Raw genomic sequence first — 144,179 nt, 5'->3', positions numbered from 1 at the left:
ACTCGGAGAAGTATCCAAGTTAGAAATATCCTGTACAAAAATATCATAGCAAAATAATAAATTCAAAATAACTTTTAAATCAAACCGACTTACCTTTTTAGGTAAATTTTTTTTACGCAATGCTAAAATATTGCCTTTATTCTTTTTTTTTTTACTTAAATATGGTCTGTACTTTTTACCAAAATAATTCTTTCTATTCATTTTTTATATTTAAATAGGTAATGTATTACACTATTGCAATATAAATTACAAGGCAAGTCACAAAAATAATTGAAAATTATAAGTACGACTATTACTTAGGAACGATTATCGTATAATAAAACAAATATTGTTCATTGATAATATCCATAAACTCTAAAGAGTAAACCGGTACACAGTGGACTAGAATTCAATTCTAAGCGGCCAAAAATAGAAGTTCTAAATATCCAAGATAAGAGATAAAACATTAAATAACATTTATTATTAGTTGTGGATAAGGATTATTTATGGTTATTAGCATTTAAAATGGTTTTTGTACCTTAACAATCATATAAACGATAAGATAGTGTTTCATTTTCCATCATTTAGCTGTACATTGTGGTATTATACAGTGCATAGGTAGTCAGTTGTATTTTATGAACATTAAGCCTATATATTTTAGTTTAATTTCATTTACATATACGAAGACTTATATCAGGTATGTTTTAAAATTAGTTTCAGAAATATTAAGTCGTTAATATAATTTTTTTTTTGTTTTAATAATAATATTTGCTTTTTCTTAACTATAAAATGGGTTGATTATAATTTCAAAATACTCTTAATAATTTATAGGGATTTATAGATGTTTGATAAATATTTTATTTTATTATTTAACTTCTATTATATGAAATACTAGTGGTTTTATCCGCCCTTAAGTGCCCCTAACTGAGTTATGCAATTTTGTTTGTAGGAAAATGAATACTGAAAATACAATAAAAAATATTGAATTATTTGAATTTTTAAAATCAAACGATTTAACCGGTAAAATATGTTCAACTGATACAATCAACATTCTTTGTTCATACATACGTAATAAGATTGGAGGTCAATCGGGAATCGTAGAAGTTGAAAATATATTGAAAAGCAAAATTACGGGTTATTGTACAACCACAAATAAAAAATGGCGGGATTCAAGACGAGATTTGTCCAAATTTTAAAAAAATAATAATAACTGGCTGCAATTAGAATTTAACGTTCCTCGTATGACCCACAATGATGAATTATCAATAGACCAACCATCAACAAGCCGAGGTAGGCCTAAAAAATTATTTTCTGAAAAAAGTGATCGTTCTAAGAGAAGAGATATAAAAGAATTAAGAGATTCACACTCTTCTCAAGAGTTAATTTATGCCACAAAGTCTGTCTTGTATAGAGATGGAAAACATGCTGCTGCAAATTCGCTCACGCAAATGACACAGTATTCTCCAAATCGTCCAATAAAAATAAGAAAACTTTATAATAAATCATTTGAGAAAAATAAAATTACTCCATACTCAGAAGACGAAGTGCTCGCGTTTTTAATAAATACCTACTTGAATGACTAAAGATTCATATAATATCGCGTTTGGGAGCGAAACAAAGGGGAGCTAATATTTACCCATCATACGATAAAGTTCGTTCGAATAAGTTAAGATGTTATCCTGATGGAATTAAAGTAAGTGAAGTCGATGCATCTATACCACTTCAACATCTTTTAAACCATACAATTAATAGATTATTACAAACTTTGGACTACAATTTCATTAATCATTATGATGAAATTGATAAACAGATTAACTTCATATGTAAGTGGGGCTGTGATGGAAGCTCAGGCTATAACGAATACCATCAATGTTTTTCTAATGATAATCAGGGGCGGACTGGCCAGGGCGGAAAGGCGGAGAAGTCCACCTGGGCCGGTCAATTTAAGAGCCCTAAATTTAAACAATACATTTTTGATATTATGGTAAATTGGCCGTCTGTCGACTGTCATGCAGTCTATAATTTTAGTTTCGTATCTGCTATAATCATAACGGAATTAAACGGATATGGTCGATAAGACGATAATCGATGTGGATCTTAATATGAATATAATACTATTAATAATTTATATTTTCTATAGTGTCATATAATTCAGTAATCAGTTATCAACTTAGCGCATTGACAATGGGTATATTTTTCTATAATTAGCTCTTGATATTATGTACTTATTGTTATTGTACCGGCCGCCACCAAACAGCCCATACACACACACAAATGCGCGTGCATGTACTATTATAGTATCGTCTACATAATATTATGATTTTTGTTTATACGCTAATAAAGTAATAACCTATAAACTGTTTAACATTTAATACGTACTGTTACTTAATACGTACTCGGACGTTTTTTTTTTTTTTTTTTTTTGCATAATATATTAGCTATATTAGCAATATACCTATTGAATTTTAACGTTGCAAATGGATATAACCAAAAATGTAAAGAAACGGTTAGGAGGGGCTATTAAATGAAGCTGCAAAAACTTGCCACAACATAACATTGTTTCTCAAAAATCAAACACACAATGCTTTCGATAATAATATTCTTACTTCTTTTACTGTAAGTTTGTATTTTTTTCAATTACATTTGGAATTATTTATTATAATTTATTTACATTTTCATAACATTTAATTTATATTCATTATTATGTATTGATAATTAATAATAGGAACATGAACATGAAAAAATTATTGATGTAGCTAATGAAGATCCTAATCAAGTAAGCTTACTAATGAAAAATTTATATTAGTAAGTTAAGGTAATAGGTACTAATTAGAGTATTAGAATTAATACAGTTGTAATAAAGAAGAATCATTTATTTATTAATATATAGTACATACCTACTATCGTTGATCATAATTAAACTGACATAATATTAGTACCTATTTATAATAAATTATTTTACCTAACACATACAAAATCTTTTTAAAAAATAATATAAATTATACACTACATGTGCCTAATACACAATAATAAATTGAATTTGAAAATTGTATTCATTTTAGGAATTTAGTATCTCTACTATCCCTGAACATGAGACGAATAAGGATGGAGTTGTAGATAATGAAGAACCTTATTACCAAGTAAGTGTATATTTATTATACTATAGTATGTACTACATAAGTGTTGAATTATAATCTAAAGATTAGAAATGTTATGATTAAATCTTTTTAATAAGAGAGAAGAGACAAGATCTTTGAAGAAGATGAACATACTAATAATTTTAAACTACCTAAAAACTCTGATATCAAGCAAAAACTACAGTTTATTGAAGACCGTACCATTCAACCTACCATACATACATTTTCTAATTTAAATTTGGACCTACAAAAATTATTCAAAAGAATTATGCCTAATGGAAGAGAAGTCTCTAGAAATTGGTTGTCACTCCACGTTCAAAATAAAAAATTATTGGCCATCTACTGTCCCATTTGTATAGTATTTTCCGTATCACAATCGCCTTTTACTTCAGGATACACAAAATTTACTCATATTCACATTGCTATAAAAAAACATGAATCTAGTGTAGCTCATAACAATGCTGTTCAGAACTACATACGTGCTTCTACAGAAAATTCAATAGAATTTTGTATAAATAGGGATTTAATGCAATTAAAAAAAACTCAAACTGAAGAAAATATTCATGTTATAACACAAATATTTGAAATTAACAAATTTCTTGGGAAACAAAGTTTACCATTTAGAGGATCTGGAAATTCTGAAAGCCTTTATCATTTAGGAAGAACTAGTGACATTAATACAAATAGAGGAAATTTTCTCGAACTAGTGAAGTTTACTGCAAAAAGAGATCCTATTTTACAGAAGCATCTAAGTTCATCTATAAAAAATAGTGAACGTAGGAAATATAAGCAGGAAAATAATTCAAAGTACTCAAAAGGTCGAGGTTCACTTGTAACATTTTTATCAAAAACCACAATCAACAAAATAATTGATTCAATCCTAAATTCTATTAGAGATAAAATAAAACAAGAACTAAGAGGTCAAAAGTTTAGTATTCAAGTTGATAGCACACAGGATGTTGGTGTTTTTGATCAAGCGGCTATCTGTATTCAATACATATTTAATGGAAATGTTACTGAACGGCTATTTGCATTAGTAAAAGTAACAGATTCTTCGGGTGAAGGGTATTATAATATGTTGAAAAGTCTTTTCCTGAAACATAATATGAATTTTACCAATGTGATCGGAGAATCGTTCGATGGTGCATCGAATATGAGAGGCGAATTTTCAGGTTTACAGTCTAGAATAAAAGAGCAAAATCCAAAACATTGGGTAACTCACATGGTTTTTGGTGGGGGTGGGGGGTGTGAAGTGTGACAGCATCGCCATATTTATGCCTATGAGTTATGACAATAAAGATATTATTATACTTATGGGCCGGTATACTTCATCTCCACCTGGGCTGATATACTCCCAGTCCGCCCCTGATTATAATGAAGCCGAACACAACAGAAAATCATATGCAAGTGTTTTTTTATTTTCTTTAGTTCCTTTACGATTAACTGCAAATAACAAGAAAAATAATAAACAAATAATTTTGTAGGAAAATCCAAAACCATCGTCCACTCGCTACTGTAGACCAATAAAATTCATATATACAAAAGAGACACCAGAAACAACTAGAACAGAAGTACAAAAAGTCGAACAAGATATTGAGAACTTGCAAACCACAGAAATAGTACTTGATTATGAAAAGTCACTCACCATTAATTACACACTTATTATGACTATGATTGATGGAAAAGTTATTAATGTTTTAACGGACACATCGAGTCAAAAATGTTTTATTTGTCAATGTAATCCTAAAGCAATGAACGACCTTGAAAACTTGTGCAAATTTTATATAAATATGGAAAACATAAAATACGGTTTATCTAAATTAGATGCGTGGATTAAGTTTCTAGAATGCATTTTACATATAGCATACAAGTTATCAACTCCAACTACAAGTAGACTAACGCAAAATCAAAAATTATTAGTTGCTGAGAGAAAAAAAGAAATTCAAAATCGACTATGGAATGAAATGGGATTGAAAGTCGATAGAGTTGTTCCGGGCATGGGAACATCAAATACCGGAAATATTGCCCGTAGATTTTTTAAAGACCCTGAAATGGTATCGGAAATAACTGGAGTAAACGTTAATTTAATTAAGAGATTTTCGACAATACTAACGGTGATTTCCAGTGGTCTTGACATTAATTTTGAAAAATTTGATAATTACGCCAAAGAAACAGCAGAACTTTATGTGCATTTATATAACTGGTATCGAATGCCCTCTAGTGTGCACAAAGTATTAATACATGGTTCTATTGTTATAAAATACGCGTTTCTCCCAATTGGGCAACTATCAGAAGAAGCTCAAAAATCGCGAAATAAAGATTATTTAAGGTATCGAAAATATCATTCAAGAAAATCCTCTCGTATTAATACTAATTCAGACTTAATACACTTTCTCCTTATATCTTCGGATCCACTAATATCATCGCTAAGCCCACCAAAAAAACATTTAAAAGAAAAATTGTCTCCGGACGCATTGTATTTATTGAACTTGGAAAATCAAGAAACACAGTCATCAGAAAATGATACAACTTCGAATTCTGATTCAAATTAACACTTATTATCTATATTAAATAAAATAAAAATGTATACCTATGTTAAAATTTATGAGAACAAGAATTGTTTTAATAATGAAATAATATAAACGAAAATATAATATATCATTAAAATTAAAATGTTATTTTATAAGTTATAATATAGTGAGAAAAATAAAATTTCAATGAATAAAATGTGAAAACCAATTAAAAAAAAAAAAAACTTCATTCCGTATTGATAGGGACTATTTTTAATCATTTTGAAAAAATTTGATTTTTGGCCGCTTAGAATTGAATTCTAGCCCACTGTGCGGTACTATTTTTGTCAATAAAACTATTTTTATAATCATTCGTGAAATTAATATCGATAACGAAAACAATAAATTGTCGAGATTGTCGGCGACGCGCGACGGCGCGACGGGTTGGCTAAACGCACGCGCATGCACTAGTCAATAAATTCATTTGATCAAAATGTTCAAAACCATTTTATGAATAAGAAAGACCTTTGCATCGGTTGGAGCACTTTTTCAATTTTAGCGAATTCTTAACCAGAATAAATATTTTACATTTTATAAATTTTTCAATTTTTATATTGAATATATAACAAAAAAATCTAAAATATAAAAAATATGCTCCTACCGATGCAAAGTAGCCTTGTTGACCAATTCAAACATCTTTATATTTTTGAAATCGGACAATTAGAAGTACTTAAATTTATTTCGGTCCCGTAGGTCTTTTTGATGAAAAAATGATAGGGTTTACAGGGGCCTTAACGAAAATATTGATATTTAAAAAAATTGCAAAAAATCAGCCATTTTACTTGAATAAGTGTTTTTACCATATAATTTTTTTTTTGTGATACCTATATTTTTTAAATTGTTGTCTTATACATACTTCAAAGTTATTTTTTAAAGTATTACATTTTCAGGTATATTCATACCTAAAAATGAAGTAATATTTCAGTTCTTACTTTAATATTTAGTTTTTAATGATATATTTAAAACAAAAAAAGTTTTTATTCCAGGTGTGGGCGTGTGGCTATTTACCATGTATTACAGCCTCTAATGGAATATAATGAAAATGAAAATGAGAACATTATTAATTCATCAGAAATTGTATATGGTAGTACCTTTTAATTTATCTACTTAAATCGCTGTTACATATTTTGACAAATCAACATTTTCTTTAGCGAATGACATTGATCAACATTATACTCATTTTGGAGAAGATTTTCAGCAATCTAATGCTTTTGAAGATAAAATTAAATCCCCAGAAGCGTTACTAAATACTATACAACCAGAAAGTATAAACGACGATGAAAATATGGTTCTTTCATCAGATGATTTATCAGGTAAAAGAAATTTAAATTTAATAACCTATAGCATTAAAATATTAAACTATAACGGTTCAAAATTTTCTGTAGAGCATGATAACCTTGATACCGATCCAAATTATATACAATTTGGAGAAGATGATCAGCAATTGAATGCATCTGAAGATGACGATTTTCAACATAGTGTACCTAATGTCCACCCATTAGTCTACTCTACGGGTTACTCTCTTATAATTCAAAATTACAGTGAGTCGTCAAGTGATACAGAGGCCCAGTTTACCAACAATAATGAAAATCAAAAGGATAATTTTAGAAAAAAAAACGATTTGAAAATGGAAAGAGACTGCACATGAGTAAAAGGAAGAAATTAGGAATGGATTATGAAAATAGAAATGGAAAGAAAATCTCTCAAAAAATATTCACCCATTTAGATGTACTGTGTTGTAAAAATAAATGTAACATATTAATTCCTGGAGATATTCAAAAAAGCATATTTGATGAATTTTATCAATTAGGTGAAATTAGTGCCCAAGACCAAGTAATTATGGATGGCATTCAAACAGTGGCGCCGAACTAAAATTTAAGTAGTCTGGCAGGTCGATATCTTACACCCCCATACCACCTACCCACCTATTTTATGAAGAAATTCGTGGGGGGCTTTGCCCCCCACAACCCCCAACTACACTATAAAAAACAATTACACAATAATATCAATTATGATGAGATACACTTACACTTTCTTAGCAAACTAAGGTGTAAAAGATGGGTTCCCTGATTTGTTTGTTATTTATATTAATATTAATTTATAAAAATTTTAAAATCAAATACTATATTATAATATAAGATAATTATGTTACCATGGGATATTGGGGTTATTATTTTTATTTATGTACATTAGAATAAAAAAAACTTATCAATATTTTATGTAGGTACAGAAATCAAGTTTGTTTTAAAATTACATAACAGTATAACAAAAACATTCTGTTACATTTAAAATTAAAATATAATAACATTAAAAATAATTACTATATTTATAATAGGTATATTATTTAAAATTATCTTAATATTTTAATAAGTCAAAGCTTTTGTTAAAACAGAAGACCTCATGGCAAAGTTGTCTATAATTTTGTCAGTATCAGTTTTATATTAGATTCACAGGATATTATCATTAAATCTTCAAGTCGATCTTGGGCCATGGTAGAACGAAGTCTTGTCTTTATTAATTTCAGTTTTGAAAAGGTTCTTTCTGGCGATGCGCTGGAAATTGGTAATGTAACACCAATTTTTAGAACAGTAAATAAATTTGGAAAAATGTTTAGTAACCCTTTATTAATAAATATTTGATATGTTTTCAAAATACTTAGAGAATCATTAACAGATTCATTTTCATCAACAGAGTAATTTGAACTACTTGAATCTGACTCGTCTGATAATGCATCATTTAAAACTATAGATACATTTTTGTCTAAAGATATTAAATTAATATTCGATTTTACAGGTTTTTCAAATTCTCATACAACATCTTCTTTATTAAGAATTTGATTATAATTATTAAAGATGGAAGAAAATGCATCAACAGGTATATTTTTATTTTTCATAGTACTAGAAATTATTTTAATTGTTAATAAAGATAGATCCATAGCTATCATAATAGAGTTATTATTAAACCTTTTATTAAGTTCAGATAATACTTTATCAATAATCACAAATTATGTGTTTACTTTATAAGCCATCACAGGATCATTTATTTGTTCATCGTTAGACAATTCACCGGGCTGTTGTGGAACTCGTCTAAGTCTTCTTGTTGGTAAGGTCAGTTCAAATTCAAAATTATTGTCTTTGGCAAATTGTTTTACTGATTCATAAATATTGAAAAAACATGTCACTAGATCTCAAACATTTAATATTTTTTTCTGTTTTCTTTATTAATTCAATAGCCATTAGTATATCAATATTATGAGCTTATAAAGCTCTACTAACAGGTTCAATAAAATCAAATACTTTTTTTTAAATATGTGCTGTCAATAAAAAATTAAAAGACTGCAAAAAACAAAGTAACCTTGTACATTCTGCACCTGTTTTAAAATCAACCTGTCCTTCTAAACTTTTTATATCTTCTAAAGTTTCTAAAATGGAATCCAGTGTTTCAAGCACAGTTGTTAGAGCATAAGCTTGAGACATCCATCTTGTGGTTGCAACTTTTTTTAATGCCTTTACACGTGCATTTGGATATAATTTTTTTTGTTTTTCACGATACATGGAAATTCGCTTCTTACTACAACTGATAAAAGTAAAAAGTTTCTCCATATTTCCAAATAAATCAACAGATTTAGCACATGAACCAACTGCAGAAGTTATTATCAAATCAAGTCTATGGGCATGACACCAAACAAATATTACCTCTTTGATTTTAGTCTGTAGCCCGTTGTATTTACCTTGCATGCTGGCCGCTCCATCATAAGACTGTCCAACTAAAAAATTTTACCAATCCAAATTGAATGATTCAAATATTTGACAAAAAAAGATCAACAACAATATTAAGCAAAAAAAAGTCAATAGTTTCACATGACAGGCAAATTACTGTGAAGTATTGTCTTCAAATAGATAGGAAGTCAGAACAAATATGTAAAAAACTTTTTCAAAATACCTATGGCATAGGTAGGGGTAAAGTTGATGTTATGGTTCACAAAAAAAGAAGTTTTACAACCGGAATTTCTCCTAAATCTGGTAGAGGTTTGCATCAACCGCATAATTACAATGCAGAGTCCAGAGAAATAATATTAAATCATATTAAAAGTTTCCCGGCCTATGAAAGCCATTACTCGAGAAGACATACAAATTTATTCTATATATCCTCCTCATTAAATATACAGAAGATGTATGATTTGTACAAAGAGTATTATCATGAAAATAATATTAAAAACATTTCATCTTACTGGTTATACAGAACAATATTCTCTGAAACTGGCTTGAAATTTAAAGTTTCCTATATTGACACATGTAAGACATGTGATGAATTTAAAAGCAAATCAAAAAATGTTACTGGAAATGACCTACAAATTCTAACAAATAAAAATCAAGAACACCAAGATATGGTTGAGTATGCTTACAACTCTAAAGGTTAGATAAATTACGATTAGGTACCACACCAACATTAAAAGTTATAGTTTTTGATTTACAGCAATGTTTATCAACGCCAGATCTTAAAACAAATATTGTATTCTACAAGCGTCAGTTATGGACATACAACGAGACGATAAGAGATATTGGTCTTAATAAAAGTTTCTGTTACATGTGGCATGAGGCTATAGCTGGGCGTGGATCTAACGAAATTGCATCTATCTTATACAAATTTATTGAAGAAAATATTCAAAATACCATAACACATTTAATTACATATTCCGACACTTGCTCAGGTCAAAATCGCAACATGAATGTTGCATTGATGTTCATGTTTGCCATCCAAAAGCATCCATCACTACAAATTATTGATCAAAAGTTTTTAGTACCTGGACATACCCATCTTGAGTGTGATAGTGATCATGCTAGGATTGAGCGGTATGAAAAACAATCGGATTCAATTATTGCAATACCAATGGATTGGTACAACGTTGTAAGTAGTGTAAGAGGTAAAGTGCCATTAAAGGTAGTCGAAATGGAACAAGAACACTTCAAATTTTTTTCGACTTTCCTCTTCGGACCACTGGTAAAATGTAATGTTGATACACACAAAGAAAAGATAAACTGGCTTAAGATAAAATGGTTAAGATATGACAAACAATTTGGTATTATTCAATTTAAATACTCCTTAGATGAGGACACTCCATTTCGTTTATTGGATTTAAGGAAAGGTGCGATTAAAACAAGATTTAGGACTGAGTTAACTACTAATGGAGCATCTAATTTAAATTTGCCAAATACCTATAACTGTCCTTTACCTATTCAAGTTGAGAAAAAGAAAGATCTACTAACCCACATAGCATTAAATATGCTTATCATAATATATGAATATACCTTTTAGAATAGTCGTATATACGCAGAATATCTACCAATAAGCCTCAGATATTCAAGGAATATTACTAGCAACTTACTATGTCTCGCCTCAGATTTACTTAGATTATACCATATATATCTGCAGATAGTATCCAAAAAATCTTCCCAGTATATTCCACCAAGATCCTTAAATATATCTAATGTATATCCAGAGAACACATGAAATATAATAAAGGAATATACAATCTGGTATTTAATATGTATTATTTATTTTTGATTGGTCAATAAAATGTAAATAAAAATTTTAAAAAAGTCAATTCTTTATTGAAATGATAATAAAAATGAACAAGGTATATTATAAAATGTATTATATGATAAATAAAATGCACACTTTAGTTGAGAAAAAAAAAATGATTTAACATTATTTAAATATAACATAACATGTGTCATGTATTATACAATATAAGAAAAAATCAGACCTTTTCATTGAGAAAATAAAAAAGTCATGTATCATTATAATATAATAAAAATGAACATCATCATGTATGTAACAATGTTGCATGTAACATTGTACTTTAAGCCTTTATAATAAAAAATAAATAAAAATGAACATAATAATAAAATGTCATTTAGCATAATAAGAACATATAGTTATAATTTAATAAAAATGAACATAAGTAACATATTATAAAATGTATCATATAATAAAAAAAAAACAGATTTAACATTATTTAATATAATAATATAACATACATATTATATAAAATAAAACAAAAAGTCACTCGTTTGTTGAAAAATTAATAAAAATGCATGTATCATTATAATAACATATAATAAAAATAAATATAATATAATGTAAAATGTATCATATTAATAATATAATATAATTGAAAAAAAGTCAGTCCTTTGTTTAAAAAATAATGAAAAGTCATGTGACATTAACATAAAATAATATTTGTTATTATGTAGGTAAGTAATTAATTAGTTGTAGGATTTTTCATTCTTTCCTTAGCTTTGGCTAGCCAAGTACCAGCAACACATTCTATATGTTTGTCTGTTTCCTCTTTATATTTAATTTTTACAGCACCTTTCAACAAAAAAAGTATTTTTTTAATAACTTTGTATCATTATTTACAACCATGCATGTACAATATGAACAACATGGAATAACAAGATCTACTTTAGCAGAACAGTTTTCAAAGATAAAACAACAAAATGACTATATTTATATTAAAAATATTAAAAAAGCACTATTACTTTTTACTAAATCAGCCAGGGCTGTTGTTGCAAAACTTAATTTTTTTTGCCTTCCAAACCAGCTGAATTGCTCAGCGACTTGATTAGTTAAAATTGTTTTAAGAATCCGTCTTAGAAGTTCACTAAATGATGATCCACCATTAAGAGACAGATTTTTTACCTAAACAAAAATTAATAGTATTATTAGATAAATTTAACTAAAAAATATAATATTTAAAGCAAGCACAATTATAAATACGACCATACCATCAATTATGTCCTAATTAAGTAGTGAAAATATGCATATCAATAAGCTCAGAAATAGTAATGAGAGTTTTTGACTTCTCATAACCGTAATTTGGAAATTGTTAGTTAGAAGTTTGTTAAATATGAATTTATGATTATTAATTTCTTTATATTTGAATCAAAAAATTATTAACAATAAGGGGAAAAATGTGGAAATGTTATATCACCAACGAATTTATAATCTATTACATTTTTAACAATTATGATTATAACATCACATAAATTTAAAACTCACCAGTACGTCATAAACATCAACTTTGGATAATTTTATTTGCTTCAATTCATCATCTAATTCGTTAAAATGTTTCAAACAAGTGATTGGAAACTGTCTATATATGATTTCTTCTTCTTTTGTTTTTTCCTTATGAATAATATCAACATTACCTATTGCATTGGTACTATTGACTATTGTTTGAATATTATCCAAATATCGTAATTGCTCTTTTTGATGAATTCCCATAGTTATTAATAATCTAGAAGTGTCTGACTGCCATTTCTCAACAACTAAAATTGCATAAATAGTTTTATAAACATAAAGAAACTCAAATGAAAAGTAATAATAAATATCCAATGAATGTGCAACAAATTAATACTTTTTTTGTTATAGAAACTTGGTATAAAATATGTGGAATAATAAATAGATCTCTTTTTTAATCAATTTTTATTATATTTACTTACTTGTATGTAGTTTAGTTTGATCATTACGGAGATCTTCAAATTCTGCAAAAACAATATAACATAATATTAGTTTTTTTAGTTCTAAATTAAAACAAATCAAGTTGATCACCCACAACATTTTATTATTTTACTAATTAAATAAAAACATTTATTACTTGTATCAATATACTTTTGTAGTTCTTCCATCGTGTCAATTGTACAGCTTGAATTATTAGCTAACACTTCAGGAATAACAACTGTTGGGCTCATAAAAAAATCATTTGATGTTACATCTTCAGGTACAAGCAAAATATCATCCTCATTGGTACTATTATTCATAAAATTTTCTAAAATAATATAACAAATTGAAAAATAATAATAACTATTATATAAACTATATAACAATAGGTACTTCATAACATAAAAAAAAAATATATATATTAACATTATAGGTAATATATTTATATGATAAATCTTACCAAATGTTGGTGGGGATGGTATCAACTTTGTTCGTTTATTAGGAGTACTGTATTCTTCATCAGACATTGTATCATCATATTTTTTATTCTTTTTTTTAATTCGTTTAATAGAATTATTTGTGGCAGATTCAGCTTCGGAAAGTTCTGATTCATATTGTGCTCTACAAGCTTTTTTCATGGCTGTTGGGTAGTCAAATATTTTTGATTTTGACAATAATTTGCAGTTATAAAGTTTCCATGACTTGGATGGCACCTCATTTAGACGTATTGCTTCAGCTACTACAGTATCTTTATATGGAGGCCAATAGCAATGATTTAGGTCCTTGAACCATTTGACAGGCACAGCCTCGACAGAATTTTCTTCTAGGAACTTGACTATGTACCAAGCAGTATTGTTCCCAATTTCCAGCTCCATTGTTAACAAAATTACAACTATTGACAAGCATATTTGCATTAGATTTAATAAACACTGTAAAACTAAAGACCTAATAACTTTTAATATCTGATCTGCAGTTAATACAGTTTTAATATTCATATTATTTAAATAATTACATATAATATACACATTAAACACAATATATAATATATATTGTAATACTATGCTATATTTTAGCATAATATCTATTATATCTAGTCATGAAGAGTGTAACAAAGGAAATACGACAAATCCATGACCAAATGGTAATCTGACCAATTTTGTTGATATATTATCAATATTCCAATAGCCATACCTGCACACAAATTAGAAACAAAATGAACTCCAATTAAGGAAGAACGGTCCGGTTTGTTATAAAAATTAGTTACATTTAAGTATTTCTTCCCAATAGCAATAGGTTTTTTGGATTCAGATTGATAGGAAAAACTAAAAATTTCTATTATTGTGTCACATTTTAATTTACAACAACGGTTTTGTTTTGATAGTGTCAATTTATACAACGGTAATGTTAGCTCCTCATATTGTGGTCCAACACAATCTTGTGTTATAATTTCATTTTGTTTAATTTTTGAAAATTTATATTCTAATGTATTTAAACTTTGTTGGTTGTTATAATTGAATGTTTTATAGAAGTTTTGAGATTCTGATAATCTACGAATAATTTGAGGTAAAATATCAGAAGGCTTTCTCAATAATTTTTTTAATTGACCAAGGTAGTTTTCAAAAGGAAAATTACTAAAATTATCCAATGGGCCAAATTTTCTCACATCATTGCATAAATGTAAAAGATTATGAATATTATGAACCATAAACTCTTTACTATAAATAAAACCACAACTTTTCACAAAGTAATCTAATAACTTTTCAGCATAGTCAACATATTGAAACTCAAATGCTTTATTTGATATTAAAATAGATATGGCCAAATGTAAGGTTATAAAATGATCATATTTCTCTGTATCTAATACATCTTTCAGGACTAATGGCCCTAAATAAAGAAGAAATAATCTATATTCAGTAATCTTTAAACCTTTTAGCTTCTTTGAGCGAACGGGGCTTTCTAGAAAATTCACTTGGAATATATTGCCTAAATGATAGTAATTGTTCAGATATTTGGTTTACTAACACTGAGGGCAATTTATTAGGTGGTTTGCCATTGATCCAAGTACCAACTAATAGTTTTTTTACCACACCGAGAAGGACTAAATGCATATAGTCAAGGGGTACTGTTGATATTAAATCTAAACCAGATATTTGAGTCAGTATAGTTTCTCCAATGTGATGGTTTTCATCAGTTTGATTTCTAAAATCTTGGTTTGTTCTTTTAGTAAAATTTGTTTCAGGAAAACACATTCTACCATTTATATGTTCTCCTTCAGCTGTACACTTAGAGCAAGAGTAGTAACCAGCGTGCCCTTTTATCTGCAACACACTTGCTTTAGCTACTGTATCAAATAATACATATTTCAATACGGGTTAACTTTCCAGCAATCATAATTTCTTTATCACATAAACCAACAGCTTCAGAAACAAATTCTTCTAGAAAGTTATTAAAACAACAAGGTTTTTCTTGGCCATGATAAATACCAATAGGGAAGACGATATTATTTAATGGCTTATAATCTTTAACAATTCCCAGAATAGGATAAAGTTGACTTCCTGAAGACTTACTTAAAGGAAGACCATCAATATTTATTGCTAACTTAATAATCAACGGAACAGACAATTGTTTATTAAAAATATTGTTCAAACTATTTAAGATGCCAAAATGATAATACAACCCTGGTTTTACAACTCACATAATTGTTGTTTTAGGTGTCATTAAAAATGTCCTAGGATCCTTAGGAAGATTTTGAAATGTTGGTGTTTCCCTTAAAATTGATAGTAAAACTTGCAAGGCGTTATGGTTGATTTTAAATTGAATACTCCAATTTTTGAGCTTTTCAGAAAAAGTTTCATTATTCATTTCATTGGTATTATAATTATTTTTAGAATTGTTATCCATCTCATAATTTACTATACTTCCATCACTAGAACTAGATGGTTGTGAAAACGATTCACTACTATTCCAAACACAAGACATATTTTCAATATATTGAGAATTTACACTAAGACTATTGTCATCTGCATTAGAGTCCAGCACAGGAGACAAATTAGTTGAAGTAATATCAGATGGTAATAAAGGGACATCAGGACTAACTAGACTACTGTTCTTAGGTTCAATGGTTGAATTAAAAATAGATTCGACTGTCATGTTTAAATCATTTAACTGATTTTTAACCAAACGGTTAAAATGTCGTTTGGAAAATGAACTTTTCTTCATAGCTTCAAATTTTAGTAGATCACAGAACAGCAATTTAGATGGTTATGTAAATATCCTTGATTCCTAAATAATTAGATAATTCTTAAGTTATTATATTAAATTTTTTTTTTTTTTTTAATTTTTAATAATATGTTTAACTATTATTATTATGATTATATGCTGTTATATTACAATTTTAATAATCTTATACATTTTATGTGACATATAATATTGCATCTAACAAAAAGTCATTATAATATTTGTTTTTAAATGAAATAGTTTTTTAATTTTGAGGTTTAATTGATTGGTATTTTAAAAAATTATTGATAAAATCAATTTTTTTTTTAAATTGTTAATCAATATTTTTACAATAGGTAGGTTAGGTATATAATAATATTTATAACATATAATATCTAATATAAAATAAAATAATAATAAATAATATATAATACCTTCTAATAATTTATTCATTAGTGTAACAAAAATTTGTGACTTTTTTATGTTCAAACACATTCATATATTATGTGAATTTAATTGTAATATTACAGAAACTTAATTTTATTTTAATACTTTATCTTTGAATTTCTAATGTTATGTTTAAATGTTTTTTATGATCAACTGCTTGAGTATAAAATATATGATTATAATAATACCTATTATGAAGAATCTATGAATCTTTCAATTTCAAAAAGATCAGAAGTTCTTCTTTATTGTATTATTAGTAATCATAGAGAATGAAATTTTTAAACATGCAATTACACAATCCCAAAATTTTATAATTTATTATGACAATGTTCTTTTGCCTTGATACCCAATATTTATCAGTTTAAACAAGATTTAATTTAATTAATTTTAAAGATTTAAAGTCATCATGGTGACGAATGATCAGTGTGAACTGTTAAACTTAGAAGTTATAGAATACAGTATATTCATATTGTATTTTAGGTAGTAGATAGGTATCACAGATTAAATGAAAATATTTAATGATTTATATTATTATATTTATATTTTTACAAAATAATTTTTTTGAGAACATTAATTTTACGCTGACACTTCGTTGACTGGTATATCATACAATGATATATTTTATAACCATATGGTTAATCTACATTTTTTATAAATACAATATTACAACTATGACCATTCAAAATAATTAACCATAATATATTGACCCTTTAGGGTCTAGGTTTATACTTATTATTGCAAGTAAATAAGATTAAAGAATATACTTACTTACTATAGGTGCATGATCATTGATCATCATATTAATACAATTTATGTAAATAAACAAACCTACCTGATTTTGAGCCGCAAATAAAACTTGGATTACTTGGAATTTGAATGAAGTCGTCAGGGCAAACAAAATAAAACAAAACAAAAGAAGCACGTTGTAAGTTGGAACCGTTGTCATAAAGCTTTAATAACCGTCGACCGGTAACTTGTAAACGTAATAGAAATAACAATTAACAAGGTTAGGTTTATATTAAGATGCGCGCGCATGCCGCATACCCGGTTGCACAGCGAACGTCCATAGTATAGTGCAAAACGAATATTCTTAGCATATACCATAATTATATACAATGGATATATCGTAGAGAAGTGCATCTTAAAAGCATATGGATAGAATATTCTATTCCAATTCAATAACTGATATTTAATCTCGTATATACCTATCATATCTCCTGGAGTGTTTGTATATCTATAGTATAATTGGAATTTTTGTAGAATATCCTATTAATATATTGTGCTATGTGGGAAGCCTTCTTCCATTAATAGATCCATTTTATCATTCATTTTATAAATCATTAAAAACTAAAACAGTATCCGAAGTAACTCCAGACTCGGAGACTGAATCTGAATAATTTGTGTTACCTATATTAATTTGTTAAATTTATTTTAAAGTAAATGTTATATTTTTTATTTTAGTTATTATACTTTATATAAGCGTTTTAACACAAGAGCTGTTATCAAGTTTTTAAGATTGATTTTGAATAATTTTTTACTATTTATAAGAAAATGTTTTATATTGTTTTTAAAAATTCTATTAATTCTAATACATTAATAACAATATTAATATACTTCTTTATTATAAAAATAAAATTTACAAGACGTAATATTATAATAATATGTTATGTTGTTATTGCAAGAAAATGTTTATGACAAAAGTTGATATCTGCATTATGTTTTTTTTGATTAATTTTTAATTAATAAAATTATGGCATATAATTTATTTTACGAGCAAAATATTACTTAAAATAATGTTGAATTTGCAATGAAAAAAAAAACATATTTTCTCTAAAAGTGCAAACTGAAACTCAACATTAATTAGTTAATTTTCAGTTTTTAAAAAACTAAAAACGCTTGTTCTGAAAAATTAGCATTTTTCAGATATCAGCTTCTGGCTCTTTACCACAGATATTTTCTCATATGATCTATTATCTCTTCTCTTAACTCGTGTTTGATGAATGGTAATTTTTTTAAATAATTTTCAATAATTGTATGGTCTTGCTTGCATATGATTTGTGCATACATCAAAGTGCATATTAATGAACTGTCCCAATCAAGTGCACTATATACGTCTGTCGGAATATAAAATGTCCATTCTTTTGCATTAAAAGTAATCCCATCCATAAAACAGGCTGTAGAATATGCTTTAAGAAATTTAATAACGCAATCTTTATTGATTTCATATCCTACTGCACCATCTGTGCTTAAACTAATTATAGTTTTATGATTTCGCAAAACTATTATAATTCTTATAAACATTGCGCATTCATAGGGAACTATGATCATGTCTCTCTTTCAGTAAACTTCCATCTTATACAGTATTCTACTAGTGTCTTAAATACCGTTGTATTATTTACATCTAAGAGATCGTTAGTGAATACATCAATTTCAAATTTTTTTTAAAGTTTAGCGCTCATTCAAATGTAACATTCGTAAATATAAAACAAAATTCTGTGGGTTAATTTCTAATCCATCACTGTATTACTTTATTCCAAGAAATCGGTACTCCATGAACAACAAACTCTTCGTCTCTCCTACAATTGTACTCAAATGTATCGTAAATATCCGACCCTAACGTTAAAGAGTCCTGCGATATCAACGATATTATTTATAGACTTGGCCGTTGGAACGTGGGTAAATGAGATATTCGGTTTCCGTGTGGTAACGGCGTAACATTTTCTAAAGAACCAATGTAATGTATGATAACCGTACCTTTAATTTTCGTTCTGTTTTCGCCCAATAAAAACCACACTCATCGTTTAAATTCCGACCCATGTAAACACTTACTTGAAATAGTGTATACAACTGCATTTTTTTTTTTGGTAAATAATCCCCCGAAATCCATTCCCAAGCTTATTGATGTGCCTTCCAATCTTCGGGCTTTTTTTTCATTTTTATAAAAGTATATATCACCAGGTTTTGGATTAACAGGCGGCTCCGAAGAAAATTATTCATTTTTAGAATTATTAAGCATAATATTGTAATAAATACTCCAATGTTGATAAGTTGGTGAACGTGAATGAACGATTGCTGGTTCTGATCTATAATTGTCATTATGAAGAAAAGATTTTTCTGATTCCGCTTTAGTATTTTCAATAAACATCTCCGGATCATCATTAAAGCTATTTTAATCGAAAATATCTAATCCCGTATGATTGAAGTTTCAGTATAAAAATTGTCCATTTTGCTCTCATTCAAACTTAACACACGTGTTTTATTTTTTATTTTTATAGAATAGTAAACTAAAACATTATTTGTATTCTTTTTCTCTGGTAAAAGAGTAATAACTCTTTTGCATAATGACTCAGTAGAGTAATATCTGCACACAATTAGCGGACAAACATTACGGTCACTTGGTAACATTTTCTTTCCATTACTTCTCCAATGGAGTCCATCCACAATAAATTGATAGTCCCGCTCTCACACCCAGCACACAAACATAAGCACTGTTTAGTAAAGGTTCAAATCGATCACGTTTCATACTATCATCCACGACGGGCTGTCTAAATATATTCAATGCATCTTCAAAAGACATGTCTACCTGATCTTTCAGACGGTAAATATTAGCCAACATTGGAATGATCAATTTCTTTTACCCAAACTAAATAAAAAATTTAAAAAGTTAAAATACTCAACCACGACAAATATTTTCATTCGCTGAGGGTAATTGTATTAATTTTGGAGACATTTTGAAAATTTAACAATATTTTAAGATTTTTCAGCTACATAATAACCTAATTACGTGAAACCTTGTTTTACATTTTTAATCTTTAGGTATAAAAATTGAACATTTTATGTATTTTTAATATATTTCAACTGCTATGGTTATATTAGGATCCATGTATTAAATTTTAAAACCTTAGATTTATATGAATTTCTAATAAAATAATTTGTACATTTTCGTAATTTTTACGTAGGTATTTTGTCAAAATAAAAATTAAAAAAAAAATCTTGACTGTATTTTTAATATTTTTTCACTACTATTGTAACAATGAATATTATAAGCCTCGTATAAAATCTTCAAGCTTTTTTTACACAACAAATACAATTTTATTGGCATTCATAGAAGAAAAAAAAAGCGGGTAAGTGGGTACAGCTCTGCTGTACATTAGGTGCAGTGTGGATCACTTATATATTATAGGAGTTTTAAATTTGAATCCAATGATAAGTATACGAAAAACGATTCGGAACGAAGATGATTTGTTAGCCTAGGGTATAATTTCCAGTGGTTGGTAAAAAAGGTGGTTTATGTTTTAATGGTCTGAATACACCAACATTTAAGTTTTTTTATAATTATTGTAAGTCAAATTTATGGAAAATCTTGTATTAAATTTTAAACTCTTAGCTACTTATACAAAAATTTTATGAGTTATACCTACAAAATAATTTGCAAATATTCATGATTCTGACGAATTTTTATCAATATTTTAATTTCAAATGTTAATAAAAAAAATTGTGCGCTTATGTATTCTTATAATTTTTGAATCACTATAAGACCAACTTATGAGGAACTTGGTATTAAATTTTCAAGTATTTTGACTTGGCCAAAAACATGTTATCAACACTTCAAAAACAATGCTCAGAAAAATCAAAAATTTCAGTTGTCTGTTATGATTTTACACAACAAATAAAATAACGTACGCAAAATAATTTAATAAAAATTATATTTTATTATTTACTATGGCTAATGACAACGTATCGGTTCAGACGTACCTAATATGAAGACTAAAGACTACTACCTGGCCTCCCGTATAGTGTGTTGGACGACGACGCTCCGTGTCACAATCAAAATCCTGTCAGCGGATTCCACGGTCTCACCGTCGTATAACACACTATTCCTGATGGTCTTAAAAATATCATGTAAAATAATATTATCTTATAATATGATTCAGGGGTTTATAACACCCCCCAGACTAAATGAAACACGGGGGTCCTATGTTCACCGAGTTTCACCCAATCCTGAGTGTCTGCGAGGATCCGAAATTTTCTGAGGAGGTCAGTGTCATTACAGTAAGAGAGAGAAAATAAAAAAATTACAAATTGTACCAATTTAAATAAAATTACTGAATACAATTAATTTTATACTTCAATATCGACCTGACTAATACTTGATTTACTATCTGGTATCTCAAGGTTGAATGTTTTAATACGATTAATTCTTAGTTTATAAATGATTATACTAATTGTTATGGCGAAAAATATAGAAAATACATAAATTATTATTACATAAAATTCAATTTTTAATATTAATAGAGGTTCTGAGGAAACTTGTGGAAGCTTACTAATATCAGATGTTATGTTTGCTAAATGGTTAAGATCTTTAATAAGGATGTTGTTCGTAACGTTCTGGGGTAAAACATTCTTAACAGATTCTTCCAAAAGTTTCATTAAGTTATTTTTATTATTATCTGGTATAATATCATACTGGGTATTCTTAATTGGTCGATTAGTTGTGAAAAGTATAGAATTTCCTATATGGATTTCATATAGGGAGATAAAGTCAGCATTCCTATCCCTGAAATTTCAATTTTAGATGTTTGTAATGAATTTTGGCAATTTATGGTTCCTATCTCGGTTTGACTATAATATATCAAAGAGTTAGTTTGGGATAATTTATGCCAAATTGGTGAATGTAGGGATAAAAACTTGACCTTGCAATTATTTGAGCTTGGTTGGTGATTTGTGATTAGTGAGATAGCACATAACTCGGATGCTGCACTGTAGTGGATTTGTTGAATGTCCTTACAGATCTTGTAGGGTGTTGCTTATATACATTTTTCCCATTGTTCTAATTTTAACATTAGGAAATGTTCATTGTCTCTGCTAAATCCTATATAGTCTAATTCTGGGTCAATTAGTATTATTGTATTCACATTGTATTGTATCGATAATGGTATCGGGTGATACATAGTATACTTAAGGAATTTCCATAACATATATTAAATAATTATTTTTGTGAATTATTGTGATTTCTGATATTCTGTAAAATTCTATTAGAGTTTCTGTGTTAACTTCCAATGGGAGAGCATTTCCGATAGGTATTTCCATTTTTATTTCTAACAATTCTCGGTATAGCTTTTGTGGAGTGAACATACTAGTGTGTAATTTTCCGTTTACTGCTGCATTTAAAACAGCTACGAGGTTCTGGGTTTCAAATGCATACTTGTTCAATATCACTTCAAATATAAAAGCTTGTTCTAATATTCTGGATTTAAATTCTAGTTTATTAATGTTTTCAATACTACTATTTGTTTGTTGTTGTAAGAAATGAAGGTTTTCCTTCAACTTTTGTTGTTGCTTTTCAATTTGCTGTGTAGTGTGGTATGTTTCTGTTTATAATATTCTTATCTTCTGTGGAGTCAAGTTTAGGCTGTTAGCTTTGGTTCTATTTAACTCTATTATTTTGGTTATTATGAATTCAATGTCGATTGTTGAGCACATGCCATGTAGAACGTTGGCCACACGCCTAAAGGCAGTTCCCAACCCTCGGCGAATCCTAGTGTCTTCTGTCTGTTTATAATCAATGGACAACATCAAACTACGATGATTTGCGTCAATTTCATTCAAGTAGGGTAATGTTGCTCGAGAAAACTGTTGTATGAATAGTTCACAAGTGTTAGAGATTTCCACGCTTCCAAAATTTTCTGTCATTTCCTTACAAATATCCGTAGTCGCTTCATAGTATTTCATTATCATGGTGTATTTCAAAATAAATGTATCGAGATCGAGGTAAGTCACCAAATTCCAGTTGAGATGTGATAATCTAATATCTCCATGTGACTCATAGTACAGTGCTTGATTTTTTTTTGAAGAATGTTACATTAAACATTGGTGTGAATGATCTGTTGAAATCACTCATTTCGAGATTCTTGATTGAAGATTGTATAGGTTGTAGAATGATCATATTAATTCTGAAACATAGTTTAATTCCTTTCACGAAACTTTTTAAATAGATTTCTATGCAGAGTGACTGGTTTATTCTTTTTTAGTATTTTTAGATTTGGGGAGTCTGGGTGAGATTCTATAACAATATAGGGTCCTAGCCATTTCGGTGCTAGTTTCCCTTTGCTTTGTTTTTCTTATGAAAAATTAAAAAAGAGTTAGATTCTTTACAGCATATTAAAATATGTACTGACAATAACAATGATATCATCGAAAGAGAATAAAGCCTATTTGTCAATTCGCTTTATATCCCTCCCACTAGCACAGGAAATAATCCTCAATCTATACAGGAAACTTCCATTTCTTCATTCCATGATGGCATGAAATTCCAGATATTGTAGAAATCAATGACAATGAGAACTGCAATTTATCTAATACAGATCAGTCTAATAATAATTCAATAAAAATACCTTCTAGTTATACTAAAGAAAGTACTAATAGTATAAGTAGTAGTAGTATTAAAGATGATTTATAATTGAGTGCAATGTTCCTCAAAGCACTGAAAATAAATTATTGTATTTTATGAAACAAAGGGAAATAATTAATACCAATGAGCTACCTTGGGATACTCGGACATTGTTAGCTACTCCACGGTTAATATCAAGTATTCGTATTGTTGAACCTGGTCAATATTACCATTTTGGACTAGCATCAGGAATAATTCGACATGCATGAGGATATTAGAGGTAATATGACAGAAATTAAAATTATAATTGGTATCGATGGATTACCCATAGCTGAAAGTAGCAATAGTCAGTTGTGGCCCATTTTGGCATATATAAGTAATGATACAACTAAAACAGTTTTTCCTGTTGGTATTTACCATGGTTATACTAAACCTGAGGACAGCAATGATTTTCTTGTTGATTTTATATCAGAAGCTAAAGAAGTTGTTACCAATGGTATTATTTTGAATAATTGTAATATGAAAGTATCATTTGGTGATTTTATATGTGATAGCCCTGTTAAAGGTGCGATTCCTTAGGACGCGTCTTTAGACGCACGGCCAATGCGGCTGCCGCAGTGCGTCCGAGATTTTGGACGCGCGGCCGATCACGGATTTCTTAGGATTTAAACGCAGCTGCAAGAGACGCACTGCTCATATTTTTCACACAAAATAAAATGTTATTTATTAGAGCCCTTCGGTAGTTTTCTACGTTTCAACAGTCAACAGTGTATTGTTAATTATTAATTTTATAGTGTATAGTGAATACCTAAAATATTTTATACAGTGCAGTGTAGGACGTAGATATCATGTCACTTACTAATCTGCAGAAAAAGAAGACACTTCTTCTTCTTTTAGAAGAAATAGATGATGAAAAATTACTTATGAAATTGATGTTTAAAAAAAACCAAAATGTCCATGATATGTTTCAAACTAGAAAATCTGAAGGTTTTTTCAGTGTTTTAATTGAGAAACATTTATTCCGTGACCAGAGAAAATTCAGAGAGTTTTTTAGACTCAGTTATGATCAATTCACATATGTTTTAAATCTAATAGAAGATGATATAAAATGTAATTCGTACAACAGACATAAAGAACCTATAAATCCGGCCGAAAAACTAGCATTAACATTAAGGTAAATACCTAACACTTGTTTCAGAGATATGTGTTGATATTTGTAATGTTAATTATATTGTATTTACAATATGTAATTTAGTTAAACAGAATAATATAATTCATATGCATTTTTTTTAATACTCTTACCTTGAAAAATAATAATTAAATTTCAACTGATTTTATAGATACTGAATTTATTTATTCACTCAAAAAACATAAGAACATTATATTATCAACTAATAGAATATACATTATAAATAAATTTAAAAAAAAAAACATTTCACTTTATAATGTATATACCTACATAAACCTTCCATGAATGTATGATACCTAATTAGGGCATCGGGTTTATTGATATTAGGCGTGTGTCACGAATAGTAGGATGTGACCGAACGGCCGCACGAGCGTGGGATGCTACGGTATCTTATAGTGATACGCACGTCCGCTTTTGCACGACTCGGCCATGGACACATACGTATCTTATCGATAGGAGAGGAAACGCAGGGAGTAGGACTATCTGGACTATATAGGAGAGCCCCGATTAGACCCAATTCAGACGTGAGCCACCAGAGTCAGAGCAAGTTCCTTTACGCCAGACACCAGTCCAAATTAATTATTTGGACTTAGAATATTTTGCAACTAAATCATTTGTGCAGTAAAAAGTGTTTTATTTACATAGTAATCAAATAAATATCTAATAATTAATCACAAATTAAGTTGTTATACTTATTACACTCAATCCATCTACCTCAACACCAGTCGTTTGTCCTCCTGTATGCTGGGACGCTACATTTTCCTGGCTATTTAAGCAAATTGTTGTTATCTATTCATTTTATTTTTATAAATAAAAATGCCCAACTGCATGGTACCTAGCTGTTCAAATAGTTCTGCCATAGGGTTTGGTAAGGCTGTAAGTTATTACAGAGTTCCAAAGTCGCCCACTTATCGTGCAAAATGGTTTAACGCATGTGGTGTAGTTGACAATATAGTGAATGATGGTAAGTCATCACATAGTATACTGTTAAGCATTTTTATTTAATGAAGGGACAATTAAACATTGCGTAATTTGTGCAACAGCACGAGTTTGTTCAAAACATTTCTCTCCAAATACAATGAAGGAGAAACCATAATATCCAAATTAAGGCAGGATCCTTGCAAAATTAAAAAGCTTAAAGCTGATGCAGTGCCTACAAAATATCTTAGTCCACCGACTAGTGTGAACTAAATTATTTTTATTTCAATACAACAACGCAAAATAGTGGATACTTTAGACATAGCATGGTAGGTAATAGGTATTAATGATATAGATACATAGTTTTAATTATAAATACAATCTCAACACTTAAAATATAAATTAGAATATATATTTTACAGATAAAAAGCTCTAGAGTTAAATTAAATTCTATCCAACAAGCTGCTGAAGTCTCAACATTCTCAAATCCAGAAATTTTACTAAATGTGGATTCTTTCAATGAATGTCCCTTGGTAATACACAAAACATTGTTAAAAATAGTTTATCTTTTTATCACTACTTTCTTAACTACCTATGATAGCATATACAGGGTGATTCTTTTATCAAACAACACTTATATGGTGTTTGTGTGTAAATACCACCTAACATACACCTATAACACACAAACACCACCCAAAACCACCCAACTTTGGGAGGCTATATCTTGTAAACGAATTGACGAAAAATGAAAATTTAAACGTGAAAATTCATTGAAAAAATAGCCTTTTTAGTTTATCAAATTTTAAGTATAGGTTGTCATTTGAAAATCAAAAGTTGATAATGGTTAACCTGATAAATATAAGGGTGAAAATATTTAAAAAATATATAGTTCTAGAACAAGATGGTTCCAAAATTTTGAAAAAAAAAAAATTTGAAAAAATTCAATAGTTTTTGAAATAATGAGTGTTGTTTGATAAAAGAATCACCCTGTATATGAGCATAACATAATTTCTAATACAACTTGACATATGATCCCAGGTACCAAAGGTTGAAGAATAAAAATTTAAAGACATAAGTAATGGTATAATTTTATTATATAATTTTCAATGTTTAATTTATTTTGATTATTGTTATTAATTCTTATAAAATTTTAGCGAGTTTATCAGAAGCTAGATAAAAGTCAATTATAGCAGTACATACGTCTGATTTATCTACCACAAAAGATGATAGAGTCAAACATAAACGAAGACAAAAATTTTTAAGTGTATCTCCAAACTTGAAAAGAAAAATGTTAAAGTCATCACACAGCATAACAGATACCTTTCCACCAAGATATAGACTGATGAAAGGTACCTTGATAATTACTATTTTTATATTTAATTAATATATACATTATACAGTACCTAGTGAGTAGAAGCACTTTTGGACCAAGGTAAAATTTGTCAATCAACTGATTGGTTTTATTTATTATACATATTAGTCCTTCCATATAAATTTTGTTTCAATAATTCGATTAAATCAATTATCATCTGTGTTTCTATTAAGCGACTTCTACTGTAATTTAAATATTAATCCTATTTATAATCATTTAATTGGTTTTATATGTACTTCACACTATTTTTTCATTAATTTTAATTAACTTTTTTGTTCTGATAATCCATACCTTTTATGTATTGACAGGTTGTTAGTAATTTGTTATAACTTTATATTATTGCGTTAAAATGATGTGTGTATAATTTTTTTTAGAGCAACATACACCAGAAAAATCTGAACTTGAAGTTAAAGATTATGTAGATAATAATTGTGGAGATGATTCTGATAAAGATCCAATTTAGAAACCTAAAATTAATTCTGTATTTGATAAAAGTAATTTGAATAATTTATTAAATTTAAACATTGATACATTTTAGAATATTATTAATTATTAAATACATGTTATATTATTTTTAGTCTCTGATAGTTACGATAGTGACAATGATTCTGCTGGAAAAAAGTACTTGTCTCCAGGGAAAAATATCAGTTATAAACGTTATAGTAGTAATTCAAAATTAAATTCTCCTGAAAGTGGCAATAGTAAAATTATATCTGATGTAAATAAAGTAAACACAAGTGATCATGAAATTCAATTCATCGATTCTTCTAGTGGCAAATGGAGTGTAGAAAAAGACAACTGTGGTCTATAAAAAAAGTATTGATGGTAATAGTATGCAGATAAAAAGAGTATTATTTGCAAATAATGAAGACAATAAAAATGAGAAATCAGGTATAGATTTAAAAATAAATTTCTAATTATTTCACTATTTATAACAACTTTTAAATTGTTAGATTCTATAAGCAACTTGATGAAACTAAAATTTGGTTCAGGAAACAGTGTCGTTAATGATAATTATATACACTCAAAGAAACCGATGGTAAGTTTACTTTTTTTTATTAATTTAATATGTAATACGTCACAATATAATAATTATAATATGCTTTGTGTAATGCAATCAATATAATCTTATAATTAAAACTGTACTAAATGTTTTAGATATAGCTATATATATATTGATTAATACTATTTGATAATATTGAGGTTTATGTTATTAGTTATAAAATAATTAAAACAATGAAAATATTTATAATTCCCCATATTATGTTTGGTGTTTGCATTATATTAAACACATTTTCAATATAACTATTATATATATATTTTTACAATACATACCTAATAAATATTCCATATTCTAAATAAATAGTTTATCATAGCTCATATTTCACAAGTAAATAGATTGACAGTATGAAGGGTCCAGTGCAACAACCTGGTATGTCCACTTTTTCAAAAAAAATTTTTATCGTGGTTTCTTTATGAGGAAATAAATCTATACAATTCGGTGTAACAAACCGGTATGTCCGATTATTAGTTACGGAGATATAAGCAAAATGGACTTACCAGGTTATTTCATTTCAGAGCAAGAACCTGGTATGTCCGGACATACAAGGTTTTTGCTCCGAAACTAATTATGTTGGTTATACTGATAAATGATAAAAATCAATTTTATGAGTAAGTCCATACATTTATCCTATTATAAGGTCATAACTTTTTTTGTGTTATTATAATTGCAATTTTAATTCATATTATTGATTCATAATAATGAATGCTATATGTTTTCAAAATAAATATAAAAAATACCACACATATTAACGATATAATAAATTGTATATCTTACTAAAAATGAAAAAAACCAAATTTCAGAGCAAGAAACCTGGTAAGTCCATAAATTTATCTTATTTATAGGTCATAACATTTTTTGTGTTAATATAAATATAATTTGAATACATAATATCAATAAAGAAAAAGGAATGCTAAATGTTTTCTTTATAAACATAAAGTGTATGACAAATATTAAAGAATTTAAATGTTTTTTTCTTCTCCTGAACAATTTCCAAAAGTGGACATACCAGGTTGTTGCACTGGACCCTTCAGTTGGATCAATCACTTGGAATTTGTCAACATTTAAAAAAATATATTCAAACCTTTAACAGTTTACTAGCTATAATAATATTTACGTTATATATATTGTGTAATTTATTATAATTATTCCACAATACAAATTAGTATTTATTCAAGAATAAATAAGATTAATATAAATCATAACATTAAAAAATGCTATAAATTTTATAAATTTTATAATTTAATGTATTATGTAATTTAAACTTTAATAATTGGGTTCATACTGAAATTATAAATTGTAAATACAATTATAACTCTAAGAAAGAATTCACATTGTGTTAATAAGTATTTTTGTATATATATATTAGCATAAATATGTGTTTGGTATAGATGGACATTTTTTTCTGAGAAAATAAATTTTAAACAGTTAGTTTACTGTAGTGGTTACATTATTAAGAAAAACATATGATTCATAAAGTTGTTTACTTCTAGATGAAAAATATCGATTAGGGTTCCACCGGGTGGGTCCATTTTATTTTATATTCACATACTAGTTAATCATACTTAAACCATAAAATCTATTGTAATTAATAATTTTAGAAAAGATTTTGATAGACATCTAAATTATTTTGCTCTCATAGTCCAAATAATAACCCCATATTTGAATTAATAATCCTAAAAATATAATACTATAATATTTGTAAAATTTTATATTTTAGATGATTTTCAAAAATTTGTCATAACCAATTTAATAAATTTGAAGTATGAAATTGGGTTAATGAGTAATATGGTTCGATCAAATTATACAAATATTGAAGTCTTAATGAATAATAGTAACAACAATCTTAATTCAACATCATCAAGTTATGATGAATTCAATATTGTTCAAATATTGCCAGTTAAAAGTGAAAGCGAATTAAAAGCATTGGAAGATAACCTCAAAGTTGCTGATTTTAAAATATCGTTGGTACACTTCAAACATTTTTCAATTTTTATATAATAATAGTTACATTTTTTTCAGGTTACCAAATTGTCTGTTTTAATCGATAATAATGACTTGTGCAACAGTGTTCGAAGAGTAGTGGGACGTATGTTTGAGTTATAGTGTGTTATAGTTACGTTTTTTTCAGGTTACCAAATTGTCTGTTTTAATCGATAATAATGACTTGTGCAACAGTGTTCGAAGAGTAGTGGGACGTATGTTTGACGATAAAATATTGTCATATTATTCATTATTCGGGTTCAAACAAAAACTTTCATTTTCCAGTATTTTGAGTTATCGTGTGATAATAGGTGAGGAATTAAAATGTATCAACTGTTTTCATTTATTTTAGTTTTTAAATTTGTGCTGCTCTTACTTATTTAATTACTGCTTGGTATTATTATATTATATCATATTTTTTTAAACATTTATGTTGTTCTTTTTCCAGATTCAATCAAAAAATCAGTTAAATATAACAGTGATTCAGAAAAAGACATAAACAACTGTTTGGGTATTTTGCTGTCTCGTGCACCTTTCAGATTAAAAAAAAAGAAGCAAAAAATCTCAAATAATAATTTTATTTTTTATCAAAAAGTATTTTAGCTTTTAATTAGTCATCTATACAATAAATGCATTCTTATATAATATCATATATAAATAAAGGATTTTTTATTTTTTTGTTCTGTTAATTGTCAGTATATAATTAATTATTTCCTTTTTTGAAATGAATAAAGGGTAGCTGGTTTCAAGAAAAATAATAATTTTAATATATTTAAGTAGTCATTATTTGGAAAATTCGAATTCATACATGATTTATACATCAGGTTATAATGTATTATTTAATAACTACATAATTCTAACACTGCTTAAATTTATATAAAAAAATGTTTAATTACTGTTTAGGATTTTCCAGTTGGATAAGTAATATTTTAATAATCATATAATATTAAAGTAATTTAATTGAGATAATGTTGTTATACTATTTTTAATATAAGATCATGGTAACCTTAATAATAAATTAAGGTTACCATGATCTTATAAATATGGCCAAAAAACTTTGTGATAACGTTTTTGTAATGTTATGAAATTTTTTGACAATATTTTGGAAACATTAACTATAATATTACTATTAATTTTACAATGTTTTGATAATATTTTACAATGTGTAATTGCTGTCTGGGCTTAAAATTAAATAAATGTTTCACGTTTCTTTGTTTTCATTGTACGACTTTGGACGGAGTAGTTGCAGTTTTGTTCAAAGAGTCGGGGTATTTTTGACCAATTTTGTTAACATATATCGATTCACCACGTTCTATTCTTTTTAGCTCATCACGTTGATTAGGATAGTAACACCTCTTTTTTCGATTATTTATGCCTTTCTTGATACGATCTTCCTCGATAACCAATTCCCTTTTCTTTCTAAATTGAACAAAATGAAACGAAAAATTTGAGAATTATACCATTTACTATGAACATTTGATCTCTACTAATGATATACTCGTAGGTATATTTGTTTTTAAATATCCATACAAATACTTAAACTGTTGGTATGGTTAAATAATATTTGAATATTAGCCCTTTTAGGGTTGCTAATCGAATGCACTAAAAAAATTTTAATTGAATTGGTTTTTCATTAAATCAAAAAAAAAAAACATATTTTCATTTAAATAATAAAACACTATTATATAATAATGTTGCTTTAAAATTAAAATATCAAAAAATAATTAATGGAGTTCTTCAATTTAAATGTAACAATCATTTGCATGATTGTATCATAATATATAGTATGTTAGTTATGAAGTTAACGAGGTATATTATACTTGAATGTGGAAACTAAATAAAAATAAAGTTTTGCAATTGCGCATTGTGAGTAGGTATAAACCCCAATTAACAAATTCCTGGGTACGCTAATGAATACGATGTTATAATATAATGATTAAATTATATGATGTGTAATGTGGTCGCTACAACACTAACCTGTATCCGCCACTTTCTACTTCTGACTGTATTTTTCTCCGTACGCGCTTTTGTGGCAAGTCTTTGTTGAACTGAAGAGCTACCGACCCATCAGAAAAATGACGGAGTCCCTTAGGAACGGTATGCTCAGGTTGTTCAATTCTCTTTAAAAGACCATGGCACGATTGGTTCGCACTAATTACCATGTTGATCAATGGTGGGTCTTCTTTGACTGTTTCATATAACTGCAATAAGGTAAACAGAAACAGAAAGAAATAGGTAAATTAACTGTAACGTACATTTAAATTATAAAATAACATAAGTACACCAAAGACCCAACCCTAGTCCTAACTATCAACGTTATTTTGTGTTTGGTTTGCATATTTCACTGTAATAAGTTTATAGTTAGATGACGTGGCATACAAATTCAAAGTCATCGATAAATAGCGATCAGCAATCTACTGTAACTATAATTTCAAATGTTTTATCGTCAAATATGATTGTTTTTTCAAAGACAACTATGGGTAAGTTTCTGATTGCTGTTGGCGATTAGTTGATGTTTAGACGTTATTTTTGACATAATACAAACAATTGTTTACTTTAATAAATATATACATTATGTAATGTATGGATGTTTAATTAAGTCATAATTTATGACTCATAACCAAAAAATCGCAAAACATTCTATTTTATTCTGTATTTACTATTTTGTGTTTAAAAAAGATGGACAAGTGAATACCGCTTTACTGTACAGTAATAATTGTCAAGCAAGTCGTTGCTATATTTAAATTCAATGATAAATCATAGCAGACAATAAAAGATTCTGAGCGCAGACATTGTGTTAATAAAATTAATAGGAATATTCAATTTTTCTTCTCAAGGTACCAACTATACGTACGTTAATATTTCTATTAGATAAAATGTTCAAGTTGAGAATTGAATCATTTCTATTGTTTAAATATTTATGACAGAACGAAAAAACCACTGTAAAATCATTACATTCACTCCGATTAGAATTTAATATCAATTAGATTTGTTTGTATATGCACAATATGAGAACCTTATTAATTCAATAGGTATCTATTGTTTTAAGTTGGGCAATGCCGAGGGAGGTGCTAGGTGCAATTTAGACAGAGGTATTGTTTGCTAGTGATACCTATCTATTATTCTGTAATAAAAAAATATTATTTGTTTTTAATTTTAAATGTGAGCATTTTGAACTTTCTGGAAACAAAATATTTTTTATAGCTTATCCAGTACACCTATAATATGTGTTATACTACCTATCACTCGCATAAAATTAAAACGAGTGTGTGAATTCACGACGTCGTTTGAGTAAGTCCCTCTATTCCCACAGTTAATTAATTAAATTGGTTTTCGTAGATAATTGACTAATCTAATGTGATAACATAATTTTATACAGAATAGGTATGTGTTAACATTATATACTCACAGCACATCTGTAGTCTTGACGCCCAGACCACCTGGCCATCCGGTCGTATAACATTACATACCAACCCTCGAGTGTGTCTTCATCTGTAAAGAATGGGTGTTTCGCCATACAATCGAACATGAAGTGGTCCATATCTATTAATGCGATAACAAAAAAATACAAGAGTATGATGAATATAATATATTACCTATTTTAGGAAACAGTTTTTTTTTTGACGAATTAACTATTAAGACTTAATGTTAAGCACTAATTTCGTGTGCATGTTTGCGCGCGTAAAAGTCATACCTATTATGTTTAGATGTTCCTATTATTATATTGGGGTCATAGGCGTCATATGGGTAAGTCTTATAGAGCTACAACTACACCTGGTGTTTTACATCTTGTTTTACAAGACAACTATATTTGTATTATATTTGAGACTCGAAAGATATTATTTATGTTCACTGACGGTAAAATGTAAAAGATATAATTTATTTATATAGCATTAGCTTAAAATATGATATATTATACACTAAATATGTTTTCTGAAACAAAACAAAAAAATGTATTCTATAATAAATAATATTTTGCCTAGTAAGACGAAACTGTGATTAAAAACAGATAACTGCTAAATATATTTTATAATAAATAATAAATTTTATTTTATTCTAGTGCGTGTTGTTTTTAACATTTTTTTACTCTAAACATGACTATTAAAATTATTTTTATGAGGAGGGGGCTCAGGTCTGGGGTTAACTAAAAGGGGGGGGGAGCCTGGCCTGCAAAGTTTGAGAACCTCTGAACTATGGGATTATATTAAGTGGACAACCGATCGCGTCACACGACAAGTGATACCAATCTTTTCGATTTTAATTAAAACTTATTACCTATTATTTCGTACTTCAGACGATTTCAAACGTCTACCTAGTCTAAAGATTTAACAATATTATGGATAAACAATGTCAATGCAATAGTTACTCGCTTATTATTTTAATTCAAATTTGAATCTATGAAGGTAGTTTGAGGTGAGAAATAATTGTTGAGAAAAGATAATGAAAATTGTATTTAAATAAGAATATAAGATACAGATAGTTCTTTATAAATTTGTCTAGATACAGATAAAGATAAATATAATTTACATTTACTTAAATTAGATAAACTTAATCAATAGATAAATGTCAAAATTGTTATCCAAATAAAACATTAGATGAGTTATTATTCATCTAGGTTATTTTATTATTTACTAGATAATTTTCAACACTGCTGATAAATCGAACCCAAATTAAAATAATGAGTGATAAGTTATTGCGTTGGAGTATTATTTATATATTATGTCTATAAACGACTATTCAAATTAAATATGAAATAAATAAGTGAAATTACTGTCACAATAGACACAATTTGATGTGAAATTAAAAGGTATTTATTGCTTGCGTATTTTATTTTACACAAAAAAATATCAGCAATATATTATAATATACTTAATATACAACCGAATTTAGATGAGAACATGTTTCTTGGACCAAATGACGTGGCGAAGGACCGCCTCCCATCACTCTTATGCTGTAATAATAATTATTTGTTGTACGTACTTTTGTCACCGCATTTTCCACCGTCCACGGTTTTATGATTGCCCAGCCACAAATTAAACGATTGCAATATGTCAGAATTTGGTGGTACCATAGAGGCGCATCCACCTATCACCGGTGACGTAGTGCCCAACACCTTTACGCTAAATCTCTCGTCCGGATTTCCAAAAGGTGGGCAGGATCTTTTGATTTGTTCTAAGACGGTTATAGAAAAGAAGATAAATTCAACATTAAATTATAAGCATATTATAATGTTTACATAGGTACAATATTGTTATAACAGATGTTTACAAATATGGCAGTATATAGGTAGGTCGATGATTTGGTTATAGTTGGTTACTGGTTTTAATGTAGATAATATACGTTTATTGTGACAGCGAAGAATCGTCGTGGAGCTGGTCCAATTACGCTTGAATATCGCTAACATTTTTATCCAAGTTATTAAATGGGCAAATTGACTAACCGCACCTTCTCTCTCTAATTCCTTCAAATGACCCTCCACGCTTCACTCGTCAACACACCTCTTTCAATTTACCTAGAACTTTAACTTAACAGAATAGCCTACTATAATATTATAGATATTCTTGCAACTTCTAAATTACTAAAAAGAACTAAAGTAACAGTTTGGGATGAATGTACGATGATGAATAAAAAAGGACCCGAAGCTTTACGTAAAACTATAAGATTTAAACAACAACAAATCTGTAATGAGAAAAGTGGTTGTTATTTTAGCTGGCGACTTCCGACAGACACTACCAATAATAACACGAGGAACACCGGCTGACCAAATTGATGCTTGTTTGAAAAATGTTTATCTTTGGAAACATACAGAAATTATAATGCTAAATAAAAACATGAGGGTATGTTTAACGCATAATCCTACATTGAAAGCGTTTTCAGAACAATTAATTCTCTTTGGTAATGGAAAATGGTCTGAAAATTTAGATGGAACGATCGAATTCCCAACTAATTTCTGCAATATTGTCAATTCAATAGAATCTTTGATAAAAAACGTATTTCCTGATATACAAAATAATTATATCAATCGTGAATAGTCTTGTGAAAGAGCCATTCTTGCCCCAACAAATAATTAAGTAAATTATATTAATAAGGATATATTGAACTCTCATCCAAGAGAAAGTAAAATATACAAATCAATCGATACTGTATGCAATCCCGATGATATAATACCCTACCCCATGGAATTCTTAAATTCCTTGGATATTTCGGGGTTGCCTTCTCATATTTTAACTTTGAAAATTGGAGCACCCATATGCTTTTAAGAAATATTAATCCACCCAAATTATGCAATGGAACGCAGTTAATTGTAAAAGATTTAAGAAACAAGATGATAGGAGCTACAATATTAATAGGATGTGAGAAAAGGTGAATATTTATACCTACCAAGAATAACAATTAAACCTAATGATATACCATATGAATTTAAAAGATTACAATTTCCGGTAAAACTTGCATTCGCGTTTACAATAAACAAATCTCAAGAACAATCATTAATGTCCACAGGACTTCTGCTTGACACACCATGTTTCGACCATGGTCAGTTATATGTGGAATGTTCAAGAGGGGGTAATCCTAAAAATCTTAACATATATATTGTGAAACTGACAGAACTATGAACATTGTATATCAACAGGCCCTAAAATTATCAACACAATAATATCTATATAATTTAAATAATGTATATGTATTTAATGTTAATGATCCTAAATAATAATTATTACTTGGTCAGCGCAAATACATATATATAATATCAGCGTATATATATATCTATGAATGTTTGAATGTCTGTCTTCTGCCATATATGCATACAATAATAATAATACAAATATAGAGATAGATATGGATATATATAATCAGATAATCAGATAAACAGGCACGCCCGTAGGGGGGGGGCAGGTGGTGCAAACGCACCACCTGAGAATTTTATTAAAATTCGATTTTTCAAATAAATAAAAAAAGTAAAAATTCCTTCTCTATTATTTTATAATTTATGTCCATGGACCTTGATTATGCCAATATATTAAATATAGCAGGTCCGTGAGCAAGGGTGGGGTTTTGGGGGTTCAAACCCCCCCGGCCCACATGGCCGAAAAAATCGCGTTTTTCATTTTTGATCTATTACCTATATGTCATATTTTCTAATATTATTTGTAATAAATAATTATGCATAACACATAACATAATAGTACAATACTAATAATTTAATATAGTGTTGTCTTCACGTTTGCTGTTTATCGACTTTCGTAACCGTTGCCGTAATCGATAAAATATAGGTAATGACAATAAATGTATGAATATAACTAGGTATATAAGTATAGAGCATACACGTCGCACAATAATATTTTATTCGACCGCAATTAGTAGAACACGAGGTAACACGATAACGAATTTTGGGTATTTTGAAAGTTGTTTATAATAATAGTTCATACACAAGACTTATTGTTCACTTGGTTTTTGGTTGTATTAACGTTGACATCACAATATCATATTTGAACAATCATGTAAAATTGTGGTATTTATTTATTATTACGAGTTATTACTTATTAAACTTTTAATTATATAATTAAATTATGTCTTCTAACAAACGGAATTCACTAACTATTACCAATTTTTTTGTCCAAATCAATAAAAAAAAACAAAAATTCAAGATATAAAAGTAAGTGGTTAAGATAAATGTATATACCTAGACAATAAACAATATATTATAATTTATAAGTATTTTTTTTTACTTAATACTACTACTGCTTTTAAGACTAGTCTTTAAGTAAAACATGAGATTTTATCATGAAAATAAGCAATATAAAATTATAATAAAAAAAACCTTACTATGTGAACGATAATATAATGCTGCGTATTATTATTAAGAAATTAAGATTGTATCTCATGAAAAAATTAGTAGGTGTAATATATCCAACGGACGAGGAAATTATTATTAGTACCTATCTACGCGTCTGTGGTGATTATTACAGATAAAAATTAATTTAACTGCTAGTCGCAGGCCAATAATAATTATTAAATAATATATTATTTAAGACTGGGTCAAAAATTTGAATACGAAATTAGCAAAATAAAATGGCTTTTTGTAATGGATTTATTTATCATAATTTATTTTTGTGAGGCGGATAGAAAAAATACAATATTAGGCTATAAATAATAGATTTGCGCATAACTGTTAATAAAAAATGAAAAAGAGCAAATAAACATGTACACTTGACAAGTTAAAGTGCGATTTGGTAGTTATTATTTTTCAAGGTTTTTTTTTATCTAAATTTACTCAAAAAGTACCGTCAAGGATGATAACAATATTTTGCACATGTATAAATTATATACACAAATATATATAAAATAAAAGTTCCAACATTTTACAAATACCTAATATAAACTTAAAAATAAAAATTTCTATATGTACTGCTAATATCCTTTGCGTATCATATTATTATTACTATTGTTATTATTATTAGTTGAGTAAAATTGGGAAATATTGGATAAGTACCTATATAATTTATAGATCATTTATAACAATTATATTGAAGTAACTAAAAATAATATAATTAATTATTTAAATTAATAAAACAACAATATAATAATAACGGTAAAAACAAAAAATATAGTTTTTAACGATATAAACGTACCTTATACCTACATGCAAAAATAATATCCATTTGTTTTTATGGTTTATGTATTATAATTGCTTACCTCGAAAATGATTGCCCTGTGCAGGTTCTGATGGAAACATCTCGGGAAGCTTTTCGGAGATTGTTAACATGGGAGATGCGATCAACAGCAAAATTAATAAACTTGTCGTGGACGCCATCGTAGTGTGGGTTCGGCGAGAAAATGAAGTAATTCGAATCATAAACGGTAATTATCGTTAGAAATGGATGGTATGATCCACAGACAGAACAACGCTAAAATTAAACAAGTAAATAAAATAGACAGATGATAAACGCGCAATGAGTTCTGATGTGGCCTGTGCGTGCCGTTTTATAAGTCCCAACGACGGCGGCGGCGGTTTCCACCACCGGTTGTTCGATATAGGCGCAACAGGCACGCACCTACCAAGCGTGCCTACTGAGTATGGGAGGAATGGATATTCTATTGGATGGACTGTCATCCAACATCCCCGCCCATCCATCGGCCTGCCAGCCCACAAAAACCACCTACCCACCCACCTGCCATAGAATATGAACGAACGTACGCACATGCGCACACGAACACGTCATGTACCGCGGCGGAGTTGGTTAGGTTAATATAAGTAATATATATACAAGTATAATATATACTTTTTAGTATAATCCATTTTATCATTGAGTTTTTTTATAAAATACCGCGTTTTATACCGCTCGTTGCTCAACTGCATATTATTATGGATAATGAACGACCGAGACCGATCGCATCGACTATAGTCACTAGTCATTAGCACATTTACCGATAAGATAAAAAAAATTCCATAATAGTAATAACTTTACGTCATTTATTCTACAATACTAGTTATTTATACTATTTATTAATTTACGACTAAAATAACTGTAATCGTACGTCGTACCATTGATATTAGTATGCGTCATCTATGTATAATCAATGGTCATACCAAGATGGCAAGATATGATATAAGAATAATAAGATGAGGTTAGACAGTTATACGGATAAAGCCGGATTCACAGCTACGTCGTGTGTCGTGTCGTGTTGGTCAAATCGCATTCTGATTGGACGTTTAACTTTTGTTAAGTTGGTATAACCAAGTATAAACCGAGGATACCTAGAATTGAATACATCTCAACTTTTGTCGTTTCAGGTATAAGCGGTTAAAGAGTGGTTATAGATTATTAATTTACTATCACTATTATTATTGAATATTGACTAAAATGACATGATTGTGATTACTGATAACAAATTGGTAATTTCAAAACAATATGGTGGTTAACATTGTAACTATAGTTACCCTGCCCACTTCTTCACATCGTATGACCCGACACACGACGTAGCTGTGAATGCGCCTTAAACTGGTAAACAAGAATCTAACATCGTATTGAATTCGAGTTTCTATTCCATATTGGTCCATGGTCATAACTAATAACTGATGAATATTTTCTATTTTTGAAAAACGTTATATTCTCTTTAGAACAGTATGGGTAAAATAACAAAAACAAAGAAATATCATTACACCAATATTTCACTAAAAAATCAGCATCTGTCAAAGATACAAATTATACAATCGTCAGCAATGGTAATATACAGTAGGGTCTCGATTATCCGAACACAGGCTAGGTAATCCGAAAGACGCGGTAATCCGAACGGGCTTGAGAATTATCTTATCGCCATAATATGTACATACTACATAATATGTACATATTATGTATGTATTTGTAAATAATATTTTCCGGTAATAAAGTTTTTCAATTATGTGGGACAAGGCTACCAATTCATAACGGGAACCAATGTACAAAAAAAAATCAATATTTTAAATGGTAAAGTTCATAATTAATATTAATATTTTTATGTATTCAATGTCTTTTGAAATAACGAGTTTTTACACGATTAATACAAATAAAAATAAAATTTCATATTTTAAATAAAAATAAAATTGATGTTTTTTTTTTAAGCCATAGGTAATCCGAACAAATCGCTAATCCGAACGACCCCTTTCCCCAATCTCGTTCGGATTATCGAGACCCTACTGTATTAAAATATTTTATATTGTTCTGTGGTATAATTAATTACAATTTACATTTATTATGTATTAATATAAAATGTATTGTGATTAATTTGTTTATTTTGTTAAATGTACAATTAGAAACATTACCTAATTGAACAATCCTGTCCTAATGATCTATTACATGCAAGTTCCTCGACTTCAGTCACAATAACAGCTAGGTATAGAATCAACTGGTACAATGCAGAAATTGAAAATGTTATAGGTACACGGTACACTTAAACAAATAATTATATTTGTCTATCAACACCAACACTTAATTATTTTTATCTGTGATAAAATATTATACGAACTAATACGAATATTATACTATTCAATAAAAAGTGTCTCGACGACGCGGTGACGGACCGGCCGCCTTAAATGGTCTAGCGGGGTGATGAGGATAAAATTCTTATAGAAGTTTAGAATATTGAAAATAAATAACAATCTCAGGATCAAAACCTGTCCTCGCAGACAATTGGAATATGAATTTAAGTAGCAGTACTGAACGATGTGTGTCACGTTTGTTCCATTTAACTATATATATTTAAATTTTACAATGCGAATAAAGTCTGCGCACACCTATGATTGATAGAGCCATAGATGAGCCAATATTACACATAACGTCGATGTTGTACATTGTACCTACATGTTGGCGACGAATCACCAGACGCCAGTAATGTGACCTCTAGAATTGAGCACGAGTCAACAGCTAGTTGCATAAATTTTATCATAACCTATTTATTCGTATTTCTTATCAATAATCGCTTATCATATCATATCATTGGGGAAAATATGCGAATAGTCACTTGCGCATACGTGGTAAGGTTCACATAACTGGTGACTTGTCGCTAACATGTTCATAAAGATATTGAGCTGTGGCTCCATTCATTGAATATGATCTAAGCAGTCCATGCGACCCGTGTATTGTGTACATTAAATTATAATATTTTAGCCACGACAGCTTCGTCAACAATAATTGTTGTGTATGATAAAAATAATGAACTAGGTTGTTTGGGTAGGGTGACCAGACCTTCCTAATATAAAATTATTATACAATTGGTATTATGAGGTACTATCGTAATATCTCAGTCTGATCAACGCAATAAAAAAACAATTCAATTGTACCTATTTATGTTAATTATTCTATAGTTTAAGCTGTAATTATTATTAAAATGTATTTAGAATACATTTTAGTGAAATATAATATAAAACACTGCATTATACAAGCCATATTTCAATTTTCATTGTTTAAAATTCGATTTGCATTTAGTATTTTTTCGTCTAACCCAGACCACACGCACACACATATTATACAGAATACACATACATGTAGTAAGTCTTTTATCTATAGAGGTATAACAACCTAACCTGTAGGTATTATTGTACGTAACCCAATACTTTTAAGTGGCATATTGTGTACAAACACGGCGAACTATATTGTAATGGTTATTTAGTGCCGATTACAATGCAGGTCCGAATACTCCAGATAATAAATGTATGGTTTTCTCCCCTGTGAATTGAAAATACATCTTAGACAATTGTGTTCCAGACCCTGCACCGTCCTGCAACAAGTGATATCTACACAAAAAGAGTAACCGTCAAATACATATTATATACAATACAACAATAATGTGTTCTTTACGGTATAAAATGTATGTACACAATAACAAATAATACACTATAATTTATTGTGTTTCGTGTATATTATAATACGCTCCATAGTCAGTCCCTATTTCAATTTAAACGAAAAACGAAATTCCAAAGGTCATAATTTATCGATTATAACATCGCAATGCACACAATATACACATAAATTAATAACTAGACCCGCAGGTGCAGTAAAATATAACGTACTATGATATTATGCTGACGCGTGGATGACATTGTGCCGCTAAAATTTAAGAACTTCTGAAGATACGATTTCATTCTATCCGCAGTTGTGCTGGATTGTGTCACTTGCGCAGTGAATATCGTGGAGGTAATGATCGCCACTGGATCTTCTGCGATCTCGATCTCATGGTCACCTTCCTCGAGCGAGCTGCTGCAAACCGGACAGTAATCGACGTACTGCTCACCAAGTTCATTATCCTAGTCGTCATCGAAGTCGCTTCTAAATTGTATGCCGAAACCGTCCTGGGCCAGTTTGGTATTAAACCAGATAGCATTTTCGTTATAATATTGTTTTATTAATAATCCAGCGACACGGTAGTGTCGCGAGCTAAGTAAAAAAAAAGGAAGGCGAAGCACTCGACCGTGTAGTATATACAGAAACCTAAACATTCCCATTTAATACGTGTTAATATTTTGGTGTTCTTTATTATTTAATCATTTATTAATAAATGGACCAAATAGTTAGAATGAGGTATCAATCGATCGAGAAAATCATAGGCTACGTGCTTTTATAATTTCAATAGAATCGGTTGAATAATATTTTAGTTATGATCAAAAAACTGTGGATATTTAAGTGATCATTTTATATTACTTTCGCCGCCGGCTGCCGTATTAAACGCGTCATGTGGACGGAGACGGGTGAGGGGATTCTTGCGACGGCGGCGTGTGTCTCCCACTACTATTGCTTCCCACCACCACTAGACACATACAACACACGGACATAGTTCACTATCGCTTATCGGTATCGGTGCATTCTGTTTTCGTAATTTGAAATTTCGTTCTTTCGTCTCGCGTCCTGTGTACGAGCTTGTTGTCTGCGTTATTGTTTGACAATCTATGACTGAAGCCCATTATACAGCAATAATAAAACATCAGAATAAATGGGTAAGATGTAACGATACATCTGTACAGTTTGAACGGTGGCCTCGTGGTGCAAAAGATGTTTACATCATAATAATGGAAAAAAAATAAAAAACATATTGACCCTAATAAAAACTAATGATATCCCAACAAAAACACTCCGTCAACTCCGTGTAAAAAACGCTAAGTAAAAAAAAAAAAAAATATAAATGCCATAAAATGTGTGATATAAGGTAGAAATCTAAGTAAATGGTCTAATGTGTAAAATGTATTTATTAGTAATTAATTCAAATTTAATAAAATTGGTTATTTATATTAATTTATAATATGAATTATTTTAACTAAAATTTATCCAAATTTAGTTTACTTGGCCGGAACATTCAGTCTAAAAAATGTATAGCCAAGTACTAATAGTTTATGTAATAAAAAATGAAAGCACCATTACAATAAATAAATTGTTTCCGGCCAAGTAAACTAAATTTGGATAAATTTTAGTTAAAATAATTCATATTATAAATTAATATAAATAACCAATTTTATTAAATTTGAATTAATTACTAATAAATACATTTTACACATTAGACCATTTACTTAGATTTCTACCTTATATCACACATTTTATGGCATTTATATTTTTTTTTTTTTTTACTTAGCGTTTTTTACACGGAGTTGACGGAGTGTTTTTGTTGGGATATATTTTAATTAAAACAACAATATTATGTATCTCTTAATAATATGATATTAGAATCAAAATAATAAAAAGATAATCCGAAAATATTGTTAAATTTGAAATGATGAGATGACATAACGAAAATGTTAATATATGACATGCTAATTTAATTATTTTAATGATTACAGTAAATATTATTAAAATGTTGTTCAAACCAAAATGTTTATATTATGTTTTAAATATTATGATGTATACGCTGATAACGATGCTGGCCAGTCCAAAAACATAAAGCCTAAAACTAAAATGTTATTTTCACGAACGCCCGTGTTTTCATAATAATGCACAACCAGACATTCGAGTAGAAAATACCTATATTGTATATGCCACTTGACCTGTCAATGATGGATTTTGGCGCACCTATATATATAGTTATATACTCATATAGGTTTTTGACTCCTTGTGACCGGTCACTTGTCAGGATGACTCGCTTGCTCGGACAATTTAAATCGTAAACATCCCTTGATTTTCTATTGGTACGAATTTACTACATCTCTTACAACCCGATATCATGAGTATGCAATATGCATATTATACAGTTATAATTATACGATCATCATTCTATAATTTAGTAAATTAGTTTATCTTATTGATAAGCTAGTAAAAGTAAACATTCAATTATTTTATAGTGTTAGCACACATTTAATTATTTTAGTGTAAAAGTGCATCGTTCTTTATTTGTATTTTTTTATATTATTTGAACAAAGAAAAACATATTTAGAATCATAATCTGTGATGCGTGTTTTGGGGGAAGTGCGCCAGATATAATAATGAGTCCCAACAGGCTTCAAATAATGCTTAATTCAGTACTGAATACGGGTTTTGGGCGAACCACTGATCGAGCTGGTATATCGAGTTTGTATAATTAATATGATATTATTATAATAGTTGAGATCAGTCGCCAGTCGGCAGTCATGTAATTAGGACATCTATCATCCGTGTGTGCCCGTCTGACTACAATGTCAGAAGCAGAACTCGGACAGCCGTAGTGATTACTAGTGATGACTGCTGTAGTGATTTCTCACTAACGCCTATATATATTGAGTTAGGTTAGGAATTTTAACTATAAAAATTGCAAATTATTATCATTTGATAATCCAATATAATAATAAAAATAAATAATTAATTAATTAATTGTAAATTTTATTTTATTTTTAATATAAAGTTTAAACAGTTTTTCTTGTAATATATATTCATTAAATTCTTATGGGTTTTAGATAGTATTAATTTCTATTATTTCTAATAATAATTTAAGCTTTAATTTTATCATAGAAAAAGTTATGAAACTTTCCAATTTTTTTTTTAATTCGGTACAGTATAAATTATTAATTAAAATACTTATATTTATTATACAATTGTAAATTGTTATAATTTGACTATAATAATGATGAAAAAAATATTAATCTATTTACTACCTGTTTTATAAAAGATAAATTCATTTTTTATGTAATATGTATATACTAAACGGTAGTCAGAAAAAAAAGCCAGGGAAAAAAATCCACGGAAAAAAAGCCACGGGAAAAATAATCCAAGGAAAAAAAAGCCATGGGAAAAATAATCCAGGGAAAAAAAGCCAAATTACAATAATTAAATATATATATCAATTAAAATTAAAGTATTAAATTAGGTATTATTTAAAAAATGTTTACACATTATTGGTAAAATATATAAAAAATAATTATAATTAAATATAAAAAAAAATAATATTTGAAGTATTATTAAAAAGGTTTATACATTGGTCATATTGTATACATATATAATATATATAATTATTAATACACAGGTTATATGTTAATTAATTTAAAATTTTTAACACAGTTTATCATACTGTATTGTCCATATTCATACATAAAAATAAAATTGTTAATATTATAATATAGGTAAATTGAATAAAAATAATATAATATTTTGTGGATATTATCTAGAAATCAATTGATTTATGTCTTACAACCTAGATATGTATAAGTATAATGCATTAATGTATAATATACTTTGTACGGGATGATTCTTTTTTAAATGTACATGTTGCAGTATGAACTACATGCTATCTTGAAATAAATAAATAAATATTTATTTTTAAAATAATGCCTTATTTAATTCTTTAATTTTATTTGATATATATATATATATATATATTTTAATTGTTGTAATTTGGCTTTTTTTCCGTGGCTTATTTTTCCCATGGCTTTTTCCCGGGATTATTTTTCCGTTGCTTTTTTACTCTAGATTTTTTTCTTGGCTTTTTTTCTGTGGCTTTTTTTTCCTACAGGCTACATTCATATTAAACATAGGTTTTAAGTATAAATATAATAATAATATTATAATCAATTTATTTTCACCATTTTTTTTTTTAATATTCATTGTTTACACAATATTTCTTTTGTAATACGTTTATTATGTTACATAATAGTGTTGCTAGGTGGGTATGTCAAAGTTATCATAATAGTTGTGTCCATATAGCAAAAAATTGAGATGGGCGCCACTGTTATAATATGATGTACCTAGTATGTGTGTTATAAATAATTATATTTATGAATGTTAGTAATGATACTTCCTAATAAATATGATATATAATATATAAAATAATATATATATATATATATATATATATATATATATATAATAAATTGTAAAATTGTAGTTAGCTTCACTAAAATTATTCAGATTTCAGTTTTAAATTGTACATCTGTACCTATTATTATTATTATTATTATTTTTTTTGTAAATTAATGCAGAAAACACTAGTGAACTAATGAAATTAGATGTTGTTGATGTCCAACCTATCTTGACTACCCGGCAGTTAAATTCTCCAAAGTTATTGAACAAAGATATATGTAATAACAAACCAATAACATTGGAATGTATTGAAGGTAAATACATAATTTTAAAATATATTATGTACCATGTATGTTTTAATTATATTTATGAATGTTACCTACTAATATCAATAATAATTTTAGTTTGTTTCACTAAAATTATTCAGTTTGAATATAATTATTTTTGTTTTTTTGTGAATGAATGCAGAAAATACAAGTGAACTAATGCAATTAGATGTTGTTGATGTCCAACCTATATTGACTACCCAGCAGTTAAATTCTCCAAAGTTATTGAACAAAGATATATGTAATAACAAACCAATAACATTGGAATGTATTGAAGGTAAATACATAATTTTAAAATATATTATGTAGTATTGTGTTTAAAATTTATTTGTATTTGTATTTTATTTTTATTTTATAGAAAAAGAAAAGTACTTATTTTTGGACAATGATCCTGCTCAGTTTTGTTTAATAAAAGATCTTTCATATGAATTGATATCAAAAATTTTGGAGTTAGGTCCTTGCCAACCACAACCCGAAGAACTCCCTGAAAAATGTTATCCAAAAAGAAAAGGCCATAGATTTATTCCAAGCTTATACAAAAAGAAATTACCAGATGGGTCAGTCATTAAAAGAGATTGGTTGTCATATTCTAAATCAAATATGCGAATGTTTTGTTTAAGTTGTATGTTATTTCCTGGAAAAGGCAAAGAAACCCCAAATAAAGCTTGGATTCTAAATGGTTTTGAAAATTGGTCAACTTGTTCTCTCAGTATTACTGGTCATGAGGTGTCATCAGCTCATGTTTTTTCATCAATAAAACAAAAAATTAGACAATCTTCCTTACCACTTATACCTTCACTTACATCTAAAAAAAAAGAAGAAGTATTTATGAACCGTGAAATAATCAAAACACTAATTGATATGACCTTAAACTTGGGACGTCATAACATAGCATTTAGAGGCCATAAAGAAGATTGGCAAAGCACTTTAAAAGGGAATTTTAGAGATTTATGCTCTTTTCTTTCAAAATATTCTCCTACACTGTCAAATTATATTGGTCAATTGGAAGAAATGGGATTAAATAAACGTCCTCAGTATTCATTTATCACATGTCATAGACAAAATGATTTAATAAATTCAATATCAAAGTTTATACAATTGAAAATTGTCAATGCCATTAAAAAATCAAAGTTCTTTAGTATTTCTATAGACTCAACCTTTGACTTGTCCCATAAAGAGCAAGTTTCCTTTATATTTAGATATATAGATGAAGACACTTTAGAAATAAATGAACGTCTTCTAAGTTTAAGAGATACACCAAAAACCACTGGAAAAAATCTTTTTGATACATTTAAAGAAGTTTGTGAAACTCATTGTCTTGACTGGACTAACTATCTTACTGGACAATCTTACGATGGTGCATCAAATATGAGAGGTCAATACAATGGCATTCAAAGCTTAATTATTCAAGAAAATCCACAAGCAATATTTGTTTGGTGCTGTAGTCATCGACTCAATCTTGTTGTCTCAGATTGTACAAGCATTTGTACAAATGCTATGGATTTATTTGGAAACCTTGAGAGATTATATGACTTCATTTCTTGTAGTAAAATACGTAGTTCATTATATGAAAATAATTTGAAAAAGTTGTATCCTGGTGAGCAAGTACGTAGATTGAAGAGAGTGTCCACTACAAGATGGATGTCACATAAAGCAGCTTTGGATAATGTTTTAAAAACTTTTTTAGCTATTATTGAAACATTAGAAATGATGTGTGATAGTGATGTTACATGTGATAATAAGTCAAGATCAGAAGCTAATGGATTTTTGAGTTATTTACTATCAAAGAGATTTGTTTATACAGCATTCTGTTTTACAACAGTTTTTACCATTTTAGAACCGGTATCAAAAATTTTACAAAAAAAAGACTATGATATTCTTTCAGCAACACTTTTATTACAAAGTAAATATGAAGAATTAATCCAACTACGTACAGATGAAGCTTTGAAAAAGATAATAAGTAATGCAGATGAATTTATTGAAAATACTAGTTTGGAATTTTCATCTTTAGTAGAAGGACGAGTTAGAAGAAAAAAAGTGATGTGTGGAGAAACAAGTCGGGATGAGCCATTGGTATGCTCTAATACAAATTTCCGTGTTAATACCTTTTTTGTAGTTATTGATCGAGTAACTTCTGAACTAAATCGACGATTTTTTGATCAAAGTGAAAATAATGTACAACAAATTGGTATTTATAAAGATATTGCACTCATGACTAAAAAACGAATAAAAGAAGTTCAATTAGATTCAAACAGACTTCCTAGTGATGCGTTTATGGCATTTCGTGGTGTGTATGGAAAGTATTTGAATATTAATGAACTTAAATCAGAGTACTTGACATTCACTAAATACATTGATGCTTTTTTAAAAACAAATGAACTCCCAACCAGTCTCCATGATCATCAAAATAATGATATCAGTGATGACAGTAACAATGATAGTTGTCAAGAAAATGAAGATATAGATGATGCGTCTAGTGAAAACCTCGGAAGTTTACTACCAATATTTAGGTTAGTATTATACTTAGAGTCTTAGAAGGTTGGTCTCATTAACTACCTTGAAATTAATCAATCTAATTGTATCTTTAAATTATGTTTTTATTTATTTTTTTTAGAATGTTCATGAAAAATAATCTTGTTGGTATATTTCCTAATATATACATATTTTTAAAAATATCATTGACATTACCAGTGGGAAGCGTTTCTACAGAGAGAAGTTTTTCTAAATTAAAATTAATTAAAAGTAGACTACGTTCTACTATGACAAATGATAGGCTAGAAAGTTTAATGACTATATCTTGTGAATATGATATTAATATTGATTATGAAGAAGTAATCAATTTATTTAGTCAAACTAGTCCTCTATTGTTTAAAATATTAAATTAGTAATTTTTCATCTCCTATGAGTATAATTAATCATTTATTGTATTTTTAATTTAATTTTAATTGTAGAAGTCTAATAGTATAAATTTAGTTTTTGTGTGTTTATTTAAGTACCTACCCTAGTACCTAACCTAACCCTTTACTTAAAGAATTGGTTTTTTATAAAAAAAAAAAACAAATAGTAATAGGTAAACAAAAACAATATTTGAGTTTATATAAAGGTGGTAGCTGGCTCAACCCTTTGAGCTGTGGCCTGTGGGTGGGTGTCAATTTTTTTGTATTGCATGGCCTTCTAAACTTCCCATATACGCCACTGATTATGTATAATACTTAAATTATTTTCAATTTAAATGTTTGTGTAGAACTGTTTTTTTCATTAATATAATGTTACAGAATAACCTATTGGCTATTATTTATTTATTCCTAATAAATTATTTGTATAAAAATATAAATATATGCACAATATGCATTTTATTAAACTATAGAGTTAAATTTATAATATATTTGTATTTTATTAAATATTATATTTTATTATAATATTGTACAAGGAATGGAGATTTATTTAACAATAAAATACATACTTATTAATGTCGATAATAATTCAAGTGTATGAGAGGGAACAACAGGGGTCAACAACATATGGACTAAGGAGCTTTAACCAAAATATTCTTGGACAGCTGTTGATATACATATATATTTTTTTAGGTAATAAAAAATGATCTATTATTTCTATAATAATAGGTGTATTATTCTTGAATGATACTACAAAAAGAAACTATACATTTTATATTAATATATTAATTTTTGTGGCTTGGTAAGGTATGGTATATATTAATAAAATGGAAATAATATTGAATTAATAATACAAAAGTATTGTTTTATTATTATTTGAAATGTTACGTTTTAATTACAATTAAAATGTATTGATTTATTGTTATATTTCGTAAATATTTTAATGATAATACAATTGTATTATCTCAGAATTAATAATTTGGTTATATTTTATTAATATAAAACTCGGGGCCAACCGTAATTTTATAATAATTTCTAAAACATTTTTTTTCAACGAATATGATGAAAAAAAATAAATATTTATTAAATTATATCATAATAAAAAAAATATCAAAATAATGATAAAACAATCTATTTTTGCTATTTGGGAAGTTAAGAGCGAAAACGAGAAATATTGTAAACACGTCAAAGTTACCGCCTCCTAACAGCGGCATTTCCATAAATATTCAATAAATAAATATTTTTGTATATTGTTAACGGTTTAGATAATTTCTGCAACACAGATAAAAAAAATAGATGACTTCTCAATATATTTTAACAATATCCGTCCATTAAAAATTCTAGTGCGTTACAATATTATAAGAGTTGAATAAATAAATACTTAATACATAAATATATCCACAGGACCACATAAGTTGGGTATCTATATATGATACGATCGTTTCTGTATATGAATTCCGTTCTGGTGACTCACATAGGTAATATAGAACATTAACGTCAAACTAATTGTGACAAAAACGGCACCAGTATATTCTATAAATATTGAAAGTTAATATCTACCTACCGTCGCGTCTTTATGGGTGTGTCAGTGTGTCACATTCTCCTATATGCATTTAACATTTAATAATGATTGTTACCCGTCTTAAGCATTTAAAAATGATAAATGTGTCAATTAAACACAAGGTAAATAAAATTATATATATATATATATATATATACATAAAATCCATGATGGGTGTTTTTCACACAAAAAATACATTAAATAAGCTATAATAAAGTATTATTGTTATAAAATATCAATTGTTACCTACCTGAATGCAGAATGTTGACAAAAGCACCGTCTTCACGACGCCACTGCACACTGCAGACGTGACGTCAACAATAATACCCAAGTGGCAATGTCAAATAATATGTTTATAAAGGTCTAAAATACTTTATACCCTTCTGTGGTCTTCGATTTTCAAACGCATAAAATAATATAAAACATTCCATTTACACATACGAGTATTCAATGGGTATTGGGTACATACTACATCCGTTGTCGTTCGTTTGACATTTATCCTTATTGATTTATCTATTTTTCATACAAAGGGATATCCGATATATAGAACTTTTATTATAAGCCGTACTTTGGATGTGCATTATAAATTATACGCTTTGAGTTTCTCTCACATTTAAAATCGTAAATTGGAATAGAAACAGAAAAAAACCATTTGTGTTGTACTGGTATATTATATAAAATCATCTTTGTAGGTACATAGATAGTTGGTACGTTGGGGTATAAATGTATAATACAGTAAAATAAATTAAATTTTAAGAGCGTGATAAGCAGTTAGGGCAGATAAGACTTGTTTACCAAATACTTATTCATATTTTCAACTAATCAGATTAACCGGACAAAGCTCCTAGTGAAGTTAATTTTCCCCAAGAATTAAAGGCTTTTAAACACATGTAGTCAAACACCGTCACCCCATATCAAGCTTTGAACGAATTATTATGTTTTTCCATCAACTGTGATATATAATAAGTACTTATATTTATTTCGAAATCTGTGAGTATTCCAGTTTAAATAATTTACAATCTCAATAACTGAATAATTGGAATTTTAAAGTTCGTTTTCGAGGATTTTATAGTGTATCAATATGCATATTGTTTACAATTTAACAATGTTATTTTGTTTATATATATATAATAGTTTATAAGTGAAATCGGGATTTTATTTGCAATAATTTAAATTTGAATGTCCAGATTGGTTAACCAATTTGTTGCTTCTAATGTCACCTTACGGACGTGGCGTGGTGAAAGGGGTTTAATGACGTCATGGAGGAATTGTTTGGGTGGGTGTATGGGTGGGTATGTAGTTGGATCCAACTTGGGTACCAAGCATTATGGTAAGCAATAATATAACACACACATTATATTATACCAGTAACCGATGGAGGCATTTCCATCTGTGCATGACAAGTTAATTACACTCAATAACACACTCGTTGCTATATTCAGAATTAAATAGCTAAATTTTTAATTTAAATTAAATTAGTAATTGTTCTCTGCTAGTGGCAAAAATAATTAGAACTTATTAGTTATTGTTATTACATTAAATATAGTTCAATAGTTGATTCTAAATAATATTTAATAATATTGGTGGCGGTCTATAGCGGTTTGAGTATACCGTTTTTGGTGCATTGTACCAGGGTGGTGACTGGTGTGTGAGTGGTCTTGGCTGAGCATGTGCTGACCACAATGTTTAATGTTAATGTTCAATAAAGTAATCAAGTACCTAATCAATGACATTTGATAAATGATAATCGTGGCTGAAACTGTTGAAAGCGTCGAGATAAGAATATAAGGTCGATAAATAATATATTACAAATTTACAATTACACTATTAGAGTAATTACAATCAATGGTATTAGCATAGGCTTTATTTTCATATTATAATCAGTGGTAACTAGTATTAGATAAAATAATCTCATTAATAAGCACATAATAATAATAATAATAATAATATGATGATGATGTTATTACCGTCATTTTCACTGTTTAGAAAAAATATTATTAACTGTCTAAAAATAGCCTAAGATAAAATTGAACTAATATATTATTATCTTTCATTGCTATTCGCAACTCACTGTATCATAAACAGTCATAGTATCCGAGGTTCACCATCATGCTTATAATGAAATCACACAGCCGATTACTGAAGTGTTGAACACTGCCGACTATTATGTTTATTATGATTAATTTAGTTTTAAAAATTTGATTTTCATCTGATTTTATTTTTGTTGCATAACGTGTGTACTGCGTATGTCATATGTGTATGACACTTTAAATCGGTCAGTAATACGCATCTACTTCCTAATTAATTCAATGTGTTTTTAAATAATGTATTCTAATGAAAATGAAAAATGTGATTGTAATAAAAAACGCTGTCTTATGAATGATGTGAACTGGACACGTCACTTAAATGCTTGCCCCGTTCGTAAATCTAATTAATGAGCTTAATAAGTTTTCATGTTAATATATGTTTGACGTTAAGATACCTCTTTTTTATGTCTTCAAACATTAGTTTAGGTGACGTATTGGTAATAATTATTCCTATACAGAGTGATTGATTTATCAAACAACACTCATTATTTCAAAAAGTAGGTATTGACTTTTTCAAAATATTTTTTTAGATGGTTTCAAGTTGTGAAAAAACCAACGTTTTTATTAAAAATTATATTTTTTATCCTTATCATTTTTTGTGTTTTTTACTTTTTTGAATCACAACATAGAGTTTTAATTTCATATTCCAAAGCAGAATATTTTTCTAAGTATTTTGATATAAAAAAATCGAATTTGGGGCTAGTAGTTTATGAGTTATAAGTATTTAAAGTTTAGATTGGCAGATTGGAGTGGTATGGGGTTACCCCGCAAAATGTTGTCCACTACTCCGCTTGTCAAAACTTTAAATACTTATAACTCATTAACTATTCGTCCTAAATTCGATTTTTATGAATCAAAATACTTAGAAAAATTAAAACTCTATGTTGTCATTCAAAAAAGTAAAAAAGATCCAAAAGACCCTTCAATTGAACTACCTAAAAATTATTAATGGTCCATATTATCAACCTCAAATTATCTTTCCAAGAACATTAATGGGTTTAAAATATCGTGGATTCCTTAAACAGTATTATGGTATTTATAAATGGATTGAATATTCTCAAGCTAAAGATGCTGCATTTTGCTTTCCATGCAGAATATGTAAAGGAAATAGCAACAAAGGCATTTAAAAATCATTAAAAGACAAAAGCTTATAATTATAGTTCAGAATAAATTTTAAAGTTTTAATATTTATACATTTTTAATTGTTTCATATAATTGTATAAGAATCAAATTGGTTGTGAGTGTAAAATATTTTTGGAAGGTATTTATTTCGGTTGTGTAATCATACAGCGTAGATACGAAAATTACTTAAATATTTTTTCCTTTAAAAACTTTGCATTATACGCGAGTTCAAATTGAACTGCGGCTATGCTGTGCATAAGTAAAGCCCGTTTCACACGATACTAGTTGTTGTGCTATCAGTAGTATGATAGCTTGTATACTAGTTTTTAGGTCCGTGTGAATTATAATATAGTATACTTGCTAAAGGAATCATACTAGCTACTATACAATTTTTGGTAATAGAACATGTCCTATTTTCCACACTATTTACCAGCATAGAAATATTTTCGGCCAATCAGAATACAGACATCTTATCAATCAAAATCATTATCGAGATCAATACAATATACAAATTATAAATTATCATTTAACACCATGATGAATGATGATTGATGGCATAAGTTTTAAAATTTAAACTAGTTATTTTTGGTTCACGATTATTACATAGTACTATCGGCTGTAATTGTACCACCTACCACTTTTTGTCTTTTTAGTAAAATAAAATATGCCACCTAAAATAGCATCGCCTTGGACCACCGAATCAATATCTATACTTATTGAAGCGTATAGCCAAAATAATTGTTTATATGATACAAAACTTCCAGTATACCACAATAAGCATATTCGGCAAAAGGCCTTGATGGATATTGCGTTAACTCTAGAACCATACAGGCCTAACACAACATGGCAAGAAGTGAAGGTAAAAATTGCAGCGTTAAGAACTCAATTTGGAGTAGAACACAATAAAGTAAAGACCTCATCAAAGAGCGGTACTGGTACTGATGATGTAAGTACAATGTGTATTTTATAATCATATATTTTTATGTAGGCGGCTTCTCAAACATATCTTCTGGCTTTATTATATTATCTATAAATGTATAATATTTTGTATGTACATATTAATATTGTATTATAATACCTATTAATAATATTTTATGCATTTTTATATTTTTAGATTTATGTCCCATCACTGTGGTATTACAATAGCATGTTATTTCTACAGAAACATATAACACCCAGAAAAAGTATTGAAACTCCAGTTTCACAGGTCAATAGCATTTATAAATATTAATAATTAATACATGTTGCTTATTTTATAATATTATACATAAGCTAGAATTAAGTATATTTTTTTAGATGGATGACTTCCCTAAAGAAGTTCAATACAGTTTATTTGAAATAGATAATCTGGTGGAGGAACAAGATACAGTGACAGTTGAAGTAGAAGAGCTTATGGGTTGCTCAGAAGACAGTTTTGCTAAGCATAATATTGATGAAGGTAAAATATTAAATATCACATTAATAATAATGAATGTTGAGGTCGGAAAGTGTATAAAAAACATAAACTTGAATAGTCAAATTACTAAAGTAATTAGGAGTTAGTTTGTTAGGTACTTAAGTTAATTTATTTATTGAGTGAATTCCAATTACTAAAATATCACATATAAACAAAATTCTCATTAAAACTAAAGAAAGAAGTTGGTCACCTACAATGGCTGTGTGTAGATGAGAGTTCTAATAACTTATACAATTTCTAATAAATATATGCTTGAAAAATGTAAGTTGCATTTAAAGTAATAACGGTTCATAACAACTATTATAAATTAAACTAGTATTGTATACCTACCTATTTATATATATATATAGTATATACCTATGCTACAATTTAACTTTTAACGATAATAATAGTGGTAATTATCCTAATATATTGAATTTTTGTTTAATCTTGTATCATGACTATGAGTTTATGATGTATAGTATTCTTATGCTTAAAAATTAGTGTACAAACAATTAACAAATAATAAGCGAGGAAAGTAAGATCAAATATTTTTAATTCTTTATATTATAGTATATAGTTTTATTTAACCATTTTCAAAAACCAAAAATCTTCAATTTTCATATTTTGGAAAAATTATAAACCTTTTTTATTATAAAATGACACCTGGAATGCACCAACTACATTCCCTTTCCCCCCTAAAAAAAACATGCCGAAGTTGAAAATTGAAGCATTCCTGATACTTGTTAATGTCCATCTTTGAATAATTGTATACATAAATATGATTTAAAAGTTACTTATTTATGTATGTTTATATTGATATTACAGAAAATATGACACCTAGGAGAACCTCATCAGCACCATTATGGTTAAGTGATGATGTACCAGCCACAAAAAAAAAAAAGGTTACCATTGACAATACACTGAAAAAGTCTGAAGAAGCATTGAGTAACATAGCAAAAGCTTTAGCAGTACCATCAGTGACACCATTAGATAATGCTTCGCATAGTTTATCTCAATTTATAAGTTCTTCGCTGCAATCTATCAAAAATCCTTCCCTTAAAATTGAAACGACTAAAACAATTTTAAATATTTTAATGGATGCTCAACTTAAAGATATTTGTTAAATTACGTTTTAAGACAAATAAGTATTATCAATATTCCTACATTTCTAGTCAAGGAAGACTGAGTATGTATAATAACAAGTGAAAAGTTTGTTTTTTTTTTTTTATAAAATTGTTAAATGTTTGTTTAATATTTACCTAGTTTTTAAATCATATTATATAACCTTATTATTTTGATATGTAATTGTTAAATAATATTTTAAAATTTGAATGTTTTGGTATTGTGAAATTTTTATTAATCATCAACTACATGCATTTCTAGTCAAGGAAGACTGAATAAGGTAAAAATTTATGTTTTATTTTTAAATAAAATTGTTTAATGTTAAAAATTGTATTTTATTTAATAATAAAAAAGAAAATAACTGTTCATTTGTATAGTATGTTGTTATAATATGTTTAAAAATTTCCTTTTTCCACAGCAATTTGCTGCCATTGTACTTCTCCTGGACCATTGAAATATTTTAAAAATTCATCACGTATGTTATAAGCTGTATTGGTGGATCTATTGCCACCTTGATTGAAGTTAATGGATTTCATTTGACATATGTTTTGTGTTTCTTCATTATTCATTACTTCAAGTACAGGAGATCTATTTCTAATGAAATTGTGTAATACACAGCAAGTCCTTGTTATTAATTCAACTTTAGGGGGAGATAAATGTATTTTTGTCAACAAAATTCTAAATTTATTGGACAATAACCCAAAACCATTTTCCACGACTCTCCTAGCTCGGCTAAGCCTATAGTTTGCAATTCTCTGTTCATTTGTTAAGCCTCGTGAAGAATATGGCTTCATCAAATGCGGTCCCAAAGGAAATGCGTCGTCTGCAATAATCACATAGGGAGTATCTATTTGACTTCCTGGTAGTGGTCTTGGAGAAGGAAGGTTAAGGCTATGGGATTCTAAAGCTTTTTTTAAGTTACTTTCTCTATACACAGCAGCATCGTGATTTCTTCCATTAGCACCTACATTTATCCAAATAAATTTGTAATTGGCATCAACTAAAGCAAGCAGAATAATGCTATCTGTCCCTTTATAGTTTCTATAGTATGAACCACTTGAACGAGGAGGTATGAAATTAATATGCTTCCCATCGAGAGCACCTATGCAATGAGGGAAATTCCAAAAGGAAACAAATTGATCTGCAATAACATCCCACTCTTCTGTTGTTGATGGAAGCTAAACATTAACCCATATAACTTAATTAATTAATTTAATTCATATTAATGATTGGTGCTGATTGAATTTTTTTATCACCTTAATTTCATCTTTAAAAGCTTCATAAATTGCATTTAAAGTGTCTGGTATAAGAATGCTCAATGTATTGGTTGCAATACGAGTAGAGTAATGAAGATTTGTATAGCTTTCACCAGTAGCTATAAACCTTAATGTCGCCGCTAATCTGTAATATTAATTTATAAATTATCATGGTCTGTGCTGTTAATTCAATTCCAGCATATATCCCCCTAGGGAAATATTCCCTAGTTATGCCTAGGATATTAGTCATATAATATGATAATATCTATTTATAGATATTTAATATCTATTTATTTTTGATTTTATCTATAATACAGATATAAATATAAGTTAAAGTAAATAATAATAGTAAAATAAAATATAATAGTATAACGACTATAACTTAGGTATAAGTTGTAACCTTTCTGTTGGCTTTATACATTGTCTCATTACAGTATCTATTCGGGCAATAGCTGGAGTTATTTTGCCTAAAATTTCGTTAAACATATCCGGATCCATTCTCAAATAGTTCATGTACGATTTTTCATCTTCTATTCTTCAAAGTACAAAATATGTTTTTTAATTTATATATTATATTTAAACAATATAGGGAAGTACCTACATTTTATCTATTAAAATATGGATTTATAAACTTACAATAATTCATTTTGTAGCATACTAAAAGAACCTAGACCTTTTTCTCGACGAGAAATCCATTCTTTCACCCACACATTTCTTTTTTTTGGTGCCTTTAATAACTTTTGTATTAATATTATGTTATGCCCAATAACACTAGCAGCAATAGCTAACATTTTTTCTCGAGAATCCATACTAAAAACAAATAAACTAATCAAGGTATATTCATGTATATTAATATATATATGTATGTATGTATATAACTACCTACCTATTTGTTTTTTACCGATAAATATAAACATAAACCAAAACCAAGTCTATAAAAATAAAATGTAAAGAGTAGAATATAATTACAGAAATATAGATAATAGATATTTTCGTATATTTCGTTATCATATATTTATTATTATCACATAGTACAATTTACAGTGCATAGCACATTATGCCATTATGGTGTGAATAGAATTTAGTACAGGAATTATTATACTAGGTTACACGCAATATACTATACAAGTTAGTATGCTAGATAGAGTACCATAACTATCATCGTGTGAAAAGGGCTTAATACATTTTACATTTAAATTCAGCCCCCATTATAATGTGCTGAAAAGATATGCACACGTTTAATATGCATTGGAAATGTGTATATACGCTGTAACAACCAAAAATGGCTTTAATGTTCACATTTTCCACAAAGTGTTCATAACTTCTATTATAAGTTGTACAATTTATGTTCCCGCCTTCATACGTTAAAATTGTTCTACAAAAAAACTGCGCAGAAGTACGATTTCCATCGAAAGCTTAAAATTTTGATACACAAAAGACAATATATTGTAATTTGACAGATAGTTATATAGTATAGCTATAACTATGCGATAAAAAGGTTCACATATTATACGTAGTTATATACAAGGGATGGCCAACTTGCAGCTTGCGTCATATTAAAAAAAACCAACATTTACTTATTTAAGATAAAATTATAAAAATTATAAAATGTGTGTATAAACATTTTAAATATTTATATTATTGTATTTATCCATTTGGGTCATTGATGTATTCAAGTTGGCCATCCCTGTTATATACTATACATATATGTGAGTAGCAAAATATTCAGTAAGGTATGCCTACCCTCTATATGCTGAAACACAACAGTTTTATTACTGCATTGGGTGGTGTATTACGATTATCAGGATCTTGGTACCATCTGTGTAGACCTGTCGCCTTTTGAATACAATAACACAATTAATAATGTACATACGACACTCTTGCGTCTTACTTTTCGATTACAACACAATGATTTATAAATTCGGAACACGGTGACAATAGAATATTATTAACAGTATCGCACACGACACGAGTTTTCTATAGAAACCTTTCAAAATCGTAGAGGTATGTTATAAATAATAATACCTATTATTCTGGCAATCCATATATATGTACAGAATAAAAATAAAATTGATTATTATACTCGGTGGGTTTGGCGTCAGACTGGCGGACAGCTGCATTCCTTGCTTAAGAACAGTTTTCACTTAAAATACACGATTTTGGCATTTCTTTCGTTTTTTGTTCCTTTATTCTTACCTCGCTGCGATAAGTAAAATTAATTGACCTCAGTTATTTCTATAGAATTTGAAGGCGTCTCTTTGGCGATTTTATCTGCTCTCCCATATATAGCTACATCGTTTATAAAATTTAATGGTATTTCAAATACTGAATTTTCAATAGTGTACGTCATATGAATAAGCTAACGACGGGTGGTTTGGAAAATAAAACGTGATGGAAATAATACGTAGTGGGTCGTCGCCGACGCACGGACAATGTGGTTGTTTTTCTACAAAGCCGTGAACCTGTGACGATCTCACATATTTCTGTCAACCGTTTTCTTATTTATGGGAGAATTGGACTGTCTCAAACAGGAAATATCATATTGTTTGGGGATTATCGATGACAATAATAATATAGAAATGACAGGAATTTATGTATTTAATTCAATTATTAAACATGTTTTACAGAAAACTACAATGTTTAATATATATATATATATATATATATTATTTAAATAAATTCTATTATCTTATAAAATAAATACAAAAACTTATGGGTTTAACAAGAATATGAATCATATAAAGAGAAGATTATTTTTTCCCCTATTTGGATATTTGTTATATAGGTCTCTACCAGTTTCGTTTTAGTTGACGAGGAATATGTGGTAATGTGACAGTGGACATGTTTTTAATAAAGGGTTTTATTTTGTCGGGTAATTTGGAGTGGACACTTTTATTAAGCTCGTTTACTTAACTGTTAGCATCTTTAGATCTTTAACGAGTGTTGTATTTTCCAGTAAATAGTCCATAATATTATCACTGGAGCATTTAGGTATCACGAAGTGATAAGTCTTAGAGTAATTGACTGAAATGCTTGGATAGGGTAAATGTTTGTGGGTTTTATTGGATACCATAATGTCCTGGTAATTGTTTGTATATAGCAGGGATGGGCAACTGGCGGCCCGCGTACCTTTTTTATCTGGCCCGTGCTACATTTTCAAATTCACACAAATGAAGCAGCTGCCAATCTCGCGTGACGCGTATATTTAATGGTAGGTAGGTAAATAAAAAAAAAAAATCCTTGAAGGCTTGAACTGAAGGTGTCAGGTAATGAGGATTCGTAATAACTAATGTCTAATAAGGCGTTCTTTTTTAATAGATAACATTACTAACCATTATATATTAAATAATATATCAATACATTTGGGTCTTTCCCTAGACTTAATTCCTAGAAACATCTCGGTAAATGTGTATTAGTACCTAGGTACATGTTTCGGTTTACGGACTGCCATACTAACCAAAAATTGTTTTGCCTCCGTTTATAATATTAATGTTCACAGTTAGTATTTCGAATTTATGTTTTCATTTGTTGATCGTAGCTGAAACGTCTATCATAATATCATGCCTCGATCTCGATTCCAGCTTTTGTGGGCTTTTTACCTGATCAATGAAGCATTTTTTCTTAGACTCGCGGAGTTTCTACACATCGAGCAACCAATCTTTCACTGTTCAATCACTCGACATCACAGTCTATGTATTATATTATATGTCATTTGTTATGGTAATTGGTACTTATCCATAATCAATTATGGACATAATAAAACCGTATATTTTTAATATTTTTTCTTCTTCTTTTATACATCACCTTTATTACACACAGACACTTTTTTTTGGAAAAATAGTATAAAACATATATATATATATATATATATCACTTTTTTTAAACTATTTAAAGTTAAGTTAAGTTAATAGCAACCATTTTAAACAAACAGCTAGCAATTTATTATTATTATAGCTGTAAAACCCATATCAAACATTTTTTATATTAATTTATGTATGAATTAATAAATATTTAATAGATAGTTGGTACCTACCTAATTAATCCTATAATTTTATTCTATTCGATTCCTTTAAATTCTTCATGTAAATTCAATTTGGGTCCAAAAATTCTAAAAAATTTCTAAAGATTCTACTAATGGAATTATTTATGAAATATTCTTATAACTTTTTTTAGGTGTTATATAAACTATACAATATACAAAAATTACAAAAATTATATTGAAAGATACCTACCTTGTAAAAAATCAAATAAACTTCCATTTTTCATAAGTTCAGTAATAATATAAATTGACTCTTCTATAGTACAATCAGTGTATAATTGAATTAATTTGGTATGTCTGTGCATTTTCATAATTTGCGCTTCAGCTAAGATGTGTTTGGGGTCTGTGGTACCTTCCCAGATAGAAAGATATAACATAATAACATTATTATATAATTACATTTGTAATGAATAATATTTTTTTATCATTACAATTTGATTATAACGCCATTAAAATTGTGTAACGTCACGGAATTTTCAGCCTTATAAATTATCATAACATTCCCCGAACACACCTATTGCTAACGTTGCTGACAAGTCAACGCACCTTTATTCTTATAACCATTAGTAATAAAAGTAGATATCGCGCGCTAATGCACACATGACCGCAGTGTTATGCAATAAATGTTCCCCGTTCCCCCCTTCATCATGCAGTGTTCGTAGCCGACGTGCCGCGGTTGCCCGCCGCCCGTCACCTCCAGCGCTTTCGTCGCGTCCGCCGGTACGGCCCGCAGGCCATGCCGTACGACCCGAAATTATTGTAACAATTCCCTCTAATACACGACACTGACCTGCCCCACCTCATCAACACCGAAAAGCTCCGTCGCCGGCACCGGACCATCGCCGTCGCCTGGTCTCCGCACAAAAAAAAAACACTTTTTCACCTACGCTGTGCCTGGCCGGTACTTGTTTTTTCACGGCTCCACACCTGCCTGGTCGACACCATCCACCCGTCTGTTCGACGATCAACGCACGGACCACGCGGCCAACCGATTGATATTTGTTTACATCCACCGACCTCATCGGGTATACACCGATTGTCCAACATTCTCGACGCTTACCGTCAACCACGATGATGGGCTAAGCCAGCCATGAGGGCCCGGGAGGCGGCCAACAGCTCCAGACAACACAGAGTACGCAGCTCATCATGTCGAAAGTCGTAATATGTTATATTTCCCCGGTCCCCCCTTTACCAGCAAGTTTTCCCGGTAACCCTGCGAGGACACACCACGAGTGATATGGTGTGTCGCACCCCGTGGGCCGGGAAAGCATGCGACAAATTTTATATTGTTAGATTTGCCATGTGCCACCATATATCATTTCATATTTGCCAAATTATTACTATTTTGTAATTGCCATGCGCCCAATTATAATTATTTTATATTTGCCATGTGCCAAATTATTATACCTATTCTGTTAAAATTGCCATATTATTATTCATTATAATGTTAAATTTTTACCATATATTTTAATGCCACAATTATTATACATATTAATAACCCATCTATTATTCTTTTTATTTTAATATTATCTTTTTCTCCCCTTAAATAAATAAATCCTCGGCATTCATTTGTCGTTGCGTGTACAAAGCCTATGAGCTCCACCGACTTGGCCCTCGGGTCATCACGCGGTGCGGCTCCTAGGTCACGGTGTAAGTGTTCCCCTTACATTGTGGGTGGTTTACGGAGCCCTAAAAAAGCTCCGGATTCTCACATATGGCGACCGTGACAGGACTCAGTCCTAAAATTCCCCTTATAATTCATAAACTGTTTTTTTTTCTCTCTTCTCTTTTCCCCGTAAAAAATAAAAATAAAAATAACTAAAATTTAATAATAAAATCTCTTTAAAAATGGCAGAATTCTTATATAATAACTTCGTAATTAACAAATTAAATATGGCAAACACATGGCAATTTTCACCTATCTCAATCTTCAAATCTAAAAGTCCCCTGTAATAATTAAACATCTTAAATCAATCTCTCATGTCCCTCTTAGCAACCTTTCCCCAACCCCCCACATTTTTTAATCAAAACTAATTTTTTTTTTCTCTATTTCTCTTGTGCAAGAGAAAAGTAAAATTAAAATTTTCTCTTTACCTTTGGTAACAAAAAAAAAATATATTGTAACAAATTAATATGCAGAATGATGCCCTACCAAAGTAAAATTAACTTATTATTATTTGTATTATGTTTCCCCCCCCATACACGATTGTTATCCACATGCATTTTACAGAAATTGTTCCTGCTGGTGTGTGCTGGTCCCGGATGCGGCAGAGGCGTTTGTCGGTGACGGCTTGGCGGATAGCTGCGGCATCGAAGTTCCGGACACTGCAACGACCCGTCTATCTCCCTTTGGTATGATTTTAATATTTTTCCCCTTGTAAACCCCACCCTGTTATGTTCCCTAGACCCGTTTTTTCCCTCCCATGCATAACCCTGTTAGGTTCATTTCTGTTTAGGGCGCGATAACTTTTGTTTTTTTCCCAGATCACATGGTCGATTTTATATTATTATTACCTATATTTTGTCAAGACCTCATGGTCAAAATTATATACATTAACTTAAATCGGTTGGTTGTCAAACCACATTATTATTATCAATTAAATTAAAATATATTTCCCTTGGTAGGCACACAAAAATCCATTATTGAAAACTTATTATAAATTAAATCGTCATGTTTTCTATTAAAATAATAAATTAAATATTAATACAAAAAAAAAAATCGAACTATTTCTTTTCTCTTGCAAAAAAGCTCATTAAAATTAAATTATCAAAAATATTAAGTTGTAAATTGTTTATTTTATCAAAAAATCATTAAGTTATTTTCCTAAAAAAAAAAAAAAATTTATTATGTTGCTTTCACTATATAAAGTAAATATTAAAATGGTTCCCTTAAAAAAAAAAAAAAAATATTAAGATGTTTCCCTATAAATTATTAAAGTGCTTCCCTATTATGATTAATTAAAATTTTCCCCTATAGTGTTCCCTATTATTATTGTTACTCCCCCAAATTATGTAAAACGACTAAGACTGTGCTTGTGTTGAAAGGTGTGTGTAGGTAGCTCCAGCCCCCTAGGGCCCCTGTTAAATGTAACATATTACATATCATAAACTAATATTCTAATTTTCTTTTTCTTATTATCATAACAGTTGAGGCTGATTATCATTATTATATTTTGTTTCATTACAACTAATTAAATTGTCTAAAGACATCCCAACATTCAGTATATAACATTATATTAATATAAATTAAATTTGTTTCTCATTCCAGTTAAATATTAACATTAAATCATTATTATTCTTAATCAGTACTGTTAGGTCATAATTATTTTTAATTTGCTTTGGGCAAACCAAATTAAATTATTTACTTCATTTTTTTTTTCTCTTTAGTGAGTGCTACATATTTCCTTCCTAGCTAGGGAGTTGCATTGCTGTATAGTGCTTTAGGTGCACTCAGAGAAAAGTGTAGTAGGATTAATGAAAAACGACTGTAAATTTAAAGAAAAAAGGTGATGATTTCGAGCCTATGAAATTTCATCATAAAAATAAATCAATGTACAGATTTAATTCAATGAAATCTTATGTTTTCAATTTTAATACATTTATCATTGTTTTAATACATATATTATTTGTAATAAGAATATAATACTTTTGAAAAGAAGAAAATCAAATCATTAAATCAAAAATCAAATACATTAAATTAATTGTTAAACTATTATTATTTTAAAAACATTTTTGCTTATAATTAAGACCCAATGTTTTTAAAACTAAGAGAATTTTATAGTTAAGTTAAAACTATTTTATTTTAACTCATTATTCAATTTTAATTATTTTAATAGTTCTTTTACTTAAAACAAAAATATATCGTCTTTAAATATAAGGAAATTAAATCATAAAATTAAAAAGTATTGCTTTGTAATCAATGATATTTTTATTATTAAAACGAAGCACATTTATTTTGTTTTAAAATGTTTAGTATTGAATGTTTTGTTATATATATATATACATAGTATACATTATATATGTATGTTTCAAACAAATTGAAAAATTCTGAAAAATAACTACAATAAAGTACAAATATATTAAAACTTTAAAAACCGTTTATTTTACAAGTTCTTACTAAAAATGTACAATTTTTAAAAATAACAATATTTAATATTTTTTAAATACTAATTATAAATAATAAATAATTATACAGATATATGAAATTATACGATACAAAATTAGGTAATTTATTAAATAAATAATAATCTTATAAGAAAATAATGTTTTAACCTAATTACATAATATACATATACATATACATATTATACATTATATATGTATGTTTCAAACAAATTAAAAAATTCTGAAAAATAACTATAATAAAGTACAAATATATTAAAACTTTAAAAACCGTTTATTTTACAAGTTCTTACTAAAAATGTACAATTTTTAAAAATAACAATATTTCATATTTTTTAAATACTAATTATAAATAATAAATAATTATACAGATATATGAAATTATACAATACAAAATTAGGTAATTTATTAAATAAATAATAATCTTATAAGAAATAATGTTTTAACCTAATTACATGATCATTAGTATACATGGGTATATTATACAGATTAATTGGAGGTCCATGAAAATAATTAATGTTTTGTATGGTGTATTCATCTGTTATAGATTTACTTATTCGGTAACATGCTAAATGTTTTTCATAACATATAATATTTAATTTTTTACAAATAACATATATGTCATTTTTGTTTACACAAACAATTTTTTTAATAATATATGCTGCTAAAGCATTTTCATAAAAAGTAGCAAGTACATGGTTAATACTATATATTGTATTAGCATGCATAATTTTATCATAACATAAAGCTTCATTTGTTAAAAATATATTATTAGCTAAAGAATTATTTATTTGCTTCATATATTCAACATATGGCATTTCTTCGCTTAAGGATTTAAAAGAATAATAATCGTTAATATTAAAATTGTATAAAAAATCAGAAAAAAATAATGAATACTTAAAACCAAGTGATATGGGAACATTAATTCTAGAAGTTATATTTTTTGTATATGTTTTTAACTGGCGGTGTTTTGATTCAAAGTTGTATGACCATAAATATCTTAAAGGCCGGATTGTTTGATTATAGAACAATAGTGGGTCAAAAAGTGATGCTTTGGTTTGAGATTATCATTGAATAACTCAACATATGTTTTGTTATTATATTCAATGTGTTCTTGTAATTTTAAAATTGAACAGTTATCAAAACTTGGTAGTAAAAGTAAATCTATCATTTCTACAAAGTTGATAAAAAATATCCAAGTTACATCATTTTTTGGAACTAGATCTCCTATAATTAAAGAAAAAAAATGAATAAACGTTTGCATTTCTCTTGCTGTCATTTTAAATTTTATGCTTTTTAAATTATTGTACTTTAATGGTGGGGAAATATTACCAATTTCTGTATTCCCGTAATCAAAACATTGTTTACGATTGTTTATAGTATCTAAGTTGAAGTACCCTAATTCTATTAATCTTAAAATGACATGATTCATAGTATACACACAGATCCCCTCAAATAAATCATGCATTAGGTCTACAGCATAATTTTCAACAACATGAAATGATGAAATAGTATTAAATATTGAATCTTCACAGATCCCTGTTTGTGTAAAATCAAGTTTAGCTACATCTTCGTCATAATTATGTTTATTGCGCAAGCTATCAATAACTTCAGTACATAGTTTACCAGTAATTGTTTTATCATTTTGACAAAATCGACAAAAATGTAAAGCAGAAAAAGATTTAGAAAATCCCAGTACACAATTCAACCCCAAGTTATCACCAATCACCAACCCTAATAAAAAATACACGGGTCTAGGACTTTTCGGCGCTGCCATTTCGGCGCTGTCGTATCGGCGATAGATATTTTCGGCGCTGCCGTTTCGGCGACGCCGATTTGGCGATAATGACAATATTCACGTTATAGTGAACATTTTTTTAGTACAAAATTATGTTTAATTTATGGTCTCGTGAAAAATATTAGAAAAAAAAATAACATAATAACAATAATATAATAGTCAAATTTTTTTAGTAAAAAATTATGTTTAATTTATGGTCTCATAAAAAATATTATTAGGAAAAAAAATAATATAGTCAATTAATATTAATTACTAATTACTAATTAGTCTTTAGACAATTTTAGTTTAACAATTATAGTGATTATACAATTATAGTCAACATTTTATTTCAACGCTATATTATTTGATATTCCCCTGATAAATGTTGGAATGTCATTTTTATCGTATCTATCAACTAGTTTATAAATACGATTGTCTGTGTCTCTAAATTTTTTTAACTTTTTCCGTGGACTTATAATTTAGAATGAGACGGTATGACAAATTATCATCAATAACAATTTTATCATAGCTAGGCCTTTCCGTTCAAATTATTGCCATTACTATTGGCTAGGTATCTGTTATTATTATTTTTATTACACTATAGGTACATATATACATTACACATACATAGGTACAAATTATCTTCGATAACAATTTTATCATAGCTAGCAGTAATAGTAACCAATTAGTACGTCCAGAACTAAACAACTAATAAATATTATAGTAACAATACTGTAAAAATAAAATATAAATTTTTTTTCCAATTTTTTTGTTATTATAATAAATATAATTTAAATGGAATTTTATAGTGCATTTTTATTTTTTTATTTGTCTACTTATATAATATATATTTTGTAATTATCGCCGAATCGGCGTCGCCAAAACGGCAGCGCCGAAAATATCTATCGCCGATATGGCAGCGCCAAAACGGCAGCGCCGAAATGTCCCATTCCCAAAATACACTTTTAAACTTTGGTTAGGTAGTTGTATTTCTATACCAATTGTTTCTAAATCATTAATTTCTTCAATTAAATTATAAAATGTTCTGTCATTACCAACTTGCTTGACATCTTTTGCAGTGGCGTAGAAAGACTTGTTAGCGCCCCTGGCCAACCTAGGAAAATGCGCCTTTTAAGCGATTAAAAAATTGACGAAAATACGAAATGATATATTTTTTTATTTTTTATATATTATATAATTAGGCAATACAACATTAAATAATTATCAGTTATTATTACAATGTAATTTTGAACTTTAAAAATTTTCTTTTCTTGCTTTAAGGCTAGAGAATTCATCGATGATTTCGTCATATGAAATTTGTCTAGAAAATGCATGTTCTATGGATAAAAGTGCCATGCTTGTGAGTCTCTCTTGTCCAATAGTTGATCTTAAGTAATTTTTTATTAGTTTAAGTTTACTAAAACTTCTTTCACAACTAGCAGTTGTTACTGGAATAGTGAGAAATATTCTTAACGCTATTTCTATGTTAGGATAAATATCTTGTAAGTTTTGTTAATGAATAAATTTTAATAAATCAATCGGTGCAGCTATTAAGAAATTGGTCATCAATGCAGAAGCCTGGTGTTTAAAACATTCCATTTCAGAGCAAAGCTCGAATCCATTGAGGTCCTTGTCGTATTTGATTGCTAAATCGTTAGTCCATTTTTTAATTTCATCAAAATCCATTGACGATAGCTTACTTCCACATAAAAATTCAAAGTCATTAGATAAAATAGTCATTCTTTTAAATCGCCATTTTAAACTCGATAAGATTGAGTTTGAACTGCCATGTAAAAATCATTTTTGATTTTGTCGTGGACGGATGTAGCACCATCATCTATTGCTTCTTCTCCATCCATTCGTCTTATTTTATGCTTTCGTTTTTCTAGAAATTCGGGTGACAGTTCCATTTCGATAGCAGTATTCTTTGCATTTTTTAACGAATCCTCAAAATTGTTATCACGAATTTCTTGAATAGAATCATACAAACCGTTTAACATTTTACTTGCCATATCAATTGTAATATCTTTAGTTTGCAAAGACTTATTGGTTTTATCGATATGCGTAAGTATTTTATTCCATATATTTAGTAAGCACAGAAATTTTAGATCTATTAGGCGTAAAATTTGATTGCAACCATCAATAGTGTCATAGTTCATATTAGTAGTGTCCCTCATTTGTTTTAATATCGTAGCAATACTTATGATATTAGTATGCAAAGCTGAAATGGCTTGTTTCTTTGATGACCAACGAGTATCACTGTGTTTCTTTAAAGTAACATTTATGACATTTTTTAACATATTCCATCTTGAAGTAGAACTAGAAAAGAATACAAATATTTTCTGGACACTTCCAAAAAAAGTTATCATAGCAGGTGAAGTTTCAGCAGCATGAACGCCAATAAGGTTTAAACTATGCGCTGTACAAGGTACAAAAACTGCTAATTCATTTAGTTTAGTAATGTTTGCCTGAACTCCTTTAATTTTCCCTGCCATATTTGCCCCATTATCAAAACTCTGTCCTAGGCAATTATTGATATTTAAGCCATCAACTTGTAATTTATCAACAATATCGGAAGCCAGACCAGTTCCTGTATTTTCTTTTGTTTCTATAAAATCGATAAACCTTTCTTCAACCGTTACTTCATTATTTGAAATTTGTACGTATCTTATAATTTGTGATAACTGTTCTTTGTGAGAAAAATCAGGAGTGCTATCAAATAATATAGCATAATATTTACTTTTTTTAATAATTTCAAGAATTTTAGTTTTAACAGTTTTTCCCATCAACTCAATAAATTCATTTTGTATGGTTGGTGAAAAATAACTGATTTTAGATTTTCCCACATTAAGCGCTATTAAATGCTCTTTTAAAATCGGATTATAATGACTAATAAGTTCAATAAGATCAAGAAATATTCCTTTTTTCGAGTCTAAAATCTTTTCTGAATGACCCCTAAGAGCAAGATTATTTCTACTGCAAAACATAATAATATCTACGATTATTTTTAAAAGACTTTTGACTTAAATAAAGCAGCAACAAATATATTTTTTAAATTAGAACTTAAAAAGTGTGGAGCTGAGGGAAAAGAGTAGTACACTCCTAAAATTGATGAAGAATGTGAACTAAGAGGGTTGTTTATCTCAAAGTCATCAAAGTATAAGAAATAAGGTATAATAAATTTATCCTGGTACAATGATACTTTTTTTTCCATAGTGTACTATTTATAAAACTTGTAAACTCGGTACCTGAATTCATTGAATTATGGTTATCCAGAAATGAGTTGAATACACCAGGCAATTCAAAATACTTTTTGAATTGAAATGTTAGTGGTAATAAAACACCTTTAACTTTTTTTCATCGATTGTGTTTGAACTGTTTATAACTGTATTTTCAATTGTATTATTTATAGTAACTATTTTAGATTGTTCATATAAATTATTTAATTTCAAATGTTTTAAAAATTTGTATTCAGTATCAATGTTTTTAAAAGGATTTTTACAGAAATCAATTATTTTTATAAGCGAGTTTTTTATCTCTATCTGTAAAGGGTCAGTACAAGCAGTTAATATTTTTGATTCAATTTCTTTAGCAATACAATTAGTTAAGACAGTTATATTTTTCTGTACCTCAGTTGCATCTTTCCTAGAAAAATTGATTTTGCCATAATAATGTAAAGACAGTTGTAATGCATGATCATTTAGGTAATTCAAATTTATTGGCTGTATATTATTATCAGAAACATAGTGAATTGATTCATTGACATCTAAATTTTTTTTTTTATCTTCATTATTGGAAATTTGATTTTTATTAATTGAAACACAAGGTGGATCATAATTTTTCTGATCATTATTTTGTAGTTCTAATTTCATATGTTTCGAAAATGATCGAAATGAAGAAAAACGTTGTTTACATTTAGGTACACAACATGAATATAGACTGTTTGATTTAATAGAATGAACACTTTTTAAATGTACAAATAATTGTTCTAGCTCACTTAGTCTTAAATTACAAACAAAACAATAGAAATTCATTTTAATTTTCTAGATATTAAATAATGAAAAAAACTTAAATTAAAACTAGTTCTTAATAATACTTAAAAATGTGATAATGTGAATCATAAAATATAAACAAATTATGGTTTTTTTAAATCTGATATCAAAGAAGCAAGTGGAGAACATTGTATATCACTGTTTGTATCTATTTGATAAATAAATTTTTGAATAAATGTCCAAACTAGCTCACTTTGATGTGGATAGTTTAAAACTTGAAATATTTTAAAGCATACGTCGACAGCACGGACAATGTTGTTAAATTTATAATAGGTTCCGAAGTAATGAGCATAGAACTCATCACAACTTACATAACTTGAACCAATGATACAAATGAATGGCTGCAACTTTTCTTTTGTATTGAAATAATGATCAATTCGATTTTGTATTTGAACATATAAGTCATTCAATGTTGAAACATAAAGCAAAAATGATTCTCGTCCATCAGCAATTGATGTTTTGATATAACGTTTTCTTTTTGTTTCCCTGTCTGTATAGCTTGTCTTCGATGTTGGTACAATTAGTGAATTTAGCAATGCAAAAATCAAATCATTTTTCATTTCTGAAACAAGATAAAAAATAAAATAAATTGTAGCTTAAATATTCAAAACAACTGTTGAACGAAAAGTACACATCAATAATACACTATAAATTATAATACATTGAAAATAACTATTTTAACTATTAAAATTTAAAATTAAACTTTGTAAATAATACCTAAATCAGATTCTGGGAGCTCAAGCATCTGTTTAAGAAGATCTTTACTATGTCCATCTTATATTTTAACTGTCATAAAAGGTATTATTTTATGTACAAAAGCACTCCAATTGTCAAATAAATTGTTACTTTTACCAGGATAAATAAATTCAAAATCAATATCAATCTATAAAATATAAGCAATACAAATGAAATTTAAGAGACAAATTTGTTTTTGTGCAAGTTTCAACAAATATACTATACCAATTTATGAGCATAAGATTGTTTATAAATAGGCCATTGTTCTAATATATCAGTTATTTCAGTACCATTCATTGCTAAAAAAACGTTGTCGTTGTTCGGTTGTTAATTTCCATTTGGCTAGAACTTCGTCTAAAGGGTCGACATTAAATTGGAGCCATTTCTTCAAACTCAATGTAATAGAATCTAATAATGAATTACTACGTTAATCATTGATTAATTAGTACTATTAAGCACTACACACCCACACAGCAAATTAATGTTTTTAAGATATTTTCAAAATATATACAACTGCACATTTATATACTCAAAATATGTTTAGAACATTTGAGGAAAATATTAAGATATTACAAAAATATTTTCAAAATATATTTTGGTAGAAGTACCAATGTTTTCAAAACGTTTGACCTATTTATTTTCAAAATATTGTAGTAAATATTTTTGAAACATTCAATGCAATATATCTTAAGCACATCGGAATTATATATTTTCAAAATGTTTAACTCAAGTTAATTGTAAAATATTTTCTTGTATAATAAGATATTTTAAAACTTATGGGAAAGTTTTGTTATATAATAAATATTGTATAAAATACATGAATAAAGAAATATATAATAATGACTAAAAATACAAATTATGTTAGTATAAAAATTAAAAAAAAAAAATTCAAATAAAAATTGTAAGTAATTGAATCTTATCTAGGACAGTACCTATTTAAATAAAAAAAAAAACAATACATAAATAATAACACATCTTGTATTCAAAAGCAAAATAATAAAAATAATGTCTTATATCAATATTAAATTTTGTGTTAATAAAAAACAAGTTAAAAGTTATAAAAGCTTTTTTATTACCTGGGGGGAAGTTTTGATATATTATAATATTGTATAAAATACATGAATAAAGAAATGTATAATAATGACTAAAAATAAAAATGTTGTCAGTATAAATATTAAAAAAATTCAAGTAAAAGTTATAAATAATTGAATCGTATCTGAGGCAGTACTTTGTAAAGTATATTATTAATAATGTACTAACTTATAAATTATATAATGTTCATAACTGTCTATAATAACAGTAAATATTTTATAAGTAAATATTAAAAATTAACAGTAACTACATTTTAATTATAGATTTTCTTCTGCGGCTGTATTTTGAGAGTAGGTAGTTGGAATAACTTTTGTTTTCATTGATTTTCATTTTAATCTAGCAGATGCTTGTGCCATAAATGATTTCAAAGGCTTTTCAATTTCAATATCAGAAGCATTTTGAAATATGGGAACTTTTCTCACTGCCACTGAAATATATATAAAATAATTATATAATCCTCTAAACTAAGATTACAATACATAATATTAACTTAAAGATAATAAGTTCATTAATGAATAAACATGCGAGATAAAAATGTATTAAATTTAATTCTGTAATAACATTTTTTTATGTAAATATATTATTTACATTGGTTAGTAGAAATGTCTATATATTGTAGAATTTCAAAAGTTGTACATTTTAATTTATAAGTGCTATAACATATATTATATAACGGGCAACAGCATATTATATTATAATTCTATTATAGAATTAGGCTGGTTCTTACGCAATGTCCGGTAATAAAATCGGTTATCAGTTGGTTAGCGTTAACTGAGACTTTACCGGACATTGTAAGACCGGTCCTTAGTGTCACTGAAAGTTAAATAAGTATATTTATCAGAATATATTAAAAATAAAATAATGAAGTATTAATTTTTTTATAAACTATAGATTAGTACTATGCAAAAAAATATTTATACATCAATTTCTACATCAAAGAATTGGAATAATAAATAATTATAACTCAATTCTTAACTTATTTTTACTAACTTTAACACATTTACTTCTTTGACCAGTTGGTTTTAGTAGAAAATGGAAAAATGGTGGTTAAAAAAAAAGCATGGCACTATCTAACTGGTGTTGTTGTACACAAATATTATGCATGTAAAAATTATACTATTTTAATCTAATGTCAGTATATAATAGCTTATTTATTTCTCTAGATAAACCCTCTTATTATTATTAATTTAAATTTGTTGATTGGTGACATCATATAAATATGAAACTATAAAGTCTATAAATAATATTAACAAATTCTTTATAACTTACACTTAATAAGATCACAGCTCCTTAAACTAGAAAATGTTTTTTTCCCTTTGAAACCAATGAGTAGTCAACTAAAAAGGTATCAGAAAATAACCTTTGCATTAGCTTTCTTACGGTTTCTGATATACTTTGGCCACCCATAAGTGAAAGTTGTTGAGCCTAAAAAACATTAATTTTATATATAATAAATAAATATTTAAATGATATAAATACATTTATACAATGTTTCAACTAATTTTATTTCTTACAATTGTTGACAAATATGACTAGTCTTTTATTATAGTATCTTCCCATTCGTTTAGATCATTCTCGTTTGTTATATGTGGTACATCATAATGATGTAAGGAATGACTGTCACTACTTGAACTTGTTTGATTATTTAGTTGACTAAATATTTTATCTACCATCATTTTAAGATAGTCTTGACCATCATGAAGACGTTTAATATCATACTTAAGATTTGTAGCTATTCTTAGGGTTTGTTTAGCATAATCTTAAATCAAATTTAAATAATTAAACATAGCCATTTCTTATATTTTGAAATACTCACTGTAGCTGTAAGAATCATTACGTTCAATTATATTATTTATATTTGATGTTGATGGAGTAGCACTAATATTATTAATACTATTTTTATAACTTGTTGATTTTTTCTCTACTTTACATCCATTGCCTTAAATAATCCAAAGTTTATCATACAAATAATTGTACTCCATATTAATATATAAAAAAAATATGTATTATTACTTTGAGAAAAAGATGCCAACTTTTGTGGTGGTTCAGAATTTGATGAAATATAAATACTGCTCGAGCCATAATCATGTTGATCCTCAAATATGTCTTTGCAGTTTGTATAATCAATATCAGTAATATCTCCAGCGTCATCATCGCTATCTATATTATAGTTATACAGAAAAAAAAAACATAGTAAGTAAATTTGATTTTTAATATAAAATATAAACATTACAATACTAAGTATATGTATAATTTAATCTAATATGCGTGCTTATATAATATAACTACAGAATTATAATAGATAAAATATTTAGTTTTGGAGATTTTCAAGAATTGTCAATTGTTGTACAAATTAGATTTTGTATAGTATTTTGTTTGGTCAAATAATAGTGAATCTATTGTAATATAAATAAATATAGAAAGATATAATTGAAGATCAATATTGCAGTATATATACACATTATTTATACTTTTCATCACAAATAATAATTAAACTAATTAAAATACTTCTAAAAAAAAGTCAATATAATTCAACTAAATCATATATTAATATAAAATACAGATGTATTGTTGATTTTTATATCAAAATCATTAGTATTTATATCAACAATTCAAAGCACCGACATTTTGTTCAACATGTTATTATATAATATATACCAATGTTTCTTAAGATTACTATAGCTAGGTATTATTATATATGGGTTTAAAGATTCATTTAACTTTTAATAAGTAATACACAGCAAGATTACAAAAAAATAAAATTTAAAACCACACAATGGTATGAAAAATTTATTTAGTTGCATTTTAAGAAAATACTCATGTATTAATATTATACAAGGTGATTCGTTTATCATGAACCACTCATTATTTCAAAAAGTATTATTGTCATTGAAACTATATAAAAGAACATTTTCAAAAACATAAATACTTTATTTTGAAATAGTGAGTGGTTATTATGATATAAAAGAATCACCTTGTATAAAAGGTAAAAATATATTTACTTAGAGCAATCTTCTTTTTTGTGTTGGCGGGTTCAGAGAAGCAATCAAACAAATTTCGGTTTATCATTGGTTTTTTGGTTATTGGTGTAGTAATATCAGAGTTACTTTTTATGTGACCTTTATTTTCATCTAGCTGATGACTATTATTTACTATTTCACAATTAGAATCTAAAAATTAAGAATAATAGTATTAGCACATTGCATAATAATATACATACCTAAATTATAAAATAATACAGTAATACAGTAGAAATTGTTTATAATTATGTTTAAAAAACATCATAATAACTGAATAACTGATAGTCATAACAACCAATAATATTTAGTATATACAACACACATATAGGGGGTTTGCCGAGACCTTTACTTTTTTAGGTCACAAAATCTGATAGGTATATGTCAATACAAGTGGTACCATTATAAATGATTTCTGCTGTATACATAGATTTATTAATTTACCAGATGGTGGGCTTGTGATGGTTTTTTTTTTTGGTAGTTCAGGTGACAAACTTGATGACTGTTTTCTTTTACGCTCTTTCCTGGTTTGAATATCATCATCAGCTGACGAAAGGTCTGAGGATATTTGAGCTTTAGAAGCTTTTTGTCTTGCTACAGTTAAACTATCTAAAAATAATAAATAAAAATATATTTATTGATACCGATGAGTTATATTTTCACCAATATAAGAGTACACTGTAATATATTATCTAAGCAATTTTAATACTATTATACATTATGAATAAAAAAAAAAAAAAAATGAATTGGCGACGGTTAGGCTAACGGTACACTGTATACTATTATATGTTTTATTATAAATACTATAAATTACTATTATAATAATTTGTCTAAAATAAGATGGGAATAAATAATATGTATTACTTTATAATGATAAGAGTAAATATATCGAACAATAAAATTACTCCAGCAACTACCTACTTACAGTTTTAGAATGAATTTATACAGATTATAATTATAAGTAGTGTAAAATCTGTAATCAATAGTAACTTAACAATATTCTATTTTTATGAGCCAAAACTAAATTCAAGGGTGAATAGAAGTAATACAGGTAAATAAACTTACTTATGTTTAGAGATAATCGGCAAGCTGTAAATAAGTCATATTCAATGGTGTTTGGTATGGATTTTCTCTCTAATAATTTTTTACAGTGCTTTGAATTTTTTGGCCAAAAGCATCTACCATTGATATACCAACATGATGGAACTGGCTCAACCGAATTGTCCTTTTCAAATACCACCACTGACTACATTATTATAATAGAACTATATTTAAAAAATTAACTTTAACACCAAAACAGAAATTATAATATATTATTACCTACCTATATAATAACTATATACATATATATATAATATAACTCATCTAGTTTGAATATTTAATATTACTAGGGACATTCATTATTTACAGTATAAAATATAAATATATAAAAATCCATCATGATTATCACAATTTTAAGTGTAAAAAAAAACTTTAAATACAATTTGAATGGATTATTGGCATAGCTATTTGTTTATTTTTAACACGTTCGCTGCGTACAACGCCAATTGGCGTCAATAACGTCACTCTTTATGTGCGGTCGACGCCAATTGGCGTCATCTGATATACCGATTGTTATGAGCTTATATTTCAGTCAGCGTTAGAACCAGTGCGCTAATTTTTTGTCAGCGTTATCTACAAACATTTTTAAACATAATTTTGAAAACCGTTTCTAAAAATAACCATTTGTTGTCTATTTATGTACTTCCCTATTACCTACTTTTATCATGTTGTTTTATTATTATTAGGCAATAGGCATTAGCATAATATTCATAGACATATAAAGAGATGGACTGCGCTTAGAGAGAGAGGTGTCAAGTCATCATTGTTAAAGAGAGAAAAATATATACTACAGGTTGGCATGGAGTAAACGACATATGTAACTTTATTATTCCATATAAAAAATAAAAATTATAGTGATTACTGATTAGTGATTACAATTTACAATCAAAATAAATGTAAACATTAAATAGAAATATAAAATAATTTAATATACAATATATTAGTATATACAAATTTAAAAAAAATTATAATCGTTCCAATATTGTATATTTGTATGTGCTGTGTAAGTAAAAACTAATAATTACTAATTATTAATTAAATATTATAAAATATAAATTATAATTGTCAACATCAATGTTTAATATTATAATATCTAATTAAACTATTTATATAATTACAAGAAAGCAATACATTAATAGACAATAATTTAATGCCTAGGTACAGTATACATTTATACAAAATACTATTGATTCCTAAAATGTATAGTTTTTGTCAAATGTGATCTAATTCTTTCCTTGGGTTCACTAATACTATTATTAAAGTGATGAAGCCTAATTGTATAAAATGTTTTTAGAGTGATTTTTATAATTTGAAGTAAATGATTATTCAATGGAGATTGATCTAAAATGTGGTCCGAAATTTGATTGAAAAGTTTATTAATTTGTAATTTTGATGAAGCCTTTATGGTAAGATATTGAATTATATTAGATTTTAAGGATGATAATGAGTGTTGATGAGATCTAAAGACTAATTCAGCAGTCTTGCATATTAATACAATATCTTCTGAAGGTTTAATCAAACCACCTCTATTTTTAATATTTAGTAATGTATTATTTAATACATTATGACCAGTATTGGTCAATACATTTAAACATATATGGCATGACACAGTTCTGAGCAATTTTCGTGTAATAAACCCACTTATATATTCAATTACATTATTCATATATGTCAATTCAGTGCTAGTGAATACTAATGTTAATAAATAAATTGAAATTGATTTAAAATATATAATTTTAAGATTTAATTCAAAAACCACATGAGATTAAATTTGATTAATATAATATTATCTTCCCAAATCCCAAGGTTTATCAAATAATAAATATTTAAACCATAGCACGATTTAAAGTAAAAAATGAAAATATTTCAGATTATTTATTTATATTTATTTAGATTTTATAGAATAAAGCTTGGAAGAATTGATATGATAATATTTTATAATCCATGATACCCTTTAGTATTAGTCTGTCTCTCTCTCTGAATAGTTGATTTGCCTTTAATGGACGGGGGGTGAGGAAAGCGCAGTCCATCTCTTTATATGTCTATGATAATATTATTATAATATCATAGCACAATTTTATTATTTTTGTATGTTAAATATAGACATATTGTACTTAGTATCCATTGATATCGATCGTATGCATTCATATTTAGTTTATTTTTCTTTGGTTATTCAGCCAGTATGCACGTGTACCAATAAGTGAGTAGTTTTATTTGTATAATTATACGATAGCTAATCAACTACGTAAATATAAATTGAGTTGACGTATATAAATTTTATTTTTCATCGTTTTTTATGCTGTTCTTTTACTGAAATTAAATATGGATAGTTCTGATAATGCTGGTTCTTCTCGACTCAAAAGACTTTGTACAAATATTGATATCCGTTCTACTGAAAATGAAATTGAAAGACTTCTTTTTGAATCTGATGATGAAAATATTGATTATTGTGATTCTGGCAGTGATTATTTGGGTGAAAGTGATTCCGATTCTTCGTCGACTTCGGACGTTGGATATGAAATGTCTACTGAACAAAATCTCGAATTTCCCAATACAATAACAACTAATAACACTTGGACAATAAATGAAATTGATCTTTCTAATTTTACATTTGATAAACAACCAGGATTACTCGTACCAATACCCGAAAACGGAAAACCTATTGATTTTTTTTTCATGCTGTTTGATGAGGAATTTTTTGAATTTATAGTTAGAGAAACAAATAACTATGCCGAGTCTGAATTTTTACGAGTTGGTGCTGCAGAGCGTTCTCGTATATCTCAATGGAAACCTACGGACCGTGATGAAATTATAACTTTTATTTCTTTAGTTATTCACTCTGGCACAATCAAACTAAATCGATTAAACGATTACTGGAAAAAACATCATTTATTTAATTTTACATGTTTTTCAAATTATATGAGTCGCGATCGCTTTCTATTACTTTTGAGATGTTTTCATTTTGCACAGAATCCTACTGACCATTCTGAAAATATTCCTACCGATAGACTTTTCAAAATTCGCCCTCTTATAAATTATTTCAATACCAAAATGAATAATATTTACTACCCAAATAAAGAGCTTTCACTCGATGAATCAATGGTATTGTGGAGAGGTCGCCTTATTTTTCGACAGTATATACAAAATAAATGCCATAAATATGGTGTAAAATTGTATATGCTTACCGAACCAAATGGACTTATTATAAAATTTTCTGTATATACGGGTATTTTAGATGATTTAGGAGGTAGAGGTCATGCTGCAAACGTAGTGCTACATCTTATGTCCGAAAAATTGAATAATGGTCATTCAATCTACATGGACAATTTTTATAATAGCATTGATTTAGCTGAACAATTATTACAAAAGAAAACATACTGTACAGGCACATTAAGATCTAACCGAAAACGTATTCCTGAGGCCGTAATAAAATCTAAATTAAAACCTGGGGAAACAAAAGCGATGTACTCTAATGGCGTATTGGTTGGTAAATGGAAGGACAAACGGGATGTTATGTATATTTCTACCGAATTTAAAAATAATTTGATACTTGCAAAAAATAAAAAGGGCCAAGAAAAACTAAAACCAGAGCCGATTGCAAATTATAATAAATTTATGAGTGGTATTGATCGGCAGGACCAAATGAACAGTTACTATCCATTTTTACGAAAAACCATTCGTTGGTGCAAGAAGATAGGAATACATGTGATCCAAATGCATTCACAATTCCATTTGACACATTTTCTGGATGTTGGACATCTTCTTCTTGTATAATGTATTTTTCTTTTCTCACCTTTTTTACAACTGCCTTGTTAGTAAGCCATTCCATTACCAAGTTTTCCTTGATCAAATAATTTAGTAAAACAAATGGTACTGGTTTAACTGGTTTTCGTTTGATCTGTAAACCTATTGTGGTTTTTGTTGCACCCTTAGGTCTACCACAGCATTTGACTTTTATTGGTAACTTTATGTCTTTTATGGCAATTTTAACATTTTCAGTTAGAGTTTGGCTCGGAGTTTGGACAATATCAATTTTGTCACTTGTTGACTGACCTGTTCCGGCATTGAATTGATATTCATCAGGTTGATCAATCGCTTCGCCAACTAGGCTTGTTGAAAGCATGTCATTATGTAATGTAATTTTTCCTAAATTATAAATTTCAAGTTAAATAATGTTGTAATTAGTATTTTCTTACATAGGTACCTGACGATTGATTGAAATTGATTTGATCGTAACATTCTTCAGGTTGATCAATTTCCTCACTAACTATACTTGTTGAAAGCATGTCATTATGTAATATAATTTTTCCTAAATTATACATTTCAAGTTAAATAATGTTGTAATTAGTATTTTCTTACATAGGTACCTGACGATTGATTGAAATTGATTTGATCGTAACATTCTTCAGGTTGATCAATTTCCTCACTAACTATACTTGTTGAAAGCATGTCATTATGTAATGTAATTTTTCCTAAATTATAAATTTCAAGTTAAATAATGTTGTAATTAGTATTTTCTTACATAGGTACCTGACGATTGATTGAAATTGATTTGATCGTAACATTCTTCAGGTTGATCAATTTCCTCACTAACTATACTTGTTGACGGCATGTTGGACAATTTTACAATGCTAATTTCTTCATTTTTGCTCCATAAACTTATAATATTTTCCAATTGATCCATTCTTCTTTCATAAGTATGTTGTGATGATATAGATAGAATTTCAGCTAATTTAGATAATTTGATTGAAGATTTTTGAAATTTTTCATTGGCTGATAATAGTCTTTTTGTATTTTTTGGTTGTATGTCAACAAAAACAGGAGTTTCACCCTCACATGGCATCAGTGGTTCTTTGAGAATTGTTTGAGACTTATAATAGTAGTTGCGTGTCCATCTTTTATCACATAGTTTCTCATCATACAAACAATTATTTGTTGATCTCCGTTTATTAAAAATATGGATACATGGCAGTTTCATCGAATTAAAAAATCCACAAGAGCATACAGTTACCGTAGTAGTACTAAGGACATTACTATTGTCTGTGCTTATTAGACTTTGTTTTAAATAATTAAATGCATATGGCGTCAAAAGCGTATAATATTTATACTCGTCATCGTTTCTAAACTGTTTGGTTGGACGTTTTTGGATTATACCAATTGTTTTGCTATCCCTCTCCGAACGAACACACTTGAGAACTACAAATAGTTGTTTAAAGAATTCAGAAAGGTTGGAAAAGGTTGGTATCACAGATTTTAATTTTGAATTAAAGCTTTCTAGCCTGTTATTAGTTGCATTTAAAAAGTTACCACTATTGAATGCCAATCCAGTAACCCACTCTTCACGGATATCATGCCAATTTTTAATAAAATAATTTTTTACCGCATGAGGAGCTTCACTTAAAAAAATGGTATACATATCTTGGTATTCTCTTTCGCTTTTGCAATAACATAACTTTTCGATTATACCTTTACTTGCATCTCTTTCATCTGGAATTATTCCTAATTTTTCGCAGGTGATTTCTCGATTAAATGTGCGTAGTGTGTGGAATAAACAAATCACCAGTCTACATTGTGGGAATAAAGATTTAATTACAGTACGCTCCTTCATATCTTTATCTGTAATGAAGACTCTTGTCATCGAACAGGCTGGGTTACATTCTTTAAACTTGTTAAAAAACCATTCTAATGTATCTCGCTGTTCATTGACCAACAATCCAAGAGCTGCAATCTCGCTTTGACCATTGCCATCCTCGATTAACAAAACATATAATGGAATTTTGATGTCTATTAACTTGTACGTTGCATCCGCGCAAACCATCTACACAGATATACATAAAGTACATTTTATTAATATTATATAATATAATGTATTCATTTTATAGATAATCACCTCGGGGAATGCTTGAAACTCTTCCCTCATTCTTGAGTCCTGAATAAACATGCCCAAGAAATTCCCTTCATGGTCGGTGAACAGTTCAACGTTGCAGTGATAAAGCTTTTTAACGTCTTCCACTGTTTCCTCAAAAGTTTTAACTCCTCGCTTTTTTATCTCTGTAAAATAATGAGATTTTAAAATTTAATATAAGACTGTGTTTCATGTACCTGTACTATGTATGTTGGATAAGTCCCTTAATGTTACCATTTTACCAGTTTCAGTGTGGATTTTGGACTGGATCAGCTTTTTGTTTGCCTTCATATCCATAAGTTCGAGTACTTCTACTTTCATTTGAGGTGCTAAGCGCCGTTGGTTTGGCAAATTGGAAAACAACAATGCAGAAGTCTCATGGTTATGTGTTTCGTCCATTTTTGATATTTCCAACTTCATGCCATCGCTAGTAACTCTCACATAGATAAATGCTGGACAATTTTGTTTCATTGTGCTAAATAATATAAAATAGTATAAATGTCCAAACCTTATGGTAATGAGTATGAAGACTGATAATACTTACGATGTGGATCGTAGATCTTCACATTTTTTACTTTTCTTAAAAGTACCACCATGAATGCAAATAAATTTAATAAAATAATATTTTAAATTATCTGGAGTAAATTGTAGTTTTTTCGGATATTTTTGACGAGCTACATTTAATGTGCAACAATCGCTTGTGGAAAAATCATAAAAAAATGTTTTTTTGTAATTCTCAAATTCACTTTGAAAGTCAGAGTAAGAATCAAATAACTGACCAACCGCTAACATTTTGTTTGTTTAATTATTATTTAAAATTAAATATGAATAAATCACCAAAAACACTAGTCACTTTCCGTGTTAAAGAGTAAACTGTATGACAAATGTATTAATAAAACCAGGTTATGGTTTACTTCTTGCATATTGTGTATTTATATTTCAGGTCTATTGTATACATGATAATCTTTTGTATTTTTTTATATAGGTCACTTCATCTACTATTGTAATAGAACACAATAAAAATTATCTTAATAGCATAAATGCGATAAAATATTGGGTTTTACTCAAAGGTTAGCTTAAATAACAAATTTTACAAATTCAAATATAAATCACCGCGCATTTCATAACAATATGGTCGTGTGTCTACTATCAGTCCGACCATGGTCGTGTGTCTACTATCAGTCCGACCATGGTCGTGTGTCTACTATCAGTCCGACCATGGTCGTGTGTCTACTATCAGTCCGACCATGGTCGGGCGCCTACTATCAGTCCGACCATGGTCGGGCGTCTACTATATTCCCGACTATAGTCGGGTGTATATCCACAGCGTATATTATATATTATTGAACGTTTAAATCCATTATATTATTGTATAGGTAGGTATGAAATAAAGAATAATATTCGTTAATATAGATATACCTACCTACATAAAATATGCATTATGGTTTTACCTACATATTAATAATATAGTTAAAGACAAGATATTTTTATTTGATAGCTTCGCACATTAACACGCACCTGATGGGCCAACGAAATGGCGTGGTTTCGGAATTTGGGAAGTTTCGAAGACAAACGTACAAGGTACAACGGTACAACAGATATAATATTATTATTATGTTCAATGCGGATTCATATAGTATCTATGAATACGGTACCGTGTCCACGTGGTTTACTGGTTTTAATGACGAGAGACGACTGCAAACCATGACAAAATAGATAGGTATGTCAGCAACTTTTTGATACGCATCGTGTTCGCCAACCACTCCACCCCCCGTCTATTAGCTGGTTCGCCTCTTCTCATTGGTGAATATAATATTCTAGGTCGTTTCATGTTATCACATGTTATCAATAAATATTAAATTCCGTATGGTCGGGTACTGGTAAATACTCCGGAAGACATGACATAACTATCATTTGCAAAATGCAAAGAACAAACAACCGTTAAATATAATTATTTAATGTTGAATAAATATGGAAGTCAAGTAGGATACTAAAGTAAATATTATTACTAAAAATTATTTGTTTTTACCAGAATTAAAATTTATGGATTTCCTATCTGCATCTGTTTGGCCATATTGGTGTATTTGTTTTTCCCAGCAATCCCTTAAAATTGGGTCTTTTGGGAATCGATGTAACATAATTTTAGGATTTTTCACCAAACTTTTTCTTTTGCTACCATTATCACATCCAAAAAACTCACAAATTGGCATTTTGTGTGTAAAAATGTAAATATTATATGTATTTATTGTATATATATATATATATATAAATAGGAGTATTTTACTTATTCTATGTAAATCGTTTTATGCAGAATAAAATAAACACAATCAACTTATATAATCTAATATAAACAATTAACAACAAATAATTCGCAAATTGATTGTATTTGTTTATATTAAAATATCATAATACATTGATATCGACGAATAACATAAAAAGAAATTACGTCAGACGTCATACAAGAAAATGATAAAATGTAATTTGTCATAGTAAAAAGCTCGTATTATTCATAAATCATAATTATTATCTCGTCATGATTTTAATATTACAAAATTGTATTTTTGGCGGGTAATTTAACGGCCAATGAAATGAGGCGAACCACGACTATGGCTGGGAACTATATGGGACTACGGTGGGATGCGCTAACAGGACCAAAACTCGTATCGTTGCTGACATACCTATCTATTTTGTCATGTTGCAAACGACGGACGGACACGAGTATAAGCACGACTAATATAACCTATGATATAACTATTCACAGAAAGGCGACAGCGCCGCAGCGATTGATAGCGGTACGGAACGCGCGTACGTCAATAAGTCGTCAACAAAACACGGAATTACCCATTATTATGTTTTAAATTTTAATTCAGTATAGAATTAAAAATAATATACATCAATATAATCGATAAATGATAATACAACTGTACAACAGCAATGCATATATATTCTAATACATTATTATTAATACTATTTACTATTGTCGTCACACTACGGCACGCAAAAATTACGAAAAAATAATTTTGTTACAATAATAATAATATACAATAAAATAGGCAGTTATATAATATCACATAATACAACATGGATCATCATCTATAAATACAAGCAGCCGGAATCGATATATTTTATTTATAATCAGTCGTATAATGATTGTGTATTATACATTATGTAGATGACAATATATTATAATAATTATTATATTAAAGACTGGATTTAATTGCATATTATTGAAATACGCAAAAATTGATATTATACAGGTATATTAATAACTTGTATAGTTGCACCAAAAATACCATTTAGGATTACATATCTTTATAAAAATGTTGTGTAGTAGGACGGGTGTTTCCGCGATAGACTCTGAAACCAGTCAACCGATTTTCATATAATAATGATCATATTCAATAGGTAATAATTTACCTATTAGGTATGTGTGTGTTTTGGTCTCCGTCATAAGATAAAGGATAGATTTTATCTCAATTTATTACTTTTATACATATATTATACGCATAAACTTTTAAACGACCAATCTCATAACCTACGGCGGGACGCGGGACCAATAAATTTGGCTGATTCTTTTTTTGTGGAGTTCATCGTAATTGTAAATAGTAAGAAAATCCACCAGAAAAATACTAATTTCAAAAATACAATTTATTGGCGCCATCTGTCATTAGGTATATATATTTGTTCTTTTGTAAGGTTGCTATTCAGGAGGGTACACCATCGTTGGATGATTTCCCTCATCTTGTGCTTCATGTTATATTTTATTTTATGTATATATAGTGTTATGTCAGTCATCTATTTTACCTATTGTGTTATGTAATACAGATTGTAAATTTTCTAAATAAAAAAAAAAAAAAAAGTTGCTATTGCAGGTAATTTCAGAAAACTTAACGACTATTTAAGATTTAACCTTTTCGTGCGTTTACAGTAGGTATATTGTTAATATTTACTACCTATATATTATATTATATAAAATCGAATTGGAAATTTTTATTACGGGTTCCCTCCGATTTCTAAAACTGCTTGACTAATTTGGCTATTTATTTATTTTCTGTTAATATGAAAGAAAATGTTAGGAAAATCCACAAAAAAAAGCGGGTAAGTCGTGGATGTCGCTCTGCTGTACAGTAGGTTACTGTAATGGATGGGATTAAATTTGAATGCAATGATAGGTATATCATTGTATACGAAAAACGATTCTGAATGAAGATGATTTGTCAGTCTAGGATATATTATATTTAAATATTGTCATATATTCTATTTTAAACAAATATTTTATTTTTCAATTAGGACGCATTTTGCATAAGGAATGATTAATTCCATGTCAAAATAAATAGGTATGTCAGCAACATTCTTATGCGCATATTTCTCACTTTTTAGTATTTACAGTGTGTTACGTTCTCCGCCTCTCATTGGTTGCATATACCAAAGCATTAATATCGGAGAACCTAACACATAGGAAAAGTGGAAATACGCACGCAAGATTCAAACACGTATTGTTGCTGACATACCTTTATATTTTGTCATGGGTTAATCAATTTTTCCAAAAACATTGCATGTAGTTATCATAATTCATAATACATTATATTATCATAGATATACATATACCAGCTGGTATACCAAAGCATGATTGTAGACACGATTTAAGAATTAGGTATATCTTAAATCGTAATAGTAGATATCTTGATATATATTTTATGTTTTGTTTACATTCCGTATGTTGACGTTGGTACTTGGTTGATTACGGTTTTCAAAATTTTATTTCTATTATGAATTAACCATGACTAATGTATTAACTATTAATTGTAATCGTTTTAAATTAATATAATTCTACGTCGTGTTGATTCCTTGTGTAATAATTACATATAACATCAAGACGAGCCATTTCCTAAAGATTTCATTATGTAAGTTTAATAAGTACCTATCACATTAAATTACTTAATATTTACTAATAATTATGTATTTTGTTTATTGTTTAGATATTACTAATGGCTGAATTGTATCATCAAATGTGCATATTATAGTGTAACCAAGCTCTGCTGATGTTATACTCTGTAGTACAAATTGTTATTTGCCTCTCAACTGGTAGACTTTAGTATAGAGGTATTCCAAATAAATTTGACCAGATTACAATGGACTATTATTAATAATTCAAATTAAATCATTAAATAAAGGATTTTTTTTTTCATATTTTATCATATATTATTTCATAAAATTAACAGTGGATTAATACATTTGTTTAATTCTAAGTTCAATAGATACAGCATTGTGTAAGAATTTTCTATTACACAGCACATTGAGTAATGACAAATTGTTTATAAAATTCCTAGTTCATAGTACATCAACGATATCTATTAATAAAAATGTTTGCACTGTTAAACCGAATGAAGGCCATTGAAAGATTCATATATTTTCAACCCTTAAATTGATAAAATATTTTGAATCTGTAAAAAGTAATAAATTTAATGTAATAAATTAGAATAGACACATACAATAAGTGGCTTTTTAAATATTTACTTTTTACCTTTAATGTATTATATGTATTACAATATATTCAATAAATATTTAGTATTCGAGTTGTATCATAGATAAATGTACAATGTAAAATATAAAGTATTATAAATAAATAAATTTAAATAAAATCTGATTATTTATTTTTAGTAACTGTATATTATAATTTTATACTTGACACAAAATTACAGAATAACATGTCCCAAACAATTTAAATTATGTATGGAAAATAACATTTTATTATACAGGCTAAAGTCATCTATATACTTAACACTGGAAGATAGACTTTGCTGTAGAACTGATATTATATAAGTTATGATCCTAGGCGATAAATAATAAATGTTGAAAATCTAAAAGACCGCACAATTAATATTGTTGTTTGTATTTGGAGGATTGAATTCGTATTCAACATACATACATAATATAAGGTATTAAGGTCAGAAGAGAGGATATATAGTTCAATGTTATTTAAATAAAAATAAAATCTAGGTTTCTGCTTATGTTAAAAAATAACAATTATTATAAGGTTAGCACCCTCACACTTTTTATCCAGGCTTGGGACTGGCAACTCATACATAATATTATGTAAGTGAATAGTTGGCGGTTTACACGTTCCTTTTTGAATCCAATAACAATCAAATTGTATACAGGTTAAGTTTATAATTTAATTTTAGCTGTGTTATGTTTTGTTTTTTCCAAATTGGAAAATATTTTTACATTCTTTTTAGAATGATAACATATACATCTTTGCTGTTGTTTGGCCATCTTTTTTCTGCAAGTATTGTGTCATTGGCACAAACCCAATTGGAAGTTCCTTGTCTCAGGTATGCAATGTAATGGCCAGAACTCGTGTTTTCTCCCATATGTAATATAGCAGCTTGAGTTTGGTATTGTGCTCCAGCAATTTCCAAAATAGAGGTGGGTACACCACTAAGTTTTAGATCTGTTATCTTGTTGGGAACAAATTGACCATTTACAAATGTTGGAATAAATAGTTTTAGTTGAATTGCTATATACTCATTTGCCACTATTATCTGATGTTTAACTTCAGAACCTCCGATGTTATTACAATTATTGCATTTGTAGTCATCTAATGTATTCCAAACATTTTGATTTGTTGAAAATAATGTTTGCAAAGTTTGTGATCTGTGCTGTGGAATCTCAAAATGTAGAATCAAACTTGTAGGTGCATTGTTGGCCGTTGTATGATTACAAGTATTGCAACGAATGGTACACAATTCTTGAAATCCAAATAAAGATTCAAATGTAGGTCTACTACGGTCCATAAGTGCTTCTAAAAATTCTATACAATCTTGTTGCTGTTGCAGAGTATATAATATTGTCTCGTTGTCCAAATATTCTCTGATTGTTCGAGTATCACATGACCCACTGTTACTTGTATATTCGTGTAGGCTTTGTTGAAGTGTTGGTCCTAGTCGATTATTGCGAATTTCATTTACAACAGATTGACAATTAAAAAGAACCTGTATGACAGAATTAGCATAACATGATACACCATCAGTGTTAGTAAAGCCACAAAATATACCACTTGATGTTATGTCAACTTTATTCTTAATACTGGATATTTTTATGTTTTTTGGATTTTTTGACACAGTTGCATTGTCACTTATTGTTTCTAATAATGAATCTGACGATATGTTGAAATTTTCTGGAACTTTGAGAGTATTACTATTGACCCGAATAAATTGAATCTCATTAATTATATTATAATCAACTATTTTGGTTGATTTAGTTTTAGTTTCCGGAACCAAAATAGTGTCACTATCAACCTGAATGAACTCAATATCATCCAAGTTATTATTATTCAGGACCTTAGTTGATTTAATCGATTTTTTAGATTTTTCCACAGGAAATCCATCGATTGCAGGAACGTTTGGTTTAATAAAATTGTTTTTGACTTCTTCTTGTACAATTTGGTCATCAATAGTCTCAGAATATTTTTCTATTTCCTTGAAAGTATCTATGTCCATAACCAGAATAGGTCTGTGATCACTTATGAGGGACTCGTACACCAAAGCTGCAATGTCAACATTTGTAATGACATTGTCAATGGTTGTTCCGTGATCTGTAGTAATACCGTTGACCAATATTTTGTAATTGAAATGTTTTAATATTTTAACTAGTTGTTTTGGCGGTTTGTTGAAGTTTATATTGAAATCACCAATAAAGATAACGTTGTGTTTGGCAGAAGCTACCGTTTCAATGAAATCACAAAGCTTCTGTACAGGAAAATTTGGCGATGAATATATCCCAATATAGGTAATATTTTCAATGATAACTTCAATTGCTTCTAAGTGTGTAGTTTTCTTTTTATCTTGAAGCAATGTTGTACTGCAGGTTATTCCTTTATGATTAATGGATTCTCCAACAAAACAAATTGAACCACTTTTACCATTTGCATGTATACTGTCTATTCTACAGCATTCAGTATGGTACTTAATGCTATATGTGTCAGTTGATTTTGAACCAGTTTCTTGGAAGAACATTATTTTAGATTGTAAAAGAACGATATCCGCATTAATGTGAGCTTCATATTTTTTTAAAGACCTTATATTGTGTGACATGCAGGAGAGTGGCATGTTTTGTGTCATAATTCTAGAAAAACGTGGAATAAGAGCACAACTTGGTGTCCTGAGTATGCACATTTCATGTTCAACTTTTGCAGAAGGCTTTGGTGGCTTTGCAGGAGAGTAGTCTATACGAAAACCTTGAGCCGAAGTTGCTCGACTACATCCTACATATAACATATTGCACTTCAAGAATTTTTGGGGTATATGAAATGCTACAGATTGATATGTGGCACCTTGACTTTTGTGTACCGTCAATGCCAAAGCTTCCACTAAGGGCAATTGCATTCTAGTTACTTTATGGAGCTCTGCATTACCGAGTTGAAATTCTAATTTTATGATTTCAATTGGAGTCCACTTGCACATATCATCTGTGTGTTCGCCTTCGGGTTTTAGTTTGTTTTTTATGTTCTGCCTGGTTAGTGACCCCACATCTGGCTCGTCAAACTTGATCCACACTCTTTTTGCAACTTCTCTACCTCCTGCAGTCTGTCCTTTGTTTATTTGCATGAGTTCTCCGATTGCACCGTTCACTATGCCGTCTTCGGTTGAAATGTTTGCTATCACCATGTATTTAGCTGTTTCTTTTAAAACTAATCTTAAAGCTAAACCCATAGTCTTTTTTCGTGGCAGTTTCTTGGCAGATTCAATATCCGATCGTTTCGCAGATGTATCAATGGCTTCGGATATGAAACTAACTTGATTCATAGAGTTAAGCACTCTCCTGTTCATTTCATCGACTTCGTTATTAGTAGCCCAAAGATGCATTACTTGTGGTTGAAAAGTAATGTCTAGGTGGGTTATAAGATTTTGGAAATATTTTACATCAGCTTCCTCCAACTGTCCTCTGGCCAACTTTGTTAACATTATTGCAAATTGCTTGTCATCTTTTTGGCGCATTATTTCAGTCAACTCATAAAACTTGAATGTTTCCCAAATAGATTTAATTGATAACATTTCTGCAGCACTTGGAAATTTAGACAATATTTCTTCAAAACTATCGTACAATGGTGTTGCTAATACTGGTGCTAATTGAAAGAAATCGCCAAACACTATTACATTTATATCACCAAATGGTTTATTTATTCTTAATATAGACCTCAATCGTTGATCAATGTATCCCAGTGTTTTTATGCCAACCATGGAAATTTCATCAATTATCAAAAGTTTTACATTGGCAAACTGACAACGTAGTGTATTTGAAATATCTGAACTTAACTTTGGTAACAATCCGGCAAATTGATTCAATGGTAGTTTGAACGCGGAGTGAAGTGTTAATCCTTTTATTCCATATGCAGCTTTACCTGTTGGTGCTGTCAGCAATACGGGAGGAAGTGACAGATCATCTATATCTGGTCTAAGATTTGCTATCCGAATTACAGATTGTGCTAATGCTCGTATAAGCATTGACTTTCCAGCTCCCGCTGGTCCAGTGACAAATACCTTCATCGCAGGATGACCTTTTCCCCATAATTGACTTCTTATGACATTAGTTGTATGATATAAGAGTTGGCGTTGACCGTCGTTTAGACATCCAATTAAGTCTTTAAATTGTTCATTGTCTATGAGGTGCACTATTATCTTACCACCATCTTTAGGTGAATCTACATCTGATGTATTTGTATTTTCAACATAATCTCCAACATCGTTTATTAGTACATCGTCTGGTACCCAATCTTCATCGTCTACAAGCTGATTGTTATTACCGCCTTGTTCCCCTTCTATTTGGATTTCATTATTGTCTAATTGGGTTTCTTCCACTTTATTAAACTGTTGGTACAACTTTTTTATTTGATCAATGTTTGTTTCATACACTTGTTTACAGTTAATATCTAACAAATCGGTTTTTTCATCGCGCCATGGTAAAAATAACATAATATTTTCTCTGTAAAAGTCTTGTTCGTTTTTATCCACATTAAACCTAACATACCGTATGATTTTTCTGATTTTACGTTTATGTATATACTTGTTTGGTTTTCCGATTAGAGTGGAGTCAATCGGATAAGTGGCATCAGGTTCATTATCAGTGTTAGAATCAGAACTGTTGTTAGCCGGTTTTTTTTTACCACGAACTTCTTAATTGGAGCCAAATTCTGCTAAAGTTACATCTTCAAGACTGTGAGGTCTACATGAATAGTACTCATTGAGACCGTCAAAAAAAATGTCATCAGATTTTGGATCCATTTCTCCTCTAACAGCCATTGGTTTCAACATTCGAGTTCTTTTATCAGGATGGCTAGTGTTTATAAATATATACCCAGTTGAAGTATTGCATTGCTTCATATCTAAGCAAGTGTACACTGCTTCCTGTGCAGAAATTTCCTGACTCCCTGGAAAAGTTGACGCTATCTTTTTCAGTTGTTCTTTAACCGATAAATCAGTAGAAGACTTAAGATTTTCGACAATGTCTCTCATTAGTTTTGATATTCCACGTTGGCTTTTTCCAATATACTCGATTACATATCTAACACAAGAATAAACGTCCAATATGAATTGTATATCCATGTTAGATTGCCATAACGGAAATAATTCTTCATTGAATCCAGAAATCATTCGTTGTTTTATTGTACGTTTTAGAAAAACTGTTGACCGTCTGATAACAGTTCGAATAATGGATTTATATTCATTAACATCTTCAATTGACAATTTTTGTAAAATATCTTCTAATGATGGATCTGAAGATGAATCACTGTCCTTGAAGTCCCTGAGGTATTGCAGAAGTTTTTCATGTTGTAGTGTACGAATTTTTCTTGTGATCGGATTACTTATGTCTTCTGTTAGTGGAGTCAATATACAGGTTTCATTCATTGGCGGATATGGTATGTTGAAGCGACACTTTTTCATTTGTTTGTCTTTGTCAGTTCTGTAACATGTGTGTGTATGGCTATGAGTATTTTTATGCAAATACTCATGGGCCGGACTGCCATCGTCTACCATACACGTAATGTATTTGTTGATAAGTGTTACACATGCATCAAAAGTTTCTAGTTTGGCTGGGTCGAAAACAGGTGCATTGCCTAACCACAATAACATGTGTACATGTGGACTGCCCCTATGTTGATATTCGACACGATAAAAGAAATGTTTCACACTGTGTTCTTTGAAAATAACATTTTTGGACTTGATCAATTTAAAAAGTGCTCTAAACCTATGATCAAAATAAGTAGCACAAACAACTGGGTCTTGTCGAATTAAATCTGATTTTTGTGCATAAGTTAGGACAGTATCATCAGACAACGTTTTGGAGTACCGCAGTTTATACAAAATCCTTAACAAATCAGTCCAAGTTGATTCACTAGGGCTAAATGTTAAGAATAATGTCGGTTGACCTTCTTGACGCACCATGGCAAAAACGTTTTTTCTCATCGCTGCAAGATATGAAGGTGAATTTTGTACGTTGTGTAACATTCGGTATCCTTGATCGTTATCTATCATTTTGTTTAGAACAGCTGGATTTGTTACGTCATTCGCAGTTGTTTCCTTTTTTATTTTTTCGTAAAACAATTTGCACATTGCTTGCAATTAGTTTTTGAACTAATAATTTGCATTTAAAAAACAAGTTAGATGAGTCCGATGCAAACCTTCGATCTACATTCAGCAGCTCAGACCTTACTACTTTTGAGTAATTTTTTAAAGGTGATTTATTTGTACGTGGATGCCCACCAAATAAATCAGGAAAAGCTTTTTCCTCTGCATGGTCATCAATAAGAATAGATAACGGTTTCATGCCTTCGCCTGGTGCAAAAGAAACAAAATCACAGTTTTCAATCATTGTGTCCATTGATCCCGGATTGATTGGTTCAATATTTGTGTCTTCATCATCTGTTCCTTCACTTTCGTGATCTGAGCCGTTTTCCAAACTTTTTGTTGTCTCTGACACATGTGCCAGCCAATCTTTGTCTATTTCAGCATCTTTATATAGAGGTTTTTTAATCAAATCATTTAATGCTGATACTACTAATGATGGTCTGACATTTTGATAAAGATAATGTTGTTTAAAGCACGATTTTCTTTTTAATTTTACCTTCATCATCTTAACTGCAGCTAAATTTTCGGCACGCCTTGGCAAAATAGATGTAGTCTTAGTCAGATCTATTGGAACATTGATAACGTTACCTTTGATTTTTAGCTGTCCATCACTGCGAAGACATTTGAATATTTTCATAAACGGTAATCTAAGGGAAACCATTTGCTTTTCTATTTGATTTAATTGCGTAACTGAAGACTGAACACTGTTTAACTCATAACCATTTCCTATGTACAACGGAGGAACTTTGAATTTTTTTATATGCGGATGACAACTTGTACATATCGTCACAGTACTCTTGGAATCACTTGGAATTGACATCCCCAATCGATTGAAGATATCAGAGTTGCATTTATTGACACTGGATGGGAAACGTAATCTATGACACGAATAACATTTTTCTGATAAACCTTGAGACCTTTTCAAAATATATTCAGATATCAAAACATCTTCCTTCTGCCTGGTTTCATTTAATTTTTGTCGTTATCGTTTTTTATAAGATATTGAATATGGTGTTTTCTTTTTAGTAGATACATTTTGACATAGGCTGCTATCTGATGGTAATCTTCGCTTTCTCATGTTTCGAACATTTTGAATTTGATATGTTTTTTTGAAAACTGGATTTTCCATTCGTTTCAATCTGTTCTTCACACTGGCAACCTTGTTAGCTTTTTTAAAATCTGGATCTTGCAATCGTTTCAACATGCTCTTACGACTGGCGATCTGGTTTGCTTTTTTTACATCCAGATCTTGCAGTCGTTTCAACATGCTCTTACGACTGGCGATCTGGTTTGCTTTTTTTACATCCGGATCTTGCAGTCGTTTCAACATGCTCTTACAACTGGCGATCTGGTTTGGTTTTTTTACTTCTAAGATTTTGGCACTTTTCAGACAATAAAAAAACCCCTGAAGGTGATCGTATTTATAAAATACGTAATATAATTGATAAAATTGTAAACCGTTTTCAAAATGTAATGGAACCAGGTGAGGTATTAGCCGTCGATGAGACAATGGTACCTTTTCGTGGCAGATTATTATTTAGACAATATATACCGGGAAAAGCCCATAAGTACGGTGTAAAATTGTTTAAACTTTGCGGAACAAATGGTTATACTTATAACGTTCAAGTTTATGGAGGAAAGAGTCAAGTGGATGGAAAGGGATTGGGTTGTAGAGTTGTTCTAGATCTAAGTAGAAGATATTTAAACATGGGACGTACAATGGTCACGGATAATTTTTACACTTCAATTACACTTGCAAACGAACTTTTAAGTTATGATACACACCTAGTTGGAACTCTGCGATCAAATAGAGTAAAATTACCTGAAATAACAAAAAAAAAGTTAAGTCCCGGAGAAATAATCGGAAAGGAAAATTCAGACGGTATTATTGTTGCGAAATGGCGTGATAAAAGGGATGTAACTATGTTGTCAACAAAACATAATATTGATATGATTGACACAGGAAAAAATAACAAAAAAAAAGAATCGATAGTTAAGCCTAAGATAATTGTCGACTACAACTACGGAAAAGCGGGAATTGATCTATCGGATCAACTGTCTAGCTATAGTACAGCTGTTCGTAAGTCTATACGTTGGTACCATAAGGTGGCGACAGAAATACTGTTTGGAACTGCTGTGGTAAATGCTTTAATAGTTTACAATACAATTAATTCTGATAAAAAAATTAAGATAACACAATTTAGAGAAACATTAGTTGATACAATACTCGGATTAGACAATCAAGGGCCACAAGAAGTTCAACAAGCAAGAGTTAACAGCACACACATATTCCAAGAAACAACAGAAAAATGTGGTAGAAACAGAAAAATCAGAAAGAGATGTTTCCACTGCTATCAAAGTAGAACAGTAATAGTTGGATCGAAACAGGCATCGAAGGAAGTAAAAAAGATCACTACATTCTGCGCACCATGTAAATCTTATACATGTATAAGTTGTTTTAATCTGCATCACACAAACTAAGGATTTTAATTATTTTTTACATATTTAATTTATAAATACGTCTCGATAATTATGTTTTGTATTAAATTTATAATTTGTATTATGTTTATATTTAAGAATTGAAATTGGAAACATATTATTTGAACAAAAAAAGTGATTGAATTTTTTTTTATATGCTTATTGTAGTGATATTTTACGTATAATAATAAATGTATAAAAAATAATCGGTTTGCGGCGAATAATATATCATTTTACGCGAAATTTTCTCCTCTACGCCATCATTTAAACATTATCTTCATAACTTTGACGCCACAAAAAATATTCCCCTTTACAAATAAGTGTGTTTATGGCAGCCCGCGGTCATATGGCGTATACATAATACAAAGGTGCGACCGCCGGCGTCCGTAAAAATACTGTTGTATGCTAGTAGTCTGCGGACGCCGGCGGCCGCATGGCAGTCAACGTGTTAAATCACATGTAATCCAACGGCCATCACAAACAATTTCGGTAAATTTAATTTATAGAATTATTGTTATAATAGTAGTTAAAAATATTAAAAATACTTAGTCACATTTTTTTTAATAAGCATAGAAATAATAAACATAGTTTATATAATAGCAGATAGAAAATGTAATATAAATAATTATTCGACAAATAATTATGAAATTAACATTAACTATGTTTATTAATACATTTCGATTTTCTATGTTATTACATTTCTGTGTTATTGAAAAACTCGAAAAAGGAGCATCTGTGTCAAGCATTTGTGCGCAATATGGGATAGCTAAACAATCGTTAATCGTTAAAGAAATCACTGTGAAAGGAAGACAACCAAAGATAAGCAGTTTTTTCAAACCAGTGTCAAATGTGAATAACGAAAGTGTGCCTTAATACTATGTATGTAATACAATTATGTATGTATCTACTATTTTTTTTAATAATATAATAATAATATATGGTTTAATAAAATATGCAATAACATTTTTATAAGTTTATAATTTACGATTTTTGGTTATTTTGTTTAATCCGGACAACCTAGAGCCCCAATTAGTCCGGATTAATGAGGTTCTACTGTATAAATATAGAATATACATAATAACACACCTTGGTACCAATTATGATTGTTAAGATTTTATGATATAATTATTTTAACCCTACACTGCGCAAATTAAATTTAAGGTCTGATTTTTTCGCAGAAAAATTTATGCACCTGTAATTATGGACTGTGGTTACAGAACATAGGAAAAATATTATTTTTTGAAAAATGTATCACCTATGATAATATATCGCGCGTTTAAAAACTTAAAAAAAAATTTTTTTTCAAATACCTAATAAACCTTTATTTATTTTAAGTCTCAACAATATTATGTTGTAATAGGAATTGTAAATTGAGCATATTTAAAACTATATTCAAAAACAAATTTATACATAAAAAAATAAAAATAAAAATATCAACTTTTTTAAGATACTTATAAATTATTTAATACAATTTAAAAATAAATTGCACTTTTCAAGTTATATATTAGGAACTACTAGTTTTACCTAATTAGGAACAAAAAAATATTTTGTTATTTAGTATGAAAATCTTTAAAACAATTTCTGTTGACAGCGCAACAAAAATACTTATCACATTTAGTATAAGTGTATTGTGTTAGTTTTCCAAATTCTTCATACTTTCATCGTTGCCTTGTTTCTTTATATTCTGGCCAATGATGTAAACAATGTCTTCTGTCTATCTCCAGGCATTAAATGAGTATGTTGTTTAGGTATTTTTATCTGTTATCTTTCTTCATTAGATGGTCTGCCTCTTTTAAACTGAATATTAAACAATTATTTAAATTCAACATACAGGGTACTGGATAAAACAATTTAATTTTTATACTAAATTTTTCATAATCTTTTTATAATGCTGTCAGAATTAATGTTTAAACTTAAAATATGTTGCATTTTTATATTGACAAAAGTATTAGTAGTAAATAACTATACCTACTGAACTGGGTATGGAGTATGGACTAGCAATATACTTTATCTATAAATAAAACTTTTTATTCAAACCCTGTTTCAGATGGACATTAACTATAGTGCCATATTCCCAGAACATAAATGTTTACTTCGAATTTGATAAAAAATCAGAAAAAAAATACAACATTCTAAATGAAAAAATAAAGGATTCCAGCTGTCTTAAAATATTAGATCAAATAAATAAAGCCAACAATTTAAATGAAAGGAAGTACAAAAAGTTTATTTTAATAAACTGTACTATCTTAAAGTGAGAGAGTGTGTGAAAGAGAGTAGGTAAGTCATACTACGGAATTTCATAGGTAAACCAATAAAAATACTGCATTTAATACTCATTTACTATTTAAACAATAAATAAATTCTACATCTATGTTTAAAAACAAATGTTTTTAATTATAGATGTAAAGAATGCTGCTTTGATGTGTTTGTTACATGAAATGTTTGCAACAACATCTAAAAAAGTAACAAAAATGATAATGGTAGAAAAAACCTTATTAAGTTTTATTATGTTTGGGGAATCTGTGGAAATGATGGAATGTCACATGGAAAAACTTAAAAAAACAGGGAAATCCTATACAACCCTTTATATTTGTTGGGACGACTGTTAAGTTAGCCCCCCCCCATGTTATGATAATTACACCAATGTTGTACCAATATTTTGCAATTAATTTGTAACTTTAGGCAACCGCTATAAAAAAATTTGCAACATTTGGATGTTATTTTAGTATTGATTATACTTATACAGATAATATTTTATACTATAAATTTATAACTATGACTTGTAATTAATATCTTATTTTTGAATCGTTAGTTTCAATTTTACTAGTTTTGGATAAGTAGTTCAAGACAACAAACAATTTAAAGTCAAATTAATTTAAAAGGTTTTTCACAAACCAATAGATATACTAAGTTCTAAGTAATATTATTTATTTTGGCTTTAATGAATATAAATAGGTAACTAATTTTTAATATTATAATTCAACTCTCAAAATATGAACTAGGAACCTACTAAATCAACAAATTATTTTGAAATAATAGATTTTAGGCCTAAAAGCCTTGAAAATGTTTAACTTACCTAAAACATGTTTTTACAATAAATTACAATGAACCACAGCATAAAACTTATAAGTAAGTACCTACCTACTTAAAATTATTTTTATGGCATAAATGGGCTAGATGGGGAAAGAAATATAGAAATAAAATATTTATTAAAATTGTATGATCAAGAATTGTTTGTATATAAAGAACAATATTGATTATTGATTCAAATTTAAATATATAACCCTTGTAATTTAGTACAAGTTAGAAAATATGTACCTGTAGACTGTAACATTGAACGTAACTTAAAACTAGTATTAAAATGTAAGTAAATATACCTATTCAAATAAATTGTATTTATTATAATAAATTTAATATTGTAAAGAACCAAACATGAATGAACATTTCACTGAATGAAAACTAGACATATTAAAAATATAAAAATAAAATGTTCTCCCCACGTACGAGAATTTTGATATATGTCCGTGCCGGCACGGATCGGACAACACGACTTGTACAAGCTTGTCACACGTACGTGTGGTGTGTTTATATTATCAAAGTAGAATCCGTGCCACTAATTCGTGGTTCACGGACGTGGCTACTTTGATAAGTGTAAACCGGCCTTCAATCTCATCTTCATACTTTTAAACATTTCGGTATAGGTCGATGGGCAACCTGTATATCTTAAATCGTGGTAACTTGGTAACAACTACTTCGATCGATTTGTTATATGCCCACCACTATAATAGAGACTAAGAGACTATAGGGGCGCTTGTTTTACAGATTATAATTACGCCTGTCCTTGGGCGTTTTATCTTAGATATTTTGATTATGCGCGACCAGTCTATAGTATCGGTCCTGTCGGCAATTTAGTCTTGAACCCGACTCATTCGAGTTAAGTAGTGTGCTTGTAGTATAAATTACATTGTTTTAAACTAATAAATTATAATATTCTCATTCAAGTCTAAAACGTTTATTCTTTTTATTAATAAACTATTAAATAACATTTGATTATCACACGCTACCGGCTACACAGAGAACGGTTTCAACAAATTGTCGTCTTCGGATACAACCAGAAACACAATATAAAATATAACAGAACATCACAGGTATACACAGTAAGGGATGAGCAAATAATATCAATATTATCGATATTTTCATGTCGATTTTTATCTTTTGATATTTTTCAAATAACAAAAGTCAAAAATATAATTAATTAATTATTATAATATTACCGATATAAATAAATTATATAATAATAATTCATTCGTATCTATGTGACCATCTCGAAATTGACTCGAATAATAATCATAACAAAATATTCATGGTTGTGGTGGTTTCGCTTAATTTATTGGTGTCGGCCGGATTCGTAGGAGATCGATTTAGATCGATCGGCTGGAAATTATACAAACTGCAGATTATAAATATTAAATATAGTTAAACATACAATCTAATCAAAATCACACACACACACACACACACACACACACACATATATATATATATATATTATATATTATATTATTATAATTTATGAATTGTGAACATTGTTGTTATTGACTTATTGGTGGTAATATTTGATGTTAATTTCTTATTTCGTAAAATCGTATCTATTTTTCTTATTCAGTTTGTGTTGTACTGTGTGCTGTATAGTGTGTTTACTGTTTTAATTTCAGACAGCCACTAGCCAGTACTCAGTGCTTGTGTTTTCTTCTGTAGTGACTGCTTTTTTTTTTTTTATTATAACAGTAGTTAGAAAAGTATTTAATTTTCAATATGAGCTTTAATCCAAGTACAATATCTAAAAACCAATTGAAGGGCTTGGAACAACAACCAGTAAAATCCACATTTTTCGAAAATACCGTTTTTCGTGAATTATTGTACAGGAAAAAATGTGATACATTTTGGTGCAACGCCTAGTTAAATTCAGTAAATATAAACATAGTTTATAATGGAATTGAATTTATCTTGTTTTTATTTTTGGTGCAACAATCAGATAAATCCGGATTTATCTGGTTATTGCTCCAATGTGGTCACACTGTATTTATCACATGATATCCATATCAAATAGTATTATTATTTACTAAAACATATACATAACAAACTTCAAAATTAACGCTTTATATTAATAAATTTTATTATTTGTTATTTAATATTGTTATTAAGTATTTAAGTTATATTATTTAAAGAGTTTTTCAATAAATAAAATGGATGATGAAGAAATTCTTAATGCTTTAGACAACTCTATCGAATTTTCAGAAAATGATGATTATCTCGACCCCGATTACATAGTAAGTTAAAATATTTTATCCGATAATACTTTGGAAGGATTTGATCTTTCAGTTTATTCTGATAATGATGGTACTGAGGTTGAAAATTGAGGAGGTAATATTTTATTAACAACAGATAATGAAAATGTAACCGAAAATAATTTATTGTCAATGAATAACGAATGTGAAAATAATGAAGGTGTTTGTTGCTCCTTGGTCACAAATAGTTGCAACAATATTTAGACCACAAGCGGTAATTGCGCAAAGTACTCTTTTGATTTGATCAAATAAATTTTGGCTTTTCGTAGTACTCTTACAGAATGTGTATGATATTGGTTGTTTAAATTTTTTTCTTACACCTTTAACCATAAAGACTAAACTGTGGTCTGCAAATTCTTGTGTTCTAGAGGTACCGTTATCTTCAAATCCCATAATACATCCAGCACTGTCATCATATTGTAAATTAGGTTCTAGACTGAAATTATGTTGAAGAACTTTAATAAATGTATCATCCACACCTGTACCAATTGCTATTTTTGACAATAAATTTTACAATGATTTTCTTCCAGGCAAGGTAAAAAGTTTTAATAGAATTCGATAAGTTTTAGCACTTTGCTTGTATAATGACAAGATTAAAATTTTTTCTTCAAGGGTGAATCTACGTCCCTTTGATTTTGCCTGTGTTTCCCTTAATTGTAATCTGGTGAATATAACAGCAGCAGTTGTCATGCGGCCAGAGTTTGGAGTTAAAAATTTGCTATTTATATATTATATTATACCTATAAAAATAAATGTGTGACTGAGATTATGATTTTTTTTTAAGTTTTGTTTTTTAACACATTGTTTTTGTTTAAATTTTATTATTTATCACATTGTTTTTAAAATTTTATACTAAGAAGTATCATTTTATATTATTCCTATAAAAAATGTGACTGAGATTATGTTTTTGTTTAAGTTTTGTTTTTTAACACATTGTTTTTAAAATTTTATACTAAGAAAGTATTATTTTATATATTATATTATACCTATAAAAATAAATGTGTGACTGAGATTATGATTTTTTTTAAGTTTTGTTTTTTAACACATTGTTTTTATTATTTTGTACTAAGTATGTAATGATATTATTCATAACTTGTGATTAAGACTATGTTTTTGTTTAAATTTTATTGTTTATCACATTGGATTTCAATATTAAATATTCAAAGAATATAATGGCATCATTTTTTTCTCACAAAGTTACAAAAATAATATTTAATAAATTAATGCTTTAAAAGTTTTATAAAGAATAATATTATAATATGAACTTAATCTCATAAATTTATTTTTTATGTATAAACTCCCTCCCTCCAAATTTTTTTTTATTGCTCAGCTGTTTGGGAGACTTGGAGAACATCTTCCTGAAATATGTAGTGTTGGTACTTAGTAGTTTAGATATTTTTTCAACCTTAAGAACTACTTTATCTTATTTTTTCACATGGAACACCCCTCCTCCCCCTTAAATTTTTTCTTACTACGCCCCTGTAAGTATAGAATGATGTAATATACTGGTAATTTATATAATATTATAGAAAAGTATACATTTTTCATATTAATTTCATTATTTTATACATTAAAAATAAAAAAATATTTTTACGGTGCAACAACAAGACATCTCCAAGACTTAATTAAATTTTTTTTGAAAATTTAAAAATAAATTTTGAAATTATTTTTATGAAATCGATTATAATTATTACCAAAGTATTTAAATAATTTTTAAAACAGTTTTTTGTTTCTCCTAAAAAAATTGTAAAAGTGGAGACATCTTGTTGTTGCTCCGTGGTCTTCAAATGATGACACTATATCTACTCCTTTAAAGGAAAAACCATTGGCCATTAATGATGTATTGAAATGTACGGTTAGGGGGATAGGGGTCCCGAAATTTGACTCACACCTAGGCCCTTTTATCTCTAGTTGCGGCACTGTTGGAAATTATTATGTATAGGCAGTTGTCATACTGTAGTCTTATAATAAATATTAATTACATGCCATTTTTATGTAGTACGTGATGGATTTTGGCTACAAGCCAAAAGTGGTAACTACTGCAGTCACCACTGATATTAAATTAACGGGTGTAAGATCAATGGAGCAATTTGAAGCTCAAGGCGGACAAGTTTTAAGTGACGCAGACTCATTTTGTGTGTTAATATTTGTTTCTGCGTATGTAATTGATTCAATATTATTAATAAAATTAATCTGTGGTATTTAAAGGTTGGCCTTGACCTTAGGATTTTCAAACCGATTGGGGACCGGTTCAAAATATTGATTGACCCCTTGAAGACCGGAATGGTTTTATCTAAAAACGTTAAATTGGTCAGGTATTTAAAAACTACAATCGAGTCTGGAGACTACAGCGAGTTCGTGTTGGGTTCATGGGGTAACCACCCAATCAACGTTCTTATAAAACATTCAGAACCAAAACCATGGCAAGGTAGTATTTGGTTGTAGTAGAAATCTAATGTGGTAAAATTTAATCATTGTATATTTTGTTATAGATGGTTATTTTTTAAAAATGTAGTATTTGCGGCGATTAACATGCTTCATGTTGCCTCAAAAACTAGAAGTATGAATTGTTTACCAGAGGCATGTAAACATTCTTCAGAAACAATCGTCTATAAAGATGATTGGAATGATGTTTGCTTAAACATTAGATCGTGTTTGGCCAATTCGTTGTACCTAGAGGATGGCAAAATAACAGTTTATTATTATGTGGCAGTCCATGGATTGAAAGATGGTAACTTGCATTCGGTCATGGAAAAAATGAAAGAAACTGCAATTCTTTCTTCACTGTCCATAACTGCAATACAAGTATAGTGAAATTTTTAACTCAAAATAGTATACAATTAAAATATTAATATGCTGAATTTACTTAGACTTAATTAGCAGGGCATTTGCATGTTAGGTTAGGAAGCTATATCTTCAAAATTTGACTTGATACAAATTAGTTTTTAAGTGTCCTCTGGGGTTCTGCTTATAAAACACATTCAATCAAATTAGAGACTATATTAAATTTATTAATTAAGTACTTATTCAAGAAACCATGGTTTCACTCTATTACTTTATAATAATATAACATAGTGTACACAATAGGATAATTTTAAATATGTAACTTCAATTTCTCGCGGATGTATTAGTTATTAGGACTCTCATTTACTAACAGTCATTGGCTTTAGTTATAATGATAATTTGAGTTTTCTGTGATATTGTTGTAGTTGGAATCGTATTCAATAAATAAATTAATTAATACTTTTCATGACAAATAGAATCGAAAAACAAAAATGTATGTCGCATATTTGTGGTCTCCATAGTTTTGGATCGAAGTAAAAATGAAATTTGGTACTGTTAATAACATTTTAGCTAATGATGAAAAAAAAAAAATTGCTATCATGAATACAAATTTTAAAATATTACTCTAGATCCAATCATAATTCGTTATGGGTACCTGGATAATTGATTAATTCTATGTTGCAATCCAATGATATGGTTTTTAAGTTTTAAAATACAATTATTTTCAAAATTAATGCACCTATTAAATCATATTTTACACAAATATAAATGCATATTCATATTTTTAGTACATAAGTAGGCAAGATATTACATTTTTTTTTAATGCAATGAGCCCAGATAATCAGTAATTAAACCATCCAAAAGTTTTTTTGTTTATTAATATTGATGTTTTTTTTTTTTTGTTTGCAGGTACATTTAGCAAGTGTGTTATCATGTAAAAATTATGCGATTTTGATGGCCCCAGAAAAGATTAGTGCAGCTGTGTATGGAGCTGTTTTGTTTAAACCTCTTCTCTTACATAACAACTGCCATTTCGAGGCGAGAACATTAAAAGGGGGACCATCAAATATCACAAACGTGATAGGTTATGATATGGCTGCACATAAATTTAGAAATGCACAGAGCCTGGGATCTATGACTATGTTGGCCATTGCCGGTAGGTTATGAATAAAATATCCAACTCATAATGTCTTGAACATTTGACATAGATTATAAATATTTCACTTTTAATATAAATAAAACTAAATACTAATTAATAAATGTTATTTTTAATTTTCTAGGTAATTTGAAGTATGTTAAGAGCCAAAAGGTAAATTCGATAAAGGCTTCAGTAATCAATGAGCTCCACGCCTTCAATGATTACCTTAACCATAGGTTAAGAGTGCCATTAGAAGCAAGATTAGAGGCTGTGTGGAGTTTCAGCGATCTTACTGAATTAGAGGATGTCGAATGGCCAGATGACGAATCCCAAACACACGGGCTTTTAAAATAGCTTTTTAGCTGAAGGTTGTTTTTCGCTAATGAAAAAATAGGATTTTGTCAAACACATGAATTACTGCATTTAGGTACTTAATATCAAACAAAAATAAAATTTCTACTTAGTGAAGTTTTTCTTAAGCTTTATATTATTGCAACACACAGATGTATTTATTGTGTAGTATTGACTAAGTATTAGTAAAATTTATTTTATTTTTATTGTATTGTAATACTAAATAACGAATAATCAATTTTGTTTAATGTGATGTTTTTGGTTAATTTTTAATTTCATTTATTTTTAGTTTACCTATCTAATATATCTAACCCATGGTTGGAAAACACTTTTTTTGTGTATAGTGTAAAAGTAATCATAGATGTTAATTAAATTTAACACTTTAATAAAAAAAAACTAGATTTAACTTTAAAATTGGAAATACTTTTATCATATTTACTTTTAGGTCAGAGTAAGCCTGGGAAAGTTAATGATAAATTATAAATGATTTAAGTTAAATTGATTGAAAAAGTTTTAAAAAGTTTTAGGTTAATAGTTATCCAATTTTTTTTTAACTCAGGCGAGTTAAATTATATAGAAATTTACAATTAACTTAAGAGGAAGTTACACCCGCATGCGTTGTCCCCGTCTTACAAGTGCGTAACATAACATGTGGGTGCGACGGCCTATTAATTAAAATTAAATTAAAACTAACTTTTGACTCGTTTATGGGTTAGGTTAGGTTCAAAATATTGACAATTTTCTACAGAAATTCAATTTTTAATTAATCTTTTTTCATTATTGCAGTTATGTAACCCTGCTAGAAAGCAGGATTGGATTATGTCCAACATCTATGCCACGGTTGAAGGATGTACAAGGGGTTTTTGATGCGGAACAAGTTGTCAGGTACATATTATTTGGATCTACCACACAGACGTGTTACCGTAGATTTAAGGAGCTTTTAGTGGGTGGCACACTAAATGCCTCCATAGACACCGTGCAGTCACTGGAAAACAGCGCACCGTAGTGGTGAATGTACACAACTTTTGTATGATAATTAAATAATTTACCATGGTTATTTATATTAATTATTATTAAAATAACTTATATTTATTTTTGTTGTTTTTCATAATCACTAGTAGTCAGTCACTATGAAATATATCAATGGGATTATAAGTGGTTTATAAATTATTGGACTATTTATATTTTATTAATTCAGTTTGTTAAATTTGTTTTTAATTGTATCTACTGTTTACTGTACTTAATATATACTTTACACATATTAAGTACCTACCTAGTACTTACTTACCTGAAAATATTATATTACACACATACTATAATAGATTTGAGATTTCTACTACAATATGATGATTCAACCAGATATCATCTTTAACTGTGGCTTTAGAACGATTACATACAACTGTGAATTTAAAAATAATAAAGGCATTAAGTTGTTCGAAAGTGGTCATGTGCACACAGTATCTGAAGTACAGCAGCCAAATGGATATGGTACCATCAACGGTTATGTTATTAGGCAGACATCAGTCACTCTGCCACCTTATAAAGTTACATTTGAAGTAGGTACAAAAATCAAATGTAAAAAAGTAACTAGTCTAACTCTTAAATTGTATTTATAGATAGATCCCTTTAGGAATGTAACTCATTGTTTTTGCGAATGTCCTGCTGGAGCTGGGAATAAGTGTAAGCACATTGCTGCACTTGTTTATTATATAAATAATGAAGAGAGTAATTCAAAAACAAATGTAGAACAAGAATGGGGAAAGCCTTCAAAATCAGGGGAAGCCAAGTACAAAAAAGGCAGAATCATAGAATATCTATATCCTAAAAAGAAACAAAATTATTCTAAATCTGAAAGTAATACAACTAAAAGAACTATTAGTCATAAGGCACTTGTGAATGAATATAAAATATTAGAAATTCCTTATATTCTCAGTAAAATGATTGAAAAAGAAATACAAAGTGAGGTTGATACTGAGTGTCAGAGATGTTTATTAGATTTGTTAAACGAGGTGGAAAAGTCAGTAGACACTGATTTTTTAAGCTTTATTATCACCAAACAAAATGCATATGATATTGCCTTACCACCAATGATAGGTTCTTACTTTCCATTAAATTTAAATGAAAATAAATTTTATATGAATAATATTGTAGTTGATTTAAAACAAATTATAAACATATTTAACGAGACTAAAATGCAGTCTGAGAGTAACAAATGGAAAGAAGTTCGAAAGAATAGAATCTCAGCTAGCGTTAATAAGATAAAAACTTGCAAAAATTTATCGGTTGAAATTCAAGAAAGGTTAGCAGAGACTTTACTAACAGAAAAAGAAATGGGTTATCAGGGAAAAATTAATGTGTCTTATGGTAACAAGTATGAAAGTGAAGCAATCATGTATTATAGCAAAATGTTTAGTAATATATAATTATTCTGAAGTGTGGAGTAATCGTTCATTCACAAAGGCCATGGCTTTGTGCAAGTCCTGATGGTCTTGTTATTGAAAACAAAGTTCCTATAAAAATTTTAGAAGTTAAATGTCCAATATAATGCCAAAATAAACCTATATTTGATCTAGAACAAAAAAAAATGTAATTTGCCTTACTTAGAATATAAGAATAATAAAATTTTTTTAAAAACAACACATCAATATTATACTCAGTGCCAAATTTTAATGTATTGCACTGATATAAGTCATTGTGATTTATTGGTGTACATTAAGATAGACCCACTAGTGATTACAATTGAGAAGAATATTTTATTTTTACAAACCATTTTAAAAAGACTGGAATATTTTTATTTTCATTTTTTCTTACCAAGATGTTTGCTTGAATAAAGATTTTATTAAGTTGTTCGTTGATTTATAAAACCTATTGTACCTGTTGAACATTCAATATTAAATAAATAAAATACACTTGTTGCTGTGTTACATAGTTTTTAATAATAATAATAATATTTTACATTGTAATAGTTTTAAAGAATTTGTTAATTAAGAATTATATGATTTAAAAATAAATGCTACATTGTTAATCTTTAATTATTGGGTTTTGTAAATTAATTAACACACAACATATTATATGCATAATATCATCAACATGGGGTAACAAATCTATAGTTATTTTATTTAAAATTCCCAAGGTTTATAATTTGGCAAAAACTCTTTCAATGTGGATTCTCACACTAGCAATATTGTATGTTTCAACTACTTCATTTTCACTAAATCTCCCATTATGAAGAAAAGGAGGCATTATTAAAATATTATTTTTATTTTCACAACAGACCTTAATACCTGGAAAACCTTTATCTGCCAAAACTTCATCCTTTTTTCAAGTTTTGATATAAAACCACAGTCATTTGTGATAAATGTGTCACTTGTTCTACCCCCATAACATTTTGATAAAAATAAAATTAAACCACTAGGAGTAATTGCTACTAGAGTTTTTACTGTGTAAGCATTTTTATACCTTGAATACATGTTAACTCTTTGCTCAACTGTACTTAGTTGCTCAGTTTTTATCTCTGTGCAATCAATAATACAGCGGCAGTTAGGATAATTTTGCTTAAATGCTCTTGGTAAAGTATCTAAAATTGATTTTTAGTTAGACCAAAAGATAAAATGTTTTGTTTTGCTAACTAAAGAATTTAGAACAAAATAAAATATTCTTGACACAGTCGTACGATTAATATTAAATAATACTCCAATAGCTGAATATGATATACCCAATTTAATTTTGATGAGAAAAATCATTAATCTATTTTCTTTACTCACAGCACTATAACAACAATCAGAGATAAATGACAGTAGCAAGTTAAAAACCTTAAATGTAGTACTGGTTAAGTCTTTTAATTGTGACTCGTTAGTTATAGAATGATATCCTAAAAAAGAATTCATGTTTAAACAAGATACATCTGGACCACAAGCAATGTCTTTAGTATTAGAAATGTTAGAAATATTATTTGATAATGGGATATTTGCTTGAGTTCCAACATCATTATTCAATTTATTAAATTCGCATTCAAATTTAAATGGATTTGTATTGTTAAAATCAAACATAACTTGAATTCCCACATTAGAGATACAGTTCGAGCTTTCACACTGAAGTGGTTCTATGATTTCTACTTCTGAAGACTTGACATCATTTATCATCATTTTTAACTTTTTGTCTTGACGGTTTGATGTTCGTATATACCTATCACTCTGCTGTTTAATATTAACTTGTTTCTTTTTGTACACTTCAGGAAACAATGATGGTATGTATGAAGGGCTATTGGAGTCATTTGAGCGTTTATTACCAATAAAATGTTCACTGCAGATAACAGAATGAGGCTTAGGGTACCACAATTGACCATTATTGCTAAAACCAGATTTACAGAGTTCAATTTTAATACATTATCCACAAACAAATTAAATACATTATGCTTTTATTTAGCTTACTCTAAACGTTTAACTGCATAAATCCATTGCTTCTTTAATTCGCTCTGGTAAGGCTTGTTTGGAAAATTATAAAACTTAACATTTGTAGTGTTTTTGTAAGTATTACTACAGTTAACAACACAGCAGATTTTACTCATTTTAAACAACAAATAGGAAATAAATAAAAATGTATAGAAAATAGAAATACAGTGAATAAATACAAATAATTAAAAATCGGTATTTACTATTTAAAAATGTTTTAATTATTAATGATAATTAATATTTTAATAATATACTAGGTAAGTACCATAATATTAAAATATCCATATCAATGATCATACAAAAACTGCATGCGTACACTACCGGGAGCGCACGGTCTGCACGGTTTCTATAGAGGCTGCTCAGTTGTATTACTAGCGCTCTGGGTGGACAACGCTCGAAGTTCTGTTATGATACAATATTACATGAAGGTATACGAATTTGTATTTTTTATTCATCAATACAATTATTCCCCATATTTGTAGTATATAAAACCAATACAATTATGAAATATTAGACAATAGTGTATTATGCAATTTCAAAATCTTAATATATGGTAATTGGTTAATATCATAGGGTATAGACCTCTAAACTAGGTCTATGGACTATGGTTAATATAGTGGTCAACCAAAGTAGAAATGACATTACCACATGCGGTAAATTTAGCAATTACACTGTGTAAAGGCGGATTCACAGCTCACCGTAAAACGTGAATCGTGATTTCATGAAAAATATTTTAGAACTGTGATTGGTTGAACCATTATTTAGTAGTTTACCATTATTTATGTTCATAATACCTTACCTATACCGCTTATACCGTATAGTTGAGTTCAATCCTACTCAGAGCGTGTGTTCACCGTAGATTAATGATAGTAGTTCAAATTTAATTATTATCACAATATAATATTAATATTATCAAAATCAATCGAATAAATATTTAATAATTATATTTTATTATTTTAATAAAAATTAAAAGTACCTATACTATACTACTTATGGCTATATTAGTATTTTAAATTATTTAAATATCTAAGACCACCAAGACATCAATCCATCTCGTGCCGTTGTAGTAAGTATATATCAATAGTCATTAAGATTATACATCTGTCTATGTTAATTCTTTTCCTTAAAGTCAATATTCCAAAAACAGAAATTAGGTGACCCTTCAACTAATATTGGTAACAATCTCATTCCAGCGCTTGTGATTTTCTGCCAACCTAATAGCGTCCTCCATGGGGTAGCCAGTGATGGTTTTGATTTTGTCTATCCAGCGCATCATTGTTTCTCAATCTTCTTCAATCATTATCTTATCCAGGCTTGATTCGTTACTGCTTATAATATAACTAAAAAACTATCAACTGTTTGCATATTACTGCCAGTCTTATTTTTAGTTTTGACATGTCTAGGATTAATTTTTAGTTCTCTTTTCCATCCAAGATATTCAAACGATTTGTCTGTAAGCCCACATCTCAGAGGCCTTTATGTGCCTTACATCTTTCGCTTTGAGTGTCCGTGTTTTGAATCCATATAGCATCACTGAAAAGGTAAGTGTCCTAAGTAGGTCATCTTGCTGTTTTTAGATATATGGTTACCCTTCTAAAATGGTATTAACCTGCTGACTGCTTCCTTCCCTAGTATAACGCAATGCCTAATCTCTCTTGATAAACTGCCATTTGCTTGTACGAGTGAACCTAGATATATCAAATCGTGGTGGGTGGTAATGCTCCTGCTCGATATTGTTATATTGTTTGCTCTATAAATTAATTAGGCTTATTAATACATTTTATTTAGGGTCGCATGTGTAAAGACTGCAATGCTTTTATCGTTGGATCTAAATATGTAACGCATAATTGCTCAAACATCTCAACAAAAATCATTAATGTTCGGCCTAAATCGCCTACCTTACTGCCAATGAATCAGTTGTCTAGTAATAGTAAGCATTTTTCGAACATTTTTTATTTACCTACCTAATTCAAACATGTAGCTTTTTAGTTATTACACTGTTTTTACTCAGGATAATAGTACTTAAAAATGATTTTACAGAAATTTAAAATTAATGTAATATTATATCTAGCATATTTTAACTGGCAAGAAATAAATCATTTGATCAACGAACCCATTGAACCAACCGAATTTGATAAAGATGATACAGCTTCAAATATAACATCACAACTTATTCTTGAAGTGGAGAAAAGAAGACCATTATGGGATCATCGACTTCCAAAAGTGCAAAGATACCCCAATGTTATTAATAAGCTATGGGAAGAAATCGTACAAGAGTTGAATTGTAAGTAGCTTTTAAACACTATATAACTTAAATACCTATGTAATAATAATAAAAAAAATATAACAAACAATTTTACTAAAGATTAACTTGTTTTTATAATTACCATGGGGACAAAAAAATTATATTAATATAATATTTTATGAATACACATTTTTATGGCAAAAGCTATGAGAGTTTTCAAGAAGGAGACAAAGCTCCAAACGTTTGATAATTTATTTAATTTATTTTGATCAAAGGTGTATTCTCAGCTAAAGAGTTGGAAAAAAAATTTGTATACCTAAAAGATCAATATAGAAGAATGAAATCAAAAGAAAATAATAAAGCAAGTGGTTCGAAAGGAGGAAAACCTCAAAAGCCGTGGAAACATTTTAATAGTCTTATATTTTTGGATGATGTTATTTTGATAAAAAATAAGTAAGTGACTAAAATAACCTATACATTTATTTTTTATTGAAACATTTGTATTTTATTTATTTTGCCTTAAATATATTTTTACTAATAGGACTGTATCAAGTATTGGAGACATTGATCCTGTAGTGGCTGTAGCAGATTTAAATACTGAAAATATTAAATCAAGTATGAATGGAAAATTTTTAATTGTGTAAAACATTGATAATAATATTCATAACTCCAATTATTGTGTACTTTAATTATTGTTGTCTATTTCTTGGTGGAAAAGATAATGGGCCCCACTGATCAGGTTTAATTATACATATTATTCATATTAAAACAGCATACATTTTTACTGTCTTACAATTTTAAACTTTCATATTAAATGAAACATAGTATTGAAATACAATATAATAAATTAAAATTATGATAAAATACGATAATGAAGAGGATAGATTAAAGGTATAGAATAATATTCGAAATATTTTATTTTGTTTATTCTGTAGTCAATTAGTTATTTTCTTTTTTAAACTATAGAAAAAATTATATTAGAGTTTACGTGAAAATATTATAAAAAATGTAACTCTTTGTTATTTCATCTGTAAGTTTTTTAGCCATCCTCTTCACAGTATAATATACTCTGCCATTACTTGTCCAGATGTATCTGTAGCTGAGTTCTATATCACCAAAGATTAATACTCTTATATTACAAGTATCTGGTACATTAATTGAAATTAAATTATTTTTTATTTAGAGAAATCTGCTAGTAACATAAAATTTGAAGAAGCATTAATCGAAGAACTAAAAGCTACAAGACCAACATCTCCAATACCATTACAAGTATCATAGGATACAATATTTTGTAATTACCTTGTTGATTTGATGTCTGAACTACCAAACAATAAAAAAAGGAAGTTGCAAGGAGTATTAATTCAATCTATTCTGAGGGAGATGGACAACTAATTTTTTTTTATTGAATATTATTATTTAAATTGTAAACGAAAGGTTGTTTTTTTTTTATTTCTATGCCATACTATTTGAAGCTATTATTTTTTTTTTAATGTTATACTCAAATATTATGTACATAGTTTTTATTTTATTTTAAATATAAAATGGCATTTTTAAATAAATAAAACATTTTAAATCTTATCATATTGAAATGATAATTCTCCTTCATTCATAAAATAATTTTTAATTTTCTCTCTTATAACTTTAGCTGTTTGGCCATAGTTATTTGATCCCATATCTCTAATAGGTGCCAACGCTCCTATTTCATCCATACTATGAGATTGATTTCTTGTATGATCACAATATATTCGAACACCTATAGTAAGTTTTAGTATTACGTATAAGTTGGTATTAAATACAATAAACAAAATAATAATAATTTAATTATTCATTTACCTTCTCTACTTTCGTATTGTTTTACATAGTTATGAAGCACAACTGTTGCTTGTACAACTGCATTAACCGTTTCTTCAGTAGCTATTATTGGTCGTCGAAATATACGCCATTAAGAAGCCATTATACCAAAAGTATTTTCTATACACCTACGAGCCCGGCTTAACCTTAAAAAATAAAATAACTAATAAGTAATATTTTACTGGTTTATATAAAACTGGATATTTTAAAACAATATCTGAATTATTTATTACAACGATTGTTTGTTACAAAATAAATAGTACTATATAATATATGTTATTTTTACCTATAGTTAAAAACTGCTTGATCAATAGGCAAATTTGCCTTTGATCGGCCAGGAAAGGGTCTCATTACATTTGGTAACAGCATGAATGCTTCATCTGCTACGATATAGTATGGGATAAGCCCATTCTCACTATCAATTGGTACATCATCAGGAAAATCTATTTCATTATTTAAAATTTGTTTGCCTAAATTACATTGTCTAAAGACTCCCCCATCACTGCATCGTCCTGGTGCTCCAATGTCAACAGCTGTAAAATTATACTCAGCGTCACATATTGCTAAGAGTACAATGCTGTGAGTTCCTTTAAAATTGTAATGCATTGAACCACTATTAGGAAATGCCTATAATACAATTGAAATAATTATTTAATATTCATAATTATATCAAATCTATGGTCTAAATTGTAACCTGATGAACAATATGTTTTCCATCCATGGCTCCCACACAGTTAGGCATATTCCAACAATTACTAAATCCTTCAGACACTACTAACCAATCATGCTTATTTGGAGTAAAAAATACCTACAACAAAGATTGATTTACCCTCAGACAATTTTTCATTATATTTTTGAAAAAGATTTTTCTCGGCAATTATAGAGTGCATATATGCCAAATGTTATTACTTTATCTTTGAGTACTTCCCATAAGGCCAAACAACATTCTTTAATAATCCCTGATACAGTAGACTCTCCTATTCTAAAAGAATACATTATACTGGCCATACTATCGCCAGTTGCTAAGTACCTACAACAATGTCATATGTATTAATATATATTAAATACATTATCAGTGTCGGCCTGGCCATGGCCGTTGGCAAGAGGTTGCAGCCTGGCATGGGCAGATAGGCCTACCGGGCAACCGGGCATTTCCCGGTGGGTCCCCCTTCGTATTTCGGTAATGGGGCCCTTTAATATCATATATTATTAAATTCTTTTTCCTTTTGGTCCCCTTTTTAAAATTTTCCGGTATGCCAAAAATGGCCTATCCGCCCATGCAGCCTGGGTCCCTGTTTTTTTTATTTAGGATCTTTTAAATTGTTTAACTGGTTGGCTTATTAAATAATGGACTGTATATAATTTTAGGGCACAATTTGTCTTTATAGGAGCCCAAAGCAATTAAGTATTATACTTTGATTGACTCAGACAAATAAATTGATAAAATTGCTAACTCAACATGTCAATTAAATAAATTGCTAATATAAATTAAACCAATTGTACAAATTGTACAATATCACATTAAAACATTTGTTTATTTAAAATTATAACTTTAAAGGTATTATTTCTGTAATATTATAGTATTAGGTATAAATAAATATTGTAACCATGTAGTACACTTAATTGTTTGTGTATAAAATAACATACATTTAAAAAATTATAATATTATGTTGAATTACTTATATGCCCTAATTGCCCTTTTTTTTATCATTTTATGAAATTACATTTTAGGTGACACTTCTGAAGAAATCCATCTGGACTCTTTATTAAGTACCTAACTCAATGTTGCAGATAAGATTTCTCTGGGTGAAAGAATATCAGGTCTGTATGGATGCCTGTAAATTAAAGGAGCAACTAAGCTAACTAGATCTTCAAAATTTGACGGGCTCATGCGCATGAAATTGTAGAACATGGCTGAGTTATTTAGTTGATACTCTTTTACAAGTGTAGTGTAGTGATCCAAACGTCTGCGTTCTTTGAAAATAGGTCTTACATGCCACCTTCGATCTTTGTTTCTGTTACTTTTAGAAGCACAATATCAATAATAATCAGCACATATTTCTTAAACATATAAGTGTTTATAACTTTTAATAATTGTAGTGCAATATACATAGGTATTTACTTATTCTTTAAAAAATGAAGTGCACATTCTGCAATTAATAATTTTCGTCTGTGAGCCTTTTTTTGGTGTTCGTAGTATTCCAATGAAGACATATTTAAAAATGACATATAACAGAAAACATGAAAAAAGTTAAAAAATGAAGTATAATATTAATTATTAGATTATTATGTAAGAACTACGAAAATTATAATAACAAAAGTTCATACTATTTTTCCCGGTTTAATTCAAAAAAAAATTCAACTTAACCTACAAATATTAATGGTATCATTTTATTCCGTGGTATACATAAAGTGGTATATATAAAGTATACGAAAAAAAAGACGTGAACAAATTATAAATTATCACGTTTCACGGTTCACGGTGAGCTGTGAATCCGCCTTGAGAAATACAATAAATTAACACAAACAACATTTTTAAAATAACTGTTATCACAAACATGAAACAAAAAGCTCTTATAACTCCTAAAATTTAGTAGCTGCCTAATGCCTATTATGTTTTATACTTACTCTTACTATGGCTGATATAATTATAAAACATGGGTTTCAGTCTGTGAACTTTAGTTTTACATTTCCTAATAATAAAGGAGAGAAATTGGTGAATAGTGGCCATGTATTTAATGTACTAGAAATAAAATCCATTTTCGGGCATTCCAATATCATTGGGTATTGTACCTATAAGACACACGTCTGTAACAAATGAACCATGGAAAATTACTCTAGAAGTAAGAACTTGATTAACATAATAATACATTTTAAGTTTTAACAATTATAAAATATTGGTAGACATAGTTGAATAAATTGTACCTATTTTAATTTTAAAATGTATTATTTTAGGTGGATAATAATTGTGAAGTTAAACACACTTCATGCAATTGTCCAGCAGGTGCAGGTGGTAAATGTAAGCACATTTGTGCTATTATTTATTATAAAATAAATATAATATAATATTGAAATGTGGATTAGTCATTGTTTCTGTAAGACCCTGGATTTGTGCTAGTCCAGATGGAATAATTTTGAGTGATGCTGGTATAGTGGAAAGTGTTCTAGAAATTCCAATTTCATGCAAAAATAAACCCATCATAGAAACCGGTAAACCAAACTTAAAATATATTCAAATAGATAAAAATGGAAAACCAGAATTAAAAAAAAGTTCTATGTATTTCACACAATGCCAAATGTTAATTCATTGTACTGGCTTAAACTCATGTATACTATTTATTTACAATAATATTGATCCCATTTCCATAATAATTGAAAAAGATGAGTATTTCATAGAATCATTGTTAGAAAGAATGACATATTGTTATTTTAATTTTTATCTTCAAAAATTGGTCCAGTACCTACCTAAATGTATAAATGCTTTTTTTTTATTTTAACTGTACTAGTTATGTTATAAATTTATTTTTTGTTTTTTATGGTTTGAATTTGAAAGTATAATTAATATTTTTATTTGATTAAATTTATAACGATTAAGTTCATTGTCAAAATCTGAATAAATTAAATGAATACTTATATATTGGTTTAATTTGTTTTTATTATTCAAACATATAATCTGTGCTACTACATTGATATTTGTTATACCTACATAATATGTAAAAACAACTGTACTTATAAGATAACTTAAAATTATTTCTTTAACATTGGCAATTATTGGAGATTAGTTAATACACAACAAATATTTCCATATAATTGTATCATAAACGAACTTGAAGAAGTCACCACCAGAGGGAGTTCTAGTAGTACAACTGAGCAGTCTCTATAGACATTAATGGTGTGGTAAGATTTAAAAATATGGATTTGGTCCCTGCCGCATCAAAAACAGACTTCTACATACCCGATTATGTGAGGTTGCCATATCCGTTTTAGGCAGACAATGTAAATCTGACTTTTTGTCTGTTGGAAGATTTACAGACACACGGTCTGTCATAAATCGCCTGGTGTTGTTGTATGGTGCATTTTCAAGGAAGGTTTTTTGAATGTCATTTAAAATTTAAAAAAAACATTCAACCTTCGATGCTATTATTTTATTGTTAGCCACTAACTTTTACAGTTTTTTACGTTTTTTTATGTTTTGAGTTGTTTTCCATTGTTGAGATAGGTAAAAATCATTACAGAGTGATATATTATGAACATTGTATAATGTATATTAGATATTTGATACAATGGTCAATGGTGAATGGGTCACCAAATAAATCATAGATACACTTGTCACTTACCTATGTTATATGTTGCAGGTATTATAGGTACACTGTTTTTACGCGAGGAGTATTACGTAAATATTAATCAATTAAATTAATAATTAATTATGTAACAATCAATGATTTAACAATGTTATTTTAAGAATTCCAGAGTATACCTACCAATCCTTACCTAATTTGTTCTAATAGTTAATACGGCTGAATACTCTAATTTGACTTTGTAGCATATAATTTTATTAAGTGCATGGGTTTGCTCAATTCACGATAAAATAATTTTCTAATAATTGTATAATTTTTATTTTGAAACAAACATTTTTTTTAGTCTTAGTTATTTAAATAGTTAATAGTGCCTTTTCTTACATGGTATGCATTATGTAACATATATGAATAAAGTTCAATTTTGGATTTGAACGTGGCCCGTGGGAAGTACATAGGAGGTTATTAAATATCTGTAGTGCCAAACAAAGCAATATAGGCTAAATATTACGAACTAATAATTACATTAAACGGTCAGGATATTGTATTAATTGTAGGTACATTTGTCATTTGCATGTTTATTAAAAATCATATACCTAAATAATAATTTCATAATTATTGTCACGTGCTATTAAGCCGTGAACGTATACCTACAAAATATGTTATTATTTTTTCTTTCTAAAAAGTATTGTTTTGTGGGACTTTGTTATATTATTATAGATTCTAAAATAAAAGCGTTTGCCCCCGGCCAACAGAGTGCAAGCACTGAAAGCGAATGACTCCACCCCGTGAACATGCCTTTGAGCTGCGCATTTATGCACAAACGGAAAATAAAGCTGCGAATTCCAGTAGGAGGAGTGATAAAATGTATCTGTTTTGAATTGAGAAACATATCAAAATGTATGTTTCAAAATCAAAAAATGTGATAATCGGGGATAAACGCATGAAATATTCGGGTGATGAGGTTTGAAATCTATAATTATCTATAATCTTTGTACCTAATACCTATTGTTATTTGTTATACCTATATGGCTATATGATAGGTAGGTACATCATTGGTATTATTGATATTTCGTGGGGAGGTTAACCCTTCGCGGCGAAATGTCCGGGTTTGCGTTTTTGAGGCGTGAAGCGTCGTAGTCGAGTGAACCATTGAGTTGACGGCTCCTCTGAGCGCCAACGTGGTCCCTGCAGCTGAGTGAGAGGCGCGTGTTCGTCGTGGATCGTTGTCTGGCCGTCGGGGTCGTACGTCGAATGCCGATGAGATGACGCTGGCCGTTCCAAAAGGCAATATGTTGAAACTCGGGTCGAAGGTTTTTTTATGTCGGAATCTGAATGGTGAAGCTTTGAAAATTGGAGAGATTGTTGTTGACTTTAGTTGAAAATGAGCGACGGAATTTGATGAGTTGTGAAGTTGAGATTTTAGTGATATTGAAATTTTATGGTCGAAAGAAATTGATGTGTCGAAAATTTTGCTAGGTGTAGTTCGGTTGAGGGAAAAAGTTGTCGCTTAAGAGGCCGTCGTGGTAAAAGTGAAAAACATACAACGCTCAAGAGATGGCGTTGTATTCCGTATCGCCGCCGTCGCGGCTGGCCGTAACCACGCCCATCATCTACGCGCCGCGGCGCGTGTGTTATAATCGCGGGAGCGGTACATTATTAGGTATATCATGGACTGTCGTTATAGACGATTCGCGTCAATGTAGTTGACCGTTGCGTAAATTGTCATCCAAGTATTTCTTACTATGTACTAGCGCACGGTACGTGGCTCCTAGTTCACGAGTCACGAGTCGCGACCTATTTATTAATTAAAGCCCCTGCTTACTTAAGAATATTAATCAATAAATAAAGCATACAAATAATAATACACCAAAACTTGATTTGTATTTCTAACCCAATTACTTTTTAAAAGACATGTAATAACGTGTAGTATCAATAATTTAATTACGATTAAATAGGTTTTTTTAGTGACTGTGTCACGTTTTTTACGTTATTACTTATTAGTGACCTGAAGTACTTATCGTACGATATTTTCATCTCCAATATATTAGTATAACGTTTTAAATATTTTTGTTAGTATAAAATACATACCTGTTTACTTATTTTATTTTTAAACTTAATATAGGAAGTTGAGTGTTATACATAACATATTATATGAAATAAATAGAATAATACTTTAATTTTTATATTATTTAATACAACAGCAATTTGCAGTAAAAAAACAATCTGTATACAAACATTACAAACTTATCATGTTCATATGATCTATATAAATATAAATAATGTAGGTACTTACAAATGTAAAGAACACATTTAATTTATGTATAATAATTAATTGAAACATAACATTAATATATATTTAATAATTTATTAAACGGACGAACCCAATTACAATAATTATAATATGAAAACATAAAATAACGATATACTGATATACACTGTATATTATACAGTATATAATATAGCTGTGGTGAGAGGTGTACAATATTATTTAAGTGATTAAATTATTAATGTATAAATTAAAAGAATCAATAGAGATACATATACAAATTTGGATTAGAGACAAATTTTTACTATTGAGAATTTAGATTCATATACAATGGATAACTAACGTATAAATAAGCTTATAAATATGTGATATGTACATATTGTACATATTGTACAATGTACATATTATCTATACACAAAGTGCATAATTACCTAAACGTACATAATAATAAAATAAAATATATAATATAACATAATGTACTTAAATATTTTACGCATATATTTTCCGCAGTAATAAAAAACCATCAGTGACTAATTAATTTTATTTGTGACCATAAATCGTTACAGATGATTTTTAATTAGCGCGGCAAATAAACATATAAAATATATTTACAAAAAGTTATATTTTATTATTATGCACGTAGGTAATTATGCCTTTTTTCCATACAAAATATTATAATAATATGTACATAAAAAAAATAACATAAAAAATATTTTTTATTTTTAGATTCTGAACGAAGTGATAAATGTATTGATTTTACAATGATGTGTGTGTTTTTTTTTGTGTCTGTGTACAGCATAACTAGTCGAAATAATGCTTCGATTTCAAACTTTTGAGGTGGTTTCCGATGTAAAATTGAAGATCCTTGGTGCATTATATAGGTAAAAAGTGAACATTTTCCAACAGTTATCAAAAAAATCGAGAAAAACAAAAAAAAAATGACAGAAAAACGGGAATTTTTACGCAAAACCCGTTTTCGAGCAAATCGATTTTTTTATATGGTTGTCATTCAAAAACTAATCACTGTAAATACTTGAAATTTTCACCAAATGTTTATGTTAGTGTTGTCTATGTACAGTTTAATTTTCAAAAATTTTCGAATTTTTTGAGTTATTTATAGACCACTGAAATTTTTGATTTGTTTGAGAATTTTTTTATGAAGTGTCGGTAAAAAAATGTTGGACGAACAAAAAAACTTGAAAATTTAATACACGGTTCCTTATGAGTTGTTCTTATTGTAGCTAAAAAAAATTAAAAAACGTGAGTCACAATTTTTTTTAATAAGCGTTTATAGTTCAAATTTTTACGAAATATGTCGAAAACGCGAAAATTTGCAAGTAATTTTGAAGTTGAAAAATCATAAAATGTTTTCTGTTTTTAACTGAGGATTAAAAATATAACACTAAGTTTTCCATAAGTTTTCCTTCAAATAGCTATAGAGAAAACTCGAAGCGTCGTTATAGGAAAAATTTTAAATGCATTTGAATTTTAAATTTTTTCGAAATAGCGTAATAACGATATATCCTCAAACGATTTTAAACATTTGTTATTATTCAAAAAGTATAAGTCGTAAATACATGAAAATTTTACCAGTTATTTAGATTGGCATTTTCTTTACATGATTTAAGTTTCAAAATATTTTGACTTTTTTTGAGGTATTTATAGATAACTGAAATTTTCAATTTTTCTGAAAAAATTTTTTTGAAGTGTTGATAAATTTTTTTTGGCCATATCAAAATACTTGAAAATTTAATACAAAGTTCCTCATAAGTTATTCATACAGTGATTAAAAAATTACAAAAATACATATCACGATTTTTTTATTAGCATTTGAATTTCAAATTTTGACTAAATACATAAAAATTACGGCAATGTTCAAATTATCTTAGATCGAAATTCATAAAAGTTTTTCTTTTTATACCTAAGATTTGAAAATTTTATACAAGGCTCCTAAAATATTTATACAATATTATTTGAAAAATAAAAGAAATATAATATAGTCACACATTTTTTTAATAAGCATTTACAGTTCAAATTTTGACTAAATACATAAAAATCACGAAAATTCGTAAATTATTTTATCCTAGAAATTCATAAAAAAATTTCCTTTTAAATCTAAGATTTGAAAATTTAATACAAGATTCCTTACAAATTTGTCAATCTTTATCTCAAAAAAAATGTCAACCGGAAATTCAAATTACATTTTTATTAGCATTTGAATTTCAAATATTGACAGAAATTCGTCAAAACCATGAATATTTGCAAATTATTTTGTAGTTCAAAATTCATAATATTGTTTGTATTTATATCTAAGGTTATACAATTTAACACCAAGTTTTCCATAAGTTTTGCTTCAAATAGCTATAGAGAAAATTTGAAGCGTCATTATAGGAAAAATGTTTTGAGCGTTTGAGTTTTAAATTTTTATGAAATCGCGTAATGATAACGATTTATCCTCGTTAATTCAAACGCACTTAACATTTTTCCTATAATGATGCTTCGCGTTTTCTCTATAGCTACTCGAAGGAAAACTTATGGAAAACTTAGTGTTGTATTTTTAATCCTTAGTTATAAACGCAAACAAGTTTATGATTTTTCAACTTCAAAATTACTTGCAAATTTTCGCGTTTTCGACATATTTCGTAAAAATTTGAACTATAAACGCTTATTAAAAAAAATTGTGACTCACGTTTTTTAATTTTTTTTAGCTACAATAAGAACAACTCATAAGGAACCGTGTATTAAATTTTCAAGTTTTTTTGGTCTTCCAATATTTTTTTACTGACACTTCAAAAAAAAATTCTCAAAAAAATCGAAAATTTCAGTGGTCTATAAATAACTCAAAAAGTCAAAAATTTTTGAAAATTAAACTGTATATAGATATCTCTAACATTAACATTTGGTGAAAATTTCAAGTATTTACAGTGATTAGTTTTTGGTTTTTATGGTTGTTATACCATATAAAAGTTCCCGTTCTTCTGTCATTTTTTTTTTGTTTTTCTCTATATTTTTGAATACTGTTGGAAATGTTTACTTTTGACCTCTATAATGCACCAAGGATCTTCAATTTTACATCGGAAACTACCCCCAAAGTTTGAAATCGAAGCATTATTTCGACTAGTTATGCTGTACACAGACACAAAAAAAAACACACATCATTGTAAAATCAATACATTCATCACTTCGTTCAGAATCTAAAAAAATGTATATGATGTCTGTTTTATATATAAAAATAAAAATTTATAGTAGATTTCATACAATAAAATGGCTATAAATTGTTAAACTTTACCTAATTGTTTCCCTCGATGGGCATGGTGTTTGATTAACAGCTCCCAAGAAAAAAGGTGCCATAACAGATTCTATGGCCTCTGGATTGGGACTTAAAAATAATTACAATAAAATTGTATTATATAATTAAAAATCATACTAGTATATAGATTAAGTTTAATTATAATTTATTTTTAATTAATATTATAGTTATGGTATTATACATTTGAATAACAACCTAAAAATTATTACACTTAAAACTTTACTTAATTATTTCCTTTGATGAACATGGTGGTTGATTGTCAGCACCTAAGTAACATGATTCTACAATAGGTTCTGCGATTTCTGGATTGGGACTTAGTTAACATAATTTTAGTGAATTGTATTAAATTAATAATAATAATATATAGGTACCTACCTCTTAGTCTTATCACGAATTCCTAGAATATTCACCACTCGAGAACTCAGCGATTTTTTAACTGAAATTTTTTTTGATGCGCAGCGACGAGTTTTTTTGTTGAGTTGATCCATTTTCACGTGAATAAATAATTTAAAAATATATAAACCGTAATAAAAATCTAGCGAAAATGTATTAGTTACTAGTTTACTACTACCAATAATTACTGTCGTGAACAGTTAGACATGCAGGATGTCAATATTTGAATCCATTTATTTCAATATTTAATGTTTTATCATTAATAATTAAATAATTGTTATTTATTTAGAGACTTTCTTTTATGTTATCGACGACGTGAATAAGATAACACATAATGACATAAAGACATATACGAATCAAACATATTACATATAAATTATAATTGACCTAAGTGACTTAGTACTATCGGCTATACAAATTATCATTCGCAGCATTTTTTTTTTTGAAAATATATACATAACTTCCAAGAGTCTCCGTAAAATTCAAATTTTACATAGATAGGTAGATACTTTTTATACACAAGTATAATTCTATAATTATCATATCATAACCTAACCTACGTATTTTATACTGAAGATTATAGCATAAAATGTTATTCATAAATAATATATAAATGAATCACTAATTGAAACAAAAATTATTAGGGTAGGTACGTTATAAAATAAAAATGCGTGGGCAGGTGGGTACATTTTTTTAACTGCTCGTGCTCTCAAATTACCTTTGTGCGCCAATAGAGGAATATAATTACTACAGTACTTGCACCTTACAAATACAATATAAATTAATAAACAATGTAATACGTAATCTTGAAAAATATATTCGTAAATTAGTAATATTATATAAATCGTTTAATGTTTCAGCAAATTTTGTTTGACAGATAATAATAAAATTGGCGTATATTATGCTGATTAAATGTTAATTAATATACAAAAACAATAATTTGTGTACTTAGTATTATGAAATATTACATATTTATTTATCCATCGTTGATAATTTTCTTTCACAGCGTATGATTTTAAGTTTTTTACATAATATACAGTTATACTGATTTAAATGTAAAAAAATTCATCTGAAATATCAAATATCCAATTTTATCGAATAGTTTACTACAGTTTGAAAAAAAAAAATTGTTTGAATCGGACGTTTTCTCGCTGATTAGTTACAGTATTAAGATTTGGTTCCATTTTGCGTAAAATACAATAATAATAGGAATACGAAAATTGGAAATGTAAAATAATATTATTCAATGACAAAATTATTATTTTCATATTGACAATTTGGCTATTTATAACCAGCGCGCGGCTGAGATAGATAACTTGTTTTGACCTTTTGAGCGGTACCGCTGCTTATGAACGCGGGGTGGTGGCAGAAGTACTGTTCAAAATGCTGCCACTGTAGTCACTAGAGCAGCACATGATGACGGCGAATTCATGATTTTTTTGCCAAAAACATACTTTTTTATTTCCAATAGTACTCAGGCCTCGTTGATCGTAGAAACATGATTTTAGTATCAAAATAATCACGAAAAGTTGTACTTAAAAATCTTGGAACAGATTTTCGATACCTCAATTTGCTGATTTTATATAATTTTTAAAAAAAATTAAAATTTGTTACAAACTTCAAATGCAAATAAAATTGGTTAGAAAACATAAATCAAAAATCTGTTCCAAGATTTTTAAGTACAACTTCTCGTGATTATTTTGATACTAAAATCATGTTTCTACGATCAACGAGGCCTGAGTACTATTGGAAATAGAAAAGTATGTTTTTACGGTCGATTTTTTCCTACTGTGACGGCCTCTTAAAGCGTTGTGAAAAAATCGATGCTCAAGGCTTTATTTTGTTGTGCGGCCTCTGCATGTCGCACGGAGGTCGGCAGCTACTGGACACGAGCCCGTAGCGCGTGTGATAGTAACTAGAGATGTTAAGTTCGAGAACGAATAGTTTATTTGAACTATTCACTTTGATCATAGACCTATTAACAGATGGACTGCGCTTATGATGAAATTTATGTCCTCATAATGAGATAAGAAAAACTATTCCCTATGGAAGAAAAAATGAGAATTAATAATATTTGTCCATGATTTTAATGATAATTATTAATTGGACAATAGATAAGATGCTTGATAATTCGGTATCGACTATCGGGTATGCACTATGCCACAAAATAGTAAATACAGTGAGAAATGAAAATTGAGAATTGAATATTATATGTTTAATAGGTATTTTTAATAATATTCTTTGTATTTCTTTTTTTAACTGAATTTATTATTTATTTAATAACGGTTTGGAACTGTGCCATTCCCACATGCAAAAAAACTGGAGAGAAGAACTGTGGTGTTAAATTTCACAAGTAAAAAATAAGTATAACAAAAATTATGTAATTTGACAATCAACTATAATATTCTGTACATTTTAGATTTCCGTTGGATGAGAGTAGGAAGTTACAATGGATAGCTTCAATAAAAAAAGCTTTTTCATTTTATACATTCAGCAAAACACATTTTATATGTGAAAATCATTTTAATAAAAATGATTATAATTATGATTCAAATGGGATGAGAAAAAATCTCAATAGAAATGCTGTGCCATTAATTTTTGAACCTTGTAAGATATAAACATATTATTTTACATAAAAACATATCAGGTATTTGAATTTTTAATTGTTTAATTTTTTAAGGTGATATTGTGGTTGTTAATGAATTGCAAGACATCAATTATTATCCTCTTCCTAAATGCAGTGACCAGTTTTCTAGCGAGGAAAGTGATTTTAAGTTAGTACAGGTTAGTAATGAGCTTGGATGTGAACCCCTAAGTGAAGTAAATGATATATTAGAAAGTACTATTAATATGGATAATGCACAGAACCTAGATAATTTAATCAATGTACCCATGACTTCTTCATCTAATTCAACTTATAGAATCAGTAAGGATAAGTATTTGTATTTATGTATAATTCATCAAATTTAATTAAATTATGCATATTTTGTACAGATAAGCGTTCACTTACACCTAAAAAGTCAGTCAAAAGGATGTGTTATGTTGGAGACTTTAAATTAAGTGATTTGGATAGTCCTAGAAAAAGACGTTGTTATTGGAGAACAACTGTTAAATGCATAAAAATGTACAAACAAAAATTGAATGCTGCTCAAAAACAAAACCGTAGACTTTTTAAGAAAATAAGAAATTTAAATGACCTGGCAAATCATTTAAAAGAAAACAAATTTATATCAGAAAATTGTTTTGAACATTTAAAGGTAAATTCTTAAGGGGATTCCATACTGTGATTCTCTTTCTTTGTCTAACACATAGGCCGTTATATGATTTTAGCTGTATTTTTTGCCAAACATACCGACGAAAATAGTAATGCAACAAGAATTCTAAAAACAGATTTGAATTTGTCGTCAAGAATACTTGAGATCGACTTATTTTCGATATTGACTCCCAAATTCCAACAAATGTTATGTTAAAAAATTGTCGTTTTTAAATTTTTTTTTTAAAGTTAAAATCAAAATATCAAAGATGTGAGAAAGTCGATTTCAAGTAGATTTAACGACAAATTCAAATCTGTTTTTATAATTCTTATCGCTTCAGTATGGCCGTCGGTACGTTTGGCAAAAGATATGGCTAAAATCCTATGACATGCATGTGTTAAGACAATGACAGAAAATCACGGTATCGGATCCCCTTAAATAAGAGTGTTTTAAATTTTATATCCATTGTAACTAGTGGCACAACTAGCGGGTAATTTAGCAAAGTGAAACTTTGGGGCTCCCTTGGCCCCATAATCAAAAATAGTTTTTCATGTTTTTCACACTTTATAATCATTATTATTACCTATATTTTATTACAAACATTATGTCATGCAGTGGTGTACGCAGGGGTAGGGTTCTAGGGTTTTGACCCGCACCGAAATTTTTTCATTTTACAAAAAATATCTTACTTACCACCATTTGAATAGAAAGTTGATCAATTGTTGGTAATTTTTAATATAAATTAAATTGTTAATTTATTATTAATTATAATTTGTTATAAATTATAGGCAACTAATTATATAAAAACTGTTAAGCAAATTATTTAAATTGTTTATTATTATTAAAATTATTTACTCATGTAAAACCCTAACCGAACTAAAATTCTGCGTACGCTACTGACGTCTTGTATAGATTATCCACAAAAAAGTACCTACTTAGGAAAAGTAAAAAAGACTTTCGGTGCGTAAGTTGAAAATATTGGGAGAAAAGATAGAGCTTTGATGATAATAAAGAAGTGAAATCAATCTCAAAATTCTATGCCAAAAAGGATCATGGTTGAAAAAGTAAAAATTGAAGCTTAATAAAGAAATTAAATAAATTCCAAAATTCTGTAGCCTCAACTTACAAAAATATCAATTCACAACAATTTCAAAATGTTCAACTCTACATAAATTTAAAAAATTTATGTAATAAATACATTTGCAAATTCTAAAGCCAGATAAGTCAACTTTTTAAAATAATATTATCAAAGAAAGTTTACTAAATTACATTTTATTAATTAAATTATGTACTTCTGTTATAATAATACATTTTGTTTTGTATGCATATAATTAATAACTACATTATTTATTATTTACCACTTAATTAATTATTTTTGATTTGATAAAACTGTAACAATGTACTCATTGCCACTGATTGTAACGATCCCCAGTTAGGGAAAAAGCAAATGAAAAAAAAAAGAAATGTTAAATTATTAATTATTATTAAAATTATACCTACCTATTTTTGAATAATACATTTTTATAGATACCTATTTAAAACAAAAAAAGTACATGTACCTACAATTCATTTTAAGTGTTGTACTTCTTTTTCCATAAATTACTTAAACTACGGTCAGTCTTCATTGCAGGTCACATGCATAGGATCAGGCTGGTCCATCACGACCTAAAAGGGCTTGTGTTGGTAAATTCCCCAATGAACGTGAAATTCAGTTGCTTTTAGACTCCGACGAAGAAGACAATCTTTTTGATTTTGACGATTCTGGTAGCGAATGTAGTGTAGGGATTTTATCTGACGAAAACTCATCTGCAAGCGAAGATGAAGATGAAGTGCCTAATAGTTTCGATATGTTTTTAATTGTGTTACTCAACCCCCTCAAATTGTTTGGCAAGATATTCCAAATTTGCAACAATTTCCATTTACTAAACAAAAACAGCTTCTTGTACCTATACCAGGAGAAGGAAATCCGTATGATTTTTTAAATTACTTTTGGACGACACATTTTTGAATTTATTGGTGAACGAAACCAACAAATATGCTGAGTATGAATTTCTTAGACTTGCTGCGAACCCAAGAAGTCGTATATAACTTTGGAAACCAGTTACTTCTGAAGAAATGTTAACATTTATAGGTCTCACTATACATACAGGAACAATACAACTAAACCGAATAAATGACTATTGGAAAAAACATCATCTTTTTAATCTCACTTGTTTTTCAAACTATATGGGTCGGGATCGTTACTTACTTATTATGCGAAATTTACATTTTTCTGATAACTCTGTAGATTCATATGATTCCGATAGACTTTTTAAAATAAGACCTTTGATTAATTACTTCAATAACAAAATGAATAATGTGTATTACCCCGGTAAAGAGCTCTCATTAGACGAATCAATAGTACTATGGCGAGGACGTCTTTTATTTAGGCAGTTTATTCAGAAAAAACGTCATAAGTACGGTATACATGCTTACTGAGCCTAATGGTATTATAATAAAATTTGCAGTATATACTGGGGCTTCTGATGATTTGGGTGGAAAAGGGCATGCAGCAAATGTTGTTTTACACCTGATGGAAGAAAAATTAAACACAGGTCACTCAATTTTCATGGACAATTATTATAATAGTTATGATTTGGCTCAAAAATTGCTCGAAAAAAATACTTATTGTACCGGCACGTTGAGGGCAAATAGACTAAATACTCCAAAGGACGTAGTAACTGCTAAACTCAAAGTTGGAGAAACAGTTTCAAAATATTCAAACAATGTTATGATAGGAAAGTGGAAAGACAAAAGGGAGGTGACGTACATCTCATCTGAGTTTGAAAATGATATGGTGCCAACGACTAATCGTAAGGGTAGAGAAACTCTTAAACCATTACCAATTAAACAATACAACAAGTTTATGAGCGGTATCGACAGACAGGAACAGATGAATAGTTATTACCCTTTTACAAGAAAAACAATCAGATGGTACAAAAAGCTAGGTATACACTATACATTAGGGTGCCACTCAACTATATAGGCTAAAAAAAAAAAAATGTTTTTCTAATATCTTACTTCATAATATTGATTTATATGTTATTAAATAGCTGTGGTAAAAATATAATTTAGATAATCACATATTTCGAGGTCGCTCACGCGTTTCAAAGTTTTATACCTATATGATTTTCTGTAAGGTACCTACTTTTCAAGATAAAACTGATTATCTACATTTTTATTATTAAACTTGATTATTATTTACCCATGCATTTGATATTAACTATTAAATTGTTAATACTCGTATCATTCTACTAGTATTCGTATGCCAGTGAGTTAAATTTTGTTTGTTATTATATTAAAGTGAAGTTAAATTCATTATTTTTTTTCTCAAGACAATCAATTATTCACTTATTCACACATGCAGATTGCTGACCTTTCAATTGTATTGACTTAAATTATTGGTATGTACATTTTACACTGTAATTGATTTAAATAAATATTTTAATATAACACATTAGTACAGTACCTACATAATATAATGTCTTATACAAATTCGAAAAATCGTGGTATTTATTTGATTGGCACCACAAGTGAAACTTTAACTGGATCTAAACTGCCATCAAATAGACAAATACTTCGCCGCTTTTTACATTTGCATTTAAAAGACAACTTTTCGATACAAAAGAGTGCTCATATAACTACAAACGAATTGTTAGATTTTTGGAATAAAGCGAGAATCCCTACTAAACAAAATTATAATATAATAAATCAGATCAAAAAATTACATTCGAAATGGATTGGTATTAAAAAAAATGCAACCAGACAAACAGAGACACAGGTTATGAAAGTGAACCATTTTTTAAATAATTTAGACAATTTGTTTGATGTTGCCCATGCCAAGGCTATGAATTTAATTAAGCTACAAGAAGACATTTAATTTTTGAAAGCACAAAGAGAGAAGGGTAGACGAGGATCGATGGGTGCACTTGATAAAAAATTGTTAATTAAAGAAAAAAAATGTACTGAAAAGAACTTAAAAATAATATCAAGAAAAAAAAAAGAAATCGAACGTCTAGAAATCGAAAAACATACAGTATTATGTATTAGTAATAGTAGCAGTAGTGAGAAAAGTGATAGTGACGAAGAAGTAAAATATATTTTACCAAAATGTCCTAGAAAACGTCCGAGGAATATAATTAATCGAGCTGTTGCGTCAGCACTCGATCGTACAAAAGTTAGTGATCGTAATGCCACATATATATTAACTGCTACAGCTGAAACAATTGGTTTAAATACTTCTGAAATCGCTTTAAATAAAGAAACAATCCGTCGAATGAGACGAACGCATAGGGAAAATATAGCTAAAGAAATCAAACAAGATTTTCAACCTGAAGTTGCACTTACAGTTCATTGGGACGGTAAAATATTACCAGAATATATTTCTAAAGACTCAGTTGATCGTTTAGCAGTTTTAGTCTCAGGAGAAGGAGTAATGAAACTACTCGGAGTACCAAAATTAACCAGAGGAACTGGAGAAGAACAAGCAAACGCTGTATTTCAATTGCTGGATGAATGGAATATTGTAAATAGAGTAAATTTTATGTGTTTTGATACCACAGCTAGTAACACTGGTATAAAAAAGGGGGCCTGTACTATTTTAGAACGAAAAATCGGAAGAAATCTCTTAGGTCTAGCTTGTAGACATCATATATTTGAAATAATAATCAGCAAAGTATTTAATTCTCTTCCAATTGATCATCAATCTGGCCCTGACTTATTACTTTTTAAAACATTTTCAAAATTCTGGAAAAATATAAATAAACAAGGGTTTGAAAGTGCAATGTCGGACGACTCTATTTCTTATAATATAATACCCGTAAAAAATGATATAATCAATTTTATTCGAAAGCAATTATCAGTTTATCAGCCAAGAGATGATTACAAAGAATTACTACATTTAAGTTTGATATTTCTTGGAGAAAATATAAGTGAAAAGGTTACAATACAAGCACCCGGAGCATTCCATAGAGCAAGGTGGATGTCTAAAATCATTTACTGTTTGAAAATTTATATGTTTCGATCACAGTTTGAATTAAAACCCGAAGTTCTCGATGGATTAAAAACATTCAATGTTTTTATTGTCAAAGTGTATATTAAATATTGGTTTACATCGCCTAATGCTGCTAGTGCCCCCAAAAATGATTTAAACTTTATAAATGATTTAAAAGCTTATGAGAATAAGACAATCGCTAAAATAGCTTTAGAATGTTTTTCTCGTCATTTGTGGTACTTGAGCCCAACATTAGTAGGTCTATCTTTTTTTGATAACAATGTTTCATATGAAAATAAATTGAGCATGGTATCAGCTTTGTCAAATTTAGGGAACGATGAAGGTAAAGCAAAAAAATTAAAAATACGAGCAGTAGAACTGGCTGAGAAGAACTTATCAGATTTAGTGACAAATCAAACCATACATTTATTTGATGCATTAAATATTAAAACAAACTTTTTACGAACAAGCACATGGGAAACTAATAAAGAATATCTAAGTGGAAAGAAAACAGTGGGGTCATTAAAAGTTGTGAATGACATAGCAGAGCGAGGAGTGTCTTTAATTTCATCTTTTAATTCAGTTCTGACCAATCAAGAGGAACAAAAACAGTTTTTACTGCAAGTCGTTGAAAAACATCGTCAACAGTATCCTGACCCAAACAAAAAAACACTTCAAAATCTCTAAATGTCTAATATTTTTTGTTTGTATTATTAATTTTATAACTATTTTGTATCTGACATAATGCAAAAGTATTAAAAGTATTCACATTTATGTATAGAGTTGACGGAAAATAATAAATTATTAATTTTCAATATTTATATATTTATTACTATTAATATATTTTTAAATGCATTGAGCGACCAGTAAAACTTGATTCAGAATTCTAAAACTTCATAAAAATAGTTTTTATGGTAAATAGAACCTGATAGTAAGGTAAGAAATGTAAAAAAAAAAAAAATTTAAGTGGCACCCTAGTATATAGTTATTCGCCCAAACAGACTATATTTTGGGTCGATTCGCCCAAACGGTCTACGCCCATCTTTAGGTATGTTATCTTAATTTATATATTTTAATATTAATTGAGGGAAACTAAAATCTGGTGTTCCACTTGACGTCATACTTGATGAAATTCATGATTATGCATCTGATATTCATGCTGCACTTACTACAACAACAAAACAAGATCTACGAAATATTATAAGAGATTTTAATTTAGATCCTACTCGTTCACATTCAGATGGTGCTGTCAGCGTAGAAATTTGGTGCACCAAAGTAAGTAGTGTTAATGATCCTTCATTTAATCCTTTTGTATACTATAAACGACAAGGGGATCATTCTAATAATGAAAAACTGAATGATGAAGATGTCCTTTTGATTATATCTAATGCGTTCCAAAGAAAAATGCTAACTAAATTTGCTAATAATATAGTATGCATTGATAGTACACATGGAATGAATCAGTATGATTTCCACTTAACTTCATTAGTAGTAGTTGATGAGTACGGTGCTAGTATTCCTGCAGAATTCTATATTTCAAATAGAAAAGATACAAATACATGGTCGATTTTTTTTTTTTAAATGACAGAGCTTATTGATATCAATATTTTACAGCCTAAAGTATTTATGTTAGATGATGACGACTCATTCTACAATGCATGGAAACAAGTAATTAGCCCTGTACCTAATAGGTTACTGTGCATTTGGCACATTGGCCGTACTTGGAGAAATCAACTCCAAAAGAAAATATTAAATGCCGAGAAAAGAGCTTTAGTTTATAAATCTCTAAAAGTCTTATTACAAGCTACAGACATTGAAGAGTTTCAAGTATTATTAAAAGGTTTTATGCAAGAAATAATGGCTGATAATGAAACCAGTTCATTTGGGGAATACTTTAAGTCATATTACATTGCGAGGCAAACAACTTGGGCATATTGCTTTCGAAAAAACTGCGGCATTAACACTAATATGAGGCTAGAATCTTTGCACAAGGTTCTCAAATACATGGACAAAAAACAAACGTCTAAATAAATGTATTGATGCTCTTGTAAAATATTCCAGTGACTGTCTCTTCAAAATACTAAGGAAAATTGTTAAAAATGAGAGACCAAGACAACTGAAGAATATTGCAAAGAGCCATGCCAGAGCTAAAGAAGTGAAGGTAAATTTTAACCAGGTCACGAGTACATGGTCTGTTCAATCTCAATCATCAACAGTCAACAGATATATTATATGAAGTTGAATTAGTATGTGAAAATGTTGGAATTTGTAATGATGACTGCATAATGATATGTGAACAATGTGAGCCAAAAATATGTGTTCATACATTTTCTTGTGAATGCGTTGATTATTTAATTAAAACAGATATTTGCAAGCATATTCATGCTACTGTAGCATGTTATGTCCAAAAATATGCTTACAGCTGATTCTGAAATCTCCCCTTGTTTTGAAGAGAATATTAAGCTTAGTGATAGGATTACTAAGAACATTGAAATTTTAGTACCATTATTCAATAACAATTCTTCATCAGACATTGACGATAATCGCGATATTCGTTATAAAATGGAGACACTATTGGGTTACTTTTCTCCAAAATGTCACTACAGCAGTGAAATAAAAAATCAAATTATGAAATCACTTGATCGTTGTTTGGAGAAAGTTCAAATAGAAGCTTGAGGCTACTAAAGAAGCAAAATTGACACCAGTCAATAAGAAAGTTGATCAACAAAGAAGGCATTTTTCGACCAAAAAACCATTTAAGCAGACCAATAGCTTAGTGAAATCAACATATTCAGAAAACACTAACATCAAACAATATCTGAAAAATCTTCTTACAGCTATCGAAAATGTACATACACAATTTGATTATAGTTATTAGTTACCAATTGTGTTTATTTTGAATGAGCTACTTTTTTTATTTTGTATAATATATTTTAAATAATATGATATTTATTAACTATTGTGGTAATAATTTAATTTTAATTTTAATTACATATCATGAATTAAGATATAAGTATAACATATAATATATATATATAATATAATATATAATATATAAAGTGTTGGGCAGTAACCACATTACTGTAACAGAGTTACTTTTTTTGTAATGCTTTATGTAATTTCATTAGAATTATTTCCAAGAAACGAAAATATCATGGAAATTACTTTTGATAAGTAATGTCTATTGTCTTTGGTATAACGCATTAGAGTTTTGACGTCTTTAGTGCTTATTGGGAATTGAAAAATTATAATGTGATTAAAATATAATATGTCTAATTTGGGTTATTAAGTATAAAAATACTATATATATTTAATTTTAACTTTCCATAATTCAGTTTTCAATGATTTAAGATTATGAGTAAAGTTAATAAAATGTACTATATATTAATTATAGAACGTTCCCTATGAATATGTTTCATGGACTGTTTGGTTTCTAATTCTTGAGTTTCTATTCACTATTCCTTTCTATAAACTATAACTAGACATACGATTGAGAGCTGTTAATCGAAAATAGAATTTAGTGTCTGTCTATCAATCAACAGTAGTATATTATAATGGTGTATTTCATGTTTATATCTTTATATATTGGTTTTTTTTTTATACATTTTATTCAAATTATACCTTTTCAGCATACCTAATGTATTTCTAGTTAGGATGCTTGTAGAATGACAATAAATTGATTAGAAATCAAAAATATAATAGTTTTTTTTTTATAACGAGAATGTTAGATACATAGTTACTTTTCTATTTGCGTAATGAGTAAAGTAACTTAATTATATTTATCTCTGAGTAACGAGTAATATAACTTAATTACTTTTTAAAATTAATTTACTCAACACTGAATATTATATAATATTAAATGTTTTTTTTCTAAGTATCTATCAAATATCAATTATTATTATCACACAATAATAATAGTGATAACATAATCCTCCGAGCTGTCGCAATTGCCTCGTTTAAATACACATGCTTGAATGCGCGCAATAAATCTGCACGTTTTTGATTTTCGTTTTATCAAATTATAGATGTTTATAATTATTATAATAATATAATATAATATTTATTTATTTATTAATACGGACTTAAGTCCAATTCACAATATGTTTGTAAATATAACAATAATATAATATACCTAATTTAAAATAAAAGATAAAAAGATTTATATAGAATTATAGTAAAAAATAATAATAATGAAAAATATACACTGCGTGTAAATTATTATGATGAACAATTTAATTTCTATCGTCTATAACATGCTGTTGAAAAATTGATCTATACTCCGTGCCACGAGAGAGTGCGACCGCCACGCGCATCTAAATGAATTAGCTCCGACGTCCAGAGGCTAATTATCCCCCACCATGTGGTGTTCGCTCACTGTGTATACAGCGGCTCAAATAACTAATCACTAATATTACCGCGACCAGCCTTTATAATATAATATCAGTATATGAGTTATTTTTATGAAATAAGTACAATTTTTTTTGATTATTATTTTTTTATTATTAAAACTACCATAAAATATTTGTCACACTTAATTTAAAATAGAAAATATACATAAATAAATAATTTAAATGTTTTCGTCGTCGGAATCTGAAGTGGTGTCGCCTGTAATTGTTAGTGTATGTTCTCCTGTTTCCGCGTCAAAAACTTCGTCAGACAGATGATCAACTCTCAATAATTTGTCCTCTTCTTTGATTACGTGGCCAATAAAATTTGTCCACATTTCGCTCGTGACGTGTTCCACAGCATCTTTTAATAAATTATGTACATCTTGCAATTTAAATGTCGTATTGTTCATACGTACATAATGTTTTATCCAAGACCACGCGAGCTCGATAGGATTAAGCTCACAGTGGTAAGGAGGCAACCGTAAGACTATTTTATTATTTTCTTTCGCTATTTCATCAATCACATATGTGTCACTCAGCGGTTTAAACTGGTTAGCGAGTTCTAAAAGTTGGGATTTAAGTAATTCTGGCTGAGCTAATATGACCTTCATTTTCTAACCAATCTTTAATCTCTTGTTTATTCCAAGCCATGGTCGGAAATCGATTTTTTTTTACAGAATGGTATGAGGCATTGTCCATTACTATTACGGCGTTTTCTTTTAGAGATGGTAGGATTTTGATGAACCAGTCGTAAAACGTGTCCCCATTCATCTCATCATGATAGTCCGACGTGTTTTTCTTTGATTCAAAAGATAGCAGGCCTCCAGGAACGAAACCGTCAGACGACCCGATGTGTAACACAATTAACCGTTTGCCCTTCCCTGACGATTCTTTTTGTCCAGTTGTTAGCCCTCGAAGGAATGCGTCCCGAGGCGAAGATATTGTTGTGTCGACCCATGACTTTGTGCTCGTTTCACCTGCATTGACCCAGGTTTCGTCAAAGTAGTATATTGGTCTACCACTTAGTCTATAATGTTTTATAGATTCCAAATATTTCCGACGCCAACACACGATATCATTACGTTCAATAAGTGCACTATTCCGTTTTTTTTTAATATACTCAAAATTAAGGTGCTTCAAAATTCTACGTAGGGACGTCTTCGAAAAATTTGGTAAATTATCATCTTCGTTTACAGCCACTAGAATTTTATTCAAAGTAGGTATTTGACGATTAAACCAAAAATTATGTACCTTCTGTCTAATGGCGTTTTGGTCAAAATCTTCGGTTTTGTCTATCACTGTCTTCCTAATTTTTTTTTTATTTGGCGATGAAACTATACCTTTAGCTTTATACTCCGCTAATGTACGTTCCACCGTTTTCTGTCCAACACCACTGGTTATTGATATTTTTTTTATTAGGTCCTTATACTTCATTTTTTGACTCGCTTCCAAGTTCTGTTGCTCCAACATTAAATTTTTGTAGAAATTGACAATTATTTCCTTTTTATGAGTACCAACGAACTAAAAAAAATACGAAAAAGGTGGGTAAGTGGATGTCGCTCTGCTGTACAGTAGGTTACTGAGGGTCACTGTATAATGGAAGGCATTAATTTTGAATTCAATGATATAATATCATTGTATAAGAAAAACGATTCTGAGCGGAGACGGTATGTCAGTCTAGGTAAAAGAACATAAATATTAAATATGTAATTTCATCCAAATTTAAATTTAAAATGTCTGTAAAATAAAACTTTAGTAAGATCTGTAAGATAAAACTTTATTGATATTTATAGAAAAAAAGAACTAAAAAATAATGGAAAATGAAAATGTTCCTAAACAGTTCAAAATAAATCACAATATTTTGAAAATGTTATTTTGTATAGAAAATGCAAATTAAACAACCAGTGAAAGTTGCATGTATCTACGGTCATTTGTTTTATAGTTACGCGAAAAACCAAATTCGATTTTGTCAAAAACCGATTTCGCGTAAAAATTTCCGTTTTTTCTTAATTTTTCTTTTGTTAATCTTGTCGCATTGTGAAAACTATTGGGAATTTTAAATTTTGTCCTCCCCAATGCACCAACGATATTCACTTTCGAATCAAAAAATATACTAAAGTTGAAATTTTGACATTATTTCGACTACTTATCGTGTACACAGACACAAAAATAAAAAAATAAAAAAACACACACCATTGTAAAATCAATACATTCATCGTTCCACTCAGAATCTAAAATTAGTAATATTATGGACAGAACAGAACAATTTATTTTAAATATGTTTATTATACATAGTAAAGCAAAAAGTTTTGAATAATATCTGATGGCGAAATTATGTATTTATATAAGGAAAAAAATAATAATACAAGTGAAAAAAGGAAGTACGATAGGTAATTCCCGACATCACTAAAAATTAAAGCATAAAAAACAAATATTTTCAAAAAAAGTGTTTGTATAATGTTTTTTAATAAAGATATTTACTTTTCCGGAAGGATTCCTTTTCACAGGTGAAATATTTTCCATCATAAATAATTAAATAACACGACTTTTTAAAATGAAATAAAAAAAAATCGCAATTTAAAAACCGTATTAGGTACACACGTTGAACCGCACTGAATATCAAACATGTAATAATAATAAAAAATTTAATTACACCAGTAACCGCTCTGTATATTACAACAACGTCGTTCGACAACGGTACGACAGCGATCGACACATACCGACGGTAGTAACCATGACAGGAATGTGGTGGGGATGCGCGGAAATGAACACGTTTTGGTCGCCTCCCAGTCGCACTCTCGTGGCACGGAGTATAACCCCGTTTTGTTTTCCACTCATCACAGATGCACCGTCATACGTTTGAGCTATACAGTTTTTTATATCTATTCCACAGTCTGTTACGGTTTTATTCATGTATTTAAAAAAGAGCCTTCGCATTTAATTCATTACAAGGTACATAGATGCCCTAAATATCTTTCATTCATAGTATTATTGTGATAATTAATGAACCATAATAGATAACTGCTCAGTTTTGCTGATATCTTTTGTCTCATCTGCAAGAATGGCAAAATATTTGGCTTCTTTAACTTCTTTTGCAATTGTTTCTAAAACTAATTTACTCATTACATAAAATAAATCATTTTGAATAGTATGATGCGTATATTTTGCATTTTTTGGTAAAACATAAATTTTAGCTTTAAATCTTGTGTCTCTCCTAGTACAAAGTTCTAGAAGTTCTAAAAAATTTCACCTGTTAAGGCTTTCTGCCCCTTCACCATCACCACGTTGGGCAATATTTTGACAAGCTGTGAATAATAATATTTCTGCTATAACTGATATGTAGTATCGATTTTCTTTAAATAAAGATATATTATTTTCATTTAATGTTGACAGAATTGATTTTGTTTTTTTAGAGTTATTATACCCTTCCCACTTCATCATGCAAGTTTTATGTATACATGATTTATTATGACCTTTTATTCCTGCATTTTTATCAAGAGCTTTTTTACAATTTTTAAATCCAATTTTATAAAATGGTGAATTATCAGACTCAAAGGAAAAAAATCTACAAAGAAAACAATAACAAGCATTTAAACCATTCGGGACGGAATTGTCTCCATTCTTTTCCAAACTTGGATTGTGGGTAATTTTTTAAAATTGATTGTGTTGGTTGATCACTTACTATATGTGTTATATCACTAGGTCCTATTTTAGATACGTTTTCTATTTGAATCTCAGTTACCTGTTTTTGATATAAGTGTTCTGGATCAAGCTTTTTTATTTCTTGTAGATCGTTTAACTGTTGACAATCATCTGAATCGGATG

General features: G+C 28.6%; 9 protein-coding genes, 1 long non-coding RNA gene and 5 pseudogenes across 12 annotated transcripts; 7 read left to right on the top strand and 8 right to left on the bottom strand.

Annotated features, from left to right (window-relative positions):
• Positions 1 to 11,951: 11,951 nt before the first annotated feature.
• LOC149062176 (uncharacterized) lies at positions 11,952 to 14,106 on the bottom strand. The gene is made up of 6 exons (XM_089215246.1): positions 13,653 to 14,106; positions 13,350 to 13,520; positions 13,195 to 13,236; positions 12,752 to 13,020; positions 12,232 to 12,391; positions 11,952 to 12,061 (listed from the first exon to the last, which is right to left on the bottom strand). The coding sequence occupies exons 1-6, from the start codon at positions 14,104 to 14,106 to the stop codon at positions 11,952 to 11,954; spliced, it is 1,206 nt and encodes a 401-aa protein (XP_089071372.1).
• A 7,870-nt stretch (positions 14,107 to 21,976) lies between these two features.
• LOC149062175 (uncharacterized) lies at positions 21,977 to 24,416 on the bottom strand (annotated as a pseudogene).
• A 2,336-nt stretch (positions 24,417 to 26,752) lies between these two features.
• On the top strand, positions 26,753 to 31,372 carry LOC149062174 (uncharacterized). The gene is made up of 7 exons (XR_016189544.1): positions 26,753 to 27,701; positions 28,099 to 28,218; positions 28,303 to 28,615; positions 28,678 to 28,763; positions 30,505 to 30,748; positions 30,807 to 31,078; positions 31,216 to 31,372. It is a non-coding gene; the product is annotated as an uncharacterized LOC149062174 (long non-coding RNA).
• A 470-nt stretch (positions 31,373 to 31,842) lies between these two features.
• LOC107170465 (uncharacterized) lies at positions 31,843 to 39,731 on the bottom strand. The gene is made up of 5 exons (XM_015520595.2): positions 39,462 to 39,731; positions 35,748 to 35,939; positions 34,177 to 34,310; positions 32,745 to 32,968; positions 31,843 to 32,186 (listed from the first exon to the last, which is right to left on the bottom strand). The coding sequence occupies exons 1-5, from the start codon at positions 39,619 to 39,621 to the stop codon at positions 31,985 to 31,987; spliced, it is 912 nt and encodes a 303-aa protein (XP_015376081.2). The 5' UTR covers positions 39,622 to 39,731; the 3' UTR covers positions 31,843 to 31,984.
• Positions 39,732 to 56,102: 16,371 nt separating this feature from the next.
• On the top strand, positions 56,103 to 58,046 carry LOC149062173 (uncharacterized). Its single transcript, XM_089215245.1, has 4 exons — positions 56,103 to 56,430; positions 56,599 to 56,691; positions 56,781 to 56,922; positions 57,748 to 58,046. The coding sequence occupies exons 1-4, from the start codon at positions 56,149 to 56,151 to the stop codon at positions 58,044 to 58,046; spliced, it is 816 nt and encodes a 271-aa protein (XP_089071371.1). The 5' UTR covers positions 56,103 to 56,148.
• Positions 58,047 to 65,568: 7,522 nt separating this feature from the next.
• On the top strand, positions 65,569 to 109,910 carry LOC149062170 (uncharacterized). 2 transcript variants are annotated; one of them, XM_089216921.1, is made up of 6 exons: positions 65,569 to 65,691; positions 106,593 to 107,021; positions 107,086 to 107,398; positions 108,287 to 108,533; positions 108,658 to 108,942; positions 109,653 to 109,910. In XM_089216921.1, the coding sequence occupies exons 2-5, from the start codon at positions 107,014 to 107,016 to the stop codon at positions 108,867 to 108,869; spliced, it is 780 nt and encodes a 259-aa protein (XP_089073047.1). In that variant the 5' UTR covers positions 65,569 to 65,691; positions 106,593 to 107,013; the 3' UTR covers positions 108,870 to 108,942; positions 109,653 to 109,910. The 2 variants fall into 2 exon arrangements, with proteins under 2 accessions (XP_089073047.1, XP_089073048.1); XM_089216922.1 differs by lacking the exon at positions 65,569 to 65,691 and having other exon boundaries at positions 106,265 to 107,021.
• Positions 70,996 to 74,322, bottom strand: LOC149062172 (zinc finger MYM-type protein 1-like). Its single transcript, XM_089215244.1, has 5 exons — positions 74,251 to 74,322; positions 74,137 to 74,173; positions 73,602 to 73,852; positions 73,236 to 73,240; positions 70,996 to 71,950 (listed from the first exon to the last, which is right to left on the bottom strand). The coding sequence occupies exons 1-5, from the start codon at positions 74,320 to 74,322 to the stop codon at positions 70,996 to 70,998; spliced, it is 1,320 nt and encodes a 439-aa protein (XP_089071370.1).
• LOC149062171 (uncharacterized) lies at positions 76,376 to 78,186 on the bottom strand (annotated as a pseudogene).
• An 893-nt stretch (positions 109,911 to 110,803) lies between the features above and the next one.
• Positions 110,804 to 111,697, top strand: LOC149062169 (uncharacterized; annotated as a pseudogene).
• Positions 111,698 to 112,503: 806 nt separating this feature from the next.
• On the bottom strand, positions 112,504 to 113,433 carry LOC149062168 (uncharacterized; annotated as a pseudogene).
• Positions 113,434 to 113,952: 519 nt separating this feature from the next.
• Positions 113,953 to 116,954, top strand: LOC149062167 (uncharacterized; annotated as a pseudogene). The gene is made up of 7 exons (XR_016189315.1): positions 113,953 to 114,016; positions 114,349 to 114,383; positions 115,106 to 115,247; positions 115,389 to 115,601; positions 115,838 to 116,015; positions 116,104 to 116,177; positions 116,746 to 116,954. The product of XR_016189315.1 is annotated as an uncharacterized LOC149062167 (transcript).
• Positions 116,955 to 119,187: 2,233 nt separating this feature from the next.
• On the bottom strand, positions 119,188 to 119,627 carry LOC149062166 (uncharacterized). Its single transcript, XM_089215242.1, has 2 exons — positions 119,536 to 119,627; positions 119,188 to 119,434 (listed from the first exon to the last, which is right to left on the bottom strand). Exons 1-2 carry the CDS (start codon positions 119,625 to 119,627, stop codon positions 119,188 to 119,190), a joined length of 339 nt encoding a protein of 112 aa, XP_089071368.1.
• A 7,635-nt stretch (positions 119,628 to 127,262) lies between these two features.
• On the bottom strand, positions 127,263 to 129,095 carry LOC149062165 (uncharacterized). Its single transcript, XM_089215241.1, has 4 exons — positions 129,056 to 129,095; positions 127,663 to 127,822; positions 127,511 to 127,600; positions 127,263 to 127,356 (listed from the first exon to the last, which is right to left on the bottom strand). Exons 1-4 carry the CDS (start codon positions 129,093 to 129,095, stop codon positions 127,263 to 127,265), a joined length of 384 nt encoding a protein of 127 aa, XP_089071367.1.
• Positions 129,096 to 136,272: 7,177 nt separating this feature from the next.
• On the top strand, positions 136,273 to 136,653 carry LOC149062164 (uncharacterized). The gene has a single exon (XM_089216943.1). It carries the CDS (start codon positions 136,273 to 136,275, stop codon positions 136,651 to 136,653), a length of 381 nt encoding a protein of 126 aa, XP_089073069.1.
• LOC149062163 (uncharacterized) lies at positions 136,654 to 137,565 on the top strand. Its single transcript, XM_089215240.1, has 2 exons — positions 136,654 to 136,669; positions 137,054 to 137,565. Exons 1-2 carry the CDS (start codon positions 136,654 to 136,656, stop codon positions 137,545 to 137,547), a joined length of 510 nt encoding a protein of 169 aa, XP_089071366.1. The 3' UTR covers positions 137,548 to 137,565.
• Positions 137,566 to 144,179: the final 6,614 nt, after the last annotated feature.

The sequence above is a fragment of the Diuraphis noxia genome, unplaced genomic scaffold (genome assembly GCF_037042655.1).
Source record: "Diuraphis noxia isolate RWA-SAM2 unplaced genomic scaffold, SU_Dnox_SAM2 contig0001, whole genome shotgun sequence".
Taxonomy (NCBI): domain Eukaryota; kingdom Metazoa; phylum Arthropoda; class Insecta; order Hemiptera; family Aphididae; genus Diuraphis; species Diuraphis noxia.
The sequence above is the reverse complement of the archived record's forward strand: the minus strand, read 5'-3'. Positions and strand labels throughout refer to the sequence as shown.

Excerpts from the sequence above, each read along its gene's own strand:
- LOC149062165 (XM_089215241.1), bottom strand. The coding sequence starts at position 129,095 with ATGTGCTGCTCTAGTGACTACAGTGGCAGCATTTTGAACA. Across the intron at positions 127,601-127,662 it reads ATTCGTGATAAGACTAAGAG|TCCCAATCCAGAAATCGCAG; the intron begins GTAGGTACCTAT and ends ATGTTAACTAAG. Across the intron at positions 127,357-127,510 it reads TCATCAAAGGAAATAATTAA|TCCCAATCCAGAGGCCATAG; the intron begins GTAAAGTTTTAA and ends ATTATTTTTAAG.
- LOC149062173 (XM_089215245.1), top strand. The coding sequence starts at position 56,149 with ATGCCACCTAAAATAGCATCGCCTTGGACCACCGAATCAATATCTATA. Across the intron at positions 56,431-56,598 it reads GCGGTACTGGTACTGATGAT|ATTTATGTCCCATCACTGTG; the intron begins GTAAGTACAATG and ends TTATATTTTTAG. Across the intron at positions 56,692-56,780 it reads TTGAAACTCCAGTTTCACAG|ATGGATGACTTCCCTAAAGA; the intron begins GTCAATAGCATT and ends ATATTTTTTTAG.
- LOC149062176 (XM_089215246.1), bottom strand. The coding sequence starts at position 14,106 with ATGCAAATATGCTTGTCAATAGTTGTAATTTTGTTAACAATGGAGCTG. Across the intron at positions 13,521-13,652 it reads ACCATCCCCACCAACATTTG|AAAATTTTATGAATAATAGT; the intron begins GTAAGATTTATC and ends ATATTATTTTAG. Across the intron at positions 13,021-13,194 it reads TCAAACTAAACTACATACAA|TTGTTGAGAAATGGCAGTCA; the intron begins GTAAGTAAATAT and ends ATGCAATTTTAG.
- LOC149062172 (XM_089215244.1), bottom strand. The coding sequence starts at position 74,322 with ATGAATGGTACTGAAATAACTGATATATTAGAACAATGGCCTATTTAT. Across the intron at positions 74,174-74,250 it reads AATCTTATGCTCATAAATTG|ATTGATATTGATTTTGAATT; the intron begins GTATAGTATATT and ends TATATTTTATAG. Across the intron at positions 73,853-74,136 it reads ATTTATTTATCCTGGTAAAA|AAATGAAAAATGATTTGATT; the intron begins GTAACAATTTAT and ends ATCTTGTTTCAG.
- LOC149062170 (XM_089216921.1), top strand. Across the intron at positions 107,399-108,286 it reads TGTCCATAACTGCAATACAA|GTACATTTAGCAAGTGTGTT; the intron begins GTATAGTGAAAT and ends TTTTGTTTGCAG. Across the intron at positions 108,534-108,657 it reads GACTATGTTGGCCATTGCCG|GTAATTTGAAGTATGTTAAG; the intron begins GTAGGTTATGAA and ends TTAATTTTCTAG.
- LOC149062166 (XM_089215242.1), bottom strand. The coding sequence starts at position 119,627 with ATGTCTTCATTGGAATACTACGAACACCAAAAAAAGGCTCACAGACGA. Across the intron at positions 119,435-119,535 it reads CTTCATTTTTTAAAGAATAA|TAACAGAAACAAAGATCGAA; the intron begins GTAAATACCTAT and ends TGCTTCTAAAAG.
- LOC149062164 (XM_089216943.1), top strand. The coding sequence starts at position 136,273 with ATGGTATCAGCTTTGTCAAATTTAGGGAACGATGAAGGTAAAGCAAAA.
- LOC107170465 (XM_015520595.2), bottom strand. The coding sequence starts at position 39,621 with ATGATTCGAATTACTTCATTTTCTCGCCGAACCCACACTACGATGGCG. Across the intron at positions 35,940-39,461 it reads ACAGGGCAATCATTTTCGAG|AACAAATCAAAAGATCCTGC; the intron begins GTAAGCAATTAT and ends TAACCGTCTTAG. Across the intron at positions 32,969-34,176 it reads GTCAAGACTACAGATGTGCT|TTATATGAAACAGTCAAAGA; the intron begins GTGAGTATATAA and ends ACCTTATTGCAG.